Source organism: Phalacrocorax carbo, chromosome 2 (genome assembly GCF_963921805.1).
Source record: "Phalacrocorax carbo chromosome 2, bPhaCar2.1, whole genome shotgun sequence".
NCBI lineage: Eukaryota > Metazoa > Chordata > Aves > Suliformes > Phalacrocoracidae > Phalacrocorax > Phalacrocorax carbo.
In genome coordinates, this window is record NC_087514.1 from 1,107,483 (window position 1) to 1,239,759 (window position 132,277).

At 56.2% G+C, this 132,277-nt stretch overlaps 22 protein-coding genes across 22 annotated transcripts; all 22 read right to left on the minus strand.

The window, feature by feature from the left end:
• Positions 1-6,470: 6,470 nt before the first annotated feature.
• On the minus strand, positions 6,471-6,797 carry LOC135312205 (feather keratin 1-like). Its single transcript, XM_064445343.1, has one exon. It carries the CDS (start codon positions 6,777-6,779, stop codon positions 6,471-6,473), a length of 309 nt encoding a protein of 102 aa, XP_064301413.1. The 5' UTR covers positions 6,780-6,797.
• Positions 6,798-13,475: 6,678 nt separating this feature from the next.
• On the minus strand, positions 13,476-13,793 carry LOC135312206 (feather keratin-like). Its single transcript, XM_064445345.1, has one exon. It carries the CDS (start codon positions 13,782-13,784, stop codon positions 13,476-13,478), a length of 309 nt encoding a protein of 102 aa, XP_064301415.1. The 5' UTR covers positions 13,785-13,793.
• Positions 13,794-17,800: 4,007 nt separating this feature from the next.
• LOC135312207 (feather keratin 1-like) lies at positions 17,801-18,121 on the minus strand. Its single transcript, XM_064445346.1, has one exon. The coding sequence runs from the start codon at positions 18,107-18,109 to the stop codon at positions 17,801-17,803; it is 309 nt and encodes a 102-aa protein (XP_064301416.1). The 5' UTR covers positions 18,110-18,121.
• Positions 18,122-23,596: 5,475 nt separating this feature from the next.
• Positions 23,597-23,996, minus strand: LOC135312208 (feather keratin 1-like). The gene has a single exon (XM_064445347.1). It carries the CDS (start codon positions 23,994-23,996, stop codon positions 23,682-23,684), a length of 315 nt encoding a protein of 104 aa, XP_064301417.1. The 3' UTR covers positions 23,597-23,681.
• A 6,700-nt stretch (positions 23,997-30,696) lies between these two features.
• On the minus strand, positions 30,697-32,325 carry LOC135312198 (feather keratin 1-like). Its single transcript, XM_064445334.1, has 2 exons — positions 32,268-32,325; positions 30,697-31,031 (listed from the first exon to the last, which is right to left on the minus strand). The coding sequence occupies exons 1-2, from the start codon at positions 32,323-32,325 to the stop codon at positions 30,697-30,699; spliced, it is 393 nt and encodes a 130-aa protein (XP_064301404.1).
• Positions 32,326-37,638: 5,313 nt separating this feature from the next.
• On the minus strand, positions 37,639-38,032 carry LOC135312209 (feather keratin 1-like). Its single transcript, XM_064445348.1, has one exon. The coding sequence runs from the start codon at positions 38,030-38,032 to the stop codon at positions 37,724-37,726; it is 309 nt and encodes a 102-aa protein (XP_064301418.1). The 3' UTR covers positions 37,639-37,723.
• A 9,760-nt stretch (positions 38,033-47,792) lies between these two features.
• On the minus strand, positions 47,793-48,101 carry LOC135312210 (feather keratin 1-like). The gene has a single exon (XM_064445349.1). The coding sequence runs from the start codon at positions 48,099-48,101 to the stop codon at positions 47,793-47,795; it is 309 nt and encodes a 102-aa protein (XP_064301419.1).
• Positions 48,102-53,495: 5,394 nt separating this feature from the next.
• On the minus strand, positions 53,496-53,816 carry LOC135312211 (feather keratin 1-like). Its single transcript, XM_064445350.1, has one exon. The coding sequence runs from the start codon at positions 53,814-53,816 to the stop codon at positions 53,496-53,498; it is 321 nt and encodes a 106-aa protein (XP_064301420.1).
• Positions 53,817-57,831: 4,015 nt separating this feature from the next.
• LOC135312212 (feather keratin 1-like) lies at positions 57,832-58,149 on the minus strand. Its single transcript, XM_064445351.1, has one exon. It carries the CDS (start codon positions 58,138-58,140, stop codon positions 57,832-57,834), a length of 309 nt encoding a protein of 102 aa, XP_064301421.1. The 5' UTR covers positions 58,141-58,149.
• Positions 58,150-63,391: 5,242 nt separating this feature from the next.
• Positions 63,392-63,713, minus strand: LOC135312213 (feather keratin 1-like). Its single transcript, XM_064445353.1, has one exon. It carries the CDS (start codon positions 63,710-63,712, stop codon positions 63,392-63,394), a length of 321 nt encoding a protein of 106 aa, XP_064301423.1. The 5' UTR covers position 63,713.
• Positions 63,714-70,423: 6,710 nt separating this feature from the next.
• LOC135312214 (feather keratin 1-like) lies at positions 70,424-70,738 on the minus strand. Its single transcript, XM_064445354.1, has one exon. It carries the CDS (start codon positions 70,736-70,738, stop codon positions 70,424-70,426), a length of 315 nt encoding a protein of 104 aa, XP_064301424.1.
• A 5,433-nt stretch (positions 70,739-76,171) lies between these two features.
• On the minus strand, positions 76,172-76,495 carry LOC135312215 (feather keratin 1-like). Its single transcript, XM_064445355.1, has one exon. It carries the CDS (start codon positions 76,484-76,486, stop codon positions 76,172-76,174), a length of 315 nt encoding a protein of 104 aa, XP_064301425.1. The 5' UTR covers positions 76,487-76,495.
• Positions 76,496-81,919: 5,424 nt separating this feature from the next.
• On the minus strand, positions 81,920-82,256 carry LOC135312216 (feather keratin 1-like). Its single transcript, XM_064445356.1, has one exon. The coding sequence runs from the start codon at positions 82,238-82,240 to the stop codon at positions 81,920-81,922; it is 321 nt and encodes a 106-aa protein (XP_064301426.1). The 5' UTR covers positions 82,241-82,256.
• Positions 82,257-86,255: 3,999 nt separating this feature from the next.
• LOC135312217 (feather keratin 1-like) lies at positions 86,256-86,564 on the minus strand. The gene has a single exon (XM_064445357.1). The coding sequence runs from the start codon at positions 86,562-86,564 to the stop codon at positions 86,256-86,258; it is 309 nt and encodes a 102-aa protein (XP_064301427.1).
• A 5,429-nt stretch (positions 86,565-91,993) lies between these two features.
• On the minus strand, positions 91,994-92,308 carry LOC135312218 (feather keratin 1-like). Its single transcript, XM_064445358.1, has one exon. The coding sequence runs from the start codon at positions 92,306-92,308 to the stop codon at positions 91,994-91,996; it is 315 nt and encodes a 104-aa protein (XP_064301428.1).
• A 5,433-nt stretch (positions 92,309-97,741) lies between these two features.
• On the minus strand, positions 97,742-98,078 carry LOC135312219 (feather keratin 1-like). Its single transcript, XM_064445359.1, has one exon. It carries the CDS (start codon positions 98,060-98,062, stop codon positions 97,742-97,744), a length of 321 nt encoding a protein of 106 aa, XP_064301429.1. The 5' UTR covers positions 98,063-98,078.
• A 3,999-nt stretch (positions 98,079-102,077) lies between these two features.
• Positions 102,078-102,386, minus strand: LOC135312221 (feather keratin 1-like). Its single transcript, XM_064445360.1, has one exon. It carries the CDS (start codon positions 102,384-102,386, stop codon positions 102,078-102,080), a length of 309 nt encoding a protein of 102 aa, XP_064301430.1.
• Positions 102,387-107,795: 5,409 nt separating this feature from the next.
• On the minus strand, positions 107,796-108,104 carry LOC135312222 (feather keratin 1-like). The gene has a single exon (XM_064445361.1). The coding sequence runs from the start codon at positions 108,102-108,104 to the stop codon at positions 107,796-107,798; it is 309 nt and encodes a 102-aa protein (XP_064301431.1).
• Positions 108,105-112,120: 4,016 nt separating this feature from the next.
• Positions 112,121-112,429, minus strand: LOC135312199 (feather keratin-like). Its single transcript, XM_064445335.1, has one exon. The coding sequence runs from the start codon at positions 112,427-112,429 to the stop codon at positions 112,121-112,123; it is 309 nt and encodes a 102-aa protein (XP_064301405.1).
• Positions 112,430-118,015: 5,586 nt separating this feature from the next.
• LOC135312223 (feather keratin 1-like) lies at positions 118,016-118,330 on the minus strand. Its single transcript, XM_064445362.1, has one exon. The coding sequence runs from the start codon at positions 118,328-118,330 to the stop codon at positions 118,016-118,018; it is 315 nt and encodes a 104-aa protein (XP_064301432.1).
• A 6,515-nt stretch (positions 118,331-124,845) lies between these two features.
• Positions 124,846-125,154, minus strand: LOC135312224 (feather keratin 1-like). Its single transcript, XM_064445364.1, has one exon. The coding sequence runs from the start codon at positions 125,152-125,154 to the stop codon at positions 124,846-124,848; it is 309 nt and encodes a 102-aa protein (XP_064301434.1).
• A 3,997-nt stretch (positions 125,155-129,151) lies between these two features.
• LOC135312200 (feather keratin-like) lies at positions 129,152-129,460 on the minus strand. The gene has a single exon (XM_064445336.1). The coding sequence runs from the start codon at positions 129,458-129,460 to the stop codon at positions 129,152-129,154; it is 309 nt and encodes a 102-aa protein (XP_064301406.1).
• Between the last annotated feature and the right edge of the window lie 2,817 nt (positions 129,461-132,277).

Consider the following 132,277-nt stretch of genomic DNA (forward strand, 5'->3'; position numbering starts at 1 on the left):
TAGAGACATTTAGGTTGGAAAGACCTTTAAAATCATCGAGTCCAACCATTAACCCAACACTACCAGGCCCACCACTAAACCATGTCCCTAAGCACCACATTTACACATCTCTTAAATACCTCCAGGGATGGTGACTCAACCACTGACCTGGACAGCCTGTTCCAATGCTTAACAACCCATTCAGTGAAGAACATTTCCCTAACAGCCAATTAAAACCTGTCATGGCGCAACTTGAGGCCACTTCCTCTTTTCTATCGCTTGTTATTGGGAGAAGAGACCAGCACCCACCTCACTACAACCTCCTTTCAGGTAGTTGCAGAGTAATAAGGTCTCCCCTCAGCGTCTTCTTCTCCAGAATAAACAACCTCAGCCGCCCCCCAGCACACTTGTTCTCCAGACCCTTCCCCAGCTCCATTGCCCTTCTCTGGACACGCTCCAGCACCTCAAGGTCCTTCTTGTCCCGACAAGCCCAAACCTGAACCCAGCATTCGAGGTGGGGCCTCACCAGTGCCAAGCACAGGGGCCCCATCCCTGCCCTGCTCCTGCTGGCCACACCAGTGCTGAGGAACAGCAAAATTCCTGTACCTGCAGAGGAACCACCCCAGGCACCAGGACATGCTGGGGGGTCACCCAGCTAAAAAGCAGCTCTGCAGAAGAGGCTCTGGGGGTCCTGGTGGACACCAAGCTGAACACGAGGCAGCAACCTGCTCTTGCTGCAAAGAAAGCTCATGGTGTCCTGGGTTGACTGGGAGGAGCATTGGCAGCACATCTCATCACTGGTGAGGCCACACTGGGAGTACTGTGCCCAGTTCTGGGCTCCCCAGTGCAAGAGAGACATGGACATACTGGAGAGAGTCCAGTATTGGGCCATGAGAATGACAAAGGGACAGGAGCACCTCTGCTATGAGGAAAGGCTGAGCAAGCCAGGACTCTTTAGGCTGGCGATGAGAAGGCCCCGTGGGATCTCATCAATGTCTATGAGCACCTGAAGGGTGGGTGCAAAGAGGACAGAGCCAGGGCCTCTCCAGCGGTGCCCGGTGCCAGGGCCAGAGGCCATGGGCACAAACTGAAACAGAGGAGGTTCCCTCTGAATATCAGAAACACTTTTTGACTGTGAGGGTGCTGAGCCCTGGCCCAGGTTGCCCAGAGAGGTGGTGTAATTTCCATCCTTGGGGTCACCCAAAAGCCATCTGGATCCAGTGTCCCTGCTTGAGCAGAGGAGTCAGACCAGATGATCTCCAGAGGTCCTTTCCAACTTCAGCCATTCCATGGCTCTGCAAGTCTAGGTGAGGAGGTCTGTAAGCTGGTTGTGTTGGGGGTGATGACTCTTGCTGGCAGGTAAGTGAGGAAGCAGAGGCTGGGTACATCAGTCCATGCTTGAGGTGATGAGAGCAAGAGAACTCTTTGGAAGGACAAGGATGGGGTCAGGAAAGGCCTGACCTTAGCTGCCTGTAGGCAAAAGCCCAGAGTTAGGATGTGCAGGAGGAGTGCGAGCTCTGTGTCAGGTCCCAGAACTGTGGCATCATGGGACTACCTGGGACAGGTGGAACAGTTTGCATTGCTGCGACAGATGCATACGAGCTCTGTGGGACAGACATGTAGGGGGCTGGCTGCTGTATGAAGGAGCAACTAAGCTGTTTGGATATGTTTGATGGGGCAGATGAGTTGCTGTCTGGTACGTGGTCTGCCTAAATGCAGCTCAGGTGGGTATTTTGTGGTTTGTTCCCCAGGCAAGCTGTGCTAGTTTGTGCTGGGGCTATTGTGCCTACTCTCCTGCCTGAGCATTGTTGTGGCCGTGAGGTTTCCTGCACACTCTTGTTCCTGGTGCATCGAGTTGCCCTTAGTGAGAAAGGTCTTGGTAAAGGCTGGTGTAGGCATAGAGGGCTGCAGGTTGGGGTCTGTGGAGATTTCTGTGTGAGAAAGCAAGCAGAAGAGCATGTTGAAAACACAACCTGAATCCCTTGCTGGTGTTGCCAACTCTCTTCCTTCAGAGAAATGTGTGGGAGCCCTAAAGGCTGGTGCAGATGATTAGTTGTGGAGTGAGAGAGTGGTTGGATGAGGGATGAGATTATTTCTGCAGCCCCTTCTTTGCCTGTGAAGAGTCCATGGGAGATGTCTTCAGCACTGATGGTTCCTGTGGGGAAGGCAGCTGAGCCCTTTGTGTTGGTGTGCTTCAGGTTATGGAATAGGGACAGGAGGCCAGTGCTGAATCCCTGTTAGAAAATCAGACATTGTTCCCCTTCCGTCCATTCCTTCTTCCTTTCCTCCTTTCCTTCTTCATGTTTTGCCAATTCTAGCTTTCCTTTCTACTTCCCTGAGACTATCTCTTGTTAGGGTTGGAGCGTGGTGCTGGGAAAGACAGTTGGTTAAGAGTGGGCTCACAGGGGGAGGTTGCATCAGAGACATGGCCAGATGAGCAGTACTGCACCCAAGCCTTTGTTTGGGCAAGGGAAGGAGTTGCATCGTGTTTGAGAAAGCAAAAATGTGCCGATCTGTGGTGTTGGTGGTGACAAAATTCCCAGGAGAAATCTTGGCACCCTGAGGCAATCACGCTCAGCTGTGTCCAATGATCCCTGAGTTTCTATTGTGATGGGATTGCTTCAGCAAACTTGAAAAGGCTGAGCATGTGATCTTGAGTACCCACACTGATGGCTTCTTAAGCCCTGGCCTTGCACTGGGTGAGGTTGGAGGAACCTTTGAGCAGAAGGGAAGAGGAGACCTCAGACACTGGGATGCAGGAGACTTCTACCGATGGAAAAAAGAGAGTGAAAAGGCAGGAGCACCAAGTGGAAGGCAAGTGGTCTGACATTCAAGAGCAACCATTAGACGAAGTCCCGTGTGTGAGAGACATTTTGTCATGGAACTGTGGTCTTCCTGCTGTGTGGTGGAAGTGGCAAGCCAGAGGTCTCTGGTGGTACTTGGCTTGTGAGAAAGTGGTTGCAACATCGAGTCCTGTAGGTGGCAGAGGAGGTGATGCAAAGAAGAGAGTGGGAAAAGAGGAGGAGGTGCGTGGGCCATGTATCCAGGCAGGCTGGGTTGGCCCCTTCCCTGCTGGGGCCAACAGCAAGGGGGGACCATAAAAGCGGACCCCGCCCACGTGTCCCTGGCACCCCACAGCACGGGCAAGATGGGCATGGTGCCTTCTTGATGTACATACTGATGACAATGTTTTAGTTATTATGTCAGAGCCTTTTCCCTCCACCTGACCCCTCCAAGTGCCCCAGCTGCTTTTGCCTGAGGCCTTTGGTTCGGTTGTCAGCAGCATTTCTAGTCATTCAGCCCCTCATTCAGCCCCCGCCCCTCCCAGCAGCGGTTCTGGGGGCCGTTTGGTGAAGATGTTTGATTTCTTGTGCCCGACGTGTTGATTTTGGGGTCCTGACAGGAGCCTTCTGGAAACTTCCAGGATCTGCTGCAGCAGCTGGCGCCTGTCAGCCGCCGCCCGATTGGCAGGCTGTTCGGCACCCCCGGTGGGCATGTTGTTAGCTGCGTCCTGATTGGCTGATGGCTGATGGCGCTGAGGGAGCAGCTGGCTGTGGTGAGGGAAGGCTGCAGCGCGGGCGCCTGGCTGGTGAGCTCTGGGAGAGCTGGTGAGTCCCGTGGGAGGCCCAAGTATAGTGGGAGAGGCAGGCAGGCAGGGGAGGCTGGTGAGCGACTGCCTTCGGGGTCTTACTTTGGGGTGAGTGGCGAGGGGTGAGGCCATTTCTCTGCGCAGTGTTTGTGGGGCCAGAGTGGGATTAGACGCAGTGGAGGGCAAATGGGAGGCGTGCATGCTGCGCCAGGCTGTGCACCTGAGAATCTCGAGGGGATGCTTGCATGGCAAAGGGTTGAGGAAGCAGAATAGGCTGCCTAGCCTGGACTAGAAGAGTCCACTTGGAAGGGACCTAGAGTGATCCTCTAGCCCAACTGCCTGACCACTTCAGGGCTGACCAAAAGTTAAAGCATGTTATTAAGGGCATTGTCCAAATGCCTCTTAAGCACTGACAGGCTGCAGCATCGATTGCCTCTCTAGGACGCCTGTCTGAGTGTTTGACCACCCTCCCAGGAATGTTTGCTAATGTCAATTCTGAAAGTCCCCTGATGTGGCTTTGAAGCATTCCCATCAGTCCTCTCACTGGGTGCCAGGGAGAAGAGCTCAGCACCTCCCCATGCCCCTCTCCTCCTCAGGAAGCTGTAGAGAGCAATGGGGTCCCCCCTCAACCTCCTGTTGTCCAAACAGAACCTCTGATGGAGGATGCGGGGAACTACTGGCCAGCCACCTGACCTCAGTACCGGGGAAGATTATGGAGCAGTTCATCCTGAGTGCGCTCACCAGGCATGTGCAGGACAACCAGGGATCAGGCCCAGCCAGCATGGCTTCATGGAAGCAGCCTCTTGCTGGCCCTACCTGGTCTCTTTCTTGACCAGGTGACCCGCCCAGTGGATGAGGGAGAGGCTGTGGATGTTATCTACCTGCACTTTGTTGAGGCCTTTGACCCTGTCTCCCACAGCATCCTCCTCGAGCAGCTGGAGGCTCATGGCTTAGACAGGTGGTCTCTTCACTGGGTAAAAATGTGTCTGGATGGCCGAGCCCAGAGAGTTGTGGTGAATGGAACTGAATCCAGTTGGCGTCCAGTCACGAGCAGGGTTCCCCAGGGCTCAGTGTTGGGGCCAGTCTTGTTTAATATCTTTATCAGTGATTTGGTTGAGAGGATTGCGTACGCCCTCAGTGAGTTTGCAGACGACACCAAGTTGGGTGGGAGTGTTGATCTGTTTGAGGGTGGGAAGGCTCTGCAGAAGATTCTGGACAGGCTGGATCACTGCGCCGAGGCCAACTGTATGAGCTTAACAAGGCCAAGTGCTGGGTCCTACACTTGGGTCACAAGAGCCGTATGAAACGCTCCAAGCTTGTGGAAGAGTGTCTGGAAAGCTGCGTGTCGGAGAAGGCCCTGGGGGTGCTGGCTGACAGCCGTCTGAGCATGAGCCAGCAGTGTGGCCGGGTGACCAAGAAGGCCAACATAATCTGGGCTTGTATGAGGAACAGTGTGTCCCGCAGGAGCAGGGCAGGGATGGCGCCCCTGTGCTTGGCACTGGTGAGGTCCCACCTCGAATGCTGGGCTCAGGTTTGGGCTCTGTGGGACAAGAAGGACCTTGAGGTGCTGGAGCGTGTCCAGAGAAGGGCAACGGAGCTGGAGAAGTTTCTAGAGAACAAGTGTGCTGGGGAGTGGCTGAGGGAGCTGGCAGGGTTTAGCCTGGAGAAGAGGAGGCTGAGGGGTGACCTTATCGCCCTCTGCAACTGCCTGAAAGTGGCCTGTAGTGAAGTGGGCATTGGTCTCTATTGCTAGGGTACTAGCAATAGGACGAGAGGAAATGGCCTGAAGCTGCATCAGGGGAGGCTTAGATTGCGTGTTAGGAAAAATGTATTACTGAAAGGGTGGTCAGGCATTGGAAGAGGCTGCCCAGAGGTGGTGGAGTCACCATCGCTGGAGGTGTTTAAAAAAAGTGTAGGCGTGGCACTTCAGGGCATGGTTTAGGAGGCCTGGGGGTGTTGGGTTGACAGTTGGAACTGGTGATCTTAGAGGTCTTTTCCAACCTTAATGATTCTATTCTAGAATTCCTTGAAGGGTTGCACACAAGAGGCTTGTGATGAGTGGCAGGACAAGGGGCCCACAGCACAAGTGGAATTCCACGGGCAAAGAAGGCAAGCCTTCTTCAGTGTGAGGGTGGTGAAAGAGTGGAAGAGGTGCTGGAGTCTCCATCCTTGGAGATAGTGGACACGTGAGTGGCCATGGTCCTGGACGACCTGCTCCAGCCAGCCCTTCTTGTAAAGTGCTTATGTCATGTTCCAGCAGCCCCCAGGTGCCAGTCTGTGCTGTTGCTGGTTGTGGTGTTCGTAGGAGAGGCCTTGTGGCCCTTTCTCACTCACGGTGATGACCTGTACAGACTTATCTTTGTGCCAGCTGGCACAATTCCTAGGACAGGTGTTGTGACCCTTCTCCACCCACCCCAAAGGCAACTTGAGGCCTGGTTTTGTGCTGGGTCAAGTTGGAGGAGCCTTGGGTGAAGAAGAAGGGAAGAGGAGGCATCTCAGGCTGGGATGAGGAGAACTTTATTGTTGGGAAAAAAGAGAGTGAAAAGGCAGGAACGCCAAGTGGAAGGGAAGCGGTCTGAGATGCAAGTAGATCGGCCATCAGCCGTAGTGCCGTGTGTGAGAGACATTTTGCCAGAGAAGCAAGATTTTCGAGTCCTGCACACAACGGAGGTCCCTGGTGGACCTGGCTTGTGAGCAAGTGGTTGCATCGCTGAGTACAGGGGATAGCAGAAGGGGCGATGCAAGGAAGGAAGTTGGAGAAGAGGTGGAGGTTCATGGGCCGTGTGTCCAGGCAGGCTGGGTTGGCCCCTTCCCTGCTTCCTTGCTTGGTGCCTTGAGAGGAAGAGCCGTGGAGGGCAGGTCCACGTGTCAGCAAGAGACTGGAGGTGCCACGTGGGGGGCCTTAGCAGGGGTAGCAGCCCCTTATGCCACCGTAGCAGCCCAGGCCTCCAAAGCCGTAGCCGTAGCCAAATCCACCGGAGGAGACGGGCACTCCCTGGGAGCCGAGGATGTTGCCCACGGCAGCCGATGAGGAGGATCCGACGGCGGTGTTCTGTGGGAAGGAGCTGAGGATGGGTCCTGGCAGGGTGACCATCACGGTGGAGGGCTGGATGACGACGCGGGAGTCCTCGCACTGCCTGACACAGGGCTCGTTGCAGCTGTTAGCCAGCGGGGTGGGTCCGCAGGGGCGGCAGAGGTCGTAGCAGGCCATGTGTGTGGTGTGGAGGGTCCCTGGAAGAGAGGGTGTTGAGAAAGTGTAGGGGCGTGGGGGTGCGAGGGGTGGTGTTGCAGGGGGGCGAGGGAGCGTGGAGGCGTGTTGTGTGTCTGTGGGGAGCGTGGGTGTGGGGAGGCGTCAGGGCTGCTGAGTCTGGGGGCAGAGAGTGCTGGAAGAGCCGGATGAGGTGGGTCAGGAGAAGGAGGGGAAGGGGGTTCAGACTCACCTTGTTGACGATGGAGGAGAAGGTGTGAGGAGCGTGTGTGAGGGAGAGAGGTGCTGGGCCGGCTTTTATGCTGGTCCCTGAGGGGCGGGACAGCCTTTGCACATGACGGTGTTTTGCAGCAAGTGGCTGTTACATGCCAGAGGCTGGGAGGTCATGAGGTGGGGTGTGGATTCCTTCCCGCAACGCTGTCTTTTCCTTTCCTGTCCTCCTGAGGACGTGTCCTCTTGACCCTGGCGGCAGCTTTTAAGTGAGAGTAGGTATTTGGGAGGAATTGCATGGAAGGTGCGTGTCAGGGCATTTGACAGACATGACCAAAACATTGGAGAGTTGGAGTGTCATCAGGGATGTCATGGCATGGCACTTGTGTGATGTGGTTTGTGGGTGCGTTGTGAAGAGGGGGCCCCATTTCTTTGGAAGCCTGGAAGTCTGGTTTCTGAGGTGTGCCGGGCTTAAGCCACTGCCCCTTCCATGGCATTTGCTCCGTGCCGGCCTTGCTGCCAGATGTCTAAGGTGTGTTGAGGCCTGGCATTTCCCATTTTGTGTGCTCTGTGTGTGCCTTGGTGCCCCTCTTGCTTGTGAGGTTGTAGATGTGTCAACTGTGTTTACATTGCAAGGTTTTGGCAGTGTCCTGGGGTGTGCAGTGTGGCTTCTGTGAGAAGCTGCTAGAAGCTTCCCCAATGGCCGATAGAGCCAATGCCAACTGGCAGGTATCCATCCACCTGTAGCCCCTGCGGAAGACTGTGGTGAGGCAGGCTGTTGCCCTGCAGCCCATGGAGATTTACAGTGGAGCAGAGATGCACCTTCATCCCCTGGAGGCTTCCTACCGGAGCAGGTGGATGCCCAATGGAGTCTGTGACCCCGTGGGAATGCCGTGCTGGAGCAGGCTCCTAGCAGGACCTGTGGCCCCGTGCAGAGAGGAGCTCACACGGGAGCAGGTTTGCTGGCAAAGCTTGCGACCCTGTGGGGGACGTACGCTGGAGCACTCTCTTCCTGGAGGTCTGAGTCTCATGGAACGGATCCATACCGAAGCGGTTTGTGAAGAACTTTACACTGTGGGAAGGATCCACGTTGGAGAAGTTCATGGAGGACTGTCTCCATGAGAGGGACCCTGTGCTGGAGCAGGGCGAGCGTGTGAGGAGTCCTCTCACTGAGGTAGTAGGAGCAGCAGAACCAACGTGTGATGAACTGACCACAACCCCCATTCCCCATCCCCCTGCGCTGCTCGGGGGAACATGTAGAGAAAATTGTGAGGAAGTTAATCTTACTGGCTGGACGGTAATGAGGTGGGGTGTGTATTCCTTCCTGCAACGCTCCCTTTTCTTGTCCTCCTCCTGAGGACGTGTGCTCTTGACCCTGGCGGCAGCTTTTAAGTGAGAGTAGGTATTTGGTAGGATTTGCATGGAATGTGCATGTCAGGGCATTTGAGAAACATGACCAAAAGATCAGAGAGTTGTGGTATTGTCAGTGAGGTCATGCCATGGCACATTTGTGATGTAATTTGTTGGTGCGTTGTGAAGAGGGGTGCCCATTTCTTTGAAAGCCTGGGTGTCTGGTCGGGTTTTTGAGGTGTGCCGCGTGTTAAGTGTTGCAAAATCGATGGCATTTGCTCTCTGCCGGCCTTGCTGCCAGGTGACGAAGGTGTGTTTAGGCCTGGTGTTTCCCTTTTTGTGTGCTCTGTGTGTGCCTTGGTGCCCCACTTGCTTATGAGGTTGTGATGTGTGAATTGTCTTTATATTGCAAGGTTTTGGCAGTGTCCTGGGGTCTGCAGGCAGATGTCCCTCTGCAGCCCATGGAGATTAACGGTGGAGCACATATGCACCTGCAGCCCCCGAGGGCCTCCTACCGGAGCAGGTGGATGCCCAATGGAGTCTGTGACCCCGTGGGAATGCCGTGCTGGAGCAGGCTCCTAGCTGGACCTGTGGCCCCGTGCAGAGAGGAGCTCACATGCTGGAGCAGGTTTGCTGGCAAAGCTTGTGACCCTGTGGGAAACCCACACTGGAGCACTCTCTTCCTGGGGGATGGCACCCTGTCAAAGGCACCTATGATTGTGGCATTGTGAAGAACTTGACACTGTGGGAAGGATCCACGTTGGAGAAGTTCATGGAGGACTGTCTCCATGAGAGGGACCCTGTGCTGGAGAAAGGGAAGCATGTGAGGTGTCCTCCCACTGAGGCAGTAGGAGCAGCAGAACCACCGTGTGATGAACTGACCACAGCCCCCATTGCCCATCCCCCTGCGCTGCTCGGGGGAAGAGGTAGAGTAAATTAGGAGTAAAGTGAACCTTGGAAGAAGGCAGGGGTGGGGAAGGTGTTTTAGGTTTTGTTTATATTTGTCATTACTCTACTCTGACTTTTAGCAAAAAACTACATTAATTTCCCCAAGGCACGTCTGTTTTGCCCGTGATGGTAATTGCTGAGTGATCGCTCCCTGTCCTTATGTTGACTCAGGAGCCTTTTGTCGTCTTCAGTCCAGTTGAGGAAAGGGAGTGACAGAGTGTCTTGGTAGTCATCTGGTGTCCAGCCCCGGCCATCCCCGCACTGAGGCCCATCTTCAGAGCTGAGCAGGGTGACAGGCTTGTTCGTGGGGCCGGTGCTCGGTGCCCCATGCTGTGCCTCAGGGTCCCCACAGTGAGGAGGATGGTGAGCGCAGTGCAGAGGGGTGGTGACTTGGGGTCCCCTGTAGAGGTGGTGCATGGCCCCTGAGGCAGGGAGGATGGTGGTCTGGAGACCACGTGCACTGTGGGACCCTGCAGCGCAGAGGGGATGGTGGTGTGGGGATCCCCTGCAAGGGATCATCTGGGGACCCCATAGCAAGGTGAGGCCATGGGCTAGGGGCTCCCATGTAGGCGGAATGGGGACCGTGCAGCCAGGCGGAGAGTGCAGCCCTAGTCCAGCATTGGCTCAGCTGAGGACCCCACAGCAAGGTGACCTGGGCACCTTGGTTGTCCAGGGTCCTGGCGCCAACTGGGGATGGGGACAGGAACACTGTGTGGGTGGTCCTGGCTCCACTTTGTGAGAGAAGATGTTGTGCCAAGGACTGGAGGTGGTTGGGCTGGGGACAACAGCAAGGGGGATCATGAAAGGGGACCCCGCCCACGTGTCCCTGGCACCCTGCAGCATGTGCAAGAAGGGCAGGGTGCCTTCTTCATGTACATATTGATGACAAATTTTTAGTTATTAGATCATGGCATTTTCCCTCCACCTGACCCCTCCAAGTGCCCCAGCTGCTTTTGCCTGAGGCCTTTGGTTCGGTTGTCAGCAGCATTTCTAGTCATTCAGCCCCTCATTCAGCCCCCGCCCCTCCCAGCAGCGGTTCTGGGGGCCGTTTGGTGAAGATGTTTGATTTCTTGTGCCCGACGTGTTGATTTTGGGGTCCTGACAGGAGCCTTCTGGAAACTTCCAGGATCTGCTGCAGCAGCTGGCGCCTGTCAGCCGCCGCCCGATTGGCAGGCTGTTCGGCACCCCCGGTGGGCATGTTGTTAGCTGCGTCCTGATTGGCTGATGGCTGAGGGTGCTGAGGGAGCAGCTGGCTGTGGTGAGGGAAGGCTGCAGTGCGGGCGCCTGGCTGGTGAGCTCTGGGAGAGCTGGTGAGTCCCGTGGGAGGCCCAAGTATAGTGGGAGAGGCAGGCAGGCAGGGGAGGCTGGTGAGCGACTGCCTTCGGGGTCTTACTTTGGGGTGAGTGGCGAGGGGTGAGGCCATTTCTCTGCGCAGTGTTTGTGGGGCCAGAGTGGGATTAGACGCAGTGGAGGGCAAATGGGAGGCGTGCATGCTGCGCCAGGCTGTGCACCTGAGAATCTCGAGGGGATGCTTGCATGGCAAAGGGTTGAGGAAGCAGAATAGGCTGCCTAGCCTGGACTAGAAGAGTCCACTTGGAAGGGACCTAGAGTGATCCTCTAGCCCAACTGCCTGACCACTTCAGGGCTGACCAAAAGTTAAAGCATGTTATTAAGGGCATTGTCCAAATGCCTCTTAAGCACTGACAGGCTTGTGGCATTGACCACCTCTCTAGGAAGCCTGTCCGAGTGTTTGACCACCCTCCCAGGAGTGTTTGCTAATGTCAATTCCGAAAGTCCCCTGATGTGGCTTTGAAGCATTCCCATCAGTCCTCTCACTGGGTGCCAGGGAGAAGAGCTCAGCACCTCCCCATGCCCCTCTCCTCCTCAGGAAGCTGTAGAGAGCAATGGGGTCCCCCCTCAGCCTCCTGTTGTCCAAACAGAACCTCTGATGGAGGATGCGGGGAACTACTGGCCAGCCACCTGACCTCAGTACCGGGGAAGATTATGGAGCAGTTCATCCTGAGTGCGCTCACCAGGCATGTGCAGGACAACCAGGGATCAGGCCCAGCCAGCATGGCTTCATGGAAGCAGCCTCTTGCTGGCCCTACCTGGTCTCTTTCTTGACCAGGTGACCCGCCCAGTGGATGAGGGAGAGGCTGTGGATGTTATCTACCTGCACTTTGTTGAGGCCTTTGACCCTGTCTCCCACAGCATCCTCCTCGAGCAGCTGGAGGCTCATGGCTTAGACAGGTGGTCTCTTCACTGGGTAAAAATGTGTCTGGATGGCCGAGCCCAGAGAGTTGTGGTGAATGGAACTGAATCCAGTTGGCGTCCAGTCACGAGCAGGGTTCCCCAGGGCTCAGTGTTGGGGCCAGGCTTGTTTAATATCTTTATCGATGATTTGGTTGAGAGGATTGCGTATGCCCTCAGTGAGTTTGCAGACGACACCAAGTTGGGTGGGAGTGTTGATCTGTTTGAGGGTGGGAAGGCTCTGCAGAAGATTCTGGACAGGCTGGATCACTGCGCCGAGGCCAACTGTATGAGCTTAACAAGGCCAAGTGCTGGGTCCTACACTTGGGTCACAAGAGCCGTATGAAACGCTCCAAGCTTGTGGAAGAGTGTCTGGAAAGCTGCGTGTCGGAGAAGGCCCTGGGGGTGCTGGCTGACAGCCGTCTGAGCATGAGCCAGCAGTGTGGCCGGGTGACCAAGAAGGCCAACATAATCTGGGCTTGTATGAGGAACAGTGTGTCCCGCAGGAGCAGGGCAGGGATGGCGCCCCTGTGCTTGGCACTGGTGAGGTCCCACCTCGAATGCTGGGCTCAGGTTTGGGCTCTGTGGGACAAGAAGGACCTTGAGGTGCTGGAGCGTGTCCAGAGAAGGGCAACGGAGCTGGAGAAGTTTCTAGAGAACAAGTGTGCTGGGGAGTGGCTGAGGGAGCTGGCAGGGTTTAGCCTGGAGAAGAGGAGGCTGAGGGGTGACCTTATCGCCCTCTGCAACTGCCTGAAAGTGGCCTGTAGTGAAGTGGGCATTGGTCTCTATTGCTAGGGTACTAGCAATAGGACGAGAGGAAATGGCCTGAAGCTGCATCAGGGGAGGCTTAGATTGCATGTTAGGAAAAATGTATTACTGAAAGGGTGGTCAGGCATTGGAAGAGGCTGCCCAGAGAGGTGGTGGAGTCACCATCGCTGGAGGTGTTTAAAAAAAGTGTAGGCGTGGCACTTCAGGGCATGGTTTAGGAGGCCTGGGGGTGTTGGGTTGACAGTTGCAATTGGTGATCTTAGAGGTCTTTTCCAACCTTAATGATTCTATTCTAGAATTCCTTGAAGGGTTGCACACAAGAGGCTTGTGATGAGTGGCAGGACAAGGGGCCCACGGCACAAGTGGAATTCCATGGGCAAAGAAGGCAAGCCTTCTTCAGTGTGAGGGTGGTGAAAGAGTGGAAGAGGTGCTGGAGTCTCCATCCTTGGAGATAGTGGACACGTGAGTGGCCATGGTCCTGGACGACCTGCTCCAGCCAGCCCTTCTTGTAAAGTGCTTATGTCATGTTCCAGCAGCCCCCAGGTGCCAGTCTGTGCTGTTGCTGGTGGTGGTGTTCGTAGGAGAGGCCTTGTGGCCCTTTCTCACTCACGGTGACGGCCTGTACAGACTTATCTTTGTGCCAGCTGGCACAATTCCTAGGACAGGTGTTGTGACCCTTCTCCACCCACCCCAAAGGCAACTTGAGGCCTGGTTTTGTGCTGGGTCAAGTTGGAGGAGCCTTGGGTGAAGAAGGGAAGAGGAGGCGTCTCGGGCAGGGATGAGGAGAACTTTATTGTTGGAAAAAAGAGAGTGAAAAGGCAGGAGCGCCAAGTGGAAGGGAAGCGGTCTGAGGTGCAAGTAGATTGACCATCAGCCGTGGTCCTGTGTATGAGAGACAATTTGCCAGTGAAGCAAGATTTTCGAGCCCTACACAACGGAGGTCCCTGGTGGACCTGGCTTGTGAGCAAGTGGTTGCATCGGTGAGTACTGGAGATAGCAGAAGGGGCGATGCAAGGAAGGAAGTTGGAGAAGAGGAGGAGGTTCATGGGCCGTGTGTCCAGGCAGGCTGGGTTGGCCCATTCCCTGCTTCCTTGCTTGGTGCCTTGAGAGGAGGAGCCGTGGAGGGCAGGTCCACGTGTCAGCAAGAGACTGGAGGTGCCACGTGGGGGGCCCTTAGCAGGGGTAGCAGCCCCTTATGCCACCGTAGCAGCCCAGGCCTCCAAAGCCATAGCCGTAGCCGAAGCGGCCAGAGGAGACGGGCACTCCCTGGGAGCCGAGGATGTTGCCCACGGCAGCCGATGAGGAGGATCCGACGGCGGTGTTCTGTGGGAAGGAGCTGAGGATGGGTCCTGGCAGGGTGACCATCACGGTGGAGGGCTGGATGACGACGTGGGAGTCCTCGCACTGCCTGACACAGGGCTCGTTGCAGCTGTTAGCCAGCGGGGTGGGTCCGCAGGGGCGGCAGAGGTCGTAGCAGGCCATGTGTGTGGTGTGGAGGGTCCCTGGAAGAGAGGGTGTTGAGAAAGCGTAGGGGCGTGGGGGTGCGAGTGGTGTGGTGGTGTGAGGTGGGGGTGCAACAGCAGGAGGACAAGGGAGCGTGGAAGCGTGTTGTGTGTCTGTGGGGAGCGTGGGGGTGAGGAGGCTTCAGGGCTGCTGAGTCTGGGGGCAGAGCGTGCTGGAAGAGCCGGATGAGGTGGGTCAGGAGAAGGAGGGGAAGGGGGTTCAGACTCACCTTGTTGACGATGGAGGAGAAGGTGTGAGGAGCGTGTGTGAGGGAGAGAGGTGCTGGGCCGGCTTTTATGCTGGTCCCTGAGGGGCGGGACAGCCTTTGCACATGATGGTGTTTTTGCAGCAAGTGGCTGTTACATGCCAGAGGCTGGGAGGTCATGAGGTGGGGTGTGGATTCCTTCCCGCAACACTCTCTTTTCCTTTCCTGTCCTCCTGAGGATGTGTCCTCTTGACCCTGGCGGCAGCTTTTAAGCGAGAGTTAGTATTTGGTAGGAGTTGAATGGAAGGTGCTTGTCATCGCATTTGGAAGACATGACCAAAGCGTGGCGGCGGTTGGGTGTCATCAGTGAGGTCAAGTGATGGGAGTTGTGTGATGTGGTTTGTGGGTGCGTTGTGAAGATGGGGCACCATTTCCTCACCGCCGTGGAAGGCTGGTCTGTTCTTTGAGGTGTGCCAGGCATGAGGCGCTGCCCCTTCCATGGCACTTGGTCCCTGCTGGCTATGATACCATGTCGCTAAGGCAGTCTTTAGGCGTGGCCTTACCCGTTGGGTTTGCTCTGTGAGTGTCTTGGTGGCCCTTCTTCTTGTGAGGTTGTAGCCACGTGGATTGCATTTTATCATGGTTTTAGCTGGGATCGAGTTAATATTCCTCACTGCAAGTCGTGTAGTGCGGTTCTTTGGGCTTACTATAAGAACAGCGTTGATAAGACACTGATGTTTTAGTTGTTGCTAGGTAGTGCTTTTTCTAGTCAAGGACTTTTCTAGCCTCTCGTGCTCTGCTGGGTGCCCAAGAAGCCACGAGGGGAGGGGGCATTGCCAGGATAGCTGATCCAAAGTGACCAAAGGAATATTCCATCTCATATGACATCATGCCCAGTCTGACTGGGGAAGATGGCCAGTTGCAGCTACAATCTCAGCTTGTGGACCTGCGGTGACGTTTGGTGGGCGGTATGCTTTGCATTACTTGGTCTTTGTTTTTTCCCCCCATCCTCCCAAGGTTTCACCTCTCTCTTTCTCTCTTGTTACCTTCCTTTGAATGATATTCTTTTATTACTATTACCATTACTGTTTTATTACAATTATTAAACTGTTCTTATCTGAACCCATGGGATTTCTTACTGTGTCTCTTCCAATTGTCTCCCTTCCCAGACGTGACGGGGGGGAGTGAGTGAGCGGCTGTGTGGTGACCAGTTGCTGACTGGGGCTAAACCATGACAATTGCAAGGTTTTGGTAGTGGCCTGGGGGCTACAGGGTGGCTTCTGTGACAGCATACAGGACTCTTGCCCATGGCTGATAGACCCAGTGCCGCCTGGCTCTAAGATGGATCCACTGCAGGCAAAGGCCGGCACAAGCAGTGACGGTGGTAGTGCTTCTGAGATAACATATTTGAAAAGTGGAAAAACTGCTGCGCAACAGGAGCCAGAGGAGAGGAGCGAGAATATGTGAGAGAAGCAACTCTACAGAGAGAAACAAAACAGCCGTACAGACCGGTTGTGTAGGGATGGATTCAGGAGGGCCAAGGTGTGGCTGGAGCTGAATTTGGTAAGGGATGCAAAGAATAACCAGAAGGGATTCTGTAAGTGTGTCAACCGGTAAAGGAAGGTTAAAGAGAGCGTACCCCCCCCAAAGAACAAGAATGGTGACCTAGTATCTATCAACAGATGAGGAGAAGGCTGAGGTACTCAACAGATTTCTGCCTCAGTCTTCACTGGAAGAAGACTTCACTGAAGACTTCAGTCTTCGCTGCTCCATCTGGACTATATGGACCGCAGGATGGGGACCAGGGGGGTAAAGCCCCTCCCGCTGTAAGGGGAGATCAGGTTTGTGACCACCTGAGGAACCTGAATGCGGCTTTGAAGCATTCCCACAAATCCTGTCACTGGATCCCACGGAGAAGAACTCAGCACCTCCCTCGCCCCTTTTCCTGCTCCGGAAGCTGGAGAGAGCAATGAGGTTCTCCCTCAGCCTCCTTTTCTCCAAAGCAGACAAGCCCATTGTCCTTAGCCGCTCCTCACAGGACGCGCCTTCCAGCCTGTCACCAGCTTTGTTGCCCTCCTCTGCATGTATTCAAGGTCTTTCACATCCTTCTGAAGTGGTGGGGCCCAGAACTGCACACAGGGCTTGAGGGGAGGCCACAGCAATCCTGCGTACAGCGGGATAATCACCTCCTGTAGGAAGATGGGTGTGCTGTGTTTGATGCACCCCAGTGTAGGGTTTGCCCCCTTGGCTGCCAGGGCACACCGCTGACTCCCCTCGAGCCTGCTGTCAGCCAGCACCCACAGACCCCTTCCTGCAGGGCTGCTCTCCAGCCACTCCTCTCCCAGTCTGGCCTTGTGTCCAGTGTTACTCCATGCCAGGTGCAGAATCCGGCATTTGCACTGGTTAAATTTCGTGCCAGCGATGGTTGCCCAATGCTCCAGTCTCTCTAGATCCCTCTGCAAGGCCTCTTGTCCCTCAGGAGAGGCAACAGCACCTCCCACTTTGGTATCATCAGCAAACTTGATAATGGTGCCTTCAACTCCTTCATCCAGTGCATTGATAAAGATCTTGAACAGAATTGGTCCTAGAATGGAGCCCTGAGGAACACCACTGGCGACAGGTTGCAGCCCACAAGTAACCGCATTCACTGTCCCCCGCTTTGAGCCTTGCTGTTGAGCCAGCCCTTCACCCAGCGCAGCGTCTACCTGCTCATCTCACAGTTGGCCAACTGGTGCAGAAGGATGCTATGAGGGGCGCGATCAGAAGCCCTACTAAAATCCAGAAACAGTACATCCACGGCCTTCCCTTCATCCCTGTAGACGAGAGAGCTTATAATAAGAGGATATGAAATTAGCCAGGCGGGACCTTCCCTTAGTGACCCACGTTGTCTGGTCCTGATGATTTTTCTTCCTGTCCTTTAAAGGCATTCATCAGCATCCAGTGGGAGCTTCTCCGTAATTTTTCCAGGTCCTGAGGCTAGACTAACGGGACTCGAGTTTCCTGGGTCTTCCCTCACACCTCTTTTTAGAAATTGGAATGAGGTTGTCTAGATCTGAGTCAGCAAGAACCTCCCCCAGACTCCCAAGAGCTGCCCAACTTGATCAGAGGTGAGTGTCTTGAGGGTTGTTGACTGTGCGGGTAGTGCTTGCTGGCGAGGAAGAGGAGGTGAGGCAGGCAGGGTATCTGTGTTTTTGAGTGGGAGGGTGCTGGCGTGCCTGTCAGGCAAGAGGCACTCCTGATATTGGCTGTGGTGGTACTATCCCTAGGGGAGGCCTTGTGACCCTAATCCACCCACCCCGCTGGCCTCTTCTGCATGGGGTTGGTGCTGGGTGAGGTTGGAGGAGTCTTGGAAGGAGAAGGAAGAGGAGACCTCACAGGCTGGGATGCAGGAGAACTTTATTGATGGAAAAATGAGTGAAGAGGCAGGAGCACCGAGTGGAAGGGAAGCAGTCTGAAGTGCGGGTAGTGTAACCGTCAGCTGAGGTGCTGTGTGTGAGAGTCAGTTTGCCAGAGAAGCAAGATTTTCGAAGCCCATATTAGGAGCAGCACTCCAGAGGTTCCCGGTGGTCCTTAGCTTGTGAGCAAGTGGTTGCATCGGTGAGTACTGGAGATAGCAGAAGGGGTGATGCAAAGAGGGAAGTGGGAGAAGAGGAGGAGGTGCGTGGGCCGCGTGCCCAGGCAGGCTGGGTTGGCCCATTGCCTGCTTCCTTGCTTGCTGCCTTGAAAGGAGGAGCCGTGGAGGGCAGGTCCACGTGTCAGCAAGAGCCTGGAGGTACCACGTGGAGGGCCCTTAGCAGGGGTAGCAGCCCCTTATGCCACCGTAGCAGCCCAGGCCTCCAAAGCCGTAGCCATAGCCAAATCCGCCGGAGGAGACGGGCACTCCCTGGGAGCCGAGGATGTTGCCCACGGCAGCCGATGAGGAGGATCCGACGGCGGTGTTCTGTGGGAAGGAGCTGAGGATGGGTCCTGGCAGGGTGACCAGCACGGCGGGAGGCTGGATGACGACGCGGGAGTCCTCGCACTGCCTGACACAGGGCTCGTTGCAGCTGTTAGCCAGCGGGGTGGGTCCGCAGGGGCGGCAGAGGTCGTAGCAGGCCATGTGTGTGGTGTGGAGGGTCCCTGGAAGAGAGGGTGTTGAGAAAGCGTAAGGGCGTGGGGGTGCGAGGGTCAATGTTGCAGGGGGCGAGGGAGCGTGGAGGTGTGTTGTGTGTCTGTGGGGAGCGTGGGTGTGGGGAGGCATCAGGGCTGCTGAGGCTGGGGGCAGAGAGTGCTGCAAGAGCCGGACGAAGTGGGTCAGGAGAAGGAGGGGAAGGGGGTTCAGACTCACCTTGTTGACGATGGAGGAGAAGGTGTGAGGAGCGTGTGTGAGGGAGAGAGGTGCTGGGCCGGCTTTTATGCTGGTCCCTGAGGGGCGGGACAGCCTTTGCGCATGACGGTGTTTTGCAGCAAGTGGCTGTTACATGCCAGAGGCTGGGAGGTCATGAGGTGGGGTGTGGATTCCTTCCCGCAACACTCTCTTTTCCTTTCCTGTCCTCCTGAGGACGTGTCCTCTTGACCCTGGCGGCAGCTTTATAAGTGAGAGTTAGGTATTTGGTAGGAGTCGAATGGAAGGTGCGTGTCAGGGCATTTGACAGACATGACCAAAAGATCATAGAGTTGTGGTATTGTCAGTGAGGTCATGCCATGGCACTCGGGTGGTGAAGTTTGTTGGCATGTTGTGAAGAGGGCTCCCCATTTCTTTGAAAGCCTGGGTGTCTGGTCGGGTTTTTGAGGTGTGCCGGGTGTTAAGTGTTGCCCTTTCATTGCATTTGCTCCGTGCCGGCCTTGCTGCCAGGTGACTAAGGTGTGTTTAGGCCTGGCGTTTCCCTTTTTGTGTGCTCTGTGTGTGCCTTGGTGCCCCACTTGCTTATGAGGTTGTGATGTGTGAATTGTCTTTATATTGCAAGGTTTTGGCAGTCTCCTGGGGTCTGCAGGCAGATGTCCCTCTGCAGCCCATGGAGATTAACGGTGGAGCACATATGCACCTGCAGCCCCCGAGGGCCTCCTACCGGAGCAGGTGGATGCCCAATGGAGTCTGTGACCCCGTGGGAATGCCGTGCTGGAGCAGGCTCCTAGCTGGACCTGTGGCCCCGTGCAGAGAGGAGCCCACGCTGGAGCAGGTTTACTGGCAAAGCTTGTGACCCTGTGGGAAACCCACGCTGGAGCCCTCTCTTCCTGGGGGATGGCACCCTGTCAAAGGCACCTATGATTGTGGCATTGTGAAGAACTTGACACTGTGGGAAGGATCCACGTTGGAGAAGTTCATGGAGGACTGTCTCCATGAGAGGGACCCTGTGCTGGAGAAAGGGAAGCATGTGAGGTGTCCTCCCTCTGAGGTAGTAGGAGCAGCAGAACCACCGTGTGATGAACTGACCACAACCCCCATTGCCCATCCCCCTGCGCTGCTCGGGGGAAGAGGTGGAGTAAATTAGGAGTAAAGTGAACCTTGGAAGAAGGGAGGGGTGGGGAAGGTGTTTTAGGTTTTGTTTATATTTGTCATTACTCTACTCTGACTTTTAGCAAAAAACTACATTAATTTCCCCAAGGCACGTCTGTTTTGCCCGTGATGGTAATTGCTGAGTGATCGCTCCCTGTCCTTGTGTTGAGTCAGGAGCCTTTTGTCGTCTTCAGTCCAGTTGAGGAAAGGGAGTGACAGAGCGTCTTGGTAGTCATCTGGTGTCCAGCCCCGGACATCCCCGCACTGAGGCCCATCTTCAGAGCTGAGCAGGGTGACAGGCTTGTTTGTGGGGCCGGTGCTCGGTGCCCCATGCTGTGCCTCAGGGTCCCCACAGTGAGGAGGATGGTGAGCGCAGTGCAGAGGGGTGGTGACTTGGGGTCCCCTGTAGAGGTGGTGCATGGCCCCTGAGGCAGGGAGGATGGTGGCCTGGAGACCACGTGCACTGTGGGACCCTGCAGCGCAGAGGGGATGGTGGCGTGGGGATGCCCTGCAAGGGATCATCTGGGGACCCCATAGCAAGGTGAGGCCATGGGCTAGGGGCTCCCATGTAGGCGGAATGGGGACCGTGCAGCCAGGCGGAGAGTGCAGCCCTAGTCCAGCATTGGGTCAGCTGAGGACCCCACAGCAAGGTGACCTGGGCACCTTGGTTGTCCAGGGTCCTGGCGCCAACTGGGGATGGGGACAAGAACACTGTGTGGGTGGTCCTGGCTCCACTTTGTGAGAGAAGATGTTGTGCCAAGGACTGGAGGTGGTTGGGCTGGGGACAACAGCAAGGGGGGATCATGAAAGGGGACCCCGCCCACGTGTCCCTGGCACCCCACAGCATGTGCAAGAAGGGCAGGGTGCCTTCTTGATGTACATATTGATGACAAATTTTTAGTTATTAGATCATGGCATTTTCCCTCCACCTGACCCCTCCAAGTGCCCCAGCTGCTTTTGCCTGAGGCCTTTGGTTCGGTTGTCAGCAGCATTTCTAGTCATTCAGCCCCTCATTCAGCCCCCGCCCCTCCCAGCAGCGGTTCTGGGGGCCGTTTGGTGAAGATGTTTGATTTCTTGTGCCCGACGTGTTGATTTTGGGGTCCTGACAGGAGCCTTCTGGAAACTTCCAGGATCTGCTGCAGCAGCTGGCGCCTGTCAGCCGCCGCCCGATTGGCAGGCTGTTCGGCACCCCCGGTGGGCATGTTGTTAGCTGCGTCCTGATTGGCTGATGGCTGAGGGTGCTGAGGGAGCAGCTGGCTGTGGTGAGGGAAGGCTGCAGCGCGGGCGCCTGGCTGGTGAGCTCTGGGAGAGCTGGTGAGTCCCGTGGGAGGCCCAAGTATAGTGGGAGAGGCAGGCAGGCAGGGGAGGCTGGTGAGCGACTGCCTTCGGGGTCTTACTTTGGGGTGAGTGGCGAGGGGTGAGGCCATTTCTCTGCGCAGTGTTTGTGGGGCCAGAGTGGGATTAGACGCAGTGGAGGGCAAATGGGAGGCGTGCATGCTGCGCCAGGCTGTGTACCTGAGAATCTCGAGGGGATGCTTGCATGGCAAAGGGTTGAGGAAGCAGAATAGGCTGCCTAGCCTGGACTAGAAGAGTCCACTTGGAAGGGACCTAGAGTGATCCTCTAGCCCAACTGCCTGACCACTTCAGGGCTGACCAAAAGTTAAAGCATGTTATTAAGGGCATTGTCCAAATGCCTCTTAAGCACTGACAGGCTGCAGCATCGATTGCCTCTCTAGGACGCCTGTCTGAGTGTTTGACCACCCTCCCAGGAGTGTTTGCTAATGTCAATTCCGAAAGTCCCCTGATGTGGCTTTGAAGCATTCCCATCAGTCCTCTCACTGGGTGCCAGGGAGAAGAGCTCAGCACCTCCCCATGCCCGTCTCCTCCTCAGGAAGCTGTAGAGAGCAATGGGGTCCCCCCTCAGCCTCCTGTTCTCCAAACAGAACCTCTGATGGAGGATGCGGGGACCTACTGGCCTGCCACCTGACCTCAGTACCGGGGAAGATTATGCAGCAGTTCATCCTGAGTGCGCTCACCAGGCATGTGCAGGACAACCAGGGATCAGGCCCAGCCAGCATGGCTTCATGGAAGCAGCCTCTTGCTGGCCCTACCTGGTCTCTTTCTTGACCAGGTGACCCGCCCAGTGGATGAGGGAGAGGCTGTGGATGTTATCTACCTGCACTTTGTTGAGGCCTTTGACCCTGTCTCCCACAGCATCCTCCTAGAGCAGCTGGAGGCTCATGGCTTAGACAGGTGGTCTCTTCACTGGGTAAAAATGTGTCTGGATGGCCGAGCCCAGAGAGTTGTGGTGAATGGAACTGAATCCAGTTGGCGTCCAGTCACGAGCAGGGTTCCCCAGGGCTCTGTGTTGGGGCCAGGCTTGTTTAATATCTTTATCAATGATTTGGTTGAGAGGATTGCGTACGCCCTCAGTGAGTTTGCAGACGACACCAAGTTGGGTGGGAGTGTTGATCTGTTTGAGGGTGGGAAGGCTCTGCAGAGGATTCTGGACAGGCTGGATCACTGCGCCGAGGCCAACTGTATGAGCTTAACAAGGCCAAGTGCTGGGTCCTACACTTGGGTCACAAGAGCCGTATGAAACGCTCCAAGCTTGTGGAAGAGTGTCTGGAAAGCTGCATGTCGGAGAAGGCCCTGGGGGTGCTGGCTGACAGCCGTCTGAGCATGAGCCAGCAGTGTGGCCGGGTGACCAAGAAGGCCAACATAATCTGGGCTTGTATGAGGAATAGTGTGTCCCGCAGGAGCAGGGCAGCTATGGCGCCCCTGTGCTTGGCACTGGTGAGGTCCCACCTCGAATGCTGGGCTCAGGTTTGGGCTCCGTGGGACAAGAAGGACCTTGAGGTGCTGGAGCGTGTCCAGAGAAGGGCGACGGAGCTGGAGGAGTTTCTAGAGAACAAGTGTGCTGGGGAGTGGCTGAGGGAGCTGGCAGGGTTTAGCCTGGAGAAGAGGAGGCTGAGGGGTGACCTTATCGCCCTCTGCAACTGCCTGAAAGTGGCCTGTAGTGAAGTGGGCATTGGTCTCTATTGCTAGGGTACTAGCAATAGGACAAGAGGAAATGGCCTGAAGCTGCATCAGGGGAGGCTTAGATTGCATGTTAGGAAAAATGTATTACTGAAAGGGTGGTCAGGCATTGGAAGAGGCTGCCCAGAGAGGTGGTGGAGTCACCATCGCTGGAGGTGTTTAAAAAAAGTGTAGGCGTGGCACTTCAGGGCATGGTTTAGGAGGCCTGGGGGTGTTGGGTTGACAGTTGGAACTGGTGATCTTAGAGGTCTTTTCCAACCTTAATGATTCTATTCTAGAATTCCTTGAAGGGTTGCACACAAGAGGCTTGTGATGAGTGGCAGGACAAGAGGCCCACGGCACAAGTGGAATTCCACGGGCAAAGAAGGCAAGCCTTCTTCAGTGTGAGGGTGGTGAAAGAGTGGAAGAGGTGCTGGAGTCTCCATCCTTGGAGATAGTGGACACGTGAGTGGCCATGGTCCTGGACGACCTGCTCCAGCCAGCCCTTCTTGTAAAGTGCTTATGTCATGTTCCAGCAGCCCCCAGGTGCCAGTCTGTGCTGTTGCTGGTGGTGGTGTTCGTAGGAGAGGCCTTGTGGCCCTTTCTCACTCACGGTGATGACCTGTACAGACTTATCTTTGTGCCAGCTGGCACAATTCCTAGGACAGGTGTTGTGACCCTTCTCCACCCACCCCAAAGGCAACTTGAGGCCTGGTTTTGTGCTGGGTCAAGTTGGAGGAGCCTTGGGTGAAGAAGGGAAGAGGAGGCGTCTCGGGCTGGGATGAGGAGAACTTTATTGTTGGGAAAAAGAGAGTGAAAAGGCAGGAGCGCCAAGTGGAAGGGAAGCGGTCTGAGGTGCAAGTAGATCGACCATCAGCCGTAGTGCCGTGTGTGAGAGACAATTTGCCAGAGAAGCAAGATTTTCAAGCCTTGCACACCGGAGGTCCCCTCTGGTCCTTATCTTGTGAGCAAGTGATTGCATCGGTGAGTACTGGAGATAGCAGAAGGGGCGATGCAAAAAAGGGAGTAGGACAAGACGAGGAGGTGCGTGGGTCATGTAGCCAGGCAGGCTGGGTTGGCCCCTTCCCTGCTTCCTTGCTTGGTGCCTTGAGAGGAGGAGCCGTGGAGGGCAGGTCCACGTGTCAGCAAGAGACTGGAGGTGCCACGTGAAGGGTCCTTAGCAGGGGTAGCAGCCCCTTATGCCACCGTAGCAGCCCAGGCCTCCAAAGCCATAGCCGTAGCCGTAGCCGAAGCGGCCAGAGGAGACAGGCACTCCCTGGGAGCCGAGGATGTTGCCCACGGCAGCCGATGAGGAGGATCCGACGGCGGTGTTCTGTGGGAAGGAGCTGAGGATGGGTCCTGGCAGGGTGACCATCACGGCGGGAGGCTGGATGACGACGCGGGAGTCCTCGCACTGCCTGACACAGGGCTCGTTGCAGCTGTTAGCCAGCGGGGTGGGTCCGCAGGGGCGGCAGAGGTCGTAGCAGGCCATGTGTGTGGTGTGGGCTGGAGGGTCCCTGGAAGAGAGGGTGTTGAGAAAGCGTAGGGGCGTGGGGGTGCGAGGGTCAATGTTGCAGGAGGGCGAGGGAGCGTGGAGTTGTGGGGTGGGGCTGTGGGGAGCGCGGGTGTGGGGAGGCGTCAGGGCTGCTGAGTCTGGGGGCAGAGAGTGCTGGAAGAGCCGGATGAGGTGGGTCAGGAGAAGGAGGGGAAGGGGGTTCAGACTCACCTTGTTGACGATGGAGGAGAAGGTGTGAGGAGCGTGTGTGAGGGAGAGAGGTGCTGGGCCGGCTTTTATGCTGGTCCCTGAGGGGCGGGACAGCCTTTGCACATGACGGCGTTTTGCAGCAAGTGGCTGTTACATGCCAGAGGCTGGGAGGTCATGAGGTGGGGTGTGGATTCCTTCCCGCAACGCTCCCATTTCCTTTCCTGTCCTCCTGAGGACGTGTCCTCTTGACCCTGGCGGCAGCTTTTAAGTGAGAGTAGGTATTTGGGAGGAATTGCATGGAAGGTGCGTGTCAGGGCATTTGACAGACATGACCAAAACATTGGAGAGTTGGAGTGTCATCAGGGATGTCATGCCATGGCACTTGTGTGATGTGGTTTGTGGGTGCGTTGTGAAGAGGGGGCCCCATTTCTTTGGAAGCCTGGAAGTCTGGTTTCTGAGGTGTGCCGGGCGTAAGCCACTGCCCCTTCCATGGCATTTGCTCCGTGCCGGCCTTGCTGCCAGATGTCTAAGGTGTGTTGAGGCCTGGCATTTCCCATTTTGTGTGCTCTGTGTGTGCCTTGGTGCCCCTCTTGCTTGTGAGGTTGTAGATGTGTCAACTGTGTTTACATTGCAAGGTTTTGGCAGTGTCCTGGGATGTGCAGTGTGGCTTCTGTGAGAAGCTGCTAGAAGCTTCCCCAATGGCCAATAGAGCCAATGCCAACTGGCAGGTATCCATCCACCTGTAGCCCCTGCGGAAGACTGTGGTGAGGCAGGCTGTTGCCCTGCAGCCCATGGAGATTTACAGTGGAGCAGAGATGCACCTTCATCCCCTGGGGGCCTCCTACCGGAGCAGGTGCATGTCCAATGGAGTCTGTGACCCCGTGGGAATGCCGTGCTGGAGCAGGCTCCTAGCAGGACCTGTGGCCCCGTGCAGAGAGGAGCTCACACGGGAGCAGGTTTGCTGGCAAAGCTTGCGACCCTGTGGGGGATGTACGCTGGAGCACTCTCTTCCTGGAGGTCTGAGTCTCATGGAACGGATCCATACCGAAGCGGTTTGTGAAGAACTTGACACTGTGGGAAGGATCCACGTTGGAGAAGTTCATGGAGGACTGTCTTCATGGGAGGGACCCTGTGCTGGAGCAGGGCGAGCGTGTGAGGAGTCCTCTCACTGAGGTAGTAGGAGCAGCAGAACTAACGTGTAATGAACTGACCACAACCCCCATTCCCCATCCCCCTGCGCTGCTCGGGGGAACATGTAGAGAAAATTGTGAGGAAGTTAATCTTACTGGCTGGACGGTAATGAGGTGGGGTGTGTATTCCTTCCTGCAACGCTCCCTTTTCTTGTCCTCCTCCTGAGGACGTGTGCTCTTGACCCTGGCGGCAGCTTTTAAGTGAGAGTAGGTATTTGGCAGGATTTGCATGGAATGTGCATGTCAGGGCATTTGAGAAACATGACCAAAAGATCAGAGAGTTGTGGTATTGTCAGTGAGGTCATGCCATGGCACTCGGGTGGTGAAGTTTGTTGGCATGTTGTGAAGAGGGCTCCCCATTTCTTTGAAAGCCTGGGTGTCTGGTCAGGTTTTTGAGGTGTGCCGCGTGTTAAGTGTTGCAAAATCGATGGCATTTGCTCTCTGCCGGCCTTGCTGCCAGGTGACGAAGGTGTGTTTAGGCCTGGTGTTTCCCTTTTTGTGTGCTCTGTGTGTGCCTTGGTGCCCCACTTGCTTATGAGGTTGTGATGTGTGAATTGTCTTTATATTGCAAGGTTTTGGCAGTGTCCTGGGGTCTGCAGGCAGATGTCCCTCTGCAGCCCATGGAGATTAACGGTGGAGCACATATGCACCTGCAGCCCCCGAGGGCCTCCTACCGGAGCAGGTGGATGCCCAATGGAGTCTGTGACCCCGTGGGAATGCCGTGCTGGAGCAGGCTCCTAGCAGGACCTGTGGCCCCATGCAGAGAGGAGCCCACGCTGGAGCAGGTTTGCTGGCAAAGCTTGTGACCCTGTGGGAAACCCACGCTGGAGCCCTCTCTTCCTGGGGGATGGCACCCTGTCAAAGGCACCTATGCTTGTGGCATTGTGAAGAACTTGACACTGTGGGAAGGATCCACGTTGGAGAAGTTCATGGAGGACTGTCTCCATGAGAGGGACCCTGTGCTGGAGAAAGGGAAGCATGTGAGGTGTCCTCCCTCTGAGGTAGTAGGAGCAGCAGAACCACCGTGTGATGAACTGACCACAGCCCCCATTGCCCATCCCCCTGCACTGCTTGGGGGAAGAGGTGGAGTAAATTAGGAGTAAAGTGAACCTTGGAAGAAGGCAGGGGTGGGGAAGGTGTTTTAGGTTCTGTTTATATTTGTCATTACTCTACTCTGACTTTTAGCAAAAAACTACATTAATTTCCCCAAGGCACGTCTGTTTTGCCCGTGATGGTAATTGCTGAGTGATCGCTCCCTGTCCTTATGTTGTCTCAGGAGCCTTTTGTCGTCTTCAGTCCAGTTGAGGAAAGGGAGTGACAGAGCATCTTGGTCGTCATCTGGTGTCCAGCCCCGGACATCCCCGCACTGAGGCCCATCTTCAGAGCTGAGCAGGGTGACAGGCTTGTTTGTGGGGCCGGTGCTCGGTGCCCCATGCTGTGCCTCAGGGTCCCCACAGTGAGGAGGATGGTGAGCGCAGTGCAGAGGGGTGGTGACTTGGGGTCTCCTGTAGAGGTGGTGCATGGCCCCTGAGGCAGGGAGGATGGTGGCCTGGAGACCACATGCACTGTGGGACCCTGCAGCGCACAGGGGATGGTGGCGTGGGGATCCCCTGCAAGGGATCATCTGGGGACCCCATAGCAAGGTGAGGCCATGGGCTAGGGGCTCCCATGTAGGCGGAATGGGGACCGTGCAGCCAGGCGGAGAGTGCAGCCCTAGTCCAGCATTGGCTCAGCTGAGGACCCCACAGCAAGGTGACCTGGGCACCTTGGTTGTCCAGGGTCCTGGCGCCAACTGGGGATGGGGACAAGAACACTGTGTGGGTGGTCCTGGCTCCACTTTGTGAGAGAAGATGTTGTGCCAAGGACTGGAGGTGGTTGACCTGGGGACAACAGCAAGGGGGGACCATGAAAGAGGACCCCGCCCATGTGTCCCTGGCACCCTGCAGCATGTGCAAGAAGGGCAGGGTGCCTTCTTCATGTACATATTGATGACAATGTTTTAGTTATTAGATCATGGCATTTTCCCTCCAACTGTCCCCTCCAAGTGCCCCAGCTGCTTTTGCCTGAGGCCTTTGGTTCGGTTGTCAGCAGCATTTCTAGTCATTCAGCCCCTCATTCAGCCCCCGCCCCTCCCAGCAGCGGTTCTGGGGGCCGTTTGGTGAAGATGTTTGATTTCTTGTGCCCGACGTGTTGATTTTGGGGTCCTGACAGGAGCCTTCTGGAAACTTCCAGGATCTGCTGCAGCAGCTGGCGCCTGTCAGCCGCCGCCCGATTGGCAGGCTGTTAGGCACCCCCGGTGGGCATGTTGTTAGCTGCGTCCTGATTGGCTGATGGCTGAGGGTGCTGAGGGAGCAGCTGGCTGTGGTGAGGGAAGGCTGCAGTGCGGGCGCCTGGCTGGTGAGCTCTGGGAGAGCTGGTGAGTCCCGTGGGAGGCCCAAGTATAGTGGGAGGGGCAGGCAGGCAGGGGAGGCTGGTGAGCGACTGCCTTCGGGGTCTTGCTTTGGGGTGAGTGGCGAGGGGTGAGGCCATTTCTCTGCGCAGTGTTTGTGGGGCCAGAGTGGGATTAGACGCAGTGGAGGGCAAATGGGAGGCGTGCATGCTGCGCCAGGCTGTGCACCTGAGAACCTCGTGGGGATGCTTGCGTGGCAAAGGGTTGAGGAAGCAGAATAGGCTGCCTAGCCTGGACTAGAAGAGTCCACTTGGAAGGGACCTAGAGTGATCCTCTAGCCCAACTGCCTGACCACTTCAGGGCTGACCAAAAGTTAAAGCATGTTATTAAGGGCATTGTCCAAATGCCTCTTAAGCACTGACAGACTTGTGGCATTGACCACCTCTCTAGGAAGCCTGTCCGAGTGTTTGACCACCCTCCCAGGAGTGTTTGCTAATGTCAATTCCGAAAGTCCCCTGATGTGGCTTTGAAGCATTCCCATCAGTCCTCTCACTGGGTGCCAGGGAGAAGAGCTCAGCACCTCCCCATGCCCCTCTCCTCCTCAGGAAGCTGTAGAGAGCAATGGGGTCCCCCCTCAGCCTCCTGTTGTCCAAACAGAACCTCTGATGGAGGATGCGGGGAACTACTGGCCAGCCACCTGACCTCAGTACCGGGGAAGATTATGGAGCAGTTCATCCTGAGTGCGCTCACCAGGCATGTGCAGGACAACCAGGGATCAGGCCCAGCCAGCATGGCTTCATGGAAGCAGCCTCTTGCTGGCCCTACCTGGTCTCTTTCTTGACCAGGTGACCCGCCCAGTGGATGAGGGAGAGGCTGTGGATGTTATCTACCTGCACTTTGTTGAGGCCTTTGACCCTGTCTCCCACAGCATCCTCCTCGAGCAGCTGGAGGCTCATGGCTTAGACAGGTGGTCTCTTCACTGGGTAAAAATGTGTCTGGATGGCCGAGCCCAGAGAGTTGTGGTGAATGGAACTGAATCCAGTTGGCGTCCAGTCACGAGCAGGGTTCCCCAGGGCTCTGTGTTGGGGCCAGGCTTGTTTAATATCTTTATCAATGATTTGGTTGAGAGGATTGCGTACGCCCTCAGTGAGTTTGCAGACGACACCAAGTTGGGTGGGAGTGTTGATCTGTTTGAGGGTGGGAAGGCTCTGCAGAGGATTCTGGACAGGCTGGATCACTGCGCCGAGGCCAACTGTATGAGCTTAACAAGGCCAAGTGCTGGGTCCTACACTTGGGTCACAAGAGCCGTATGAAACGCTCCAAGCTTGTGGAAGAGTGTCTGGAAAGCTGCATGTCGGAGAAGGCCCTGGGGGTGCTGGCTGACAGCCGTCTGAGCATGAGCCAGCAGTGTGGCCGGGTGACCAAGAAGGCCAACATAATCTGGGCTTGTATGAGGAACAGTGTGTCCAGCAGGAGCAGGGCAGGGATGGCGCCCCTGTGCTTGGCACTGGTGAGGCCCCACCTCGAATGCTGGGCTCAGGTTTGGGCTTGTCGGGACAAGAAGGACCTTGAGGTGCTGGAGCGTGTCCAGAGAAGGGCAACGGAGCTGGAGGAGTTTCTAGAGAACAAGTGTGCTGGGTCGTGGCTGAGGGAGCTGGCAGGGTTTAGCCTGGAGAAGAGGAGGCTGAGGGGTGACCTTATCGCCCTCTGCAACTGCCTGAAAGTGGCCTGTAGTGAAGTGGGCATTGGTCTCTATTGCTAGGGTACTAGCAATAGGACGAGAGGAAATGGCCTGAAGCTGCATCAGGGGAGGCTTAGATTGCATGTTAGGAAAAATGTATTACTGAAAGGGTGGTCAGGCATTGGAAGAGGCTGCCCAGAGAGGTGGTGGAGTCACCATCGCTGGAGGTGTTTAAAAAAAGTGTAGGCGTGGCACTTCAGGGCATGGTTTAGGAGGCCTGGGGGTGTTGGGTTGACAGTTGCAATTGGTGATCTTAGAGGTCTTTTCCAACCTTAATGATTCTATTCTAGAATTCCTTGAAGGGTTGCACACAAGAGGCTTGTGATGAGTGGCAGGACAAGAGGCCCACGGCACAAGTGGAATTCCACGGGCAAAGAAGGCAAGCCTTCTTCAGTGTGAGGGTGGTGAAAGAGTGGAAGAGGTGCTGGAGTCTCCATCCTTGGAGATAGTGGACACGTGAGTGGCCGTGGTCCTGGACTACCTGCTCCAGCCAGCCCTTCTTGTAAAGTGCTTATGTCATGTTCCAGCAGCCCCCAGGTGCCAGTCTGTGCTGTTGCTGGTGGTGGTGTTCGTAGGAGAGGCCTTGTGGCCCTTTCTCACTCACGGTGATGACCTGTACAGACTTATCTTTGTGCCAGCTGGCACAATTCCTAGGACAGGTGTTGTGACCCTTCTCCACCCACCCCAAAGGCAACTTGAGGCCTGGTTTTGTGCTGGGTCAAGTTGGAGGAGCCTTGGGTGAAGAAGGGAAGAGGAGGCATCTCAGGCTGGGATGAGGAGAACTTTATTGTTGGAAAAAAGAGAGTGAAAAGGCAGGAGCGCCAAGTGGAAGGGAAGCGGTCTGAGGTGCAGGTAATGTAACCATCAGCCGTAGTGCCGTGTATGAGAGACATTTTGCCAGAGAAGCAAGATTTTCGAGCCCTACACAACGGAGGTCCCTGGTGGACCTGGCTTGTGAGCAAGTGATTGCATCGGTGAGTACTGGAGATAGCAGAAGGGGCGATGCAAAAAAGGGAGTAGGACAAGACGAGGAGGTGCGTGGGTCATGTAGCCAGGCAGGCTGGGTTGGCCCATTGCCTGCTTCCTTGCTTGGTGCCTTGAGAGGAGGAGCCGTGGAGGGCAGGTCCACGTGTCAGCAAGAGACCGGAAATGCTACGTGAAGGGTCCTTAGCAGGGGTAGCAGCCCCTTATGCCACCGTAGCAGCCCAGGCCTCCAAAGCCATAGCCGTAGCCGTAGCCGAAGCGGCCGGAAGAGACGGGCACTCCCTGGGAGCCGAGGATGTTGCCCACGGCAGCCGAAGAGGAGGATCCGACGGCGGTGTTCTGTGGGAAGGAGCTGAGGATGGGTCCTGGCAGGGTGACCTGCACGGTGGAGGGCTGGATGACGACGCGGGAGTCCTCGCACTGCCTGACACAGGGCTCGTTGCAGCTGTTAGCCAGCGGGGTGGGTCCGCAGGGGCGGCAGAGGTCGTAGCAGGCCATGTGTGTGGGCTGGAGGGTCCCTGGAAGAGAGGGTGTTGAGAAAGCGTAGGGGCGTGGGGGTGCGAGGGTCAATGTTGCAGGAGGGCGAGGGAGCGTGGAGTTGTGGGGTGGGGCTGTGGGGAGCGTGGGTGTGGGGAGGCGTCAGGGCTGCTGAGTCTGGGGGCAGAGCGTGCTGGAAGAGCCGGATGAGGTGGGTCAGGGGAAGGAGGGGAAGGGGGTTCAGACTCACCTTGTTGACGATGGAGGAGAAGGTGTGAGGAGCGTGTGTGAGGGAGAGAGGTGCTGGGCCGGCTTTTATGCTGGTCCCTGAGGGGCGGGACAGCCTTTGCACATGACGGCGTTTTGCAGCAAGTGGCTGGTACGTGCCAGAGGCTGGGAGGTAATGAGGTGGGGTGTGGATTCCTTCCCGCAACACTCCCATTTCCTTTCCTGTCGTCCTCCTGAGGACGTGTCCTCTTGACCCTGGCGGCAGCTTTTAAGTGAGAGTAGGTATTTGGGAGGAATTGCATGGAAGGTGCGTGTCAGGGCATTTGACAGACATGACCAAAACATTGGAGAGTTGGAGTGTCATCAGGGATGTCATGCCATGGCACTTGTGTGATGTGGTTTGTGGGTGCGTTGTGAAGAGGTGGCCCCATTTCTTTGGAAGCCTGGAAGTCTGGTTTCTGAGGTGTGCTGGGCGTAAGCCACTGCCCCTTCCATGGCATTTGCTCCGTGCCGGCCTTGCTGCCAGATGTCTAAGGTGTGTTGAGGCCTGGCATTTCCCATTTTGTGTGCTCTGTGTGTGCCTTGGTGCCCCTCTTGCTTGTGAGGTTGTAGATGTGTCAACTGTGTTTACATTGCAAGGTTTTGGCAGTGTCCTGGGGTGTGCAGTGTGGCTTCTGTGAGAAGCTGCTAGAAGCTTCCCCAATGGCCGACAGAGCCAATGCCAACTGGCAGGTATCCATCCACCTGTAGCCCCTGCGGAAGACTGTGGTGAGGCAGGCTGTTGCCCTGCAGCCCATGGAGATTTACAGTGGAGCAGAGATGCACCTTCATCCCCTGGAGGCCTCCTACCGGAGCAGGTGGATGCCCAATGGAGTCTGTGACCCTGTGGGAATGCTGTGCTGGAGCAGGCTCCTAGCTGGACCTGTGGCCCCGTGCAGAGAGGAGCTCACACGGGAGCAGGTTTGCTGGCAAAGCTTGCGACCCTGTGGGGGACGTACGCTGGAGCACTCTCTTCCTGGAGGTCTGAGTCTCATGGAACGGATCCATACCGAAGCGGTTTGTGAAGAACTTGACACTGTGGGAAGGATCCACATTGGAGAAGTTCATGGAGGACTGTCTCCATGGGAGGGACCCTGTGCTGGAGAAAGGGAAGCATGTGAGGCGTCCTCTCACGGAGGTAGTAGGATCAGCAGAACCAACGTGTGATGAACTGACCACAACCCCCATTCCCCATCCCCCTGCGCTGCTCGGGGGAACATGTAGAGAAAATTGTGAGGAAGTTAATCTTACTGGCTGGACGGTAATGAGGTGGGGTGTGTATTCCTTCCTGCAACGCTCCCTTTTCTTGTCCTCCTCCTGAGGACGTGTGCTCTTGACCCTGGCGGCAGCTTTTAAGTGAGAGTAGGTATTTGGCAGGATTTGCATGGAATGTGCATGTCAGGGCATTTGAGAAACATGACCAAAAGATCAGAGAGTTGTGGTATTGTCAGTGAGGTCATGCCATGGCACATTTGTGATGTAATTTGTTGGTGCGTTGTGAAGAGGGGTGCCCATTTCTTTGAAAGCCTGGGTGTCTGGTCAGGTTTTTGAGGTGTGCCGCGTGTTAAGTGTTGCAAAATCGATGGCATTTGCTCTCTGCCGGCCTTGCTGCCAGGTGACGAAGGTGTGTTTAGGCCTGGTGTTTCCCTTTTTGTGTGCTCTGTGTGTGCCTTGGTGCCCCACTTGCTTATGAGGTTGTGATGTATGAATTGTCTTTATATTGCAAGGTTTTGGCAGTGTCCTGGGGTCTGCAGGCAGGTGTCCCTCTGCAGCCTATGGAGATTAACGGTGGAGCACATATGCACCTGCAGCCCCCGAGGGCCTCCTACCGGAGCAGGTGGATGCCCAATGGAGTCTGTGACCCCGTGGGAATGCCGTGCTGGAGCAGGCTCCTAGCAGGACCTGTGGCCCCATGCAGAGAGGAGCCCACGCTGGAGCAGGTTTGCTGGCAAAGCTTGTGACCCTGTGGGAAACCCACGCTGGAGCACTCTCTTCCTGGGGGATGGCACCCTGTCAAAGGCACCTATGCTTGTAGCATTGTGAAGAACTTGACACTGTGGGAAGGATCCACGTTGGAGAAGTTCATGGAGGACTGTCTCCATGAGAGGGACCCTGTGCTGGAGAAAGGGAAGCATGTGAGGTGTCCTCCCACTGAGGTAGTAGGAGCAGCAGAACCACCGTGTGATGAACTGACCACAACCCCCATTGCCCATCCCCCTGCGCTGCTTGGGGGAAGAGGTAGAGTAAATTAGGAGTAAAGTGAACCTTGGAAGAAGGCAGGGGTGGGGAAGGTGTTTTAGGTTTTGTTTATATTTGTCATTACTCTACTCTGACTTTTAGCAAAAAACTACATTAATTTCCCCAAGGCACGTCTGTTTTGCCCGTGATGGTAATTGCTGAGTGATCGCTCCCTGTCCTTATGTTGACTCAGGAGCCTTTTGTCGTCTTCAGTCCAGTTGAGGAAAGAGAGTGACTGAGCATCTTGGTAGTCATCTTGTGTCCAGCCCCGGCCATCCCCGCACTGAGGCCCATCTTCAGAGCTGAGCAGGGTGACAGGCTTGTTCGTGGGGCCGGTGCTCGGTGCCCCATGCTGTGCCTCAGGGTCCCCACAGTGAGGAGGATGGTGAGCGCAGTGCAGAGGGGTGGTGACTTGGGGTCTCCTGTAGAGGTGGTGCATGGCCCCTGAGGCAGGGAGGATGGTGGCCTGGAGACCACATGCACTGTGGGACCCTCAGCGCAGAGGGGATGGTGGCGTGGGGATCCCCTGCAAGGGATCATCTGGGGACCCCATAGCAAGGTGAGGCCATGGGCTAGGGGCTCCCATGTAGGCGGAATGGGGACCGTGCAGCCAGGCGGAGAGTGCAGCCCTAGTCCAGCATTGGGTCAGCTGAGGACCCCACAGCAAGGTGACCTGGGCACCTTGGTTGTCCAGGGTCCTGGCGCCAACTGGGGATGGGGACAGGAACACTGTGTGGGTGGTCCTGGCTCCACTTTGTGAGAGAAGATGTTGTGCCAAGGACTGGAGGTGGTTGGGCTGGGGACAACAGCAAGGGGGGACCATGAAAGGGGACCCCGCCCACGTGTCCCTGGCACCCTGCAGCATGTGCAAGAAGGGCAGGGTGCCTTCTTGATGTACATATTGATGACAAATTTTTAGTTATTATGTCAGAGCCTTTTCCCTCCACCTGACCCCTCCAAGTGCCCCAGCTGCTTTTGCCTGAGGCCTTTGGTTCGGTTGTCAGCAGCATTTCTAGTCGTTCAGCCCCTCATTCAGCCCCCGCCCCTCCCAGCAGCGGTTCTGGGGGCCGTTTGGTGAAGATGTTTGATTTCTTGTGCCCGACGTGTTGATTTTGGGGTCCTGACAGGAGCCTTCTGGAAACTTCCAGGATCTGCTGCAGCAGCTGGCGCCTGTCAGCCGCCGCCCGATTGGCAGGCTGTTCGGCACCCCCGGTGGGCATGTTGTTAGCTGCGTCCTGATTGGCTGATGGCTGAGGGTGCTGAGGGAGCAGCTGGCTGTGGTGAGGGAAGGCTGCAGTGCGGGCGCCTGGCTGGTGAGCTCTGGGAGAGCTGGTGAGTCCCGTGGGAGGCCCAAGTATAGTGGGAGAGGCAGGCAGGCAGGGGAGGCTGGTGAGCGACTGCCTTCGGGGTCTTACTTTGGGGTGAGTGGCGAGGGGTGAGGCCATTTCTCTGCGCAGTGTTTGTGGGGCCAGAGTGGGATTAGACGCAGTGGAGGGCAAATGGGAGGCGTGCATGCTGCACCAGGCTGTGCACCTGAGAACCTCGTGGGGATGCTTGCATGGCAAAGGGTTGAGGAAGCAGAATAGGCTGCCTAGCCTGGACTAGAAGAGTCCACTTGGAAGAGTCCACTTGGAAGGGACCTAGAGTGATCCTCTAGCCCAACTGCCTGACCACTTCAGGGCTGACCAAAAGTTAAAGCATGTTATTAAGGGCATTGTCCAAATGCCTCTTAAGCACTGACAGGCTTGTGGCATTGACCGCCTCTCTAGGAAGCCTGTCCGAGTGTTTGACCACCCTCCCAGGAGTGTTTGCTAATGTCAATTATGAAAGTCCCCTGATGTGGCTTTGAAGCATTCCCATCAGTCCTCTCACTGGGTGCCAGGGAGAAGAGCTCAGCACCTCCCCATGCCCCTCTCCTCCTCAGGAAGCTGTAGAGAGCAATGGGGTCCCCCCTCAGCCTCCTGTTCTCCAAACAGAACCTCTGATGGAGGATGTGGGGAACTACTGGCCAGCCACCTGACCTCAGTACCGGGGAAGATTATGGAGCAGTTCATCCTGAGTGCGCTCACCAGGCATGTGCAGGACAACCAGGGATCAGGCCCAGCCAGCATGGCTTCATGGAAGCAGCCTCTTGCTGGCCCTACCTGGTCTCTTTCTTGACCATGTGACCTGCCCAGTGGATGAGGGAGAGGCTGTGGATGTTATCTACCTGCACTTTGTTGAGGCCTTTGACCCTGTCTCCCACAGCATCCTCCTAGAGCAGCTGGAGGCTCATGGCTTAGACAGGTGGTCTCTTCACTGGGTAAAAATGTGTCTGGATGGCCGAGCCCAGAGAGTTGTGGTGAATGGAACTGAATCCAGTTGGCGTCCAGTCACGAGCAGGGTTCCCCAGGGCTCAGTGTTGGGGCCAGGCTTGTTTAATATCTTTATCAATGATTTGGTTGAGAGGATTGCGTACGCCCTCAGTGAGTTTGCAGACGACACCAAGTTGGGTGGGAGTGTTGATCTGTTTGAGGGTGGGAAGGCTCTGCAGAGGATTCTGGACAGGCTGGATCACTGCGCCGAGGCCAACTGTATGAGCTTAACAAGGCCAAGTGCTGGGTCCTACACTTGGGTCACAAGAGCCGTATGAAACGCTCCAAGCTTGTGGAAGAGTGTCTGGAAAGCTGCGTGTCGGAGAAGGCCCTGGGGGTGCTGGCTGACAGCCGTCTGAGCATGAGCCAGCAGTGTGGCCGGGTGACCAAGAAGGCCAACATAATCTGGGCTTGTATGAGGAACAGTGTGTCCAGCAGGAGCAGGGCAGGGATGGCGCCCCTGTGCTTGGCACTGGTGAGGCCCCACCTCGAATGCTGGGCTCAGGTTTGGGCTTGTCGGGACAAGAAGGACCTTGAGGTGCTGGAGCGTGTCCAGAGAAGGGCAACAGAGCTGGAGGAGTTTCTAGAGAACAAGTGTGCTGGGGAGTGGCTGAGGGAGCTGGCAGGGTTTAGCCTGGAGAAGAGGAGGCTGAGGGGTGACCTTATCGCCCTCTGCAACTGCCTGGAAGTGGCCTGTAGTGAAGTGGGCATTGGTCTCTATTGCTAGGGTACTAGCAATAGGACGAGAGGAAATGGCCTGAAGCTGCATCAGGGGAGGCTTAGATTGCATGTTAGGAAAAATGTATTACTGAAAGGGTGGTCAGGCATTGGAAGAGGCTGCCCAGAGAGGTGGTGGAGTCACCATCGCTGGAGGTGTTTAAAAAAAGTGTAGGCGTGGCACTTCAGGGCATGGTTTAGGAGGCCTGGGGGTGTTGGGTTGACAGTTGGAACTGGTGATCTTAGAGGTCTTTTCCAACCTTAATGATTCTATTCTAGAATTCCTTGAAGGGTTGCACACAAGAGGCTTGTGATGAGTGGCAGGACAAGAGGCCCACGGCACAAGTGGAATTCCACGGGCAAAGAAGGCAAGCCTTCTTCAGTGTGAGGGTGGTGAAAGAGTGGAAGAGGTGCTGGAGTCTCCATCCTTGGAGATAGTGGACACGTGAGTGGCCATGGTCCTGGACGACCTGCTCCAGCCAGCCCTTCTTGTAAAGTGCTTATGTCATGTTCCAGCAGCCCCCAGGTGCCAGTCTGTGCTGTTGCTGGTGGTGGTGTTCGTAGGAGAGGCCTTGTGGCCCTTTCTCACTCACGGTGATGACCTGTACAGACTTATCTTTGTGCCAGCTGGCACAATTCCTAGGACAGGTGTTGTGACCCTTCTCCACCCACCCCAAAGGCAACTTGAGGCCTGGTTTTGTGCTGGGTCAGGTTGGAGGAGCCTTGAGTGAAGAAGGGAAGAGGAGGCATCTCAGGCTGGGATGAGGAGAACTTTATTGTTGGAAAAAAGAGAGTGAAAAGGCAGGAGCGCCAAGTGGAAGGGAAGCGGTCTGAAGTGCAGGTAATGTAACCATCAGCCGTAGTGCCGTGTGTGAGAGACATTTTGCCAGAGAAGCAAGATTTTCGAGCCTTGCACACCGGAGGTCCCCTCTGGTCCTTATCTTGTGAGCAAGTGATTGCATCGGTGAGTACTGGAGATAGCAGAAGGGGCGATGCAAAAAAGGGAGTAGGACAAGACGAGGAGGTGCGTGGGTCATGTAGCCAGGCAGGCTGGGTTGGCCCATTGCCTGCTTCCTTGCTTGGTGCCTTGAGAGGAGGAGCCGTGGAGGGCAGGTCCACGTGTCAGCAAGAGACTGGAGGTGCCACGTGGAGGGCCCTTAGCAGGGGTAGCAGCCCCTTATGCCACCGTAGCAGCCCAGGCCTCCAAAGCCGTAGCCATAGCCAAATCCACCGGAGGAGACGGGCACTCCCTGGGAGCCGAGGATGTTGCCCACGGCAGCCGATGAGGAGGATCCGACGGCGGTGTTCTGTGGGAAGGAGCTGAGGATGGGTCCTGGCAGGGTGACCATCACGGTGGAGGGCTGGATGACGACGCGGGAGTCCTCGCACTGCCTGACACAGGGCTCGTTGCAGCTGTTAGCCAGCGGGGTGGGTCCGCAGGGGCGGCAGAGGTCGTAGCAGGCCATGTGTGTGGTGTGGAGGGTCCCTGGAAGAGAGGGTGTTGAGAAAGCGTAGGGGCGTGGGGGTGCGAGGGTCAATGTTGCAGGGGGGTGAGGGAGCGTGGAGTTGTGGGGTGGGGCTGTGGGGAGCGTGGGTGTGGGGAGGCGTCAGGGCTGCTGAGTCTGGGGGCAGAGCGTGCTGGAAGAGCTGGATGAGGTGGGTCAGGGGAAGGAGGGGAAGGGCGTTCAGACTCACCTTGTTGACGATGGAGGAGAAGGTGTGAGGAGCGTGTGTGAGGGAGAGAGGTGCTGGGCCGGCTTTTATGCTGGTCCCTGAGGGGCGGGACAGCCTTTGCACATGACGGTGTTTTGCAGCAAGTGGCTGTTACATGCCAGAGGCTGGGAGGTCATGAGGTGGGGTGTGGATTCCTTCCCGCAATGCTGTCTTTTCCTTTCCTGTCCTCCTGAGGACGTGTCCTCTTGACCCTGGCGGCAGCTTTATAAGTGAGAGTTAGGTATTTGGTAGGAGTCAAATGGAAGGTGCGTGTCAGGGCATTTGACAGACGTGACCAAAAGATCATAGAGTTGTGGTATTGTCAGTGAGGTCATGCCATGGCACTCGGGTGGTGAAGTTTGTTGGCATGTTGTGAAGAGGGCTCCCCATTTCTTTGAAAGCCTGGGTGTCTTGTCAGATTTTTGAGGTGTGCCGGGTGTTAAGTGTTGCCCTTTCATTGCATTTGCTCCGTGCCGGCCTTGCTGCCAGGTGACTAAGGTGTGTTTAGGCCTGGTGTTTCCCTTTTTGTGTGCTCTGTGTGTGCCTTGGTGCCCCACTTGCTTATGAGGTTGTGATGTGTGAATTGTCTTTATATTGCAAGGTTTTGGCAGTGTCCTGGGGTCTGCAGGCAGGTGTCCCTCTGCAGCCTATGGAGATTAACGGTGGAGCACATATGCACCTGCAGCCCCCGAGGGCCTCCTACCGGAGCAGGTGGATGCCCAATGGAGTCTGTGACCCCGTGGGAATGCCGTGCTGGAGCAGGCTCCTAGCAGGACCTGTGGCCCCGTGCAGAGAGGAGCTCACATGCTGGAGCAGGTTTGCTGGCAAAGCTTGTGACCCTGTGGGAGACCCACGCTGGAGCACTCTCTTCCTGGGGGATGGCACCCTGTCAAAGGCACCTATGCTTGTGGCATTGTGAAGAACTTGACACTGTGGGAAGGATCCACGTTGGAGAAGTTCATGGAGGACTGTCTCCATGAGAGGGACCCTGTGCTGGAGAAAGGGAAGCATGTGAGGTGTCCTCCCTCTGAGGTAGTAGGAGCAGCAGAACCACCGTGTGATGAACTGACCACAACCCCCATTGCCCATCCCCCTGCGCTGCTCGGGGGAAGAGGTAGAGTAAATTAGGAGTAAAGTGAACCTTGGAAGAAGGCAGGGGTGGGGAAGGTGTTTTAGGTTTTGTTTATATTTGTCATTACTCTACTCTGACTTTTAGCAAAAAACTACATTAATTTCCCCAAGGCAAGGCTGTTTTGCCCGTGATGGTAATTGCTGAGTGATCGCTCCCTGTCCTTATGTTGACTCAGGAGCCTTTTGTCGTCTTCAGTCCAGTTGAGGAAAGAGAGTGACTGAGCATCTTGGTAGTCATCTGGTGTCCAGCCCCGGCCATCCCCGCACTGAGGCCCATCTTCAGAGCTGAGCAGGGTGACAGGCTTGTTCGTGGGGCCGGTGCTCGGTGCCCCATGCTGTGCCTCAGGGTCCCCACAGTGAGGAGGATGGTGAGCGCAGTGCAGAGGGGTGGTGACTTGGGGTCTCCTGTAGAGGTGGTGCATGGCCCCTGAGGCAGGGAGGATGGTGGCCTGGAGACCACGTGCACTGTGGGACCCTGCAGCGCAGAGGGGATGGTGGCGTGGGGATCCCCTGCAAGGGATCATCTGGGGACCCCATAGCAAGGTGAGGCCATGGGCTAGGGACTCCCATGTAGGCGGAATGGGGACCGTGCAGCCAGGCAGAGAGTGCAGCCCTAGTCCAGCATTGGGTCAGCTGAGGACCCCACAGCAAGGTGACCTGGGCACCTTGGTTGTCCAGGGTCCTGGCGCCAACTGGGGATGGGGACAGGAACACTGTGTGGGTGGTCCTGGCTCCACTTTGTGAGAGAAGATGTTGTGCCAAGGACTGGAGGTGGTTGGGCTGGGGACAACAGCAAGGGGGACCATGAAAGGGGACCCCGCCCACGTGTCCCTGGCACCCCGCAGCATGTGCAAGAAGGGCAGGGTGCCTTCTTCATGTACATATTGATGACAATGTTTTAGTTATTAGATCATGGCATTTTCCCTCCACCTGTCCCCTCCAAGTGCCCCAGCTGCTTTTGCCTGAGGCCTTTGGTTCGGTTGTCAGCAGCATTTCTAGTCATTCAGCCCCTCATTCAGCCCCCGCCCCTCCCAGCAGCGGTTCTGGGGGCCGTTTGGTGAAGATGTTTGATTTCTTGTGCCCGACGTGTTGATTTTGGGGTCCTGACAGGAGCCTTCTGGAAACTTCCAGGATCTGCTGCAGCAGCTGGCGCCTGTCAGCCGCCGCCCGATTGGCAGGCTGTTAGGCACCCCCGGTGGGCATGTTGTTAGCTGCGTCCTGATTGGCTGATGGCTGAGGGTGCTGAGGGAGCAGCTGGCTGTGGTGAGGGAAGGCTGCAGTGCGGGCGCCTGGCTGGTGAGCTCTGGGAGAGCTGGTGAGTCCCGTGGGAGGCCCAAGTATAGTGGGAGAGGCAGGCAGGCAGGGGATGCTTTCATGCCAAACCTCGAGGGGATGCTTGCATGGCAAAGGGTTGAGGAAGCAGAATAGGCTGCCTAGCCTGGACTAGAAGAGTCCACTTGGAAGGGACCTAGAGTGATCCTCTAGCCCAACTGCCTGACCACTTCAGGGCTGACCAAAAGTTAAAGCATGTTATTAAGGGCATTGTCCAAATGCCTCTTAAGCACTGACAGACTTGCGGCATCGACCACCTCTCTAGGAAGCCTGTCCGAGTGTTTGACCACCCTCCCAGGAATGTTTGCTAATGTCAATTCCGAAAGTCCCCTGATGCGGCTTTGAAGCATTCCCATCAGTCCTCTCACTGGGTGCCAGGGAGAAGAGCTCAGCACCTCCCCATGCCCCTCTCCTCCTCAGGAAGCTGTAGAGAGCAATGGGGTCCCCCCTCAGCCTCCTGTTGTCCAAACAGAACCTCTGATGGAGGATGCGGGGAACTACTGGCCAGCCACCTGACCTCAGTACCGGGGAAGATTATGGAGCAGTTCATCCTGAGTGTGCTCACCAGGCATGTGCAGGACAACCAGGGATCAGGCCCAGCCAGCATGGCTTCATGGAAGCAGCCTCTTGCTGGCCCTACCTGGTCTCTTTCTTGACCAGGTGACCCGCCCAGTGGATGAGGGAGAGGCTGTGGATGTTATCTACCTGCACTTTGTTGAGGCCTTTGACCCTGTCTCCCACAGCATCCTCCTCGAGCAGCTGGAGGCTCATGGCTTAGACAGGTGGTCTCTTCACTGGGTAAAAATGTGTCTGGATGGCCGAGCCCAGAGAGTTGTGGTGAATGGAACTGAATCCAGTTGGCGTCCAGTCACGAGCAGGGTTCCCCAGGGCTCTGTGTTGGGGCCAGGCTTGTTTAATATCTTTATCGATGATTTGGTTGAGAGGATTGCGTATGCCCTCAGTGAGTTTGCAGGCTACACCAAGTTGGGTGGGAGTGTTGATCTGTTTGAGGGTGGGAAGGCTCTGCAGAGGATTCTGGACAGGCTGGATCACTGCGCCGAGGCCAACTGTATGAGCTTAACAAGGCCAAGTGCTGGGTCCTACACTTGGGTCACAAGAGCCGTATGAAACGCTCCAGGCTTGGGGAAGAGTGTCTGGAAAGCTGCGTGTCGGAGAAGGCCCTGGGGGTGCTGGCTGACAGCCGTCTGAGCATGAGCCAGCAGTGTGGCCGGGTGACCAAGAAGGCCAACATAATCTGGGCTTGTATGAGGAATAGTGTGTCCCGCAGGAGCAGGGCAGGGATGGCGCCCCTGTGCTGGGCCCTGGGGAGGCCCCACCTCGAATGCTGGGCTCAGGTTTGGGCTTGTCGGGACAAGAAGGACCTTGAGGGGCTGGAGCGTGTCCAGAGAAGGGCAACGGAGCTGGAGAAGTTTCTAGAGAACAAGTGTGCTGGGTCGTGGCTGAGGGAGCTGGCAGGGTTTAGCCTGGAGAAGAGGAGGCTGAGGGGTGACCTTATCGCCCTCTGCAACTGCCTGAAAGTGGCCTGTAGTGAAGTGGGCATTGGTCTCTATTGCTAGGGTACTAGCAATAGGACGAGAGGAAATGGCCTGAAGCTGCATCAGGGGAGGCTTAGATTGCATGTTAGGAAAAATGTATTACTGAAAGGGTGGTCAGGCATTGGAAGAGGCTGCCCAGAGAGGTGGTGGAGTCACCATCGCTGGAGGTGTTTAAAAAAAGTGTAGGTGTGGCACTTCAGGGCATGGTTTAGGAGGCCTGGGGGTGTTGGGTTGACAGTTGGAACTGGTGATCTTAGAGGTCTTTTCCAACCTTAATGATTCTATTCTAGAATTCCTTGAAGGGTTGCACACAAGAGGCTTGTGATGAGTGGCAGGACAAGAGGCCCACGGCACAAGTGGAATTCCACGGGCAAAGAAGGCAAGCCTTCTTCAGTGTGAGGGTGGTGAAAGAGTGGAAGAGGTACTGGAGTCTCCATCCTTGGAGATAGTGGACACGTGAGTGGCCGTGGTCCTGGACGACCTGCTCCAGCCAGCCCTTCTTGTAAAGTGCTTATGTCATGTTCCAGCAGCCCCCAGGTGCCAGTCTGTGCTGTTGCTGGTGGTGGTGTTCGTAGGAGAGGCCTTGTGGCCCTTTCTCACTCACGGTGATGACCTGTACAGACTTATCTTTGTGCCAGCTGGCACAATTCCTAGGACAGGTGTTGTGACCCTTCTCCACCCACCCAAAAGGCAACTTGAGGCCTGGTTTTGTGCTGGGTCAGGTTGGAGGAGCCTTGGGTGAAGAAGGGAAGAGGAGGCGTCTCGGGCTGGGATGAGGAGAACTTTATTGTTGGAAAAAAGAGAGTGAAAAGGCAGGAGCGCCAAGTGGAAGGGAAGCGGTCTGAGGTGCAGGTAATGTAACCATCAGCCATGGTCCTGTGTATGAGAGACATTTTGCCAGAGAAGCAAGATTTTCGAGCCCTACACAACGGAGGTCCCTGGTGGACCTGGCTTGTGAGCAAGTGGTTGCATCGGTGAGTACTGGAGATAGCAGAAGGGGCGATGCAAAAAAGGGAGTAGGACAAGACGAGGAGGTGCGTGGGTCATGTAGCCAGGCAGGCTGGGTTGGCCCCTTCCCTGCTTCCTTGCTTGGTGCCTTGAGAGGAAGAGCCGTGGAGGGCAGGTCCACGTGTCAGCAAGAGACTGGAGGTGCCACGTGGGGGGCCCTTAGCAGGGGTAGCAGCCCCTTATGCCACCGTAGCAGCCCAGGCCTCCAAAGCCGTAGCCATAGCCAAATCCACTGGAGGAGACGGGCACTCCCTGGGAGCCGAGGATGTTGCCCACGGCAGCCGAAGAGGAGGATCCGACGGCAGTGTTCTGTGGGAAGGAGCTGAGGATGGGTCCTGGCAGGGTGACCTGCACGGTGGAGGGCTGGATGACGACGCGGGAGTCCTCGCACTGCCTGACACAGGGCTCGTTGCAGCTGTTAGCCAGCGGGGTGGGTCCGCAGGGGCGGCAGAGGTCGTAGCAGGCCATGTGTGTGGTGTGGAGGGTCCCTGGAAGAGAGGGTGTTGAGAAAGCGTAGGGGCGTGGGGGTGCGAGGGGTGTGGTGGTGTGAGGTGGGGGTGCAACAGCAGGAGGACAAGGGAGCGTGGAAGCGTGTTGTGTGGCTGTGGGGAGCATGGTGTTGGGGAGGCGTCAGGGCTGCTGAGGCTGGGGGCAGAGCGCACTGGAAGAGCTGGACGAGGTGGGTCAGGAGAAGGAGGGGAAGGGTGTTCAGACTCACCTTGTTGACGATGGAGGAGAAGGTGTGAGGAGCGTGTGTGAGGGAGAGAGGTGCTGGGCCGGCTTTTATGCTGGTCCCTGAGGGGCGGGACAGCCTTTGCGCATGACGGTGTTTTGCAGCAAGTGGCTGTTACATGCCAGAGGCTGGGAGGTCATGAGGTGTGGTGTGGATTCCTTCCCGCAACGCTCCCTTTTGCTTTCCTGTCGTCCTCCTGAGGACGTGTCCTCTTGACCCTGGCGGCAGCTTTTAAGCGAGAGTTAGTATTTGGTAGGAGTTGAATGGAAGGTGCTTGTCATCGCATTTGGAAGACATGACCAAAGCGTGGCGGCGGTTGGGTGTCATCAGTGAGGTCAAGTGATGGGAGTTGTGTGATGTGGTTTGTGGGTGCGTTGTGAAGATGGGGCACCATTTCCTCACCGCCGTGGAAGGCTGGTCTGTTCTTTGAGGTGTGCCAGGCATGAGGCGCTGCCCCTTCCATGGCACTTGGTCCCTGCTGGCTATGATACCATGTCGCTAAGGCAGTCTTTAGGCGTGGCCTTACCCGTTGGGTTTGCTCTGTGAGTGTCTTGGTGGCCCTTCTTCTTGTGAGGTTGTAGCCACGTGGATTGCATTTTATCATGGTTTTAGCTGGGATCGAGTTAATATTCCTCACTGCAAGTCGTGTAGTGCGGTTCTTTGGGCTTACTATAAGAACAGCGTTGATAAGACACTGATGTTTTAGTTGTTGCTAGGTAGTGCTTTTTCTAGTCAAGGACTTTTCTAGCCTCTTGTGCTGTGCTGGGTGCCCAAGAAGCCACGAGGGGAGGGGGCATTGCCAGGATAGCTGATCCAAAGTGACCAAAGGAATATTCCATCTCATATGACATCATGCCCAGTCTGACTGGGGAAGATGGCCAGTTGCAGCTACAATCTCAGCTTGTGGACCTGCGGTGACGTTTGGTGGGTGGTATGCTTTGCATTACTTGGTCTTTGTTTTTTTCCCCCATCCTCCCAAGGTTTCACCTCTCTCTTTCTCTCTTGTTACCTTCCTTTGAATGATATTCTTTTATTACTATTACCATTACTGTTTTATTACAATTATTAAACTGTTCTTATCTGAACCCATGGGATTTCTTACTGTGTCTCTTCCAATTGTCTCCCTTCCCAGAGGTGACGGGGGGGAGTGAGTGAGCGGCTGTGTGGTGACCAGTTGCTGACTGGGGCTAAACCATGACAATTGCAAGGTTTTGGTAGTGGCCTGGGGGCTACAGGGTGGCTTCTGTGACAGCATACAGGACTCTTGCCCATGGCTGATAGACCCAGTGCTGCCTGGCTCTAAGATGGATCCACTGCAGGCAAAGGCCGGCACAAGCAGTGACGGTGGTAGTGCTTCTGGGGTAACATATTTGAAAAGTGGAAAAACTGCTGCGCAACAGGAGCCAGAGGAGAGGAGCGAGAATATGTGAGAGAAGCAACTCTACAGAGAGAAACAAAACAGCCGTACAGACCGGTTGTGTAGGGATGGATTCAGGAGGGCCAAGGTGTGGCTGGAGCTGAATTTGGTAAGGGATGCAAAGAATAACCAGAAGGGATTCTGTAAGTGTGTCAACCGGTAAAGGAAGGTTAAAGAGAGCGTACCCCCCCCAAAGAACAAGAATGGTGACCTAGTATCTATCAACAGATGAGGAGAAGGCTGAGGTACTCAACAGATTTCTGCCTCAGTCTTCACTGGAAGAAGACTTCACTGAAGACTTCAGTCTTCGCTGCTCCATCTGGACTATATGGACCGCAGGATGGGGACCAGGGGGGTAAAGCCCCTCCCGCTGTAAGGGGAGATCAGGTTTGTGACCACCTGAGGAACCTGAATGCGGCTTTGAAGCATTCCCACAAATCCTGTCACTGGATCCCACGGAGAAGAACTCAGCACCTCCCTCGCCCCTTTTCCTGCTCCGGAAGCTGGAGAGAGCAATGAGGTTCTCCCTCAGCCTCCTTTTCTCCAAAGCAGACAAGCCCATTGTCCTTAGCCGCTCCTCACAGGACGTGCCTTCCAGCCTGTCACCAGCTTTGTTGCCCTCCTCTGCATGTATTCAAGGTCTTTCACATCCTTCTGAAGTGGTGGGGCCCAGAACTGCACACAGGGCTTGAGGGGAGGCCACAGCAATCCTGCGTACAGCGGGATAATCACCTCCTGTAGGAAGATGGGTGTGCTGTGTTTGATGCACCCCAGTGTAGGGTTTGCCCCCTTGGCTGCCAGGGCACACCGCTGACTCCCCTCGAGCCTGCTGTCAGCCAGCACCCACAGACCCCTTCCTGCAGGGCTGCTCTCCAGCCACTCCTCTCCCAGTCTGGCCTTGTGTCCAGTGTTACTCCATGCCAGGTGCAGAATCCGGCATTTGCACTGGTTAAATTTCGTGCCAGCGATGGTTGCCCAATGCTCCAGTCTCTCTAGATCCCTCTGCAAGGCCTCTTGTCCCTCAGGAGAGGCAACAGCACCTCCCACTTTGGTATCATCAGCAAACTTGATAATGGTGCCTTCAACTCCTTCATCCAGTGCATTGATAAAGATCTTGAACAGAATTGGTCCTAGAATGGAGCCCTGAGGAACACCACTGGCGACAGGTTGCAGCCCACAAGTAACCGCATTCACTGTCCCCCGCTTTGAGCCTTGCTGTTGAGCCAGCCCTTCACCCAGCGCAGCGTCTACCTGCTCATCTCACAGTTGGCCAACTGGTGCAGAAGGATGCTATGAGGGGCGCGATCAGAAGCCCTACTAAAATCCAGAAACACTACATCCACGGCCTTCCCTTCGTCCCTGTAGACGAGAGAGCTTATAATAAGAGGATATGAAATTAGCCAGGCGGGACCTTCCCTTAGTGACCCATGTTGTCTGGTCCTGATGATTTTTCTGCCTGTCCTTTAAAGGCATTCATCAGCATCCAGTGGGAGCTTCTCCGTAATTTTTCCAGGTCCTGAGGCTAGACTAACGGGACTCGAGTTTCCTGGGTCTTCCCTCACACCTCTTTTTAGAAATTGGAATGAGGTTGTCTAGATCTGAGTCAGCAAGAACCTCCCCCAGACTCCCAAGAGCTGCCCAACTTGATCAGAGGTGAGTGTCTTGAGGGTTGTTGACTGTGCGGGTAGTGCTTGCTGGCGAGGAAGAGGAGGTGAGGCAGGCAGGGTATCTGTGTTTTTGAGTGGGAGGGTGCTGGCGTGCCTGTCAGGCAAGAGGCACTCCTGATATTGGCTGTGGTGGTACTATCCCTAGGGGAGGCCTTGTGACCCTAATCCACCCACCCCGCTGGCCTCTTCTGCATGGGGTTGGTGCTGGGTGAGGTTGGAGGAGTCTTGGAAGGAGAAGGAAGAGGAGACCTCACAGGCTGGAATGCAGGAGAACTTTATTGATGGAAAAATGAGTGAAGAGGCAGGAGCACCGAGTGGAAGGGAAGCAGTCTGAAGTGCGGGTAGTGTAACCGTCAGCTGAGGTGCTGTGTGTGAGAGTCAGTTTGCCAGAGAAGCAAGATTTTCGAAGCCCATATTAGGAGCAGCACTCCAGAGGTTCCCGGTGGTCCTTAGCTTGTGAGCAAGTGGTTGCATCGGTGAGTACTGGAGATAGCAGAAGGGGTGATGCAAAGAGGGAAGTGGGAGAAGAGGAGGAGGTGCGTGGGCCGCGTGCCCAGGCAGGCTGGGTTGGCCCCTTCCCTGCTTCCTTGCTTGCTGCCTTGAAAGGATGAGCCGTGGAGGGCAGGTCCACGTGTCAGCAAGAGCTCGGAGGTGCCACGTGGAGGGCCCTTAGCAGGGGTAGCAGCCCCTTATGCCACCGTAGCAGCCCAGGCCTCCAAAGCCATAGCCGTAGCCAAATCCGCCAGAGGAGACGGGCACTCCCTGGGAGCCGAGGATGTTGCCCACGGCAGCCGATGAGGAGGATCCAACGGCGGTGTTCTGTGGGAAGGAGCTGAGGATGGGTCCTGGCAGGGTGACCAGCACGGCGGGAGGCTGGATGACGACGCGGGAGTCCTCGCACTGCCTGACACAGGGCTCGTTGCAGCTGTTAGCCAGCGGGGTGGGTCCGCAGGGGCGGCAGAGGTCGTAGCAGGCCATGTGTGTGGTGTGGAGGGTCCCTGGAAGAGAGGGTGTTGAGAAAGCGTAGGGGCGTGGGGGTGCGAGGGTCAATGTTGCAGGGGGGCGAGGGAGCGTGGAGTTGTGGGGTGGGGCTGTGGGGAGCGTGGCAGTGGGGAGGCATCAGGGCTGCTGAGTCTGGGGGCAGAGCGTGCTGGAAGAGCCGGATGAGGTGGGTCAGGGGAAGGAGGGGAAGGGGGTTCAGACTCACCTTGTTGACGATGGAGGAGAAGGTGTGAGGAGCGTGTGTGAGGGAGAGAGGTGCTGGGCCGGCTTTTATGCTGGTCCCTGAGGGGCGGGACAGCCTTTGCGCATGACGGTGTTTTGCAGCAAGTGGCTGTTACATGCCAGAGGCTGGGAGGTCATGAGGTGGGGTGTGGATTCCTTCCCGCAACGCTCCCATTTCCTTTCCTGTCCTCCTGAGGACGTGTCCTCTTGACCCTGGCGGCAGCTTTATAAGTGAGAGTTAGGTATTTGGTAGGAGTCGAATGGAAGGTGCGTGTCAGGGCATTTGACAGACATGACCAAAGGATCATAGAGTTGTGGTATTGTCAGTGAGGTCATGCCATGGCACTTGGGTGGTGAAGTTTGTTGGCATGTTGTGAAGAGGGCTCCCCATTTCTTTGAAAGCCTGGGTGTCTTGTCAGGTTTTTGAGGTGTGCCGGGTGTTAAGTGTTGCCCTTTCATTGCATTTGCTCCGTGCCGGCCTTGCTGCCAGGTGACTAAGGTGTGTTTAGGCCTGGCGTTTCCCTTTTTGTGTGCTCTGTGTGTGCCTTGGTGCCCCACTTGCTTGTGAGGTTGTGATGTGTGAATTGTCTTTATATTGCAAGGTTTTGGCAGTGTCCTGGGGTCTGCAGGCAGATGTCCCTCTGCAGCCTATGGAGATTAACGGTGGAGCACATATGCACCTGCAGCCCCCGAGGGCCTCCTACCGGAGCAGGTGGATGCCCAATGGAGTCTGTGACCCCGTGGGAATGCCGTGCTGGAGCAGGCTCCTAGCTGGACCTGTGGCCCCATGCAGAGAGGAGCCCACGCTGGAGCAGGTTTGCTGGCAAAGCTTGTGACCCTGTGGGAAACCCACGCTGGAGCACTCTCTTCCTGGGGGATGGCACCCTGTCAAAGGCACCTATGCTTGTAGCATTGTGAAGAACTTGACACTGTGGGAAGGATCCACGTTGGAGAAGTTCATGGAGGACTGTCTCCATGAGAGGGACCCTGTGCTGGAGAAAGGGAAGCATGTGAGGTGTCCTCCCTCTGAGGTAGTAGGAGCAGCAGAACCACCGTGTGATGAACTGACCACAACCCCCATTGCCCATCCCCCTGCGCTGCTCGGGGGAAGAGGTGGAGTAAATTAGGAGTAAAGTGAACCTTGGAAGAAGGGAGGGGTGGGGAAGGTGTTTTAGGTTTTGTTTATATTTGTCATTACTCTACTCTGACTTTTAGCAAAAAACTACATTAATTTCCCCAAGGCAAGTCTGTTTTGCCCGTGATGGTAATTGCTGAGTGATCGCTCCCTGTCCTTATGTTGACTCAGGAGCCTTTTGTCGTCTTCAGTCCAGTTGAGGAAAGGGAGTGACAGAGCGTCTTGGTAGTCATCTGGTGTCCAGCCCCGGCCATCCCCGCACTGAGGCCCATCTTCAGAGCTGAGCAGGGTGACAGGCTTGTTCGTGGGGCCGGTGCTCGGTGCCCCATGCCGTGCCTCAGGGTCCCCACAGTGAGGAGGATGGTGAGCGCAGTGCAGAGGGGTGGTGACTTGGGGTCCCCTGTAGAGGTGGTGCATGGCCCCTGAGGCAGGGAGGATGGTGGCCTGGAGACCACGTGCACTGTGGGACCCTGCAGCGCAGAGGGGATGGTGGCGTGGGGATCCCCTGCAAGGGATCATCTGGGGACCCCATAGCAAGGTGAGGCCATGGGCTAGGGGGTCCCATGTAGGCGGAATGGGGACCGTGCAGCCAGGCGGAGAGTGCAGCCCTAGTCCAGCATTGGGTCAGCTGAGGACCCCACAGCAAGGTGACCTGGGCACCTTGGTTGTCCAGGGTCCTGGCGCCAACTGGGGATGGGGACAGGAACACTGTGTGGGTGGTCCTGGCTCCACTTTGTGAGAGAAGATGTTGTGCCAAGGACTGGAGGTGGTTGGGCTGGGGACAACAGCAAGGGGGATCATGAAAGGGGACCCCGCCCACGTGTCCCTGGCACCCTGCAGCGTGTGCAAGAAGGGCAGGGTGCCTTCTTGATGTACATATTGATGACAATGTTTTAGTTATTAGATGATGGCATTTTCCCTCCACCTGACCCCTCCAAGTGCCCCAACTGCTTTTGCCTGAGGCCTTTGGTTCGGTTGTCAGCAGCATTTCTAGTCATTCAGCCCCTCATTCAGCCCCCGCCCCTCCCAGCAGCGGTTCTGGGGGCCGTTTGGTGAAGATGTTTGATTTCTTGTGCCCGACGTGTTGATTTTGGGGTCCTGACAGGAGCCTTCTGGAAACTTCCAGGATCTGCTGCAGCAGCTGGCGCCTGTCAGCCGCCGCCCGATTGGCAGGCTGTTAGGCACCCCCGGTGGGCATGTTGTTAGCTGCGTCCTGATTGGCTGATGGCTGAGGGTGCTGAGGGAGCAGCTGGCTGTGGTGAGGGAAGGCTGCAGTGCGGGCGCCTGGCTGGTGAGCTCTGGGAGAGCTGGTGAGTCCCGTGGGAGGCCCAAGTATAGTGGGAGAGGCAGGCAGGCAGGGGAGGCTGGTGAGCGACTGCCTTCGGGGTCTTACTTTGGGGTGAGTGGCGAGGGGTGAGGCCATTTCTCTGTGCAGTGTTTGTGGGGCCAGAGTGGGATTAGACGCAGTGGAGGGCAAATGGGAGGCGTGCATGCTGCGCCAGGCTGTGCACCTGAGAATCTCGAGGGGATGCTTGCGTGGCAAAGGGTTGAGGAAGCAGAATAGGCTGCCTAGCCTGGACTAGAAGAGTCCACTTGGAAGGGACCTAGAGTGATCCTCTAGCCCAACTGCCTGACCACTTCAGGGCTGACCAAAAGTTAAAGCATGTTATTAAGGGCATTGTCCAAATGCCTCTTAAGCACTGACAGAATTGTGGCATCGACCGCCTCTCTAGGAAGCCTGTCCGAGTGTTTGACCACCCTCCCAGGAGTGTTTGCTAATGTCAATTCCGAAAGTCCCCTGATGTGGCTTTGAAGCATTCCCATCAGTCCTCTCACTGGGTGCCAGGGAGAAGAGCTCAGCACCTCCCCATGCCCGTCTCCTCCTCAGGAAGCTGTAGAGAGCAATGGGGTCCCCCCTCAGCCTCCTGTTGTCCAAACAGAACCTCTGATGGAGGATGCGGGGAACTACTGGCCAGCCACCTGACCTCAGTACCGGGGAAGATTATGGAGCAGTTCATCCTGAGTGCGCTCACCAGGCATGTGCAGGACAACCAGGGATCAGGCCCAGCCAGCATGGCTTCATGGAAGCAGCCTCTTGCTGGCCCTACCTGGTCTCTTTCTTGACCAGGTGACCCACCCAGTGGATGAGGGAGAGGCTGTGGATGTTATCTACCTGCACTTTGTTGAGGCCTTTGACCCTGTCTCCCACAGCATCCTCCTAGAGCAGCTGGAGGCTCATGGCTTAGACAGGTGGTCTCTTCACTGGGTAAAAATGTGTCTGGATGGCCGAGCCCAGAGAGTTGTGGTGAATGGAACTGAATCCAGTTGGCGTCCAGTCACGAGCAGGGTTCCCCAGGGCTCAGTGTTGGGGCCAGGCTTGTTTAATATCTTTATCAATGATTTGGTTGAGAGGATTGCGTACGCCCTCAGTGAGTTTGCAGACGACACCAAGTTGGGTGGGAGTGTTGATCTGTTTGAGGGTGGGAAGGCTCTGCAGAGGATTCTGGACAGGCTGGATCACTGCGCCGAGGCCAACTGTATGAGCTTAACAAGGCCAAGTGCTGGGTCCTACACTTGGGTCACAAGAGCCGTATGAAACGCTCCAAGCTTGTGGAAGAGTGTCTGGAAAGCTGCGTGTCGGAGAAGGCCCTGGGGGTGCTGGCTGACAGCCGTCTGAGCATGAGCCAGCAGTGTGGCCGGGTGACCAAGAAGGCCAACAAAATCTAGGCTTGTATGAGGAATAGTGTGTCCCGCAGGAGCAGGGCAGGGATGGTGCCCCTGTGCTTGGCACTGGTGAGGCCCCACCTCGAATGCTGGGCTCAGGTTTGGGCTCTGTGGGACAAGAAGGACCTTGAGGTGCTGGAGAGTGTCCAGAGAAGGGCAATGGAGCTAGGGAAGGGTCTGGAGAACAAGTGTGATGGGAAGGGGGTATTAGGAAAAATGTATTACTGAAAGAGTGGTCAGGCATTGGAAGAGGCTGCCCAGAGAGGTGGTGGAGTCACCATCGCTGGAGGTGTTTAAAAAAAGTGTAGGCGTGGCACTTCAGGGCATGGTTTAGGAGGCCTGGGGGTGTTGGGTTGACAGTTGGAACTGGTGATCTTAGAGGTCTTTTCCAACCTTAATGATTCTATTCTAGAATTCCTTGAAGGGTTGCACACAAGAGGCTTGTGATGAGTGGCAGGACAAGAGGCCCACGGCACAAGTGGAATTCCACGGGCAAAGAAGGCAAGCCTTCTTCAGTGTGAGGGTGGTGAAAGAGTGGAAGAGGTGCTGGAGTCTCCATCCTTGGAGATAGTGGACACGTGAGTGGCCGTGGTCCTGGACGACCTGCTCCAGCCAGCCCTTCTTGTAAAGTGCTTATGTCATGTTCCAGCAGCCCCCAGGTGCCAGTCTGTGCTGTTGCTGGTGGTGGTGTTCGTAGGAGAGGCCTTGTGGCCCTTTCTCACTCACGGTGATGACCTGTACAGACCTATCTTTGTGCCAGCTGGCACAATTCCTAGGACAGGTGTTGTGACCCTTCTCCACCCACCCCAAAGGCAACTTGAGGCCTGGTTTTGTGCTGGGTCAAGTTGGAGGAGCCTTGGGTGAAGAAGGGAAGAGGAGGCGTCTCGGACAGGGATGAGGAGAACTTTATTGTTGGAAAAAAGAGAGTGAAAAGGCGGGAGCGCCAAGTGGAAGGGAAGCGGTCTGAGGTGCAATTAGATTGACCATCAGCCGTGGTCCTGTGTATGAGAGACAATTTGCCAGAGAAGCAAGATTTTCGAGCCCTACACAACGGAGGTCCCTGGTGGACCTGGCTTGTGAGCAAGTGGTTGCATCGGTGAGTACAGGAGATAGCAGAAGGGGCGATGCAAGGAAGGAAGTTGGAGAAGAGGTGGAGGTTCATGGGCCGTGTGTCCAGGCAGGCTGGGTTGGCCCCTTCCCTGCTTCCTTGCTTGGTGCCTTGAAAGGAGGAGCCGTGGAGGGCAGGTCCACGTGTCAGCAAGAGACCGGAAATGCTACGTGAAGGGTCCTTAGCAGGGGTAGCAGCCCCTTATGCCACCGTAGCAGCCCAGGCCTCCAAAGCCATAGCCGTAGCCGTAGCCGTAGCCGAAGCGGCCGGAGGAGACGGGCACTCCCTGGGAGCCGAGGATGTTGCCCACGGCAGCCGAAGAGGAGGATCCGACGGCGGTGTTCTGTGGGAAGGAGCTGAGGATGGGTCCTGGCAGGGTGACCTGCACGGTGGAGGGCTGGATGACGACGCGGGAGTCCTCGCACTGCCTGACACAGGGCTCGTTGCAGCTGTTAGCCAGCGGGGTGGGTCCGCAGGGGCGGCAGAGGTCGTAGCAGGCCATGTGTGTGGTGTGGAGGGTCCCTGGAAGAGAGGGTGTTGAGAAAGCGTAGGGGCGTGGGGGTGCGAGTGGTGTGGTGGTGTGAGGTGGGGGTGCAACAGCAGGAGGACAAGGTAGCGCGGAAGCGTGTTGTGTGGCTGTGGGGAGCATGGTGTTGGGGAGGCGTCAGGGCTGCTGAGGCTGGGGGCAGAGCGCACTGGAAGAGCTGGACGAGGTGGGTCAGGAGAAGGAGGGGAAGGGCGTTCAGACTCACCTTGTTGACAATGGAGGAGAAGGTGTGAGGAGAGTGTGTGAGGGAGAGAGGTGCTGGGCCGGCTTTTATGCTGGTCCCTGAGGGGCGGGACAGCCTTTGCGCATGACGGTGTTTTGCAGCAAGTGGCTGTTACATGCCAGAGGCTGGGAGGTCATGAGGTGGGGTGTGGATTCCTTCCCGCAACGCTGTCTTTTCCTTTCCTGTCCTCCTGAGGACGTGTCCTCTTGACCCTGGCGGCAGCTTTTAAGCGAGAGTTAGTATTTGGTAGGAGTTGAATGGAAGGTGCTTGTCATCGCATTTGGAAGACATGACCAAAGCGTGGCGGCGGTTGGGTGTCATCAGTGAGGTCAAGTGATGGGAGTTGTGTGATGTGGTTTGTGGGTGCGTTGTGAAGATGGGGCACCATTTCCTCACCGCCGTGGAAGGCTGGTCTGTTCTTTGAGGTGTGCCAGGCATGAGGCGCTGCCCCTTCCATGGCACTTGGTCCCTGCTGGCTATGATACCATGTCGCTAAGGCAGTCTTTAGGCGTGGCCTTACCCGTTGGGTTTGCTCTGTGAGTGTCTTGGTGGCCCTTCTTCTTGTGAGGTTGTAGCCACGTGGATTGCATTTTATCATGGTTTTAGCTGGGATCGAGTTAATATTCCTCACTGCAAGTCGTGTAGTGCGGTTCTTTGGGCTTACTATAAGAACAGCGTTGATAAGACACTGATGTTTTAGTTGTTGCTAGGTAGTGCTTTTTCTAGTCAAGGACTTTTCTAGCCTCTCGTGCTCTGCTGGGTGCCCAAGAAGCCACGAGGGGAGGGGGCATTGCCAGGATAGCTGATCCAAAGTGACCAAAGGAATATTCCATCTCATATGACATCATGCCCAGTCTGACTGGGGAAGATGGCCAGTTGCAGCTACAATCTCAGCTTGTGGACCTGCGGTGACGTTTGGTGGGTGGTATGCTTTGCATTACTTGGTCTTTGTTTTTTTCCCCCATCCTCCCAAGGTTTCACCTCTCTCTTTCTCTCTTGTTACCTTCCTTTGAATGATATTCTTTTATTACTATTACCATTACTGTTTTATTACAATTGTTAAACTGTTCTTATCTGAACCCATGGGATTTCTTACTGTGTCTCTTCCAATTGTCTCCCTTCCCAGAGGTGACGGGGGGGAGTGAGTGAGCGGCTGTGTGGTGACCAGTTGCTGACTGGGGCTAAACCATGACAATTGCAAGGTTTTGGTAGTGGCCTGGGGGCTACAGGGTGGCTTCTGTGACAGCATACAGGACTCTTGCCCATGGCTGATAGACCCAGTGCCGCCTGGCTCTAAGATGGATCCACTGCAGGCAAAGGCCGGCACAAGCAGTGACGGTGGTAGTGCTTCTGGGGTAACATATTTGAAAAGTGGAGAAACTGCTGCGCAACAGGAGCCAGAGGAGAGGAGCGAGAATATGTGAGAGAAGCAACTCTACAGAGAGAAACAAAACAGCCGTACAGACCGGTTGTGTAGGGATGGATTCAGGAGGGCCAAGGTGTGGCTGGAGCTGAATTTGGTAAGGGATGCAAAGAATAACCAGAAGGGATTCTGTAAGTGTGTCAACCAGTAAAGGAAGGTTAAAGAGAGCGTACCCCCCCCAAAGAACAAGAATGGTGACCTAGTATCTATCAACAGATGAGGAGAAGGCTGAGGTACTCAACAGATTTCTGCCTCAGTCTTCACTGGAAGAAGACTTCACTGAAGACTTCAGTCTTCGCTGCTCCATCTGGACTATATGGACCGCAGGATGGGGACCAGGGGGGTAAAGCCCCTCCCGCTGTAAGGGGAGATCAGGTTTGTGACCACCTGAGGAACCTGAATGCGGCTTTGAAGCATTCCCACAAATCCTGTCACTGGATCCCACGGAGAAGAACTCAGCACCTCCCTCGCCCCTTTTCCTGCTCCGGAAGCTGGAGAGAGCAATGAGGTTCTCCCTCAGCCTCCTTTTCTCCAAAGCAGACAAGCCCATTGTCCTTAGCCGCTCCTCACAGGACGTGCCTTCCAGCCTGTCACCAGCTTTGTTGCCCTCCTCTGCATGTATTCAAGGTCTTTCACATCCTTCTGAAGTGGTGGGGCCCAGAACTGCACACAGGGCTTGAGGGGAGGCCACAGCAATCCTGCGTACAGCGGGATAATCACCTCCTGTAGGAAGATGGGTGTGCTGTGTTTGATGCACCCCAGTGTAGGGTTTGCCCCCTTGGCTGCCAGGGCACACCGCTGACTCCCCTCGAGCCTGCTGTCAGCCAGCACCCACAGACCCCTTCCTGCAGGGCTGCTCTCCAGCCACTCCTCTCCCAGTCTGGCCTTGTGTCCAGTGTTACTCCATGCCAGGTGCAGAATCCGGCATTTGCACTGGTTAAATTTCGTGCCAGCGATGGTTGCCCAATGCTCCAGTCTCTCTAGATCCCTCTGCAAGGCCTCTTGTCCCTCAGGAGAGGCAACAGCACCTCCCACTTTGGTATCATCAGCAAACTTGATAATGGTGCCTTCAACTCCTTCATCCAGTGCATTGATAAAGATCTTGAACAGAATTGGTCCTAGAATGGAGCCCTGAGGAACACCACTGGCGACAGGTTGCAGCCCACAAGTAACCGCATTCACTGTCCCCCGCTTTGAGCCTTGCTGTTGAGCCAGCCCTTCACCCAGCGCAGCGTCTACCTGCTCATCTCACAGTTGGCCAACTGGTGCAGAAGGATGCTATGAGGGGCGCGATCAGAAGCCCTACTAAAATCCAGAAACACTACATCCACGGCCTTCCCTTCGTCCCTGTAGACGAGAGAGCTTATAATAAGAGGATATGAAATTAGCCAGGCGGGACCTTCCCTTAGTGACCCATGTTGTCTGGTCCTGATGATTTTTCTGCCTGTCCTTTAAAGGCATTCATCAGCATCCAGTGGGAGCTTCTCCGTAATTTTTCCAGGTCCTGAGGCTAGACTAACGGGACTCGAGTTTCCTGGGTCTTCCCTCACACCTCTTTTTAGAAATTGGAATGAGGTTGTCTAGATCTGAGTCAGCAAGAACCTCCCCCAGACTCCCAAGAGCTGCCCAACTTGATCAGAGGTGAGTGTCTTGAGGGTTGTTGACTGTGCGGGTAGTGCTTGCTGGCGAGGAAGAGGAGGTGAGGCAGGCAGGGTATCTGTGTTTTTGAGTGGGAGGGTGCTGGCGTGCCTGTCAGGCAAGAGGCACTCCTGATATTGGCTGTGGTGGTACTATCCCTAGGGGAGGCCTTGTGACCCTAATCCACCCACCCCGCTGGCCTCTTCTGCATGGGGTTGGTGCTGGGTGAGGTTGGAGGAGTCTTGGAAGGAGAAGGAAGAGGAGACCTCACAGGCTGGGATGCAGGAGAACTTTATTGATGGAAAAATGAGTGAAGAGGCAGGAGCACCGAGTGGAAGGGAAGCAGTCTGAAGTGCGGGTAGTGTAACCGTCAGCTGAGGTGCTGTGTGTGAGAGTCAGTTTGCCAGAGAAGCAAGATTTTCGAAGCCCATATTAGGAGCAGCACTCCAGAGGTTCCCGGTGGTCCTTAGCTTGTGAGCAAGTGGTTGCATCGGTGAGTACTGGAGATAGCAGAAGGGGCGATGCATAGAGGGAAGTGGGAGAAGAGGAGGAGGTGCGTGGGCCGCGTGCCCAGGCAGGCTGGGTTGGCCCATTCCCTGCTTCCTTGCTTGCTGCCTTGAAAGGAAGAGCCGTGGAGGGCAGGTCCACGTGTCAGCAAGAGCCTGGAGGTACCACGTGGAGGGCCCTTAGCAGGGGTAGCAGCCCCTTATGCCACCGTAGCAGCCCAGGCCTCCAAAGCCATAGCCGTAGCCAAATCCGCCAGAGGAGACGGGCACTCCCTGGGAGCCGAGGATGTTGCCCACGGCAGCCGATGAGGAGGATCCGACGGCGGTGTTCTGTGGGAAGGAGCTGAGGATGGGTCCTGGCAGGGTGACCTGCACGGTGGAGGGCTGGATGACGACGTGGGAGTCCTCGCACTGCCTGACACAGGGCTCGTTGCAGCTGTTAGCCAGCGGGGTGGGTCCGCAGGGGCGGCAGAGGTCGTAGCAGGCCATGTGTGTGGTGTGGAGGGTTCCTGGAAGAGAGGGTGTTGAGAAAGCGTAAGGGCGTGGGGGTGCGAGGGTCAATGTTGCAGGGGGCGAGGGAGCGTGGAGGTGTGTTGTGTGTCTGTGGGGAGCGTGGGTGTGGGGAGGCATCAGGGCTGCTGAGGCTGGGGGCAGAGCGTGCTGCAAGAGCCGGATGAGGTGGGTCAGGAGAAGGAGGGGAAGGGGGTTCAGACTCACCTTGTTGACGATGGAGGAGAAGGTGTGAGGAGCGTGTGTGAGGGAGAGAGGTGCTGGGCCGGCTTTTATGCTGGTCCCTGAGGGGCGGGACAGCCTTTGCGCATGACGGTGTTTTGCAGCAAGTGGCTGTTACATGCCAGAGGCTGGGAGGTCATGAGGTGGGGTGTGGATTCCTTCCCGCAACGCTCCCATTTCCTTTCCTGTCCTCCTGAGGACGTGTCCTCTTGACCCTGGCGGCAGCTTTATAAGTGAGAGTTAGGTATTTGGTAGGAGTCGAATGGAAGGTGCGTGTCAGGGCATTTGACAGACATGACCAAAAGATCAGAGAGTTGTGGTATTGTCAGTGAGGTCATGCCATGGCACTCGGGTGGTGAAGTTTGTTGGCATGTTGTGAAGAGGGCTCCCCATTTCTTTGAAAGCCTGGGTGTCTTGTCAGGTTTTTGAGGTGTGCCGCATGTTAAGTGTTGCCCTTTCATTGCATTTGCTCCGTGCCGGCCTTGCTGCCAGGTGACTAAGGTGTGTTTAGGCCTGGCGTTTCCCTTTTTGTGTGCTCTGTGTGTGCCTTGGTGCCCCACTTGCTTATGAGGTTGTGATGTGTGAATTGTCTTTATATTGCAAGGTTTTGGCAGTGTCCTGGGGTCTGCAGGCAGATGTCCCTCTGCAGCCCATGGAGATTAACGGTGGAGCACATATGCACCTGCAGCCCCCGAGGGCCTCCTACCGGAGCAGGTGGATGCCCAATGGAGTCTGTGACCCCGTGGGAATGCCGTGCTGGAGCAGGCTCCTAGCTGGACCTGTGGCCCCATGCAGAGAGGAGCCCACGCTGGAGCAGGTTTGCTGGCAAAGCTTGTGACCCTGTGGGAAACCCACGCTGGAGCCCTCTCTTCCTGGGGGATGGCACCCTGTCAAAGGCACCTATGCTTGTAGCATTGTGAAGAACTTGACACTGTGGGAAGGATCCACGTTGGAGAAGTTCATGGAGGACTGTCTCCATGAGAGGGACCCTGTGCTGGAGAAAGGGAAGCATGTGAGGTGTCCTCCCACTGAGGTAGTAGGAGCAGCAGAACCACCGTGTGATGAACTGACCACAACCCCCATTCCCCATCCCCCTGCACTGCTTGGGGGAAGAGGTGGAGTAAATTAGGAGTAAAGTGAACCTTGGAAGAAGGGAGGGGTGGGGAAGGTGTTTTAGGTTTTGTCTATATTTGTCATTACTCTACTCTGACTTTTAGCAAAAAACTACATTAATTTCCCCAAGGCACGTCTGTTTTGCCTGTGATGGTAATTGCTGAGTGATCGCTCCCTGTCCTTATGTTGACTCAGGAGCCTTTTGTCATCTTCATTCCAGTTGAGGAAAGGGAGTGACAGAGCGTCTTGGTAGTCATCTGGTGTCCAGCCCCGGCCATCCCCGCACTGAGGCCCATCTTCAGAGCTGAGCAGGGTGACAGGCTTGTTCGTGGGGCCGGTGCTCGGTGCCCCATGCTGTGCCTCAGGGTCCCCACAGTGAGGAGGATGGTGAGCGCAGTGCAGAGGGGTGGTGACTTGGGGTCCCCTGTAGAGGTGGTGCATGGCCCCTGAGGCAGGGAGGATGGTGGCCTGGAGACCACGTGCACTGTGGGACCCTGCAGCGCAGAGGGGATGGTGGCGTTGGGGATCCCCTGCAAGGGATCATCTGGGGACCCCATAGCAAGGTGAGGCCATGGGCTAGGGGCTCCCATGTAAGTGGAATGGGGACCGTGCAGCCAGGCGGAGAGTGCAGCCCTAGTCCAGCATTGGGTCAGCTGAGGACCCCACAGCAAGGTGACCTGGGCACCTTGGTTGTCCAGGGTCCTGGCGCCAACTGGGGATGGGGACAGGAACACTGTGTGGGTGGTCCTGGCTCCACTTTGTGAGAGAAGATGTTGTGCCAAGGACTGGAGGTGGTTGGGCTGGGGACAACAGCAAGGGGGATCATGAAAGGGGACCCCGCCCACGTGTCCCTGGCACCCACCAGCATGTGCAAGAATGGCAGGGTGCCTTCTTGATGTACATATTGATGACAATGTTTTAGTTATTAGATGATGGCATTTTCCCTCCACCTGACCCCTCCAAGTGCCCCAGCTGCTTTTGCCTGAGGCCTTTGGTTCGGTTGTCAGCAGCATTTCTAGTCATTCAGCCCCTCATTCAGCCCCCGCCCCTCCCAGCAGCGGTTCTGGGGGCCGTTTGGTGAAGATGTTTGATTTCTTGTGCCCGACGTGTTGATTTTGGGGTCCTGACAGGAGCCTTCTGGAAACTTCCAGGATCTGCTGCAGCAGCTGGCGCCTGTCAGCCGCCGCCCGATTGGCAGGCTGTTAGGCACCCCCGGTGGGCATGTTGTTAGCTGCGTCCTGATTGGCTGATGGCTGAGGGTGCTGAGGGAGCAGCTGGCTGTGGTGAGGGAAGGCTGCAGTGCGGGCGCCTGGCTGGTGAGCTCTGGGAGAGCTGGTGAGTCCCGTGGGAGGCCCAAGTATAGTGGGAGAGGCAGGCAGGCAGGGGATGCTTTCATGCCAAACCTCGAGGGGATGCTTGCATGGCAAAGGGTTGAGGAAGCAGAGTAGGCTGCCTAGCCTGGACTAGAAGAGTCCACCTGGAAGGGACCTAGTGTGATCCTCTAGCCCAACTGCCTGACCACTTCAGGGCTGACCAAAAGTTAAAGCATGTTATTAAGGGCATTGTCCAAATGCCTCTTAAGCACTGACAGGCTGCAGCATCGATTGCCTCTCTAGGAAGCCTGTCCGAGTGTTTGACCACCCTCCCAGGAATGTTTGCTAATGTCAATTCCGAAAGTCCCTTGATGCGGCTTTGAAGCATTCCCATCAGTCCTCTCACTGGGTGCCAGGGAGAAGAGCTCAGCACCTCCCCATGCCCCTCTCCTCCTCAGGAAGCTGTAGAGAGCAATGGGGTCCCCCCTCAGCCTCCTGTTGTCCAAACAGAACCTCTGATGGAGGATGCGGGGAACTACTGGCCAGCCACCTGACCTCAGTACCGGGGAAGATTATGGAGCAGTTCATCCTGAGTGCGCTCACCAGGCATGTGCAGGACAACCAGGGATCAGGGCCTGCCAGCATGGCTTCATGGAAGCAGCCTCTTGCTGGCCCTACCTGGTCTCTTTCTTGACCAGGTGACCCGCCCAGTGGATGAGGGAGAGGCTGTGGATGTTATCTACCTGCACTTTGTTGAGGCCTTTGACCCTGTCTCCCACAGCATCCTCCTAGAGCAGCTGGAGGCTCATGGCTTAGACAGGTGGTCTCTTCACTGGGTAAAAATGTGTCTGGATGGCCGAGCCCAGAGAGTTGTGGTGAATGGAACTGAATCCAGTTGGCGTCCAGTCACGAGCAGGGTTCCCCAGGGCTCTGTGTTGGGGCCAGGCTTGTTTAATATCTTTATCAATGATTTGGTTGAGAGGATTGCATACGCCCTCAGTGAGTTTGCAGACGACACCAAGTTGGGTGGGAGTGTTGATCTGTTTGAGGGTGGGAAGGCTCTGCAGAGGATTCTGGACAGGCTGGATCACTGCGCCGAGGCCAACTGTAGGAGCTTAACAAGGCCAAGTGCTGGGTCCTACACTTGGGTCACAAGAGCCGTATGAAACGCTCCAAGCTTGTGGAAGAGTGTCTGGAAAGCTGCATGTCGGAGAAGGCCCTGGGGGTGCTGGCTGACAGCCGTCTGAGCATGAGCCAGCAGTGTGGCCGGGTGACCAAGAAGGCCAACATAATCTGGGCTTGTATGAGGAATAGTGTGTCCCGCAGGAGCAGGGCAGGGATGGCGCCCCTGTGCTTGGCACTGGTGAGGCCCCACCTCGAATGCTGGGCTCAGGTTTGGGCTCTGTGGGACAAGAAGGACCTTGAGGTGCTGGAGAGTGTCCAGAGAAGGGCAATGGAGCTAGGGAAGGGTCTGGAGAACAAGTGTGATGGGAAGGGGGTATTAGGAAAAATGTATTACTGAAAGAGTGGTCAGGCATTGGAAGAGGCTGCCCAGAGAGGTGGTGGAGTCACCATCGCTGGAGGTGTTTAAAAAAAGTGTAGGCGTGGCACTTCAGGGCATGGTTTAGGAGGCCTGGGGGTGTTGGGTTGACAGTTGGAACTGGTGATCTTAGAGGTCTTTTCCAACCTTAATGATTCTATTCTAGAATTCCTTGAAGGGTTGCACACAAGAGGCTTGTGATGAGTGGCAGGACAAGAGGCCCACGGCACAAGTGGAATTCCACGGGCAAAGAAGGCAAGCCTTCTTCAGTGTGAGGGTGGTGAAAGAGTGGAAGAGGTGCTGGAGTCTCCATCCTTGGAGATAGTGGACACGTGAGTGGCCATGGTCCTGGACGACCTGCTCCAGCCAGCCCTTCTTGTAAAGTGCTTATGTCATGTTCCAGCAGCCCCCAGGTGCCAGTCTGTGCTGTTGCTGGTGGTGGTGTTCGTAGGAGAGGCCTTGTGGCCCTTTCTCACTCACGGTGATGACCTGTACAGACTTATCTTTGTGCCAGCTGGCACAATTCCTAGGACAGGTGTTGTGACCCTTCTCCACCCACCCCAAAGGCAACTTGAGGCCTGGTTTTGTGCTGGGTCAAGTTGGAGGAGCCTTGGGTGAAGAAGGGAAGAGGAGGCGTCTCGGGCAGGGATGAGGAGAACTTTATTGTTGGAAAAAAGAGAGTGAAAAGGCAGGAGCGCCAAGTGGAAGGGAAGCGGTCTGAGGTGCAAGTGGATCGACCATCAGCCGTGGTCCTGTGTATGAGAGACAATTTGCCAGAGAAGCAAGATTTTCGAGCCCTACACAACGGAGGTCCCTGGTGGACCTGGCTTGTGAGCAAGTGGTTGCATCGGTGAGTACTGGAGATAGCAGAAGGGGCGATGCAAGGAAGGAAGTTGGAGAAGAGGTGGAGGTTCATGGGCCGTGTGTCCAGGCAGGCTGGGTTGGCCCCTTCCCTGCTTCCTTGCTTGGTGCCTTGAGAGGAAGAGCCGTGGAGGGCAGGTCCACGTGTCAGCAAGAGACTGGAGGTGCCACGTGGGGGGCCTTAGCAGGGGTAGCAGCCCCTTATGCCACCGTAGCAGCCCAGGCCTCCAAAGCCATAGCCGTAGCCGTAGCCGTAGCCGAAGCGGCCAGAGGAGACGGGCACTCCCTGGGAGCCGAGGATGTTGCCCACGGCAGCCGAAGAGGAGGATCCGACGGCGGTGTTCTGTGGGAAGGAGCTGAGGATGGGTCCTGGCAGGGTGACCTGCACGGTGGAGGGCTGGATGACGACGTGGGAGTCCTCGCACTGCCTGACACAGGGCTCGTTGCAGCTGTTAGCCAGCGGGGTGGGTCCGCAGGGGCGGCAGAGGTCGTAGCAGGCCATGTGTGTGGTGTGGGCTGGAGGGTCCCTGGAAGAGAGGGTGTTGAGAAAGCGTAGGGGCGTGGGGGTGCGAGGGTCAATGTTGCAGGAAGGCGAGGGAGCGTGGAGTTGTGGGGTGGGGCTGTGGGGAGCGTGGGTGTGGGGAGGCGTCAGGACTGCTGAGTCTGGGGGCAGAGCGTGCTGGAAGAGCCGGATGAGGTGGGTCAGGAGAAGAAGGGGAAGGGGGTTCAGACTCACCTTGTTGACGATGGAGGAGAAGGTGTGAGGAGCGTGTGTGAGGGAGAGAGGTGCTGGGCCGGCTTTTATGCTGGTCCCTGAGGGGCGGGACAGCCTTTGCACATGACGGCGTTTTGCAGCAAGTGGCTGTTACATGCCAGAGGCTGGGAGGTAATGAGGTGTGGTGTGGATTCCTTCCCGCAACACTCTCTTTTCCTTTCCTGTCCTCCTGAGGACGTGTCCTCTTGACCCTGGCGGCAGCTTTTAAGTGAGAGTAGGTATTTGGGAGGAATTGCATGGAAGGTGCGTGTCAGGGCATTTGACAGACATGACCAAAACATTGGAGAGTTGGAGTGTCATCAGGGATGTCATGCCATGGCACTTGTGTGATGTGGTTTGTGGGTGCGTTGTGAAGAGGTGGCCCCATTTCTTTGGAAGCCTGGAAGTCTGGTTTCTGAGGTGTGCTGGGCGTAAGCCACTGCCCCTTCCATGGCATTTGCTCCGTGCCGGCCTTGCTGCCAGATGTCTAAGGTGTGTTGAGGCCTGGCATTTCCCATTTTGTGTGCTCTGTGTGTGCCTTGGTGCCCCTCTTGCTTGTGAGGTTGTAGATGTGTCAACTGTGTTTACATTGCAAGGTTTTGGCAGTGTCCTGGGGTGTGCAGTGTGGCTTCTGTGAGAAGCTGCTAGAAGCTTCCCCAATGGCCGATAGAGCCAATGCCAACTGGCAGGTATCCATCCACCTGTAGCCCCTGCGGAAGACTGTGGTGAGGCAGGCTGTTGCCCTGCAGCCCATGGAGATTTACAGTGGAGCAGAGATGCACCTTCATCCCCTGGAGGCCTCCTACCGGAGCAGGTGCATGTCCAATGGAGTCTGTGACCCCGTGGGAATGCCGTGCTGGAGCAGGCTCCTAGCTGGACCTGTGGCCCCGTGCAGAGAGGAGCTCACACGGGAGCAGGTTTGCTGGCAAAGCTTGTGACCCTGTGGGGGACGTACGCTGGAGCACTCTCTTCCTGGAGGTCTGAGTCTCAGGGAACGGATCCATACCGAAGCGGTTTGTGAAGAACTTTACACTGTGGGAAGGATCCACGTTGGAGAAGTTCATGGAGGACTGTCTTCATGGGAGGGACCCTGTGCTGGAGCAGGGCGAGCGTGTGAGGGGTCCTCTCACTGAGGTAGTAGGATCAGCAGAACCAACGTGTGATGAACTGACCACAACCCCCATTCCCCATCCCCCTGCGCTGCTCGGGGGAACATGTAGAGAAAATTGTGAGGAAGTTAATCTTACTGGCTGGACGGTAATGAGGTGGGGTGTGGATTCCTTCCTGCAACGCTCCCTTTTCTTGTCCTCCTCCTGAGGACGTGTGCTCTTGACCCTGGCGGCAGCTTTTAAGTGAGAGTAGGTATTTGGTAGGATTTGCATGGAATGTGCATGTCAGGGCATTTGAGAAACATGACCAAAAGATCAGAGAGTTGTGGTATTGTCAGTGAGGTCATGCCATGGCACATTTGTGATGTAATTTGTTGGTGCGTTGTGAAGAGGGGTGCCCATTTCTTTGAAAGCCTGGGTGTCTGGTCAGGTTTTTGAGGTGTGCCGCGTGTTAAGTGTTGCAAAATCGATGGCATTTGCTCTCTGCCGGCCTTGCTGCCAGGTGACGAAGGTGTGTTTAGGCCTGGTGTTTCCCTTTTTGTGTGCTCTGTGTGTGCCTTGGTGCCCCACTTGCTTATGAGGTTGTGATGTGTGAATTGTCTTTATATTGCAAGGTTTTGGCAGTGTCCTGGGGTCTGCAGGCAGATGTCCCTCTGCAGCCCATGGAGATTAACGGTGGAGCACATATGCACCTGCAGCCCCCGAGGGCCTCCTACCGGAGCAGGTGGATGCCCAATGGAGTCTGTGACCCCGTGGGAATGCCGTGCTGGAGCAGGCTCCTAGCTGGACCTGTGGCCCCGTGCAGAGAGGAGCCCACGCTGGAGCAGGTTTGCTGGCAAAGCTTGTGGCCCTGTGGGAAACCCACGCTGGAGCACTCTCTTCCTGGGGGATGGCACCCTGTCAAAGGCACCTATGCTTGTGGCATTGTGAAGAACTTGACACTGTGGGAAGGATCCACGTTGGAGAAGTTCATGGAGGACTGTCTCCATGAGAGGGACCCTGTGCTGGAGAAAGGGAAGCATGTGAGGTGTCCTCCCTCTGAGGTAGTAGGAGCAGCAGAACCACCGTGTGATGAACTGACCACAACCCCCATTGCCCATCCCCCTGCACTGCTTGGGGGAAGAGGTGGAGTAAATTAGGAGTAAAGTGAACCTTGGAAGAAGGGAGGGGTGGGGAAGGTGTTTTAGGTTTTGTTTATATTTGTCATTACTCTACTCTGACTTTTAGCAAAAAACTACATTAATTTCCCCAAGGCACGTCTGTTTTGCCTGTGATGGTAATTGCTGAGTGATCGCTCCCTGTCCTTATGTTGACTCAGGAGCCTTTTGTCGTCTTCAGTCCAGTTGAGCAAAGGGAGTGACAGAGCGTCTTGGTAGTCATCTGGTGTCCAGCCCCGGCCATCCCCGCACTGAGGCCCATCTTCAGAGCTGAGCAGGGTGACAGGCTTGTTCGTGGGGCCGGTGCTCGGTGCCCCATGCTGTGCCTCAGGGTCCCCACAGTGAGGAGGATGGTGAGCGCAGTGCAGAGGGGTGGTGACTTGGGGTCCCCTGTAGAGGTGGTGCATGGCCCCTGAGGCAGGGAGGATGGTGGCCTGGAGACCACGTGCACTGTGGGACCCTGCAGCGCAGAGGGGATGGTGGCGTGGGGATCCCCTGCAAGGGATCATCTGGGGACCCCATAGCAAGGTGAGGCCATGGGCTAGGGGCTCCCATGTAGGCGGAATGGGGACCGTGCAGCCAGGCGGAGAGTGCAGCCCTAGTCCAGCATTGGCTCAGCTGAGGACCCCACAGCAAGGTGACCTGGGCACCTTGGTTGTCCAGGGTCCTGGCGCCAACTGGGGATGGGGACAGGAACACCGTGTGGGTGGTCCTGGCTCCACTTTGTGAGAGAAGATGTTGTGCCAAGGACTGGAGGTGGTTGGGCTGGGGACAACAGCAAGGGGGGATCATGAAAGGGGACCCCGCCCACGTGTCCCTGGCACCCCACAGCATGTGCAAGGGAAGGGTGCCTTCTTCATGTACATATTGATGACAAATTTTTAGTTATTAGATCATGGCATTTTCCCTCCACCTGACCCTCCAAGTGCCCCAACTGCTTTTGCCTGAGGCCTTTGGTTCGGTTGTCAGCAGCATTTCTAGTCATTCAGCCCCTCATTCAGCCCCCGCCCCTCCCAGCAGCGGTTCTGGGGGCCGTTTGGTGAAGATGTTTGATTTCTTGTGCCCGACGTGTTGATTTTGGGGTCCTGACAGGAGCCTTCTGGAAACTTCCAGGATCTGCTGCAGCAGCTGGCGCCTGTCAGCCGCCGCCCGATTGGCAGGCTGTTAGGCACCCCTGGTGGGCATGTTGTTAGCTGCGTCCTGATTGGCTGATGGCTGAGGGTGCTGAGGGAGCAGCTGGCTGTGGTGAGGGAAGGCTGCAGCGCGGGCGCCTGGCTGGTGAGCTCTGGGAGAGCTGGTGAGTCCCGTGGGAGGCCCAAGTATAGTGGGAGAGGCAGGCAGGCAGGGGAGGCTGGTGAGCGACTGCCTTCGGGGTCTTACTTTGGGGTGAGTGGCGAGGGGTGAGGCCATTTCTCTGCGCAGTGTTTGTGGGGCCAGAGTGGGATTAGACGCAGTGGAGGGCAAATGGGAGGCGTGCATGCTGCGCCAGGCTGTGCACCTGAGAACCTCGTGGGGATGCTTGCATGGCAAAGGGTTGAGGAAGCAGAATAGGCTGCCTAGCCTGGACTAGAAGAGTCCACTTGGAAGAGTCCACTTGGAAGGGACCTAGAGTGATCCTCTAGCCCAACTGCCTGACCACTTCAGGGCTGACCAAAAGTTAAAGCATGTTATTAAGGGCATTGTCCAAATGCCTCTTAAACACTGACAGGCTTGTGGCATCGACCGCCTCTCTAGGAAGCCTGTCCGAGTGTTTGACCACCCTCCCAGGAATGTTTGCTAATGTCAATTCCGAAAGTCCCCTGATGTGGCTTTGAAGCATTCCCATCAGTCCTCTCACTGGGTGCCAGGGAGAAGAGCTCAGCACCTCCCCATGCCCCTCTCCTCCTCAGGAAGCTGTAGAGAGCAATGGGGTCCCCCCTCAGCCTCCTGTTCTCCAAACAGAACCTCTGATGGAGGATGCGGGGACCTACTGGCCAGCCACCTGACCTCAGTACCGGGGAAGATTATGGAGCAGTTCATCCTGAGTGCGCTCACCAGGCATGTGCAGGACAACCAGGGATTAGGCCCAGCCAGCATGGCTTCATGGAAGCAGCCTCTTGCTGGCCCTACCTGGTCTCTTTCTTGACCAGGTGACCCGCCCAGTGGATGAGGGAGAGGCTGTGGATGTTATCTACCTGCACTTTGTTGAGGCCTTTGACCCTGTCTCCCACAGCATCCTCCTAGAGCAGCTGGAGGCTCATGGCTTAGACAGGTGGTCTCTTCACTGGGTAAAAATGTGTCTGGATGGCCGAGCCCAGAGAGTTGTGGTGAATGGAACTGAATCCAGTTGGCGTCCAGTCACGAGCAGGGTTCCCCAGGGCTCAGTGTTGGGGCCAGGCTTGTTTAATATCTTTATCAGTGATTTGGTTGAGACGATTGCATACGCCCTCAGTGAGTTTGCAGACGACACCAAGTTGGGTGGGAGTGTTGATCTGTTTGAGGGTGGGAAGGCTCTGCAGAGGATTCTGGACAGGCTGGATCACTGCGCCGAGGCCAACTGTATGAGCTTAACAAGGCCAAGTGCTGGGTCCTACACTTGGGTCACAAGAGCCGTATGAAACGCTCCAGGCTTGTGGAAGAGTGTCTGGAAAGCTGCGTGTCGGAGAAGGCCCTGGGGGTGCTGGCTGACAGCCGTCTGAGCATGAGCCAGCAGTGTGGCCGGGTGACCAAGAAGGCCAACATAATCTGGGCTTGTATGAGGAACAGTGTGTCCAGCAGGAGCAGGGCAGGGATGGGGCCCCTGTGCTTGGCACTGGTGAGGCCCCACCTCGAATGCTGGGCTCAGGTTTGGGCTCTGTGGGACAAGAAGGACCTTGAGGGGCTGGAGCGTGTCCAGAGAAGGGCAACGGAGCTGGAGGAGTTTCTAGAGAACAAGTGTGCTGGGGAGTGGCTGAGGGAGCTGGCAGGGTTTAGCCTGGAGAAGAGGAGGCTGAGGGGTGACCTTATCGCCCTCTGCAACTGCCTGAAAGTGGCCTGTAGTGAAGTGGGCATTGGTCTCTATTGCTAGGGTACTAGCAATAGGACGAGAGGAAATGGCCTGAAGCTGCATCAGGGGAGGCTTAGATTGCATGTTAGGAAAAATGTATTACTGAAAGGGTGGTCAGGCATTGGAAGAGGCTGCCCAGAGAGGTGGTGGAGTCACCATCGCTGGAGGTGTTTAAAAAAAGTGTAGGCGTGGCACTTCAGGGCATGGTTTAGGAGGCCTGGGGGTGTTGGGTTGACAGTTGGAATTGGTGATCTTAGAGGTCTTTTCCAACCTTAATGATTCTATTCTAGAATTCCTTGAAGGGTTGCACACAAGAGGCTTGTGATGAGTGGCAGGACAAGAGGCCCACGGCACAAGTGGAATTCCACGGGCAAAGAAGGCAAGCCTTCTTCAGTGTGAGGGTGGTGAAAGAGTGGAAGAGGTGCTGGAGTCTCCATCCTTGGAGATAGTGGACACGTGAGTGGCCATGGTCCTGGACGACCTGCTCCAGCCAGCCCTTCTTGTAAAGTGCTTATGTCATGTTCCAGCAGCCCCCAGGTGCCAGTCTGTGCTGTTGCTGGTGGTGGTGTTCGTAGGAGAGGCCTTGTGGCCCTTTCTCACTCATGGTGATGACCTGTACAGACTTATCTTTGTGCCAGCTGGCACAATTCCTAGGACAGGTGTTGTGACCCTTCTCCACCCACCCCAAAGGCAACTTGAGGCCTGGTTTTGTGCTGGGTCAGGTTGGAGGAGCCTTGAGTGAAGAAGGGAAGAGGAGGCATCTCAGGCTGGGATGAGGAGAACTTTATTGTTGGAAAAAAGAGAGTGAAAAGGCAGGAGCGCCAAGTGGAAGGGAAGCGGTCTGAAGTGCAGGTAATGTAACCATCAGCCGTAGTGCCGTGTGTGAGAGACATTTTGCCAGAGAAGCAAGATTTTCGAGCCTTGCACAACGGAGGTCCCCTCTGGTCCTTATCTTGTGAGCAAGTGATTGCATCGGTGAGTACTGGAGATAGCAGAAGGTGCGATGCAAAAAAGGGAGTAGGACAAGACGAGGAGGTGCGTGGGTCATGTAGCCAGGCAGGCTGGGTTGGCCCATTCCCTGCTTCCTTGCTTGGTGCCTTGAAAGGAGGAGCCGTGGAGGGCAGGTCCACGTGTCAGCAAGAGCTCGGAGGTGCCACGTGGGGGGCCCTTAGCAGGGGTAGCAGCCCCTTATGCCACCGTAGCAGCCCAGGCCTCCAAAGCCATAGCCGTAGCCGTAGCCGAAGCGGCCGGAGGAGACGGGCACTCCCTGGGAGCCGAGGATGTTGCCCACGGCAGCCGATGAGGAGGATCCGACGGCGGTGTTCTGTGGGAAGGAGCTGAGGATGGGTCCTGGCAGGGTGACCTGCACGGTGGAGGGCTGGATGACGACGTGGGAGTCCTCGCACTGCCTGACACAGGGCTCATTGCAGCTGTTAGCCAGCGGGGTGGGTCCGCAGGGGCGGCAGAGGTCGTAGCAGGCCATGTGTGTGGTGTGGAGGGTCCCTGGAAGAGAGGGTGTTGAGAAAGCGTAGGGGCGTGGGGGTGCGAGGGTCAATGTTGCAGGGGGGCGAGGGAGCGTGGAGTTGTGGGGTGGGGCTGTGGGGAGCGTGGGTGTGGGGAGGCGTCAGGGCTGCTGAGTCTGGGGGCAGAGCGTGCTGGAAGAGCCGGATGAGGTGGGTCAGGGGAAGAAGGGGAAGGGGGTTCAGACTCACCTTGTTGACGATGGAGGAGAAGGTGTGAGGAGCGTGTGTGAGGGAGAGAGGTGCTGGGCCGGCTTTTATGCTGGTCCCTGAGGGGCGGGACAGCCTTTGCACATGACGGTGTTTTGCAGCAAGTGGCTGTTACATGCCAGAGGCTGGGAGGTCATGAGGTGGGGTGTGGATTCCTTCCCGCAACGCTGTCTTTTCCTTTCCTGTCCTCCTGAGGACGTGTCCTCTTGACCCTGGCGGCAGCTTTATAAGTGAGAATTAGGTATTTGGTAGGAGTCAAATGGAAGGTGCGTGTCAGGGCATTTGACAGACATGACCAAAGGATCATAGAGTTGTGGTATTGTCAGTGAGGTCATGCCATGGCACTCGGGTGGTGAAGTTTGTTGGCATGTTGTGAAGAGGGCTCCCCATTTCTTTGAAAGCCTGGGTGTCTTGTCAGATTTTTGAGGTGTGCCGGGTGTTAAGTGTTGCCCTTTCATTGCATTTGCTCCGTGCCGGCCTTGCTGCCAGGTGACTAAGGTGTGTATAGGCCTGGCGTTTCCCCTTTTGTGTGCTCTGTGTGTGCCTTGGTGCCCCACTTGCTCGTGAGCTTGTAGATGTGTGAATTGTCTTTATATTGCAAGGTTTTGGCAGTGTCCTGGGGTCTGCAGGCAGGTGTCCCTCTGCAGCCTATGGAGATTAACGGTGGAGCACATATGCACCTGCAGCCCCCGAGGGCCTCCTACCGGAGCAGGTGGATGCCCAATGGAGTCTGTGACCCCGTGGGAATGCCGTGCTGGAGCAGGCTCCTAGCAGGACCTGTGGCCCCGTGCAGAGAGGAGCTCACATGCTGGAGCAGGTTTGCTGGCAAATCTTGTGACCCTGTGGGAAACCCACGCTGGAGCACTCTCTTCCTGGGGGATGGCACCCTGTCAAAGGCACCTATGCTTGTGGCATTGTGAAGAACTTGACACTGTGGGAAGGATCCACGTTGGAGAAGTTCATGGAGGACTGTCTCCATGAGAGGGACCCTGTGCTGGAGAAAGGGAAGCATGTGAGGTGTCCTCCCTCTGAGGCAGTAGGAGCAGCAGAACCACCGTGTGATGAACTGACCACAACCCCCATTGCCCATCCCCCTGCGCTGCTCGGGGGAAGAGGTAGAGTAAATTAGGAGTAAAGTGAACCTTGGAAGAAGGCAGGGGTGGGGAAGGTGTTTTAGGTTTTGTTTATATTTGTCATTACTCTACTCTGACTTTTAGCAAAAAACTACATTAATTTCCCCAAGGCACGTCTGTTTTGCCTGTGATGGTAATTGCTGAGTGATCGCTCCCTGTCCTTATGTTGACTCAGGAGCCTTTTGTCGTCTTCAGTCCAGTTGAGGAAAGAGAGTGACTGAGCATCTTGGTAGTCATCTTGTGTCCAGCCCCGGCCATCCCCGCACTGAGGCCCATCTTCAGAGCTGAGCAGGGTGACAGGCTTGTTTGTGGGGCCGGTGCTCGGTGCCCCATGCTGTGCCTCAGGGTCCCCACAGTGAGGAGGATGGTGAGCGCAGTGCAGAGGGGTGGTGACTTGGGGTCTCCTGTAGAGGTGGTGCATGGCCCCTGAGGCAGGGAGGATGGTGGCCTGGAGACCACGTGCACTGTGGGACCCTGCAGCGCAGAGGGGATGGTGGTGTGGGGATCCCCTGCAAGGGATCATCTGGGGACCCCATAGCAAGGTGAGGCCATGGGCTAGGGGCTCCCATGTAGGCGGAATGGGGACCGTGCAGCCAGGCGGAGAGTGCAGCCCTAGTCCAGCATTGGCTCAGCTGAGGACCCCACAGCAAGGTGACCTGGGCACCTTGGTTGTCCAGGGTCCTGGCGCCAACTGGGGATGGGGACAGGAACACCGTGTGGGTGGTCCTGGCTCCACTTTGTGAGAGAAGATGTTGTGCCAAGGACTGGAGGTGGTTGGGCTGGGGACAACAGCAAGGGGGGTCATGAAAGGGGACCCCGCCCACGTGTCCCTGGCACCCTGCAGCATGTGCAAGAAGGGCAGGGTGCCTTCTTCATGTACATATTGATGACAATGTTTTAGTTATTAGATCATGGCATTTTCCCTCCACCTGACCCTCCAAGTGCCCCAACTGCTTTTGCCTGAGGCCTTTGGTTCAGTTGTCAGCAGCATTTCTAGTCATTCAGCCCCTCATTCAGCCCCCGCCCCTCCCAGCAGCGGTTCTGGGGGCCGTTTGGTGAAGATGTTTGATTTCTTGTGCCCGACGTGTTGATTTTGGGGTCCTGACAGGAGCCTTCTGGAAACTTCCAGGATCTGCTGCAGCAGCTGGCGCCTGTCAGCCGCCGCCCGATTGGCAGGCTGTTCGGCACCCCTGGTGGGCATGTTGTTAGCTGCGTCCTGATTGGCTGATGGCTGAGGGTGCTGAGGGAGCAGCTGGCTGTGGTGAGGGAAGGCTGCAGCGCGGGCGCCTGGCTGGTGAGCTCTGGGAGAGCTGGTGAGTCCCGTGGGAGGCCCAAGTATAGTGGGAGAGGCAGGCAGGCAGGGGATGCTTTCATGCCAAACCTCGAGGGGATGCTTGCATGGCAAAGGGTTGAGGAAGCAGAATAGGCTGCCTAGCCTGGACTAGAAGAGTCCACTTGGAAGGGACCTAGAGTGATCCTCTAGCCCAACTGCCTGACCACTTCAGGGCTGACCAAAAGTTAAAGCATGTTATTAAGGGCATTGTCCAAATGCCTCTTAAGCACTGACAGACTTGCGGCATCGACCACCTCTCTAGGAAGCCTGTCCGAGTGTTTGACCACCCTCCCAGGAGTGTTTGCTAATGTCAATTCCGAAAGTCCCCTGATGCGGCTTTGAAGCATTCCCATCAGTCCTCTCACTGGGTGCCAGGGAGAAGAGCTCAGCACCTCCCCATGCCCCTCTCCTCCTCAGGAAGCTGTAGAGAGCAATGGGGTCCCCCCTCAGCCTCCTGTTGTCCAAACAGAACCTCTGATGGAGGATGCGGGGAACTACTGGCCAGCCACCTGACCTCAGTACCGGGGAAGATTATGGAGCAGTTCATCCTGAGTGCGCTCACCAGGCATGTGCAGGACAACCAGGGATCAGGCCCAGCCAGCACGGCTTCATGGAAGCAGCCTCTTGCTGGCCCTACCTGGTCTCTTTCTTGACCAGGTGACCCGCCCAGTGGATGAGGGAGAGGCTGTGGATGTTATCTACCTGCACTTTGTTGAGGCCTTTGACCCTGTCTCCCACAGCATCCTCCTCGAGCAGCTGGAGGCTCATGGCTTAGACAGGTGGTCTCTTCACTGGGTAAAAATGTGTCTGGATGGCCGAGCCCAGAGAGTTGTGGTGAATGGAACTGAATCCAGTTGGCGTCCAGTCACGAGCAGGGTTCCCCAGGGCTCAGTGTTGGGGCCAGGCTTGTTTAATATCTTTATCGATGATTTGGTTGAGAGGATTGCGTATGCCCTCAGTGAGTTTGCAGGCTACACCAAGTTGGGTGGGAGTGTTGATCTGTTTGAGGGTGGGAAGGCTCTGCAGAGGATTCTGGACAGGCTGGATCACTGCGCCGAGGCCAACTGTATGAGCTTAACAAGGCCAAGTGCTGGGTCCTACACTTGGGTCACAAGAGCCGTATGAAACGCTCCAGGCTTGGGGAAGAGTGTCTGGAAAGCTGCGTGTCGGAGAAGGCCCTGGGGGTGCTGGCTGACAGCCGTCTGAGCATGAGCCAGCAGTGTGGCCGGGTGACCAAGAAGGCCAACATAATCTGGGCTTGTATGAGGAATAGTGTGTCCCGCAGGAGCAGGGCAGGGATGGCGCCCCTGTGCTGGGCCCTGGGGAGGCCCCACCTCGAATGCTGGGCTCAGGTTTGGGCTTGTCGGGACAAGAAGGACCTTGAGGGGCTGGAGCGTGTCCAGAGAAGGGCAACGGAGCTGGAGAAGTTTCTAGAGAACAAGTGTGCTGGGGAGTGGCTGAGGGAGCTGGCAGGGTTTAGCCTGGAGAAGAGGAGGCTGAGGGGTGACCTTATCGCCCTCTGCAACTGCCTGAAAGTGGCCTGTAGTGAAGTGGGCATTGGTCTCTATTGCTAGGGTACTAGCAATAGGACGAGAGGAAATGGCCTGAAGCTGCATCAGGGGAGGCTTAGATTGCATGTTAGGAAAAATGTATTACTGAAAGGGTGGTCAGGCATTGGAAGAGGCTGCCCAGAGAGGTGGTGGAGTCACCATCGCTGGAGGTGTTTAAAAAAAGTGTAGGCGTGGCACTTCAGGGCATGGTTTAGGAGGCCTGGGGGTGTTGGGTTGACAGTTGGAACTGGTGATCTTAGAGGTCTTTTCCAACCTTAATGATTCTATTCTAGAATTCCTTGAAGGGTTGCACACAAGAGGCTTGTGATGAGTGGCAGGACAAGAGGCCCACGGCACAAGTGGAATTCCACGGGCAAAGAAGGCAAGCCTTCTTCAGTGTGAGGGTGGTGAAAGAGTGGAAGAGGTGCTGGAGTCTCCATCCTTGGAGATAGTGGACACGTGAGTGGCCGTGGTCCTGGACGACCTGCTCCAGCCAGCCCTTCTTGTAAAGTGCTTATGTCATGTTCCAGCAGCCCCCAGGTGCCAGTCTGTGCTGTTGCTGGTGGTGGTGTTCGTAGGAGAGGCCTTGTGGCCCTTTCTCACTCACGGTGATGACCTGTACAGACTTATCTTTGTGCCAGCTGGCACAATTCCTAGGACAGGTGTTGTGACCCTTCTCCACCCACCCAAAAGGCAACTTGAGGCCTGGTTTTGTGCTGGGTCAGGTTGGAGGAGCCTTGGGTGAAGAAGGGAAGAGGAGGCGTCTCGGGCTGGGATGAGGAGAACTTTATTGTTGGAAAAAAGAGAGTGAAAAGGCAGGAGCGCCAAGTGGAAGGGAAGCGGTCTGAGGTGCAGGTAATGTAACCATCAGCCGTAGTGCCGTGTGTGAGAGACATTTTGCCAGAGAAGCAAGATTTTCGAGCCCTACACAACGGAGGTCCCTGGTGGACCTGGCTTGTGAGCAAGTGATTGCATCGGTGAGTACTGGAGATAGCAGAAGGGGCGATGCAAAAAAGGGAGTAGGACAAGACGAGGAGGTGCGTGGGTCATGTAGCCAGGCAGGCTGGGTTGGCCCATTCCCTGCTTCCTTGCTTGGTGCCTTGAAAGGAGGAGCCGTGGAGGGCAGGTCCACGTGTCAGCAAGAGACCGGAAATGCTACGTGAAGGGTCCTTAGCAGGGGTAGCAGCCCCTTATGCCACCGTAGCAGCCCAGGCCTCCAAAGCCATAGCCGTAGCCGTAGCCGAAGCGGCCGGAGGAGACGGGCACTCCCTGGGAGCCGAGGATGTTGCCCACGGCAGCCGATGAGGAGGATCCGACGGCGGTGTTCTGTGGGAAGGAGCTGAGGATGGGTCCTGGCAGGGTGACCATCACGGTGGAGGGCTGGATGACGACGCGGGAGTCCTCGCACTGCCTGACACAGGGCTCGTTGCAGCTGTTAGCCAGCGGGGTGGGTCCGCAGGGGCGGCAGAGGTCGTAGCAGGCCATGTGTGTGGTGTGGAGGGTCCCTGGAAGAGAGGGTGTTGAGAAAGCGTAGGGGCGTGGGGGTGCGAGGGTCAATGTTGCAGGAGGGCGAGGGAGCGTGGAGTTGTGGGGTGGGGCTGTGGGGAGCGTGGGTGTGGGGAGGCGTCAGGACTGCTGAGTCTGGGGGCAGAGCGTGCTGGAAGAGCCGGATGAGGTGGGTCAGGAGAAGGAGGGGAAGGGGGTTCAGACTCACCTTGTTGACGATGGAGGAGAAGGTGTGAGGAGCGTGTGTGAGGGAGAGAGGTGCTGGGCCGGCTTTTATGCTGGTCCCTGAGGGGCGGGACAGCCTTTGCACATGACGGTGTTTTGCAGCAAGTGGCTGTTACATGCCAGAGGCTGGGAGGTCATGAGGTGGGGTGTGGATTCCTTCCCGCAACGCTGTCTTTTCCTTTCCTGTCCTCCTGAGGACGTGTCCTCTTGACCCTGGCGGCAGCTTTATAAGTGAGAGTTAGGTATTTGGTAGGAGTCAAATGGAAGGTGCGTGTCAGGGCATTTGACAGACATGACCAAAAGATCATAGAGTTGTGGTATTGTCAGTGAGGTCATGCCATGGCACTCGGGTGGTGAAGTTTGTTGGCATGTTGTGAAGAGGGCTCCCCATTTCTTTGAAAGCCTGGGTGTCTTGTCAGATTTTTGAGGTGTGCCGGGTGTTAAGTGTTGCCCTTTCATTGCATTTGCTCCGTGCCGGCCTTGCTGCCAGGTGACTAAGGTGTGTATAGGCCTGGCGTTTCCCTTTTTGTGTGCTCTGTGTGTGCCTTGGTGCCCCACTTGCTTATGAGGTTGTGATGTGTGAATTGTCTTTATATTGCAAGGTTTTGGCAGTGTCCTGGGGTCTGCAGGCAGATGTCCCTCTGCAGCCTATGGAGATTAACGGTGGAGCACATATGCACCTGCAGCCCCCGAGGGCCTCCTACCGGAGCAGGTGGATGCCCAATGGAGTCTGTGACCCCGTGGGAATGCCGTGCTGGAGCAGGCTCCTAGCTGGACCTGTGGCCCCATGCAGAGAGGAGCTCACATGCTGTAGCAGGTTTGCTGGCAAAGCTTGTGACCCTGTGGGAAACCCACGCTGGAGCCCTGTCTTCCTGGGGGATGGCACCCTGTCAAAGGCACCTATGCTTGTGGCATTGTGAAGAACTTGACACTGTGGGAAGGATCCACGTTGGAGAAGTTCATGGAGGACTGTCTCCATGAGAGGGACCCTGTGCTGGAGAAAGGGAAGCATGTGAGGTGTCCTCCCTCTGAGGTAGTAGGAGCAGCAGAACCACCGTGTGATGAACTGACCACAACCCCCATTGCCCATCCCCCTGCGCTGCTCGGGGGAAGAGGTAGAGTAAATTAGGAGTAAAGTGAACCTTGGAAGAAGGCAGGGGTGGGGAAGGTGTTTTAGGTTTTGTTTATATTTGTCATTACTCTACTCTGACTTTTAGCAAAAAACTACATTAATTTCCCCAAGGCAAGTCTGTTTTGCCCGTGATGGTAATTGCTGAGTGATCGCTCCCTGTCCTTATGTTGACTCAGGAGCCTTTTGTCGTCTTCAGTCCAGTTGAGGAAAGAGAGTGACTGAGCATCTTGGTAGTCATCTGGTGTCCAGCCCCGGCCATCCCCGCACTGAGGCCCATCTTCAGAGCTGAGCAGGGTGACAGGCTTGTTCGTGGGGCCGGTGCTCGGTGCCCCATGCTGTGCCTCAGGGTCCCCACAGTGAGGAGGATGGTGAGCGCAGTGCAGAGGGGTGGTGACTTGGGGTCTCCTGTAGAGGTGGTGCATGGCCCCTGAGGCAGGGAGGATGGTGGCCTGGAGACCACGTGCACTGTGGGACCCTGCAGCGCAGAGGGGATGGTGGCGTGGGGATCCCCTGCAAGGGATCATCTGGGGACCCCATAGCAAGGTGAGGCCATGGGCTAGGGACTCCCATGTAGGCGGAATGGGGACCGTGCAGCCAGGCAGAGAGTGCAGCCCTAGTCCAGCATTGGGTCAGCTGAGGACCCCACAGCAAGGTGACCTGGGCACCTTGGTTGTCCAGGGTCCTGGCGCCAACTGGGGATGGGGACAGGAACACTGTGTGGGTGGTCCTGGCTCCACTTTGTGAGAGAAGATGTTGTGCCAAGGACTGGAGGTGGTTGGGCTGAGGACAACAGCAAGGGGGACCATGAAAGGGGACCCCGCCCACGTGTCCCTGGCACCCCGCAGCATGTGCAAGAAGGGCAGGGTGCCTTCTTCATGTACATATTGATGACAATGTTTTAGTTATTAGATCATGGCATTTTCCCACCACCTGACCCCTCCAAGTGCCCCAGCTGCTTTTGCCTGAGGCCTTTGGTTCGGTTGTCAGCAGCATTTCTAGTCATTCAGCCCCTCATTCAGCCCCCGCCCCTCCCAGCAGCGGTTCTGGGGGCCGTTTGGTGAAGATGTTTGATTTCTTGTGCCCGACGTGTTGATTTTGGGGTCCTGACAGGAGCCTTCTGGAAACTTCCAGGATCTGCTGCAGCAGCTGGCGCCTGTCAGCCGCCGCCCGATTGGCAGGCTGTTAGGCACCCCCGGTGGGCATGTTGTTAGCTGCGTCCTGATTGGCTGATGGCTGAGGGTGCTGAGGGAGCAGCTGGCTGTGGTGAGGGAAGGCTGCAGTGCGGGCGCCTGGCTGGTGAGCTCTGGGAGAGCTGGTGAGTCCCGTGGGAGGCCCAAGTATAGTGGGAGAGGCAGGCAGGCAGGGGATGCTTTCATGCCAAACCTCGAGGGGATGCTTGCATGGCAAAGGGTTGAGGAAGCAGAATAGGCTGCCTAGCCTGGACTAGAAGAGTCCACTTGGAAGGGACCTAGAGTGATCCTCTAGCCCAACTGCCTGACCACTTCAGGGCTGACCAAAAGTTAAAGCATGTTATTAAGGGCATTGTCCAAATGCCTCTTAAGCACTGACAGACTTGCGGCATCGACCACCTCTCTAGGAAGCCTGTCCGAGTGTTTGACCACCCTCCCAGGAATGTTTGCTAATGTCAATTCCGAAAGTCCCCTGATGCGGCTTTGAAGCATTCCCATCAGTCCTCTCACTGGGTGCCAGGGAGAAGAGCTCAGCACCTCCCCATGCCCCTCTCCTCCTCAGGAAGCTGTAGAGAGCAATGGGGTCCCCCCTCAGCCTCCTGTTGTCCAAACAGAACCTCTGATGGAGGATGCGGGGAACTACTGGCCAGCCACCTGACCTCAGTACCGGGGAAGATTATGGAGCAGTTCATCCTGAGTGTGCTCACCAGGCATGTGCAGGACAACCAGGGATCAGGCCCAGCCAGCATGGCTTCATGGAAGCAGCCTCTTGCTGGCCCTACCTGGTCTCTTTCTTGACCAGGTGACCCGCCCAGTGGATGAGGGAGAGGCTGTGGATGTTATCTACCTGCACTTTGTTGAGGCCTTTGACCCTGTCTCCCACAGCATCCTCCTAGAGCAGCTGGAGGCTCATGGCTTAGACAGGTGGTCTCTTCACTGGGTAAAAATGTGTCTGGATGGCCGAGCCCAGAGAGTTGTGGTGAATGGAACTGAATCCAGTTGGCGTCCAGTCACGAGCAGGGTTCCCCAGGGCTCAGTGTTGGGGCCAGGCTTGTTTAATATCTTTATCGATGATTTGGTTGAGAGGATTGCGTATGCCCTCAGTGAGTTTGCAGGCTACACCAAGTTGGGTGGGAGTGTTGATCTGTTTGAGGGTGGGAAGGCTCTGCAGAGGATTCTGGACAGGCTGGATCACTGCGCCGAGGCCAACTGTATGAGCTTAACAAGGCCAAGTGCTGGGTCCTACACTTGGGTCACAAGAGCCGTATGAAACGCTCCAGGCTTGGGGAAGAGTGTCTGGAAAGCTGCATGTCGGAGAAGGCCCTGGGGGTGCTGGCTGACAGCCGTCTGAGCATGAGCCAGCAGTGTGGCCGGGTGACCAAGAAGGCCAACATAATCTGGGCTTGTATGAGGAATAGTGTGTCCCGCAGGAGCAGGGCAGGGATGGCGCCCCTGTGCTGGGCCCTGGGGAGGCCCCACCTCGAATGCTGGGCTCAGGTTTGGGCTTGTCGGGACAAGAAGGACCTTGAGGGGCTGGAGCGTGTCCAGAGAAGGGCAACGGAGCTGGAGAAGTTTCTAGAGAACAAGTGTGCTGGGGAGTGGCTGAGGGAGCTGGCAGGGTTTAGCCTGGAGAAGAGGAGGCTGAGGGGTGACCTTATCGCCCTCTGCAACTGCCTGAAAGTGGCCTGTAGTGAAGTGGGCATTGGTCTCTATTGCTAGGGTACTAGCAATAGGACGAGAGGAAATGGCCTGAAGCTGCATCAGGGGAGGCTTAGATTGCATGTTAGGAAAAATGTATTACTGAAAGGGTGGTCAGGCATTGGAAGAGGCTGCCCAGAGAGGTGGTGGAGTCACCATCGCTGGAGGTGTTTAAAAAAAGTGTAGGCGTGGCACTTCAGGGCATGGTTTAGGAGGCCTGGGGGTGTTGGGTTGACAGTTGGAACTGGTGATCTTAGAGGTCTTTTCCAACCTTAATGATTCTATTCTAGAATTCCTTGAAGGGTTGCACACAAGAGGCTTGTGATGAGTGGCAGGACAAGAGGCCCACGGCACAAGTGGAATTCCACGGGCAAAGAAGGCAAGCCTTCTTCAGTGTGAGGGTGGTGAAAGAGTGGAAGAGGTACTGGAGTCTCCATCCTTGGAGATAGTGGACACGTGAGTGGCCGTGGTCCTGGACGACCTGCTCCAGCCAGCCCTTCTTGTAAAGTGCTTATGTCATGTTCCAGCAGCCCCCAGGTGCCAGTCTGTGCTGTTGCTGGTGGTGGTGTTCGTAGGAGAGGCCTTGTGGCCCTTTCTCACTCACGGTGATGACCTGTACAGACCTATCTTTGTGCCAGCTGGCACAATTCCTAGGACAGGTGTTGTGACCCTTCTCCACCCACCCAAAAGGCAACTTGAGGCCTGGTTTTGTGCTGGGTCAAGTTGGAGGAGCCTTGGGTGAAGAAGGGAAGAGGAGGCGTCTCGGACAGGGATGAGGAGAACTTTATTGTTGGAAAAAAGAGAGTGAAAAGGCAGGAGCGCCAAGTGGAAGGGAAGCGGTCTGAGGTGCAATTAGATTGACCATCAGCCGTGGTCCTGTGTATGAGAGACAATTTGCCAGAGAAGCAAGATTTTCGAGCCCTACACAACGGAGGTCCCTGGTGGACCTGGCTTGTGAGCAAGTGGTTGCATCGGTGAGTACAGGAGATAGCAGAAGGGGCGATGCAAGGAAGGAAGTTGGAGAAGAGGTGGAGGTTCATGGGCCGTGTGTCCAGGCAGGCTGGGTTGGCCCCTTCCCTGCTTCCTTGCTTGGTGCCTTGAAAGGAGGAGCCGTGGAGGGCAGGTCCACGTGTCAGCAAGAGACCGGAAATGCTACGTGAAGGGTCCTTAGCAGGGGTAGCAGCCCCTTATGCCACCGTAGCAGCCCAGGCCTCCAAAGCCATAGCCGTAGCCGTAGCCGTAGCCGAAGCGGCCGGAGGAGACGGGCACTCCCTGGGAGCCGAGGATGTTGCCCACGGCAGCCGATGAGGAGGATCCGACGGCGGTGTTCTGTGGGAAGGAGCTGAGGATGGGTCCTGGCAGGGTGACCATCACGGTGGAGGGCTGGATGACGACGTGGGAGTCCTCGCACTGCCTGACACAGGGCTCGTTGCAGCTGTTAGCCAGCGGGGTGGGTCCGCAGGGGCGGCAGAGGTCGTAGCAGGCCATGTGTGTGGTGTGGAGGGTCCCTGGAAGAGAGGGTGTTGAGAAAGCGTAGGGGCGTGGGGGTGCGAGTGGTGTGGTGGTGTGAGGTGGGGGTGCAACAGCAGGAGGACAAGGTAGCGCGGAAGCGTGTTGTGTGGCTGTGGGGAGCATGGTGTTGGGGAGGCGTCAGGGCTGCTGAGGCTGGGGGCAGAGCGCACTGGAAGAGCTGGACGAGGTGGGTCAGGAGAAGGAGGGGAAGGGCGTTCAGACTCACCTTGTTGACAATGGAGGAGAAGGTGTGAGGAGAGTGTGTGAGGGAGAGAGGTGCTGGGCCGGCTTTTATGCTGGTCCCTGAGGGGCGGGACAGCCTTTGCGCATGACGGTGTTTTGCAGCAAGTGGCTGTTACATGCCAGAGGCTGGGAGGTCATGAGGTGGGGTGTGGATTCCTTCCCGCAACGCTGTCTTTTCCTTTCCTGTCCTCCTGAGGACGTGTCCTCTTGACCCTGGCGGCAGCTTTTAAGCGAGAGTTAGTATTTGGTAGGAGTTGAATGGAAGGTGCTTGTCATCGCATTTGGAAGACATGACCAAAGCGTGGCGGCGGTTGGGTGTCATCAGTGAGGTCAAGTGATGGGAGTTGTGTGATGTGGTTTGTGGGTGCGTTGTGAAGATGGGGCACCATTTCCTCACCGCCGTGGAAGGCTGGTCTGTTCTTTGAGGTGTGCCAGGCATGAGGCGCTGCCCCTTCCATGGCACTTGGTCCCTGCTGGCTATGATACCATGTCGCTAAGGCAGTCTTTAGGCGTGGCCTTACCCGTTGGGTTTGCTCTGTGAGTGTCTTGGTGGCCCTTCTTCTTGTGAGGTTGTAGCCACGTGGATTGCATTTTATCATGGTTTTAGCTGGGATCGAGTTAATATTCCTCACTGCAAGTCGTGTAGTGCGGTTCTTTGGGCTTACTATAAGAACAGCGTTGATAAGACACTGATGTTTTAGTTGTTGCTAGGTAGTGCTTTTTCTAGTCAAGGACTTTTCTAGCCTCTCGTGCTCTGCTGGGTGCCCAAGAAGCCACGAGGGGAGGGGGCATTGCCAGGATAGCTGATCCAAAGTGACCAAAGGAATATTCCATCTCATATGACATCATGCCCAGTCTGACTGGGGAAGATGGCCAGTTGCAGCTACAATCTCAGCTTGTGGACCTGCGGTGACGTTTGGTGGGCGGTATGCTTTGCATTACTTGGTCTTTGTTTTTTCCCCCCATCCTCCCAAGGTTTCACCTCTCTCTTTCTCTCTTGTTACCTTCCTTTGAATGATATTCTTTTATTACTATTACCATTACTGTTTTATTACAATTATTAAACTGTTCTTATCTGAACCCATGGGATTTCTTACTGTGTCTCTTCCAATTGTCTCCCTTCCCAGACGTGACGGGGGGGAGTGAGTGAGCGGCTGTGTGGTGACCAGTTGCTGACTGGGGCTAAACCATGACAATTGCAAGGTTTTGGTAGTGGCCTGGGGGCTACAGGGTGGCTTCTGTGACAGCATACAGGACTCTTGCCCATGGCTGATAGACCCAGTGCCGCCTGGCTCTAAGATGGATCCACTGCAGGCAAAGGCCGGCACAAGCAGTGACGGTGGTAGTGCTTCTGAGATAACATATTTGAAAAGTGGAGAAACTGCTGCGCAACAGGAGCCAGAGGAGAGGAGCGAGAATATGTGAGAGAAGCAACTCTACAGAGAGAAACAAAACAGCCGTACAGACCGGTTGTGTAGGGATGGATTCAGGAGGGCCAAGGTGTGGCTGGAGCTGAATTTGGTAAGGGATGCAAAGAATAACCAGAAGGGATTCTGTAAGTGTGTCAACCGGTAAAGGAAGGTTAAAGAGAGCGTACCCCCCCCAAAGAACAAGAATGGTGACCTAGTATCTATCAACAGATGAGGAGAAGGCTGAGGTACTCAACAGATTTCTGCCTCAGTCTTCACTGGAAGAAGACTTCACTGAAGACTTCAGTCTTCGCTGCTCCATCTGGACTATATGGACCGCAGGATGGGGACCAGGGGGGTAAAGCCCCTCCCGCTGTAAGGGGAGATCAGGTTTGTGACCACCTGAGGAACCTGAATGCGGCTTTGAAGCATTCCCACAAATCCTGTCACTGGATCCCACGGAGAAGAACTCAGCACCTCCCTCGCCCCTTTTCCTGCTCCGGAAGCTGGAGAGAGCAATGAGGTTCTCCCTCAGCCTCCTTTTCTCCAAAGCAGACAAGCCCATTGTCCTTAGCCGCTCCTCACAGGACGCGCCTTCCAGCCTGTCACCAGCTTTGTTGCCCTCCTCTGCATGTATTCAAGGTCTTTCACATCCTTCTGAAGTGGTGGGGCCCAGAACTGCACACAGGGCTTGAGGGGAGGCCACAGCAATCCTGCGTACAGCGGGATAATCACCTCCTGTAGGAAGATGGGTGTGCTGTGTTTGATGCACCCCAGTGTAGGGTTTGCCCCCTTGGCTGCCAGGGCACACCGCTGACTCCCCTCGAGCCTGCTGTCAGCCAGCACCCACAGACCCCTTCCTGCAGGGCTGCTCTCCAGCCACTCCTCTCCCAGTCTGGCCTTGTGTCCAGTGTTACTCCATGCCAGGTGCAGAATCCGGCATTTGCACTGGTTAAATTTCGTGCCAGCGATGGTTGCCCAATGCTCCAGTCTCTCTAGATCCCTCTGCAAGGCCTCTTGTCCCTCAGGAGAGGCAACAGCACCTCCCACTTTGGTATCATCAGCAAACTTGATAATGGTGCCTTCAACTCCTTCATCCAGTGCATTGATAAAGATCTTGAACAGAATTGGTCCTAGAATGGAGCCCTGAGGAACACCACTGGCGACAGGTTGCAGCCCACAAGTAACCGCATTCACTGTCCCCCGCTTTGAGCCTTGCTGTTGAGCCAGCCCTTCACCCAGCGCAGCGTCTACCTGCTCATCTCACAGTTGGCCAACTGGTGCAGAAGGATGCTATGAGGGGCGCGATCAGAAGCCCTACTAAAATCCAGAAACAGTACATCCACGGCCTTCCCTTCATCCCTGTAGACGAGAGAGCTTATAATAAGAGGATATGAAATTAGCCAGGCGGGACCTTCCCTTAGTGACCCACGTTGTCTGGTCCTGATGATTTTTCTTCCTGTCCTTTAAAGGCATTCATCAGCATCCAGTGGGAGCTTCTCCGTAATTTTTCCAGGTCCTGAGGCTAGACTAACGGGACTCGAGTTTCCTGGGTCTTCCCTCACACCTCTTTTTAGAAATTGGAATGAGGTTGTCTAGATCTGAGTCAGCAAGAACCTCCCCCAGACTCCCAAGAGCTGCCCAACTTGATCAGAGGTGAGTGTCTTGAGGGTTGTTGACTGTGCGGGTAGTGCTTGCTGGCGAGGAAGAGGAGGTGAGGCAGGCAGGGTATCTGTGTTTTTGAGTGGGAGGGTGCTGGCGTGCCTGTCAGGCAAGAGGCACTCCTGATATTGGCTGTGGTGGTACTATCCCTAGGGGAGGCCTTGTGACCCTAATCCACCCACCCCGCTGGCCTCTTCTGCATGGGGTTGGTGCTGGGTGAGGTTGGAGGAGTCTTGGAAGGAGAAGGAAGAGGAGACCTCACAGGCTGGGATGCAGGAGAACTTTATTGATGGAAAAATGAGTGAAGAGGCAGGAGCACCGAGTGGAAGGGAAGCAGTCTGAAGTGCGGGTAGTGTAACCGTCAGCTGAGGTGCTGTGTGTGAGAGGCAGTTTGCCAGAGAAGCAAGATTTTCGAAGCCCATATTAGGAGCAGCACTCCAGAGGTTCCCGGTGGTCCTTAGCTTGTGAGCAAGTGGTTGCATCGGTGAGTACTGGAGATAGCAGAAGGGGTGATGCAAAGAGGGAAGTGGGAGAAGAGGAGGAGGTGCGTGGGCCGCGTGCCCAGGCAGGCTGGGTTGGCCCATTGCCTGCTTCCTTGCTTGCTGCCTTGAAAGGAGGAGCCGTGGAGGGCAGGTCCACGTGTCAGCAAGAGCCTGGAGGTACCACGTGGAGGGCCCTTAGCAGGGGTAGCAGCCCCTTATGCCACCGTAGCAGCCCAGGCCTCCAAAGCCGTAGCCATAGCCAAATCCGCCGGAGGAGACGGGCACTCCCTGGGAGCCGAGGATGTTGCCCACGGCAGCCGATGAGGAGGATCCGACGGCGGTGTTCTGTGGGAAGGAGCTGAGGATGGGTCCTGGCAGGGTGACCAGCACGGCGGGAGGCTGGATGACGACGCGGGAGTCCTCGCACTGCCTGACACAGGGCTCGTTGCAGCTGTTAGCCAGCGGGGTGGGTCCGCAGGGGCGGCAGAGGTCGTAGCAGGCCATGTGTGTGGTGTGGAGGGTCCCTGGAAGAGAGGGTGTTGAGAAAGCGTAAGGGCGTGGGGGTGCGAGGGTCAATGTTGCAGGGGGCGAGGGAGCGTGGAGGTGTGTTGTGTGTCTGTGGGGAGCGTGGGTGTGGGGAGGCATCAGGGCTGCTGAGGCTGGGGGCAGAGAGTGCTGCAAGAGCCGGACGAAGTGGGTCAGGAGAAGGAGGGGAAGGGGGTTCAGACTCACCTTGTTGACGATGGAGGAGAAGGTGTGAGGAGCGTGTGTGAGGGAGAGAGGTGCTGGGCCGGCTTTTATGCTGGTCCCTGAGGGGCGGGACAGCCTTTGCGCATGACGGTGTTTTGCAGCAAGTGGCTGTTACATGCCAGAGGCTGGGAGGTCATGAGGTGGGGTGTGGATTCCTTCCCGCAACACTCTCTTTTCCTTTCCTGTCCTCCTGAGGACGTGTCCTCTTGACCCTGGCGGCAGCTTTATAAGTGAGAGTTAGGTATTTGGTAGGAGTCGAATGGAAGGTGCGTGTCAGGGCATTTGACAGACATGACCAAAAGATCATAGAGTTGTGGTATTGTCAGTGAGGTCATGCCATGGCACTCGGGTGGTGAAGTTTGTTGGCATGTTGTGAAGAGGGCTCCCCATTTCTTTGAAAGCCTGGGTGTCTGGTCGGGTTTTTGAGGTGTGCCGGGTGTTAAGTGTTGCCCTTTCATTGCATTTGCTCCGTGCCGGCCTTGCTGCCAGGTGACTAAGGTGTGTTTAGGCCTGGCGTTTCCCTTTTTGTGTGCTCTGTGTGTGCCTTGGTGCCCCACTTGCTTATGAGGTTGTGATGTGTGAATTGTCTTTATATTGCAAGGTTTTGGCAGTCTCCTGGGGTCTGCAGGCAGATGTCCCTCTGCAGCCCATGGAGATTAACGGTGGAGCACATATGCACCTGCAGCCCCCGAGGGCCTCCTACCGGAGCAGGTGGATGCCCAATGGAGTCTGTGACCCCGTGGGAATGCCGTGCTGGAGCAGGCTCCTAGCTGGACCTGTGGCCCCGTGCAGAGAGGAGCCCACGCTGGAGCAGGTTTACTGGCAAAGCTTGTGACCCTGTGGGAAACCCACGCTGGAGCCCTCTCTTCCTGGGGGATGGCACCCTGTCAAAGGCACCTATGATTGTGGCATTGTGAAGAACTTGACACTGTGGGAAGGATCCACGTTGGAGAAGTTCATGGAGGACTGTCTCCATGAGAGGGACCCTGTGCTGGAGAAAGGGAAGCATGTGAGGTGTCCTCCCACTGAGGTAGTAGGAGCAGCAGAACCACCGTGTGATGAACTGACCACAACCCCCATTGCCCATCCCCCTGCGCTGCTCGGGGGAAGAGGTGGAGTAAATTAGGAGTAAAGTGAACCTTGGAAGAAGGGAGGGGTGGGGAAGGTGTTTTAGGTTTTGTTTATATTTGTCATTACTCTACTCTGACTTTTAGCAAAAAACTACATTAATTTCCCCAAGGCACGTCTGTTTTGCCCGTGATGGTAATTGCTGAGTGATCGCTCCCTGTCCTTGTGTTGAGTCAGGAGCCTTTTGTCGTCTTCAGTCCAGTTGAGGAAAGGGAGTGACAGAGCGTCTTGGTAGTCATCTGGTGTCCAGCCCCGGACATCCCCGCACTGAGGCCCATCTTCAGAGCTGAGCAGGGTGACAGGCTTGTTTGTGGGGCCGGTGCTCGGTGCCCCATGCTGTGCCTCAGGGTCCCCACAGTGAGGAGGATGGTGAGCGCAGTGCAGAGGGGTGGTGACTTGGGGTCCCCTGTAGAGGTGGTGCATGGCCCCTGAGGCAGGGAGGATGGTGGCCTGGAGACCACGTGCACTGTGGGACCCTGCAGCGCAGAGGGGATGGTGGCGTGGGGATGCCCTGCAAGGGATCATCTGGGGACCCCATAGCAAGGTGAGGCCATGGGCTAGGGGCTCCCATGTAGGCGGAATGGGGACCGTGCAGCCAGGCGGAGAGTGCAGCCCTAGTCCAGCATTGGCTCAGCTGAGGACCCCACAGCAAGGTGACCTGGGCACCTTGGTTGTCCAGGGTCCTGGCGCCAACTGGGGATGGGGACAAGAACACTGTGTGGGTGGTCCTGGCTCCACTTTGTGAGAGAAGATGTTGTGCCAAGGACTGGAGGTGGTTGGGCTGGGGACAACAGCAAGGGGGATCATGAAAGGGGACCCCGCCCACGTGTCCCTGGCACCCTGCAGCATGTGCAAGAAGGGCAGGGTGCCTTCTTCATGTACATATTGATGACAATGTTTTAGTTATTAGATCATGGCATTTTCCCTCCACCTGACCCTCCAAGTGCCCCAACTGCTTTTGCCTGAGGCCTTTGGTTCAGTTGTCAGCAGCATTTCTAGTCATTCAGCCCCTCATTCAGCCCCCGCCCCTCCCAGCAGCGGTTCTGGGGGCCGTTTGGTGAAGATGTTTGATTTCTTGTGCCCGACGTGTTGATTTTGGGGTCCTGACAGGAGCCTTCTGGAAACTTCCAGGATCTGCTGCAGCAGCTGGCGCCTGTCAGCCGCCGCCCGATTGGCAGGCTGTTCGGCACCCCTGGTGGGCATGTTGTTAGCTGCGTCCTGATTGGCTGATGGCTGAGGGTGCTGAGGGAGCAGCTGGCTGTGGTGAGGGAAGGCTGCAGCGCGGGCGCCTGGCTGGTGAGCTCTGGGAGAGCTGGTGAGTCCCGTGGGAGGCCCAAGTATAGTGGGAGAGGCAGGCAGGCAGGGGATGCTTTCATGCCAAACCTCGAGGGGATGCTTGCATGGCAAAGGGTTGAGGAAGCAGAATAGGCTGCCTAGCCTGGACTAGAAGAGTCCACTTGGAAGGGACCTAGAGTGATCCTCTAGCCCAACTGCCTGACCACTTCAGGGCTGACCAAAAGTTAAAGCATGTTATTAAGGGCATTGTCCAAATGCCTCTTAAGCACTGACAGACTTGCGGCATCGACCACCTCTCTAGGAAGCCTGTCCGAGTGTTTGACCACCCTCCCAGGAGTGTTTGCTAATGTCAATTCCGAAAGTCCCCTGATGCGGCTTTGAAGCATTCCCATCAGTCCTCTCACTGGGTGCCAGGGAGAAGAGCTCAGCACCTCCCCATGCCCCTCTCCTCCTCAGGAAGCTGTAGAGAGCAATGGGGTCCCCCCTCAGCCTCCTGTTGTCCAAACAGAACCTCTGATGGAGGATGCGGGGAACTACTGGCCAGCCACCTGACCTCAGTACCGGGGAAGATTATGGAGCAGTTCATCCTGAGTGCGCTCACCAGGCATGTGCAGGACAACCAGGGATCAGGCCCAGCCAGCACGGCTTCATGGAAGCAGCCTCTTGCTGGCCCTACCTGGTCTCTTTCTTGACCAGGTGACCCGCCCAGTGGATGAGGGAGAGGCTGTGGATGTTATCTACCTGCACTTTGTTGAGGCCTTTGACCCTGTCTCCCACAGCATCCTCCTCGAGCAGCTGGAGGCTCATGGCTTAGACAGGTGGTCTCTTCACTGGGTAAAAATGTGTCTGGATGGCCGAGCCCAGAGAGTTGTGGTGAATGGAACTGAATCCAGTTGGCGTCCAGTCACGAGCAGGGTTCCCCAGGGCTCAGTGTTGGGGCCAGGCTTGTTTAATATCTTTATCGATGATTTGGTTGAGAGGATTGCGTATGCCCTCAGTGAGTTTGCAGGCTACACCAAGTTGGGTGGGAGTGTTGATCTGTTTGAGGGTGGGAAGGCTCTGCAGAGGATTCTGGACAGGCTGGATCACTGCGCCGAGGCCAACTGTATGAGCTTAACAAGGCCAAGTGCTGGGTCCTACACTTGGGTCACAAGAGCCGTATGAAACGCTCCAGGCTTGGGGAAGAGTGTCTGGAAAGCTGCGTGTCGGAGAAGGCCCTGGGGGTGCTGGCTGACAGCCGTCTGAGCATGAGCCAGCAGTGTGGCCGGGTGACCAAGAAGGCCAACATAATCTGGGCTTGTATGAGGAATAGTGTGTCCCGCAGGAGCAGGGCAGGGATGGCGCCCCTGTGCTGGGCCCTGGGGAGGCCCCACCTCGAATGCTGGGCTCAGGTTTGGGCTTGTCGGGACAAGAAGGACCTTGAGGGGCTGGAGCGTGTCCAGAGAAGGGCAACGGAGCTGGAGAAGTTTCTAGAGAACAAGTGTGCTGGGGAGTGGCTGAGGGAGCTGGCAGGGTTTAGCCTGGAGAAGAGGAGGCTGAGGGGTGACCTTATCGCCCTCTGCAACTGCCTGAAAGTGGCCTGTAGTGAAGTGGGCATTGGTCTCTATTGCTAGGGTACTAGCAATAGGACGAGAGGAAATGGCCTGAAGCTGCATCAGGGGAGGCTTAGATTGCATGTTAGGAAAAATGTATTACTGAAAGGGTGGTCAGGCATTGGAAGAGGCTGCCCAGAGAGGTGGTGGAGTCACCATCGCTGGAGGTGTTTAAAAAAAGTGTAGGCGTGGCACTTCAGGGCATGGTTTAGGAGGCCTGGGGGTGTTGGGTTGACAGTTGGAACTGGTGATCTTAGAGGTCTTTTCCAACCTTAATGATTCTATTCTAGAATTCCTTGAAGGGTTGCACACAAGAGGCTTGTGATGAGTGGCAGGACAAGAGGCCCACGGCACAAGTGGAATTCCACGGGCAAAGAAGGCAAGCCTTCTTCAGTGTGAGGGTGGTGAAAGAGTGGAAGAGGTGCTGGAGTCTCCATCCTTGGAGATAGTGGACACGTGAGTGGCCGTGGTCCTGGACGACCTGCTCCAGCCAGCCCTTCTTGTAAAGTGCTTATGTCATGTTCCAGCAGCCCCCAGGTGCCAGTCTGTGCTGTTGCTGGTGGTGGTGTTCGTAGGAGAGGCCTTGTGGCCCTTTCTCACTCACGGTGATGACCTGTACAGACTTATCTTTGTGCCAGCTGGCACAATTCCTAGGACAGGTGTTGTGACCCTTCTCCACCCACCCAAAAGGCAACTTGAGGCCTGGTTTTGTGCTGGGTCAGGTTGGAGGAGCCTTGGGTGAAGAAGGGAAGAGGAGGCGTCTCGGGCTGGGATGAGGAGAACTTTATTGTTGGAAAAAAGAGAGTGAAAAGGCAGGAGCGCCAAGTGGAAGGGAAGCGGTCTGAGGTGCAGGTAATGTAACCATCAGCCGTAGTGCCGTGTGTGAGAGACATTTTGCCAGAGAAGCAAGATTTTCGAGCCCTACACAACGGAGGTCCCTGGTGGACCTGGCTTGTGAGCAAGTGATTGCATCGGTGAGTACTGGAGATAGCAGAAGGGGCGATGCAAAAAAGGGAGTAGGACAAGACGAGGAGGTGCGTGGGTCATGTAGCCAGGCAGGCTGGGTTGGCCCATTCCCTGCTTCCTTGCTTGGTGCCTTGAAAGGAGGAGCCGTGGAGGGCAGGTCCACGTGTCAGCAAGAGACCGGAAATGCTACGTGAAGGGTCCTTAGCAGGGGTAGCAGCCCCTTATGCCACCGTAGCAGCCCAGGCCTCCAAAGCCATAGCCGTAGCCGTAGCCGAAGCGGCCGGAGGAGACGGGCACTCCCTGGGAGCCGAGGATGTTGCCCACGGCAGCCGATGAGGAGGATCCGACGGCGGTGTTCTGTGGGAAGGAGCTGAGGATGGGTCCTGGCAGGGTGACCATCACGGTGGAGGGCTGGATGACGACGCGGGAGTCCTCGCACTGCCTGACACAGGGCTCGTTGCAGCTGTTAGCCAGCGGGGTGGGTCCGCAGGGGCGGCAGAGGTCGTAGCAGGCCATGTGTGTGGTGTGGAGGGTCCCTGGAAGAGAGGGTGTTGAGAAAGCGTAGGGGCGTGGGGGTGCGAGGGTCAATGTTGCAGGAGGGCGAGGGAGCGTGGAGTTGTGGGGTGGGGCTGTGGGGAGCGTGGGTGTGGGGAGGCGTCAGGACTGCTGAGTCTGGGGGCAGAGCGTGCTGGAAGAGCCGGATGAGGTGGGTCAGGAGAAGGAGGGGAAGGGGGTTCAGACTCACCTTGTTGACGATGGAGGAGAAGGTGTGAGGAGCGTGTGTGAGGGAGAGAGGTGCTGGGCCGGCTTTTATGCTGGTCCCTGAGGGGCGGGACAGCCTTTGCACATGACGGTGTTTTGCAGCAAGTGGCTGTTACATGCCAGAGGCTGGGAGGTCATGAGGTGGGGTGTGGATTCCTTCCCGCAACGCTGTCTTTTCCTTTCCTGTCCTCCTGAGGACGTGTCCTCTTGACCCTGGCGGCAGCTTTATAAGTGAGAGTTAGGTATTTGGTAGGAGTCAAATGGAAGGTGCGTGTCAGGGCATTTGACAGACATGACCAAAAGATCATAGAGTTGTGGTATTGTCAGTGAGGTCATGCCATGGCACTCGGGTGGTGAAGTTTGTTGGCATGTTGTGAAGAGGGCTCCCCATTTCTTTGAAAGCCTGGGTGTCTTGTCAGATTTTTGAGGTGTGCCGGGTGTTAAGTGTTGCCCTTTCATTGCATTTGCTCCGTGCCGGCCTTGCTGCCAGGTGACTAAGGTGTGTATAGGCCTGGCGTTTCCCTTTTTGTGTGCTCTGTGTGTGCCTTGGTGCCCCACTTGCTTATGAGGTTGTGATGTGTGAATTGTCTTTATATTGCAAGGTTTTGGCAGTGTCCTGGGGTCTGCAGGCAGATGTCCCTCTGCAGCCTATGGAGATTAACGGTGGAGCACATATGCACCTGCAGCCCCCGAGGGCCTCCTACCGGAGCAGGTGGATGCCCAATGGAGTCTGTGACCCCGTGGGAATGCCGTGCTGGAGCAGGCTCCTAGCTGGACCTGTGGCCCCATGCAGAGAGGAGCTCACATGCTGTAGCAGGTTTGCTGGCAAAGCTTGTGACCCTGTGGGAAACCCACGCTGGAGCCCTGTCTTCCTGGGGGATGGCACCCTGTCAAAGGCACCTATGCTTGTGGCATTGTGAAGAACTTGACACTGTGGGAAGGATCCACGTTGGAGAAGTTCATGGAGGACTGTCTCCATGAGAGGGACCCTGTGCTGGAGAAAGGGAAGCATGTGAGGTGTCCTCCCTCTGAGGTAGTAGGAGCAGCAGAACCACCGTGTGATGAACTGACCACAACCCCCATTGCCCATCCCCCTGCGCTGCTCGGGGGAAGAGGTAGAGTAAATTAGGAGTAAAGTGAACCTTGGAAGAAGGCAGGGGTGGGGAAGGTGTTTTAGGTTTTGTTTATATTTGTCATTACTCTACTCTGACTTTTAGCAAAAAACTACATTAATTTCCCCAAGGCAAGTCTGTTTTGCCCGTGATGGTAATTGCTGAGTGATCGCTCCCTGTCCTTATGTTGACTCAGGAGCCTTTTGTCGTCTTCAGTCCAGTTGAGGAAAGAGAGTGACTGAGCATCTTGGTAGTCATCTGGTGTCCAGCCCCGGCCATCCCCGCACTGAGGCCCATCTTCAGAGCTGAGCAGGGTGACAGGCTTGTTCGTGGGGCCGGTGCTCGGTGCCCCATGCTGTGCCTCAGGGTCCCCACAGTGAGGAGGATGGTGAGCGCAGTGCAGAGGGGTGGTGACTTGGGGTCTCCTGTAGAGGTGGTGCATGGCCCCTGAGGCAGGGAGGATGGTGGCCTGGAGACCACGTGCACTGTGGGACCCTGCAGCGCAGAGGGGATGGTGGCGTGGGGATCCCCTGCAAGGGATCATCTGGGGACCCCATAGCAAGGTGAGGCCATGGGCTAGGGACTCCCATGTAGGCGGAATGGGGACCGTGCAGCCAGGCAGAGAGTGCAGCCCTAGTCCAGCATTGGGTCAGCTGAGGACCCCACAGCAAGGTGACCTGGGCACCTTGGTTGTCCAGGGTCCTGGCGCCAACTGGGGATGGGGACAGGAACACTGTGTGGGTGGTCCTGGCTCCACTTTGTGAGAGAAGATGTTGTGCCAAGGACTGGAGGTGGTTGGGCTGAGGACAACAGCAAGGGGGACCATGAAAGGGGACCCCGCCCACGTGTCCCTGGCACCCCGCAGCATGTGCAAGAAGGGCAGGGTGCCTTCTTCATGTACATATTGATGACAATGTTTTAGTTATTAGATCATGGCATTTTCCCACCACCTGACCCCTCCAAGTGCCCCAGCTGCTTTTGCCTGAGGCCTTTGGTTCGGTTGTCAGCAGCATTTCTAGTCATTCAGCCCCTCATTCAGCCCCCGCCCCTCCCAGCAGCGGTTCTGGGGGCCGTTTGGTGAAGATGTTTGATTTCTTGTGCCCGACGTGTTGATTTTGGGGTCCTGACAGGAGCCTTCTGGAAACTTCCAGGATCTGCTGCAGCAGCTGGCGCCTGTCAGCCGCCGCCCGATTGGCAGGCTGTTAGGCACCCCCGGTGGGCATGTTGTTAGCTGCGTCCTGATTGGCTGATGGCTGAGGGTGCTGAGGGAGCAGCTGGCTGTGGTGAGGGAAGGCTGCAGTGCGGGCGCCTGGCTGGTGAGCTCTGGGAGAGCTGGTGAGTCCCGTGGGAGGCCCAAGTATAGTGGGAGAGGCAGGCAGGCAGGGGATGCTTTCATGCCAAACCTCGAGGGGATGCTTGCATGGCAAAGGGTTGAGGAAGCAGAATAGGCTGCCTAGCCTGGACTAGAAGAGTCCACTTGGAAGGGACCTAGAGTGATCCTCTAGCCCAACTGCCTGACCACTTCAGGGCTGACCAAAAGTTAAAGCATGTTATTAAGGGCATTGTCCAAATGCCTCTTAAGCACTGACAGACTTGCGGCATCGACCACCTCTCTAGGAAGCCTGTCCGAGTGTTTGACCACCCTCCCAGGAATGTTTGCTAATGTCAATTCCGAAAGTCCCCTGATGCGGCTTTGAAGCATTCCCATCAGTCCTCTCACTGGGTGCCAGGGAGAAGAGCTCAGCACCTCCCCATGCCCCTCTCCTCCTCAGGAAGCTGTAGAGAGCAATGGGGTCCCCCCTCAGCCTCCTGTTGTCCAAACAGAACCTCTGATGGAGGATGCGGGGAACTACTGGCCAGCCACCTGACCTCAGTACCGGGGAAGATTATGGAGCAGTTCATCCTGAGTGTGCTCACCAGGCATGTGCAGGACAACCAGGGATCAGGCCCAGCCAGCATGGCTTCATGGAAGCAGCCTCTTGCTGGCCCTACCTGGTCTCTTTCTTGACCAGGTGACCCGCCCAGTGGATGAGGGAGAGGCTGTGGATGTTATCTACCTGCACTTTGTTGAGGCCTTTGACCCTGTCTCCCACAGCATCCTCCTAGAGCAGCTGGAGGCTCATGGCTTAGACAGGTGGTCTCTTCACTGGGTAAAAATGTGTCTGGATGGCCGAGCCCAGAGAGTTGTGGTGAATGGAACTGAATCCAGTTGGCGTCCAGTCACGAGCAGGGTTCCCCAGGGCTCAGTGTTGGGGCCAGGCTTGTTTAATATCTTTATCGATGATTTGGTTGAGAGGATTGCGTATGCCCTCAGTGAGTTTGCAGGCTACACCAAGTTGGGTGGGAGTGTTGATCTGTTTGAGGGTGGGAAGGCTCTGCAGAGGATTCTGGACAGGCTGGATCACTGCGCCGAGGCCAACTGTATGAGCTTAACAAGGCCAAGTGCTGGGTCCTACACTTGGGTCACAAGAGCCGTATGAAACGCTCCAGGCTTGGGGAAGAGTGTCTGGAAAGCTGCATGTCGGAGAAGGCCCTGGGGGTGCTGGCTGACAGCCGTCTGAGCATGAGCCAGCAGTGTGGCCGGGTGACCAAGAAGGCCAACATAATCTGGGCTTGTATGAGGAATAGTGTGTCCCGCAGGAGCAGGGCAGGGATGGCGCCCCTGTGCTGGGCCCTGGGGAGGCCCCACCTCGAATGCTGGGCTCAGGTTTGGGCTTGTCGGGACAAGAAGGACCTTGAGGGGCTGGAGCGTGTCCAGAGAAGGGCAACGGAGCTGGAGAAGTTTCTAGAGAACAAGTGTGCTGGGGAGTGGCTGAGGGAGCTGGCAGGGTTTAGCCTGGAGAAGAGGAGGCTGAGGGGTGACCTTATCGCCCTCTGCAACTGCCTGAAAGTGGCCTGTAGTGAAGTGGGCATTGGTCTCTATTGCTAGGGTACTAGCAATAGGACGAGAGGAAATGGCCTGAAGCTGCATCAGGGGAGGCTTAGATTGCATGTTAGGAAAAATGTATTACTGAAAGGGTGGTCAGGCATTGGAAGAGGCTGCCCAGAGAGGTGGTGGAGTCACCATCGCTGGAGGTGTTTAAAAAAAGTGTAGGCGTGGCACTTCAGGGCATGGTTTAGGAGGCCTGGGGGTGTTGGGTTGACAGTTGGAACTGGTGATCTTAGAGGTCTTTTCCAACCTTAATGATTCTATTCTAGAATTCCTTGAAGGGTTGCACACAAGAGGCTTGTGATGAGTGGCAGGACAAGAGGCCCACGGCACAAGTGGAATTCCACGGGCAAAGAAGGCAAGCCTTCTTCAGTGTGAGGGTGGTGAAAGAGTGGAAGAGGTACTGGAGTCTCCATCCTTGGAGATAGTGGACACGTGAGTGGCCGTGGTCCTGGACGACCTGCTCCAGCCAGCCCTTCTTGTAAAGTGCTTATGTCATGTTCCAGCAGCCCCCAGGTGCCAGTCTGTGCTGTTGCTGGTGGTGGTGTTCGTAGGAGAGGCCTTGTGGCCCTTTCTCACTCACGGTGATGACCTGTACAGACCTATCTTTGTGCCAGCTGGCACAATTCCTAGGACAGGTGTTGTGACCCTTCTCCACCCACCCAAAAGGCAACTTGAGGCCTGGTTTTGTGCTGGGTCAAGTTGGAGGAGCCTTGGGTGAAGAAGGGAAGAGGAGGCGTCTCGGACAGGGATGAGGAGAACTTTATTGTTGGAAAAAAGAGAGTGAAAAGGCAGGAGCGCCAAGTGGAAGGGAAGCGGTCTGAGGTGCAATTAGATTGACCATCAGCCGTGGTCCTGTGTATGAGAGACAATTTGCCAGAGAAGCAAGATTTTCGAGCCCTACACAACGGAGGTCCCTGGTGGACCTGGCTTGTGAGCAAGTGGTTGCATCGGTGAGTACAGGAGATAGCAGAAGGGGCGATGCAAGGAAGGAAGTTGGAGAAGAGGTGGAGGTTCATGGGCCGTGTGTCCAGGCAGGCTGGGTTGGCCCCTTCCCTGCTTCCTTGCTTGGTGCCTTGAAAGGAGGAGCCGTGGAGGGCAGGTCCACGTGTCAGCAAGAGACCGGAAATGCTACGTGAAGGGTCCTTAGCAGGGGTAGCAGCCCCTTATGCCACCGTAGCAGCCCAGGCCTCCAAAGCCATAGCCGTAGCCGTAGCCGTAGCCGAAGCGGCCGGAGGAGACGGGCACTCCCTGGGAGCCGAGGATGTTGCCCACGGCAGCCGATGAGGAGGATCCGACGGCGGTGTTCTGTGGGAAGGAGCTGAGGATGGGTCCTGGCAGGGTGACCATCACGGTGGAGGGCTGGATGACGACGTGGGAGTCCTCGCACTGCCTGACACAGGGCTCGTTGCAGCTGTTAGCCAGCGGGGTGGGTCCGCAGGGGCGGCAGAGGTCGTAGCAGGCCATGTGTGTGGTGTGGAGGGTCCCTGGAAGAGAGGGTGTTGAGAAAGCGTAGGGGCGTGGGGGTGCGAGTGGTGTGGTGGTGTGAGGTGGGGGTGCAACAGCAGGAGGACAAGGTAGCGCGGAAGCGTGTTGTGTGGCTGTGGGGAGCATGGTGTTGGGGAGGCGTCAGGGCTGCTGAGGCTGGGGGCAGAGCGCACTGGAAGAGCTGGACGAGGTGGGTCAGGAGAAGGAGGGGAAGGGCGTTCAGACTCACCTTGTTGACAATGGAGGAGAAGGTGTGAGGAGAGTGTGTGAGGGAGAGAGGTGCTGGGCCGGCTTTTATGCTGGTCCCTGAGGGGCGGGACAGCCTTTGCGCATGACGGTGTTTTGCAGCAAGTGGCTGTTACATGCCAGAGGCTGGGAGGTCATGAGGTGGGGTGTGGATTCCTTCCCGCAACGCTGTCTTTTCCTTTCCTGTCCTCCTGAGGACGTGTCCTCTTGACCCTGGCGGCAGCTTTTAAGCGAGAGTTAGTATTTGGTAGGAGTTGAATGGAAGGTGCTTGTCATCGCATTTGGAAGACATGACCAAAGCGTGGCGGCGGTTGGGTGTCATCAGTGAGGTCAAGTGATGGGAGTTGTGTGATGTGGTTTGTGGGTGCGTTGTGAAGATGGGGCACCATTTCCTCACCGCCGTGGAAGGCTGGTCTGTTCTTTGAGGTGTGCCAGGCATGAGGCGCTGCCCCTTCCATGGCACTTGGTCCCTGCTGGCTATGATACCATGTCGCTAAGGCAGTCTTTAGGCGTGGCCTTACCCGTTGGGTTTGCTCTGTGAGTGTCTTGGTGGCCCTTCTTCTTGTGAGGTTGTAGCCACGTGGATTGCATTTTATCATGGTTTTAGCTGGGATCGAGTTAATATTCCTCACTGCAAGTCGTGTAGTGCGGTTCTTTGGGCTTACTATAAGAACAGCGTTGATAAGACACTGATGTTTTAGTTGTTGCTAGGTAGTGCTTTTTCTAGTCAAGGACTTTTCTAGCCTCTCGTGCTCTGCTGGGTGCCCAAGAAGCCACGAGGGGAGGGGGCATTGCCAGGATAGCTGATCCAAAGTGACCAAAGGAATATTCCATCTCATATGACATCATGCCCAGTCTGACTGGGGAAGATGGCCAGTTGCAGCTACAATCTCAGCTTGTGGACCTGCGGTGACGTTTGGTGGGCGGTATGCTTTGCATTACTTGGTCTTTGTTTTTTCCCCCCATCCTCCCAAGGTTTCACCTCTCTCTTTCTCTCTTGTTACCTTCCTTTGAATGATATTCTTTTATTACTATTACCATTACTGTTTTATTACAATTATTAAACTGTTCTTATCTGAACCCATGGGATTTCTTACTGTGTCTCTTCCAATTGTCTCCCTTCCCAGACGTGACGGGGGGGAGTGAGTGAGCGGCTGTGTGGTGACCAGTTGCTGACTGGGGCTAAACCATGACAATTGCAAGGTTTTGGTAGTGGCCTGGGGGCTACAGGGTGGCTTCTGTGACAGCATACAGGACTCTTGCCCATGGCTGATAGACCCAGTGCCGCCTGGCTCTAAGATGGATCCACTGCAGGCAAAGGCCGGCACAAGCAGTGACGGTGGTAGTGCTTCTGAGATAACATATTTGAAAAGTGGAGAAACTGCTGCGCAACAGGAGCCAGAGGAGAGGAGCGAGAATATGTGAGAGAAGCAACTCTACAGAGAGAAACAAAACAGCCGTACAGACCGGTTGTGTAGGGATGGATTCAGGAGGGCCAAGGTGTGGCTGGAGCTGAATTTGGTAAGGGATGCAAAGAATAACCAGAAGGGATTCTGTAAGTGTGTCAACCGGTAAAGGAAGGTTAAAGAGAGCGTACCCCCCCCAAAGAACAAGAATGGTGACCTAGTATCTATCAACAGATGAGGAGAAGGCTGAGGTACTCAACAGATTTCTGCCTCAGTCTTCACTGGAAGAAGACTTCACTGAAGACTTCAGTCTTCGCTGCTCCATCTGGACTATATGGACCGCAGGATGGGGACCAGGGGGGTAAAGCCCCTCCCGCTGTAAGGGGAGATCAGGTTTGTGACCACCTGAGGAACCTGAATGCGGCTTTGAAGCATTCCCACAAATCCTGTCACTGGATCCCACGGAGAAGAACTCAGCACCTCCCTCGCCCCTTTTCCTGCTCCGGAAGCTGGAGAGAGCAATGAGGTTCTCCCTCAGCCTCCTTTTCTCCAAAGCAGACAAGCCCATTGTCCTTAGCCGCTCCTCACAGGACGCGCCTTCCAGCCTGTCACCAGCTTTGTTGCCCTCCTCTGCATGTATTCAAGGTCTTTCACATCCTTCTGAAGTGGTGGGGCCCAGAACTGCACACAGGGCTTGAGGGGAGGCCACAGCAATCCTGCGTACAGCGGGATAATCACCTCCTGTAGGAAGATGGGTGTGCTGTGTTTGATGCACCCCAGTGTAGGGTTTGCCCCCTTGGCTGCCAGGGCACACCGCTGACTCCCCTCGAGCCTGCTGTCAGCCAGCACCCACAGACCCCTTCCTGCAGGGCTGCTCTCCAGCCACTCCTCTCCCAGTCTGGCCTTGTGTCCAGTGTTACTCCATGCCAGGTGCAGAATCCGGCATTTGCACTGGTTAAATTTCGTGCCAGCGATGGTTGCCCAATGCTCCAGTCTCTCTAGATCCCTCTGCAAGGCCTCTTGTCCCTCAGGAGAGGCAACAGCACCTCCCACTTTGGTATCATCAGCAAACTTGATAATGGTGCCTTCAACTCCTTCATCCAGTGCATTGATAAAGATCTTGAACAGAATTGGTCCTAGAATGGAGCCCTGAGGAACACCACTGGCGACAGGTTGCAGCCCACAAGTAACCGCATTCACTGTCCCCCGCTTTGAGCCTTGCTGTTGAGCCAGCCCTTCACCCAGCGCAGCGTCTACCTGCTCATCTCACAGTTGGCCAACTGGTGCAGAAGGATGCTATGAGGGGCGCGATCAGAAGCCCTACTAAAATCCAGAAACAGTACATCCACGGCCTTCCCTTCATCCCTGTAGACGAGAGAGCTTATAATAAGAGGATATGAAATTAGCCAGGCGGGACCTTCCCTTAGTGACCCACGTTGTCTGGTCCTGATGATTTTTCTTCCTGTCCTTTAAAGGCATTCATCAGCATCCAGTGGGAGCTTCTCCGTAATTTTTCCAGGTCCTGAGGCTAGACTAACGGGACTCGAGTTTCCTGGGTCTTCCCTCACACCTCTTTTTAGAAATTGGAATGAGGTTGTCTAGATCTGAGTCAGCAAGAACCTCCCCCAGACTCCCAAGAGCTGCCCAACTTGATCAGAGGTGAGTGTCTTGAGGGTTGTTGACTGTGCGGGTAGTGCTTGCTGGCGAGGAAGAGGAGGTGAGGCAGGCAGGGTATCTGTGTTTTTGAGTGGGAGGGTGCTGGCGTGCCTGTCAGGCAAGAGGCACTCCTGATATTGGCTGTGGTGGTACTATCCCTAGGGGAGGCCTTGTGACCCTAATCCACCCACCCCGCTGGCCTCTTCTGCATGGGGTTGGTGCTGGGTGAGGTTGGAGGAGTCTTGGAAGGAGAAGGAAGAGGAGACCTCACAGGCTGGGATGCAGGAGAACTTTATTGATGGAAAAATGAGTGAAGAGGCAGGAGCACCGAGTGGAAGGGAAGCAGTCTGAAGTGCGGGTAGTGTAACCGTCAGCTGAGGTGCTGTGTGTGAGAGGCAGTTTGCCAGAGAAGCAAGATTTTCGAAGCCCATATTAGGAGCAGCACTCCAGAGGTTCCCGGTGGTCCTTAGCTTGTGAGCAAGTGGTTGCATCGGTGAGTACTGGAGATAGCAGAAGGGGTGATGCAAAGAGGGAAGTGGGAGAAGAGGAGGAGGTGCGTGGGCCGCGTGCCCAGGCAGGCTGGGTTGGCCCATTGCCTGCTTCCTTGCTTGCTGCCTTGAAAGGAGGAGCCGTGGAGGGCAGGTCCACGTGTCAGCAAGAGCCTGGAGGTACCACGTGGAGGGCCCTTAGCAGGGGTAGCAGCCCCTTATGCCACCGTAGCAGCCCAGGCCTCCAAAGCCGTAGCCATAGCCAAATCCGCCGGAGGAGACGGGCACTCCCTGGGAGCCGAGGATGTTGCCCACGGCAGCCGATGAGGAGGATCCGACGGCGGTGTTCTGTGGGAAGGAGCTGAGGATGGGTCCTGGCAGGGTGACCAGCACGGCGGGAGGCTGGATGACGACGCGGGAGTCCTCGCACTGCCTGACACAGGGCTCGTTGCAGCTGTTAGCCAGCGGGGTGGGTCCGCAGGGGCGGCAGAGGTCGTAGCAGGCCATGTGTGTGGTGTGGAGGGTCCCTGGAAGAGAGGGTGTTGAGAAAGCGTAAGGGCGTGGGGGTGCGAGGGTCAATGTTGCAGGGGGCGAGGGAGCGTGGAGGTGTGTTGTGTGTCTGTGGGGAGCGTGGGTGTGGGGAGGCATCAGGGCTGCTGAGGCTGGGGGCAGAGAGTGCTGCAAGAGCCGGACGAAGTGGGTCAGGAGAAGGAGGGGAAGGGGGTTCAGACTCACCTTGTTGACGATGGAGGAGAAGGTGTGAGGAGCGTGTGTGAGGGAGAGAGGTGCTGGGCCGGCTTTTATGCTGGTCCCTGAGGGGCGGGACAGCCTTTGCGCATGACGGTGTTTTGCAGCAAGTGGCTGTTACATGCCAGAGGCTGGGAGGTCATGAGGTGGGGTGTGGATTCCTTCCCGCAACACTCTCTTTTCCTTTCCTGTCCTCCTGAGGACGTGTCCTCTTGACCCTGGCGGCAGCTTTATAAGTGAGAGTTAGGTATTTGGTAGGAGTCGAATGGAAGGTGCGTGTCAGGGCATTTGACAGACATGACCAAAAGATCATAGAGTTGTGGTATTGTCAGTGAGGTCATGCCATGGCACTCGGGTGGTGAAGTTTGTTGGCATGTTGTGAAGAGGGCTCCCCATTTCTTTGAAAGCCTGGGTGTCTGGTCGGGTTTTTGAGGTGTGCCGGGTGTTAAGTGTTGCCCTTTCATTGCATTTGCTCCGTGCCGGCCTTGCTGCCAGGTGACTAAGGTGTGTTTAGGCCTGGCGTTTCCCTTTTTGTGTGCTCTGTGTGTGCCTTGGTGCCCCACTTGCTTATGAGGTTGTGATGTGTGAATTGTCTTTATATTGCAAGGTTTTGGCAGTCTCCTGGGGTCTGCAGGCAGATGTCCCTCTGCAGCCCATGGAGATTAACGGTGGAGCACATATGCACCTGCAGCCCCCGAGGGCCTCCTACCGGAGCAGGTGGATGCCCAATGGAGTCTGTGACCCCGTGGGAATGCCGTGCTGGAGCAGGCTCCTAGCTGGACCTGTGGCCCCGTGCAGAGAGGAGCCCACGCTGGAGCAGGTTTACTGGCAAAGCTTGTGACCCTGTGGGAAACCCACGCTGGAGCCCTCTCTTCCTGGGGGATGGCACCCTGTCAAAGGCACCTATGATTGTGGCATTGTGAAGAACTTGACACTGTGGGAAGGATCCACGTTGGAGAAGTTCATGGAGGACTGTCTCCATGAGAGGGACCCTGTGCTGGAGAAAGGGAAGCATGTGAGGTGTCCTCCCACTGAGGTAGTAGGAGCAGCAGAACCACCGTGTGATGAACTGACCACAACCCCCATTGCCCATCCCCCTGCGCTGCTCGGGGGAAGAGGTGGAGTAAATTAGGAGTAAAGTGAACCTTGGAAGAAGGGAGGGGTGGGGAAGGTGTTTTAGGTTTTGTTTATATTTGTCATTACTCTACTCTGACTTTTAGCAAAAAACTACATTAATTTCCCCAAGGCACGTCTGTTTTGCCCGTGATGGTAATTGCTGAGTGATCGCTCCCTGTCCTTGTGTTGAGTCAGGAGCCTTTTGTCGTCTTCAGTCCAGTTGAGGAAAGGGAGTGACAGAGCGTCTTGGTAGTCATCTGGTGTCCAGCCCCGGACATCCCCGCACTGAGGCCCATCTTCAGAGCTGAGCAGGGTGACAGGCTTGTTTGTGGGGCCGGTGCTCGGTGCCCCATGCTGTGCCTCAGGGTCCCCACAGTGAGGAGGATGGTGAGCGCAGTGCAGAGGGGTGGTGACTTGGGGTCCCCTGTAGAGGTGGTGCATGGCCCCTGAGGCAGGGAGGATGGTGGCCTGGAGACCACGTGCACTGTGGGACCCTGCAGCGCAGAGGGGATGGTGGCGTGGGGATGCCCTGCAAGGGATCATCTGGGGACCCCATAGCAAGGTGAGGCCATGGGCTAGGGGCTCCCATGTAGGCGGAATGGGGACCGTGCAGCCAGGCGGAGAGTGCAGCCCTAGTCCAGCATTGGCTCAGCTGAGGACCCCACAGCAAGGTGACCTGGGCACCTTGGTTGTCCAGGGTCCTGGCGCCAACTGGGGATGGGGACAAGAACACTGTGTGGGTGGTCCTGGCTCCACTTTGTGAGAGAAGATGTTGTGCCAAGGACTGGAGGTGGTTGGGCTGGGGACAACAGCAAGGGGGATCATGAAAGGGGACCCCGCCCACGTGTCCCTGGCACCCTGCAGCATGTGCAAGAAGGGCAGGGTGCCTTCTTCATGTACATATTGATGACAATGTTTTAGTTATTAGATCATGGCATTTTCCCTCCACCTGTCCCCTCCAAGTGCCCCAGCTGCTTTTGCCTGAGGCCTTTGGTTCGGTTGTCAGCAGCATTTCTAGTCATTCAGCCTCTCATTCAGCCCCCGCCCCTCCCAGCAGCGGTTCTGGGGGCCGTTTGGTGAAGATGTTTGATTTCTTGTGCCCGACGTGTTGATTTTGGGGTCCTGACAGGAGCCTTCTGGAAACTTCCAGGATCTGCTGCAGCAGCTGGCGCCTGTCAGCCACCGCCCGATTGGCAGGCTGTTCGGCACCCCCGGTGGGCATGTTGTTAGCTGCGTCCTGATTGGCTGATGGCTGAGGGTGCTGAGGGAGCAGCTGGCTGTGGTGAGGGAAGGCTGCAGCGCGGGCGCCTGGCTGGTGAGCTCTGGGAGAGCTGGTGAGTCCCGTGGGAGGCCCAAGTATAGTGGGAGGGGCAGGCAGGCAGGGGAGGCTGGTGAGCGACTGCCTTCGGGGTCTTACTTTGGGGTGAGTGGCGAGGGGTGAGGCCATTTCTCTGCGCAGTGTTTGTGGGGCCAGAGTGGGATTAGACGCAGTGGAGGGCAAATGGGAGGCGTGCATGCTGCGCCAGGCTGTGTACCTGAGAACCTCGTGGGGATGCTTGCATGGCAAAGGGTTGAGGAAGCAGAATAGGCTGCCTAGCCTGGACTAGAAGAGTCCACTTGGAAGAGTCCACTTGGAAGGGACCTAGAGTGATCCTCTAGCCCAACTGCCTGACCACTTCAGGGCTGACCAAAAGTTAAAGCATGTTATTAAGGGCATTGTCCAAATGCCTCTTAAGCACTGACAGACTTGCGGCATCGACCACCTCTCTAGGAAGCCTGTCTGAGTGTTTGACCACCCTCCCAGGAATGTTTGCTAATGTCAATTCCGAAAGTCCCCTGATATGGCTTTGAAGCATTCCCATCAGTCCTCTCACTGGGTGCCAGGGAGAAGAGCTCAGCACTTCCCCGTGCCCCTCTCCTCCTCAGGAAGCTGTAGAGAGCAATGGGGTCGCCCCCCAGCCTCAAGTTCTCCAAACAGAACCTCTGATGGAGGATGCGGGGACCTACTGGCCAGCCACCTGACCTCAGTACCGGGGAAGATTATGGAGCAGTTCATCCTGAGTGCGCTCACCAGGCATGTGCAGGACAACCAGGGATCAGGCCCAGCCAGCATGGCTTCATGGAAGCAGCCTCTTGCTGGCCCTACCTGATCTCTTTCTTGACCAGGTGACCCGCCCAGTGGATGAGGGAGAGGCTGTGGATGTTATCTACCTGCACTTTGTTGAGGCCTTTGACCCTGTCTCCCACAGCATCCTCCTAGAGCAGCTGGAGGCTCATGGCTTAGACAGGTGGTCTCTTCACTGGGTAAAAATGTGTCTGGATGGCCGAGCCCAGAGAGTTGTGGTGAATGGAACTGAATCCAGTTGGCATCCAGTCACGAGCAGGGTTCCCCAGGGCTCTGTGTTGGGGCCAGTCTTGTTTAATATCTTTATCAATGATTTGGTTGAGAGGATTGCGTATGCCCTCAATGAGTTTGCAGACGACACCAAGTTGGGTGGGAGTGTTGATCTGTTTGAGGGTGGGAAGGCTCTGCAGAGGATTCTGGACAGGCTGGATCACTGCGCCGAGGCCAACTGTATGAGCTTAACAAGGCCAAGTGCTGGGTCCTACACTTGGGTCACAAGAGCCGTATGAAACGCTCCAGGCTTGGGGAAGAGTGTCTGGAAAGCTGCGTGTCGGAGAAGGCCCTGGGGGTGCTGGCTGACAGCCGTCTGAGCATGAGCCAGCAGTGCCCGGGTGGCCAAGAAGGACAACATAATCTGGGCTTGTATGAGGAATAGTGTGTCCCGCAGGAGCAGGGCAGGGATGGTGCCCCTGTGCTGGGCCCTGGTGAGGTCCCACCTCGAATGCTGGGCTCAGGTTTGGGCTCTGTGGGACAAGAAGGACCTTGAGGGGCTGGAGAGTGTCCAGAGAAGGGCAATGGAGCTAGGGAAGGGTCTGGAGAACAAGTGTGATGGGAAGGGGGTATTAGGAAAAATGTATTACTGAAAGAGTGGTCAGGCATTGGAAGAGGCTGCCCAGAGAGGTGGTGGAGTCACCATCGCTGGAGGTGTTTAAAAAAAGTGTAGGCGTGGCACTTCAGGGCATGGTTTAGGAGGCCTGGGGGTGTTGGGTTGACAGTTGGAACTGGTGATCTTAGAGGTCTTTTCCAACCTTAATGATTCTATTCTAGAATTCCTTGAAGGGTTGCACACAAGAGGCTTGTGATGAGTGGCAGGACAAGGGGCCCACGGCACAAGTGGAATTCCATGGGCAAAGAAGGCAAGCCTTGTTCAGTGTGAGGGTGGTGAAAGAGTGGAAGAGGTGCTGGAGTCTCCATCCTTGGAGATAGTGGACACGTGAGTGGCCATGGTCCTGGACGACCTGCTCCAGCCAGCCCTTCTTGTAAAGTGCTTACTTATGTTCCAGCAGCCCCCAGGTGCCAGTCTGTGCTGTTGCTGGTTGTGGTGTTCGTAGGAGAGGCCTTGTGGCCCTTTCTCACTCACGGTGATGACCTGTACAGACTTATCTTTGTGCCAGCTGGCACAATTCCTAGGACAGGTGTTGTGACCCTTCTCCACCCACCCCAAAGGCAACTTGAGGCCTGGTTTTGTGCTGGGTCAAGTTGGAGGAGCCTTGGGTGAAGAAGAAGGGAAGAGGAGGCATCTCAGGCTGGGATGAGGAAAACTTTATTGTTGGGAAAAAAGAGAGTGAAAAGGCAGGAACGCCAAGTGGAAGGGAAGCGGTCTGAGATGCAAGTAGATCGGCCATCAGCCGTAGTGCCGTGTGTGAGAGACATTTTGCCAGAGAAGCAAGATTTTCGAGTCCTGCACACAACGGAGGTCCCTGGTGGACCTGGCTTGTGAGCAAGTGGTTGCATCGCTGAGTACAGGGGATAGCAGAAGGGGCGATGCAAGGAAGGAAGTTGGAGAAGAGGTGGAGGTTCATGGGCCGTGTGTCCAGGCAGGCTGGGTTGGCCCCTTCCCTGCTTCCTTGCTTGGTGCCTTGAGAGGAAGAGCCGTGGAGGGCAGGTCCACGTGTCAGCAAGAGCCTGGAGGTGCCACGTGGGGGCCCTTAGCAGGGGTAGCAGCCCCTTATGCCACCGTAGCAGCCCAGGCCTCCAAAGCCGTAGCCGTAGCCAAATCCGCCAGAGGAGACGGGCACTCCCTGGGAGCCGAGGATGTTGCCCACGGCAGCCGAAGAGGAGGATCCGACGGCGGTGTTCTGTGGGAAGGAGCTGAGGATGGGTCCTGGCAGGGTGACCAGCACGGCGGGAGGCTGGATGACGACGCGGGAGTCCTCGCACTGCCTGACACAGGGCTCGTTGCAGCTGTTAGCCAGCGGGGTGGGTCCGCAGGGGCGGCAGAGGTCGTAGCAGGCCATGTGTGGTGTGGAGGGTCCCTGGAAGAGAGGGTGTTGAGAAAGCGTAGGGGCGTGGGGGTGCGAGTGGTGTGGTGGTGTGAGGTGGGGGTGCAACAGCAGGAGGACAAGGGAGCGTGGAAGCGTGTTGTTTGTCTGTGGGGAGCGTGGGGGTGAGGAGGCGTCAGGGCTGCTGAGTCTGGGGGCAGAGCGTGCTGGAAGAGCCGGATGAGGTGGGTCAGGAGAAGGAGGGGAAGGGTGTTCAGACTCACCTTGTTGACGATGGAGGAGAAGGTGTGAGGAGCGTGTGTGAGGGAGAGAGGTGCTGGGCCGGCTTTTATGCTGGTCCCTGAGGGGCGGGACAGCCTTTGCGCATGACGGTGTTTTGCAGCAAGTGGCTGTTACATGCCAGAGGCTGGGAGGTCATGAGGTGTGGTGTGGATTCCTTCCCGCAACGCTCCCTTTTGCTTTCCTGTCGTCCTCCTGAGGACGTGTCCTCTTGACCCTGGCGGCAGCTTTTAAGCGAGAGTTAGTATTTGGTAGGAGTTGAATGGAAGGTGCTTGTCATCGCATTTGGAAGACATGACCAAAGCGTGGCGGCGGTTGGGTGTCATCAGTGAGGTCAAGTGATGGGATTTGTGTGATGTGGTTTGTGGGTGCGTTGTGAAGATGGGGCACCATTTCCTCACCGCCGTGGAAGGCTGGTCTGTTCTTTGAGGTGTGCCAGGCATGAGGCGCTGCCCCTTCCATGGCACTTGGTCCCTGCTGGCTATGATACCATGTCGCTAAGGCAGTCTTTAGGCGTGGCCTTACCCGTTGGGTTTGCTCTGTGAGTGTCTTGGTGGCCCTTCTTCTTGTGAGGTTGTAGCCACGTGGATTGCATTTTATCATGGTTTTAGCTGGGATCGAGTTAATATTCCTCACTGCAAGTCGTGTAGTGCGGTTCTTTGGGCTTACTATAAGAACAGCGTTGATAAGACACTGATGTTTTAGTTGTTGCTAGGTAGTGCTTTTTCTAGTCAAGGACTTTTCTAGCCTCTCGTGCTCTGCTGGGTGCCCAAGAAGCCACGAGGGGAGGGGGCATTGCCAGGATAGCTGATCCAAAGTGACCAAAGGAATATTCCATCTCATATGACATCATGCCCAGTCTGACTGGGGAAGATGGCCAGTTGCAGCTACAATCTCAGCTTGTGGACCTGCGGTGACGTTTGGTGGGTGGTATGCTTTGCATTACTTGGTCTTTGTTTTTTTCCCCCATCCTCCCAAGGTTTCACCTCTCTCTTTCTCTCTTGTTACCTTCCTTTGAATGATATTCTTTTATTACTATTACCATTACTGTTTTATTACAATTGTTAAACTGTTCTTATCTGAACCCATGGGATTTCTTACTGTGTCTCTTCCAATTGTCTCCCTTCCCAGACGTGACGGGGGGGAGTGAGTGAGCGGCTGTGTGGTGACCAGTTGCTGACTGGGGCTAAACCATGACAATTGCAAGGTTTTGGTAGTGGCCTGGGGGCTACAGGGTGGCTTCTGTGACAGCATACAGGACTCTTGCCCATGGCTGATAGACCCAGTGCCGCCTGGCTCTAAGATGGATCCACTGCAGGCAAAGGCCGGCACAAGCAGTGACGGTGGTAGTGCTTCTGAGATAACATATTTGAAAAGTGGAGAAACTGCTGCGCAACAGGAGCCAGAGGAGAGGAGCGAGAATATGTGAGAGAAGCAACTCTACAGAGAGAAACAAAACAGCCGTACAGACCGGTTGTGTAGGGATGGATTCAGGAGGGCCAAGGTGTGGCTGGAGCTGAATTTGGTAAGGGATGCAAAGAATAACCAGAAGGGATTCTGTAAGTGTGTCAACCGGTAAAGGAAGGTTAAAGAGAGCGTACCCCCCCCAAAGAACAAGAATGGTGACCTAGTATCTATCAACAGATGAGGAGAAGGCTGAGGTACTCAACAGATTTCTGCCTCAGTCTTCACTGGAAGAAGACTTCACTGAAGACTTCAGTCTTCGCTGCTCCATCTGGACTATATGGACCGCAGGATGGGGACCAGGGGGGTAAAGCCCCTCCCGCTGTAAGGGGAGATCAGGTTTGTGACCACCTGAGGAACCTGAATGCGGCTTTGAAGCATTCCCACAAATCCTGTCACTGGATCCCACGGAGAAGAACTCAGCACCTCCCTCGCCCCTTTTCCTGCTCCGGAAGCTGGAGAGAGCAATGAGGTTCTCCCTCAGCCTCCTTTTCTCCAAAGCAGACAAGCCCATTGTCCTTAGCCGCTCCTCACAGGACGTGCCTTCCAGCCTGTCACCAGCTTTGTTGCCCTCCTCTGCATGTATTCAAGGTCTTTCACATCCTTCTGAAGTGGTGGGGCCCAGAACTGCACACAGGGCTTGAGGGGAGGCCACAGCAATCCTGCGTACAGCGGGATAATCACCTCCTGTAGGAAGATGGGTGTGCTGTGTTTGATGCACCCCAGTGTAGGGTTTGCCCCCTTGGCTGCCAGGGCACACCGCTGACTCCCCTCGAGCCTGCTGTCAGCCAGCACCCACAGACCCCTTCCTGCAGGGCTGCTCTCCAGCCACTCCTCTCCCAGTCTGGCCTTGTGTCCAGTGTTACTCCATGCCAGGTGCAGAATCCGGCATTTGCACTGGTTAAATTTCGTGCCAGCGATGGTTGCCCAATGCTCCAGTCTCTCTAGATCCCTCTGCAAGGCCTCTTGTCCCTCAGGAGAGGCAACAGCACCTCCCACTTTGGTATCATCAGCAAACTTGATAATGGTGCCTTCAACTCCTTCATCCAGTGCATTGATAAAGATCTTGAACAGAATTGGTCCTAGAATGGAGCCCTGAGGAACACCACTGGCGACAGGTTGCAGCCCACAAGTAACCGCATTCACTGTCCCCCGCTTTGAGCCTTGCTGTTGAGCCAGCCCTTCACCCAGCGCAGCGTCTACCTGCTCATCTCACAGTTGGCCAACTGGTGCAGAAGGATGCTATGAGGGGCGCGATCAGAAGCCCTACTAAAATCCAGAAACAGTACATCCACGGCCTTCCCTTCATCCCTGTAGACGAGAGAGCTTATAATAAGAGGATATGAAATTAGCCAGGCGGGACCTTCCCTTAGTGACCCACGTTGTCTGGTCCTGATGATTTTTCTTCCTGTCCTTTAAAGGCATTCATCAGCATCCAGTGGGAGCTTCTCCGTAATTTTTCCAGGTCCTGAGGCTAGACTAACGGGACTCGAGTTTCCTGGGTCTTCCCTCACACCTCTTTTTAGAAATTGGAATGAGGTTGTCTAGATCTGAGTCAGCAAGAACCTCCCCCAGACTCCCAAGAGCTGCCCAACTTGATCAGAGGTGAGTGTCTTGAGGGTTGTTGACTGTGCAAGTAGTGCTTGCTGGCGAGGAAGAGGAGGTGAGGCAGGCAGGGTATCTGTGTTTTTGAGTGGGAGGGTGCTGGCGTGCCTGTCAGGCAAGAGGCACTCCTGATATTGGCTGTGGTGGTACTATCCCTAGGGGAGGCCTTGTGACCCTAATCCACCCACCCCGCTGGCCTCTTCTGCATGGGGTTGGTGCTGGGTGAGGTTGGAGGAGTCTTGGAAGGAGAAGGAAGAGGAGACCTCACAGGCTGGGATGCAGGAGAACTTTATTGATGGAAAAATGAGTGAAGAGGCAGGAGCACCGAGTGGAAGGGAAGCAGTCTGAAGTGCGGGTAGTATAACCGTCAGCTGAGGTGCTGTGTGTGAGAGTCAGTTTGCCAGAGAAGCAAGATTTTCGAAGCCCATATTAGGAGCAGCACTCCAGAGGTTCCCGGTGGTCCTTAGCTTGTGAGCAAGTGGTTGCATCGGTGAGTACTGGAGATAGCAGAAGGGGTGATGCAAAGAGGGAAGTGGGAGAAGAGGAGGAGGTGCGTGGGCCGCGTGCCCAGGCAGGCTGGGTTGGCCCATTGCCTGCTTCCTTGCTTGGTGCCTTGAAAGGAAGAGCCGTGGAGGGCAGGTCCACGTGTCAGCAAGAGCCTGGAGGTACCACGTGGAGGGCCCTTAGCAGGGGTAGCAGCCCCTTATGCCACCGTAGCAGCCCAGGCCTCCAAAGCCGTAGCCGTAGCCGAAGCGGCCGGAGGAGACGGGCACTCCCTGGGAGCCGAGGATGTTGCCCACGGCAGCCGATGAGGAGGATCCGACGGCGGTGTTCTGTGGGAAGGAGCTGAGGATGGGTCCTGGCAGGGTGACCTGCACGGTGGAGGGCTGGATGACGACGCGGGAGTCCTCGCACTGCCTGACACAGGGCTCGTTGCAGCTGTTAGCCAGCGGGGTGGGTCCGCAGGGGCGGCAGAGGTCGTAGCAGGCCATGTGTGTGGTGTGGAGGGTCCCTGGAAGAGAGGGTGTTGAGAAAGCGTAGGGGCGTGGGGGTGCGAGGGTCAATGTTGCAGGAGGGCGAGGGAGCGTGGAGTTGTGGGGTGGGGCTGTGGGGAGCGCGGGTGTGGGGAGGCGTCAGGGCTGCTGAGTCTGTGGGCAGAGCGTGCTGGAAGAGCTGGATGAGGTGGGTCAGGGGAAGAAGGGGAAGGGGGTTCAGACTCACCTTGTTGACGATGGAGGAGAAGGTGTGAGGAGCGTGTGTGAGGGAGAGAGGTGCTGGGCCGGCTTTTATGCTGGTCCCTGAGGGGCGGGACAGCCTTTGCACATGACGGTGTTTTGCAGCAAGTGGCTGTTACATGCCAGAGGCTGGGAGGTCATGAGGTGGGGTGTGGATTCCTTCCCGCAACACTCTCTTTTCCTTTCCTGTCCTCCTGAGGACGTGTCCTCTTGACCCTGGCGGCAGCTTTATAAGTGAGAGTAGGTATTTGGTAGGAGTCGAATGGAAGGTGCGTGTCAGGGCATTTGACAGACATGACCAAAAGATCATAGAGTTGTGGTATTGTCAGTGAGGTCATGCCATGGCACTCGGGTGGTGAAGTTTGTTGGCATGTTGTGAAGAGGGCTCCCCATTTCTTTGAAAGCCTGGGTGTCTGGTCGGGTTTTTGAGGTGTGCCGGGTGTTAAGTGTTGCCCTTTCATTGCATTTGCTCCGTGCCGGCCTTGCTGCCAGGTGACTAAGGTGTGTTTAGGCCTGGCGTTTCCCTTTTTGTGTGCTCTGTGTGTGCCTTGGTGCCCCACTTGCTTATGAGGTTGTGATGTGTGAATTGTCTTTATATTGCAAGGTTTTGGCAGTGTCCTGGGGTCTGCAGGCAGATGTCCCTCTGCAGCCCATGGAGATTAACGGTGGAGCACATATGCACCTGCAGCCCCCGAGGGCCTCCTACCGGAGCAGGTGGATGCCCAATGGAGTCTGTGACCCCGTGGGAATGCCGTGCTGGAGCAGGCTCCTAGCTGGACCTGTGGCCCCATGCAGAGAGGAGCCCACGCTGGAGCAGGTTTACTGGCAAAGCTTGTGACCCTGTGGGAAACCCACGCTGGAGCACTCTCTTCCTGGGGGATGGCACCCTGTCAAAGGCACCTATGCTTGTGGCATTGTGAAGAACTTGACACTGTGGGAAGGATCCACGTTGGAGAAGTTCATGGAGGACTGTCTCCATGAGAGGGACCCTGTGCTGGAGAAAGGGAAGCATGTGAGGTGTCCTCCCTCTGAGGTAGTAGGAGCAGCAGAACCACCGTGTGATGAACTGACCACAACCCCCATTGCCCATCCCCCTGCGCTGCTCGGGGGAAGAGGTGGAGTAAATTAGGAGTAAAGTGAACCTTGGAAGAAGGGAGGGGTGGGGAAGGTGTTTTAGGTTTTGTTTATATTTGTCATTACTCTACTCTGACTTTTAGCAAAAAACTACATTAATTTCCCCAAGGCACGTCTGTTTTGCCCGTGATGGTAATTGCTGAGTGATCGCTCCCTGTCCTTGTGTTGAGTCAGGAGCCTTTTGTCGTCTTCATTCCAGTTGAGGAAAGGGAGTGACAGAGCGTCTTGGTAGTCATCTGGTGTCCAGCCCCGGACATCCCCGCACTGAGGCCCATCTTCAGAGCTGAGCAGGGTGACAGGCTTGTTTGTGGGGCCGGTGCTCGGTGCCCCATGCTGTGCCTCAGGGTCCCCACAGTGAGGAGGATGGTGAGCGCAGTGCAGAGGGGTGGTGACTTGGGGTCCCCTGTAGAGGTGGTGCATGGCCCCTGAGGCAGGGAGGATGGTGGCCTGGAGACCACGTGCACTGTGGGACCCTGCAGCGCAGAGGGGATGGTGGCGTGGGGATGCCCTGCAAGGGATCATCTGGGGACCCCATAGCAAGGTGAGGCCATGGGCTAGGGACTCCCATGTAGGCGGAATGGGGACCGTGCAGCCAGGCGGAGAGTGCAGCCCTAGTCCAGCATTGGCTCAGCTGAGGACCCCACAGCAAGGTGACCTGGGCACCTTGGTTGTCCAGGGTCCTGGCGCCAACTGGGGATGGGGACAAGAACACTGTGTGGGTGGTCCTGGCTCCACTTTGTGAGAGAAGATGTTGTGCCAAGGACTGGAGGTGGTTGGGCTGGGGACAACAGCAAGGGGGGATCATGAAAGGGGACCCCGCCCACGTGTCCCTGGCACCCCACAGCATGTGCAAGAAGGGCAGGGTGCCTTCTTGATGTACATATTGATGACAAATTTTTAGTTATTAGATCATGGCATTTTCCCTCCACCTGACCCCTCCAAGTGCCCCAGCTGCTTTTGCCTGAGGCCTTTGGTTCGGTTGTCAGCAGCATTTCTAGTCATTCAGCCCCTCATTCAGCCCCCGCCCCTCCCAGCAGCGGTTCTGGGGGCCGTTTGGTGAAGATGTTTGATTTCTTGTGCCCGACGTGTTGATTTTGGGGTCCTGACAGGAGCCTTCTGGAAACTTCCAGGATCTGCTGCAGCAGCTGGCGCCTGTCAGCCGCCGCCCGATTGGCAGGCTGTTCGGCACCCCCGGTGGGCATGTTGTTAGCTGCGTCCTGATTGGCTGATGGCTGAGGGTGCTGAGGGAGCAGCTGGCCGTGGTGAGGGAAGGCTGCAGCGCGGGCGCCTGGCTGGTGAGCTCTGGGAGAGCTGGTGAGTCCCGTGGGAGGCCCAAGTATAGTGGGAGGGGCAGGCAGGCAGGGGAGGCTGGTGAGCGACTGCCTTCGGGGTCTTGCTTTGGGGTGAGTGGCGAGGGGTGAGGCCATTTCTCTGCGCAGTGTTTGTGGGGCCAGAGTGGGATTAGACGCAGTGGAGGGCAAATGGGAGGCGTGCATGCTGCGCCAGGCTGTGTACCTGAGAATCTCGAGGGGATGCTTGCATGGCAAAGGGTTGAGGAAGCAGAATAGGCTGCCTAGCCTGGACTAGAAGAGTCCACTTGGAAGAGTCCACTTGGAAGGGACCTAGAGTGATCCTCTAGCCCAACTGCCTGACCACTTCAGGGCTGACCAAAAGTTAAAGCATGTTATTAAGGGCATTGTCCAAATGCCTCTTAAGCACTGACAGGCTGCAGCATCGATTGCCTCTCTAGGACGCCTGTCTGAGTGTTTGACCACCCTCCCAGGAGTGTTTGCTAATGTCAATTCCGAAAGTCCCCTGATGTGGCTTTGAAGCATTCCCATCAGTCCTCTCACTGGGTGCCAGGGAGAAGAGCTCAGCACCTCCCCATGCCCCTCTCCTCCTCAGGAAGCTGTAGAGAGCAATGGGGTCCCCCCTCAGCCTCCTGTTCTCCAAACAGAACCTCTGATGGAGGATGTGGGGAACTACTGGCCAGCCACCTGACCTCAGTACCGGGGAAGATTATGGAGCAGTTCATCCTGAGTGCGCTCACCAGGCATGTGCAGGACAACCAGGGATCAGGCCCAGCCAGCATGGCTTCATGGAAGCAGCCTCTTGCTGGCCCTACCTGGTCTCTTTCTTGACCAGGTGACCCGCCCAGTGGATGAGGGAGAGGCTGTGGATGTTATCTACCTGCACTTTGTTGAGGCCTTTGACCCTGTCTCCCACAGCATCCTCCTAGAGCAGCTGGAGGCTCATGGCTTAGACAGGTGGTCTCTTCACTGGGTAAAAATGTGTCTGGATGGCCGAGCCCAGAGAGTTGTGGTGAATGGAACTGAATCCAGTTGGCGTCCAGTCACGAGCAGGGTTCCCCAGGGCTCTGTGTTGGGGCCAGGCTTGTTTAATATCTTTATCAATGATTTGGTTGAGAGGATTGCGTACGCCCTCAGTGAGTTTGCAGACGACACCAAGTTGGGTGGGAGTGTTGATCTGTTTGAGGGTGGGAAGGCTCTGCAGAGGATTCTGGACAGGCTGGATCACTGCGCCGAGGCCAACTGTATGAGCTTAACAAGGCCAAGTGCTGGGTCCTACACTTGGGTCACAAGAGCCGTATGAAACGCTCCAAGCTTGTGGAAGAGTGTCTGGAAAGCTGCGTGTCGGAGAAGGCCCTGGGGGTGCTGGCTGACAGCCGTCTGAGCATGAGCCAGCAGTGTGGCCGGGTGACCAAGAAGGCCAACATAATCTGGGCTTGTATGAGGAATAGTGTGTCCCGCAGGAGCAGGGCAGGGATGGCGCCCCTGTGCTTGGCACTGGTGAGGTCCCACCTCGAATGCTGGGCTCAGGTTTGGGCTCCGTGGGACAAGAAGGACCTTGAGGTGCTGGAGCGTGTCCAGAGAAGGGCGACGGAGCTGGAGGAGTTTCTAGAGAACAAGTGTGCTGGGGAGTGGCTGAGGGAGCTGGCAGGGTTTAGCCTGGAGAAGAGGAGGCTGAGGGGTGACCTTATCGCCCTCTGCAACTGCCTGAAAGTGGCCTGTAGTGAAGTGGGCATTGGTCTCTATTGCTAGGGTACTAGCAATAGGACAAGAGGAAATGGCCTGAAGCTGCATCAGGGGAGGCTTAGATTGCATGTTAGGAAAAATGTATTACTGAAAGGGTGGTGTGGCATTGGAAGAGGCTGCCCAGAGAGGTGGTGGAGTCACCATCGCTGGAGGTGTTTAAAAAAAGTGTAGGCGTGGCACTTCAGGGCATGGTTTAGGAGGCCTGGGGGTGTTGGGTTGACAGTTGGAACTGGTGATCTTAGAGGTCTTTTCCAACCTTAATGATTCTATTCTAGAATTCCTTGAAGGGTTGCACACAAGAGGCTTGTGATGAGTGGCAGGACAAGAGGCCCACGGCACAAGTGGAATTCCACGGGCAAAGAAGGCAAGCCTTCTTCAGTGTGAGGGTGGTGAAAGAGTGGAAGAGGTGCTGGAGTCTCCATCCTTGGAGATAGTGGACACGTGAGTGGCCATGGTCCTGGACGACCTGCTCCAGCCAGCCCTTCTTGTAAAGTGCTTATGTCATGTTCCAGCAGCCCCCAGGTGCCAGTCTGTGCTGTTGCTGGTGGTGGTGTTCGTAGGAGAGGCCTTGTGGCCCTTTCTCACTCACGGTGATGACCTGTACAGACTTATCTTTGTGCCAGCTGGCACAATTCCTAGGACAGGTGTTGTGACCCTTCTCCACCCACCCCAAAGGCAACTTGAGGCCTGGTTTTGTGCTGGGTCAAGTTGGAGGAGCCTTGGGTGAAGAAGGGAAGAGGAGGCGTCTCGGGCTGGGATGAGGAGAACTTTATTGTTGGGAAAAAGAGAGTGAAAAGGCAGGAGCGCCAAGTGGAAGGGAAGCGGTCTGAGGTGCAAGTAGATCGACCATCAGCCGTGGTGCCGTGTGTGAGAGACAATTTGCCAGAGAAGCAAGATTTTCAAGCCTTGCACACCGGAGGTCCCCTCTGGTCCTTATCTTGTGAGCAAGTGATTGCATCGGTGAGTACTGGAGATAGCAGAAGGGGCGATGCAAAAAAGGGAGAAGGACAAGACGAGGAGGTGCGTGGGTCATGTAGCCAGGCAGGCTGGGTTGGCCCCTTCCCTGCTTCCTTGCTTGGTGCCTTGAGAGGAGGAGCCGTGGAGGGCAGGTCCACGTGTCAGCAAGAGACCGGAAATGCTACGTGAAGGGTCCTTAGCAGGGGTAGCAGCCCCTTATGCCACCGTAGCAGCCCAGGCCTCCAAAGCCATAGCCGTAGCCGTAGCCGAAGCGGCCAGAGGAGACAGGCACTCCCTGGGAGCCGAGGATGTTGCCCACAGCAGCCGAAGAGGAGGATCCGACGGCGGTGTTCTGTGGGAAGGAGCTGAGGATGGGTCCTGGCAGGGTGACCAGCACGGCGGGAGGCTGGATGACGATGCGGGAGTCCTCGCACTGCCTGACACAGGGCTCGTTGCAGCTGTTAGCCAGCGGGGTGGGTCCGCAGGGGCGGCAGAGGTCGTAGCAGGCCATGTGTGTGGTGTGGGCTGGAGGGTCCCTGGAAGAGAGGGTGTTGAGAAAGCGTAGGGGCGTGGGGGTGCGAGGGTCAATGTTGCAGGAGGGCGAGGGAGCGTGGAGTTGTGGGGTGGGGCTGTGGGGAGCGCGGGTGTGGGGAGGCGTCAGGGCTGCTGAGTCTGGGGGCAGAGCGTGCTGGAAGAGCCGGATGAGGTGGGTCAGGGGAAGAAGGGGAAGGGGGTTCAGACTCACCTTGTTGACGATGGAGGAGAAGGTGTGAGGAGCGTGTGTGAGGGAGAGAGGTGCTGGGCCGGCTTTTATGCTGGTCCCTGAGGGGCGGGACAGCCTTTGCACATGACGGCGTTTTGCAGCAAGTGGCTGTTACGTGCCAGAGGCTGGGAGGTAATGAGGTGGGGTGTGGATTCCTTCCCGCAACACTCTCTTTTCCTTTCCTGTCCTCCTGAGGACGTGTCCTCTTGACCCTGGCGGCAGCTTTTAAGTGAGAGTAGGTATTTGGGAGGAATTGCATGGAAGGTGCGTGTCAGGGCATTTGACAGACATGACCAAAACATTGGAGAGTTGGAGTGTCATCAGGGATGTCATGCCATGGCACTTGTGTGATGTGGTTTGTGGGTGCGTTGTGAAGAGGGGGCCCCATTTCTTTGGAAGCCTGGAAGTCTGGTTTCTGAGGTGTGCCGGGCGTAAGCCACTGCCCCTTCCATGGCATTTGCTCCGTGCCAGCCTTGCTGCCAGATGTCTAAGGTGTGTTGAGGCCTGGCATTTCCCATTTTGTGTGCTCTGTGTGTGCCTTGGTGCCCCTCTTGCTTGTGAGGTTGTAGATGTGTCAACTGTGTTTACATTGCAAGGTTTTGGCAGTGTCCTGGGATGTGCAGTGTGGCTTCTGTGAGAAGCTGCTAGAAGCTTCCCCAATGGCCGATAGAGCCAATGCCAACTGGCAGGTATCCATCCACCTGTAGCCCCTGCGGAAGACTGTGGTGAGGCAGGCTGTTGCCCTGCAGCCCATGGAGATTTACAGTGGAGCAGAGATGCACCTTCATCCCCTGGGGGCCTCCTACCGGAGCAGGTGCATGTCCAATGGAGTCTGTGACCCCGTGGGAATGCCGTGCTGGAGCAGGCTCCTAGCAGGACCTGTGGCCCCGTGCAGAGAGGAGCTCACACGGGAGCAGGTTTGCTGGCAAAGCTTGCGACCCTGTGGGGGATGTACGCTGGAGCACTCTCTTCCTGGAGGTCTGAGTCTCATGGAACGGATCCATACCGAAGCGGTTTGTGAAGAACTTTACACTGTGGGAAGGATCCACGTTGGAGAAGTTCATGGAGGACTGTCTTCATGGGAGGGACCCTGTGCTGGAGCAGGGCGAGCGTGTGAGGAGTCCTCTCACTGAGGTAGTAGGAGCAGCAGAACTAACGTGTAATGAACTGACCACAACCCCCATTCCCCATCCCCCTGCGCTGCTCGGGGGAACATGTAGAGAAAATTGTGAGGAAGTTAATCTTACTGGCTGGACGGTAATGAGGTGGGGTGTGTATTCCTTCCTGCAACGCTCCCTTTTCTTGTCCTCCTCCTGAGGACGTGTGCTCTTGACCCTGGCGGCAGCTTTTAAGTGAGAGTAGGTATTTGGCAGGATTTGCATGGAATGTGCATGTCAGGGCATTTGAGAAACATGACCAAAAGATCAGAGAGTTGTGGTATTGTCAGTGAGGTCACGCCATGGCACATTTGTGATGTAATTTGTTGGTGCGTTGTGAAGAGGGGTGCCCATTTCTTTGGAAGCCTGGGTGTCTGGTCAGGTTTTTGAGGTGTGCCGCGTGTTAAGTGTTGCAAAATCGATGGCATTTGCTCTCTGCCGGCCTTGCTGCCAGGTGACGAAGGTGTGTTTAGGCCTGGTGTTTCCCTTTTTGTGTGCTCTGTGTGTGCCTTGGTGCCCCACTTGCTTATGAGGTTGTGATGTGTGAATTGTCTTTATATTGCAAGGTTTTGGCAGTGTCCTGGGGTCTGCAGGCAGATGTCCCTCTGCAGCCCATGGAGATTAACGGTGGAGCACATATGCACCTGCAGCCCCCGAGGGCCTCCTACCGGAGCAGGTGGATGCCCAATGGAGTCTGTGACCCTGTGGGAATGCCGTGCTGGAGCAGGCTCCTAGCAGGACCTGTGGCCCCATGCAGAGAGGAGCCCACGCTGGAGCAGGTTTGCTGGCAAAGCTTGTGACCCTGTGGGAAACCCACGCTGGAGCCCTCTCTTCCTGGGGGATGGCACCCTGTCAAAGGCACCTATGCTTGTGGCATTGTGAAGAACTTGACACTGTGGGAAGGATCCACGTTGGAGAAGTTCATGGAGGACTGTCTCCATGAGAGGGACCCTGTGCTGGAGAAAGGGAAGCATGTGAGGTGTCCTCCCTCTGAGGTAGTAGGAGCAGCAGAACCACCGTGTGATGAACTGACCACAGCCCCCATTGCCCATCCCCCTGCGCTGCTCGGGGGAAGAGGTAGAGTAAATTAGGAGTAAAGTGAACCTTGGAAGAAGGCAGGGGTGGGGAAGGTGTTTTAGGTTCTGTTTATATTTGTCATTACTCTACTCTGACTTTTAGCAAAAAACTACATTAATTTCCCCAAGGCACGTCTGTTTTGCCCGTGATGGTAATTGCTGAGTGATCGCTCCCTGTCCTTATGTTGTCTCAGGAGCCTTTTGTCGTCTTCAGTCCAGTTGAGGAAAGGGAGTGACAGAGCGTCTTGGTAGTCATCTGGTGTCCAGCCCCGGACATCCCCGCACTGAGGCCCATCTTCAGAGCTGAGCAGGGTGACAGGCTTGTTTGTGGGGCCGGTGCTCGGTGCCCCATGCTGTGCCTCAGGGTCCCCACAGTGAGGAGGATGGTGAGCGCAGTGCAGAGGGGTGGTGACTTGGGGTCCCCTGTAGAGGTGGTGCATGGCCCCTGAGGCAGGGAGGATGGTGGCCTGGAGACCACGTGCACTGTGGGACCCTCAGCGCAGAGGGGATGGTGGTGTGGGGATCCCCTGCAAGGGATCATCTGGGGACCCCATAGCAAGGTGAGGCCATGGGCTAGGGGCTCCCATGTAGGCGGAATGGGGACCGTGCAGCCAGGCGGAGAGTGCAGCCCTAGTCCAGCATTGGCTCAGCTGAGGACCCCACAGCAAGGTGACCTGGGCACCTTGGTTGTCCAGGGTCCTGGCGCCAACTGGGGATGGGGACAAGAACACTGTGTGGGTGGTCCTGGCTCCACTTTGTGAGAGAAGATGTTGTGCCAAGGACTGGAGGTGGTTGGGCTGGGGACAACAGCAAGGGGGATCATGAAAGGGGACCCCGCCCACGTGTCCCTGTCACCCTGCAGCATGTGCAAGGGCATGGTGCCTTCTTCATGTACATATTGATGACAATGTTTTAGTTATTAGATCATGGCATTTTCCCTCCACCTGACCCCTCCAAGTGCCCCAGCTGCTTTTGCCTGAGGCCTTTGGTTCGGTTGTCAGCAGCATTTCTAGTCATTCAGCCCCTCATTCAGCCCCCGCCCCTCCCAGCAGCGGTTCTGGGGGCCGTTTGGTGAAGATGTTTGATTTCTTGTGCCCGACGTGTTGATTTTGGGGTCCTGACAGGAGCCTTCTGGAAACTTCCAGGATCTGCTGCAGCAGCTGGCGCCTGTCAGCCGCCGCCCGATTGGCAGGCTGTTAGGCACCCCCGGTGGGCATGTTGTTAGCTGCGTCCTGATTGGCTGATGGCTGAGGGTGCTGAGGGAGCAGCTGGCTGTGGTGAGGGAAGGCTGCAGTGCGGGCGCCTGGCTGGTGAGCTCTGGGAGAGCTGGTGAGTCCCGTGGGAGGCCCAAGTATAGTGGGAGGGGCAGGCAGGCAGGGGAGGCTGGTGAGCGACTGCCTTCGGGGTCTTACTTTGGGGTGAGTGGCGAGGGGTGAGGCCATTTCTCTGCGCAGTGTTTGTGGGGCCAGAGTGGGATTAGACGCAGTGGAGGGCAAATGGGAGGCGTGCATGCTGCGCCAGGCTGTGCACCTGAGAATCTCGAGGGGATGCTTGCATGGCAAAGGGTTGAGGAAGCAGAATAGGCTGCCTAGCCTGGACTAGAAGAGTCCACTTGGAAGGGACCTAGAGTGATCCTCTAGCCCAACTGCCTGACCACTTCAGGGCTGACCAAAAGTTAAAGCATGTTATTAAGGGCATTGTCCAAATGCCTCTTAAGCACTGACAGGCTGCAGCATCGATTGCCTCTCTAGGAAGCCTGTCTGAGTGTTTGACCACCCTCCCAGGAGTGTTTGCTAATGTCAATTCCGAAAGTCCCCTGATGTGGCTTTGAAGCATTCCCATCAGTCCTCTCACTGGGTGCCAGGGAGAAGAGCTCAGCACCTCCCCATGCCCCTCTCCTCCTCAGGAAGCTGTAGAGAGCAATGGGGTCCCCCCTCAGCCTCAAGTTCTCCAAACAGAACCTCTGAAGGAGGATGCGGGGAACTACTGGCCAGCCACCTGACCTCAGTACCGGGGAAGATTATGGAGCAGTTCATCCTGAGTGCGCTCACCAGGCATGTGCAGGACAACCAGGGATCAGGCCCAGCCAGCATGGCTTCATGGAAGCAGCCTCTTGCTGGCCCTACCTGGTCTCTTTCTTGACCAGGTGACCCGCCCAGTGGATGAGGGAGAGGCTGTGGATGTTATCTACCTGCACTTTGTTGAGGCCTTTGACCCTGTCTCCCACAGCATCCTCCTAGAGCAGCTGGAGGCTCATGGCTTAGACAGGTGGTCTCTTCACTGGGTAAAAATGTGTCTGGATGGCCGAGCCCAGAGAGTTGTGGTGAATGGAACTGAATCCAGTTGGCGTCCAGTCACGAGCAGGGTTCCCCAGGGCTCTGTGTTGGGGCCAGGCTTGTTTAATATCTTTATCAATGATTTGGTTGAGAGGATTGCGTACGCCCTCAGTGAGTTTGCAGACGACACCAAGTTGGGTGGGAGTGTTGATCTGTTTGAGGGTGGGAAGGCTCTGCAGAGGATTCTGGACAGGCTGGATCACTGCGCCGAGGCCAACTGTATGAGCTTAACAAGGCCAAGTGCTGGGTCCTACACTTGGGTCACAAGAGCCGTATGAAACGCTCCAAGCTTGTGGAAGAGTGTCTGGAAAGCTGCGTGTCGGAGAAGGCCCTGGGGGTGCTGGCTGACAGCCGTCTGAGCATGAGCCAGCAGTGTGGCCGGGTGACCAAGAAGGCCAACAAAATCTAGGCTTGTATGAGGAATAGTGTGTCCCGCAGGAGCAGGGCAGGGATGGCGCCCCTGTGCTTGGCACTGGTGAGGCCCCACCTCGAATGCTGGGCTCAGGTTTGGGCTCTGTGGGACAAGAAGGACCTTGAGGGGCTGGAGAGTGTCCAGAGAAGGGCAATGGAGCTAGGGAAGGGTCTGGAGAACAAGTGTGATGGGAAGGGGGTATTAGGAAAAATGTATTACTGAAAGAGTGGTCAGGCATTGGAAGAGGCTGCCCAGAGAGGTGGTGGAGTCACCATCGCTGGAGGTGTTTAAAAAAAGTGTAGGCGTGGCACTTCAGGGCATGGTTTAGGAGGCCTGGGGGTGTTGGGTTGACAGTTGGAACTGGTGATCTTAGAGGTCTTTTCCAACCTTAATGATTCTATTCTAGAATTCCTTGAAGGGTTGCACACAAGAGGCTTGTGATGAGTGGCAGGACAAGAGGCCCACGGCACAAGTGGAATTCCACGGGCAAAGAAGGCAAGCCTTCTTCAGTGTGAGGGTGGTGAAAGAGTGGAAGAGGTGCTGGAGTCTCCATCCTTGGAGATAGTGGACACGTGAGTGGCCATGGTCCTGGACGACCTGCTCCAGCCAGCCCTTCTTGTAAAGTGCTTATGTCATGTTCCAGCAGCCCCCAGGTGCCAGTCTGTGCTGTTGCTGGTGGTGGTGTTCGTAGGAGAGGCCTTGTGGCCCTTTCTCACTCACGGTGATGACCTGTACAGACTTATCTTTGTGCCAGCTGGCACAATTCCTAGGACAGGTGTTGTGACCCTTCTCCACCCACCCCAAAGGCAACTTGAGGCCTGGTTTTGTGCTGGGTCAAGTTGGAGGAGCCTTGGGTGAAGAAGGGAAGAGGAGGCGTCTCGGGCAGGGATGAGGAGAACTTTATTGTTGGAAAAAAGAGAGTGAAAAGGCAGGAGCGCCAAGTGGAAGGGAAGCGGTCTGAGGTGCAAGTAGATCGACCATCAGCCGTGGTCCTGTGTATGAGAGACAATTTGCCAGAGAAGCAAGATTTTCGAGCCCTACACAACGGAGGTCCCTGGTGGACCTGGCTTGTGAGCAAGTGGTTGCATCGGTGAGTAAAGGAGATAGCAGAAGGGGCGATGCAAGGAAGGAAGTTGGAGAAGAGGTGGAGGTTCATGGGCCGTGTGTCCAGGCAGGCTGGGTTGGCCCCTTCCCTGCTTCCTTGCTTGGTGCCTTGAGAGGAAGAGCCGTGGAGGGCAGGTCCACGTGTCAGCAAGAGACTGGAGGTGCCACGTGGGGGGCCTTAGCAGGGGTAGCAGCCCCTTATGCCACCGTAGCAGCCCAGGCCTCCAAAGCCATAGCCGTAGCCGAAGCGGCCGGAGGAGACGGGCACTCCCTGGGAGCCGAGGATGTTGCCCACGGCAGCCGATGAGGAGGATCCGACGGCGGTGTTCTGTGGGAAGGAGCTGAGGATGGGTCCTGGCAGGGTGACCAGCACGGCGGGAGGCTGGATGACGACGCGGGAGTCCTCGCACTGCCTGACACAGGGCTCGTTGCAGCTGTTAGCCAGCGGGGTGGGTCCGCAGGGGCGGCAGAGGTCGTAGCAGGCCATGTGTGTGGTGTGGAGGGTCCCTGGAAGAGAGGGTGTTGAGAAAGCGTAGGGGCGTGGGGGTGCGAGGGGTGGTGTTGCAGGAGGGCGAGGGAGCGTGGAGTTGTGGGGTGGGGCTGTGGGGAGCGTGGGTGTGGGGAGGCGTCAGGGCTGCTGAGTCTGGGGGCAGAGCGTGCTGCAAGAGCCGGATGAGGTGGGTCAGGAGAAGGAGGGGAAGGGCGTTCAGACTCACCTTGTTGACGATGGAGGAGAAGGTGTGAGGAGCGTGTGTGAGGGAGAGAGGTGCTGGGCCGGCTTTTATGCTGGTCCCTGAGGGGCGGGACAGCCTTTGCACATGACGGTGTTTTGCAGCAAGTGGCTGTTACATGCCAGAGGCTGGGAGGTAATGAGGTGGGGTGTGGATTCCTTCCCGCAACGCTGTCTTTTCCTTTCCTGTCGTCCTCCTGAGGACGTGTCCTCTTGACCCTGGCGGCAGCTTTTAAGCGAGAGTTAGTATTTGGTAGGAGTTGAATGGAAGGTGCTTGTCATCGCATTTGGAAGACATGACCAAAGCGTGGCGGCGGTTGGGTGTCATCAGTGAGGTCAAGTGATGGGAGTTGTGTGATGTGGTTTGTGGGTGCGTTGTGAAGATGGGGCACCATTTCCTCACCGCCGTGGAAGGCTGGTCTGTTCTTTGAGGTGTGTCAGGCATGAGGCGCTGCCCCTTCCATGGCACTTGGTCCCTGCTGGCTATGATACCATGTCGCTAAGGCAGTCTTTAGGCATGGCCTTACCCGTTGGGTTTGCTCTGTGAGTGTCTTGGTGGCCCTTCTTCTTGTGAGGTTGTAGCCACGTGGATTGCATTTTATCATGGTTTTAGCTGGGATCGAGTTAATATTCCTCACTGCAAGTCGTGTAGTGCGGTTCTTTGGGCTTACTATAAGAACAGCGTTGATAAGACACTGATGTTTTAGTTGTTGCTAGGTAGTGCTTTTTCTAGTCAAGGACTTTTCTAGCCTCTCGTGCTCTGCTGGGTGCCCAAGAAGCCACGAGGGGAGGGGGCATTGCCAGGATAGCTGATCCAAAGTGACCAAAGGAATATTCCATCTCATATGACATCATGCCCAGTCTGACTGGGGAGGATGGCCAGTTGCAGCTACAATCTCAGCTTGTGGACCTGCGGTGACGTTTGGTGGGCGGTATGCTTTGCATTACTTGGTCTTTGTTTTTTCCCCCCATCCTCCCAAGGTTTCACCTCTCTCTTTCTCTCTTGTTACCTTCCTTTGAATGATATTCTTTTATTACTATTACCATTACTGTTTTATTACAATTATTAAACTGTTCTTCTCTGAACCCATGGGATTTCTTACTGTGTCTCTTCCAATTGTCTCCCTTCCCAGACGTGACGGGGGGGAGTGAGTGAGCGGCTGTGTGGTGACCAGTTGCTGACTGGGGCTAAACCATGACAATTGCAAGGTTTTGGTAGTGGCCTGGGGGCTACAGGGTGGCTTCTGTGACAGCATACAGGACTCTTGCCCATGGCTGATAGACCCAGTGCCGCCTGGCTCTAAGATGGATCCACTGCAGGCAAAGGCCGGCACAAGCAGTGACGGTGGTAGTGCTTCTGAGATAACATATTTGAAAAGTGGAAAAACTGCTGCGCAACAGGAGCCAGAGGAGAGGAGCGAGAATATGTGAGAGAAGCAACTCTACAGAGAGAAACAAAACAGCCGTACAGACCGGTTGTGTAGGGATGGATTCAGGAGGGCCAAGGTGTGGCTGGAGCTGAATTTGGTAAGGGATGCAAAGAATAACCAGAAGGGATTCTGTAAGTGTGTCAACCGGTAAAGGAAGGTTAAAGAGAGCGTACCCCCCCCAAAGAACAAGAATGGTGACCTAGTATCTATCAACAGATGAGGAGAAGGCTGAGGTACTCAACAGATTTCTGCCTCAGTCTTCACTGGAAGAAGACTTCACTGAAGACTTCAGTCTTCGCTGCTCCATCTGGACTATATGGACCGCAGGATGGGGACCAGGGGGGTAAAGCCCCTCCCGCTGTAAGGGGAGATCAGGTTTGTGACCACCTGAGGAACCTGAATGCGGCTTTGAAGCATTCCCACAAATCCTGTCACTGGATCCCACGGAGAAGAACTCAGCACCTCCCTCGCCCCTTTTCCTGCTCCGGAAGCTGGAGAGAGCAATGAGGTTCTCCCTCAGCCTCCTTTTCTCCAAAGCAGACAAGCCCATTGTCCTTAGCCGCTCCTCACAGGACGTGCCTTCCAGCCTGTCACCAGCTTTGTTGCCCTCCTCTGCATGTATTCAAGGTCTTTCACATCCTTCTGAAGTGGTGGGGCCCAGAACTGCACACAGGGCTTGAGGGGAGGCCACAGCAATCCTGCGTACAGCGGGATAATCACCTCCTGTAGGAAGATGGGTGTGCTGTGTTTGATGCACCCCAGTGTAGGGTTTGCCCCCTTGGCTGCCAGGGCACACCGCTGACTCCCCTCGAGCCTGCTGTCAGCCAGCACCCACAGACCCCTTCCTGCAGGGCTGCTCTCCAGCCACTCCTCTCCCAGTCTGGCCTTGTGTCCAGTGTTACTCCATGCCAGGTGCAGAATCCGGCATTTGCACTGGTTAAATTTCGTGCCAGCGATGGTTGCCCAATGCTCCAGTCTCTCTAGATCCCTCTGCAAGGCCTCTTGTCCCTCAGGAGAGGCAACAGCACCTCCCACTTTGGTATCATCAGCAAACTTGATAATGGTGCCTTCAACTCCTTCATCCAGTGCATTGATAAAGATCTTGAACAGAATTGGTCCTAGAATGGAGCCCTGAGGAACACCACTGGCGACAGGTTGCAGCCCACAAGTAACCGCATTCACTGTCCCCCGCTTTGAGCCTTGCTGTTGAGCCAGCCCTTCACCCAGCGCAGCGTCTACCTGCTCATCTCACAGTTGGCCAACTGGTGCAGAAGGATGCTATGAGGGGCGCGATCAGAAGCCCTACTAAAATCCAGAAACACTACATCCACGGCCTTCCCTTCGTCCCTGTAGACGAGAGAGCTTATAATAAGAGGATATGAAATTAGCCAGGCGGGACCTTCCCTTAGTGACCCACGTTGTCTGGTCCTGATGATTTTTCTTCCTGTCCTTTAAAGGCATTCATCAGCATCCAGTGGGAGCTTCTCCATAATTTTTCCAGGTCCTGAGGCTAGACTAACGGGACTCGAGTTTCCTGGGTCTTCCCTCACACCTCTTTTTAGAAATTGGAATGAGGTTGTCTAGATCTGAGTCAGCAAGAACCTCCCCCAGACTCCCAAGAGCTGCCCAACTTGATCAGAGGTGAGTGTCTTGAGGGTTGTTGACTGTGCAAGTAGTGCTTGCTGGCGAGGAAGAGGAGGTGAGGCAGGCAGGGTATCTGTGTTTTTGAGTGGGAGGGTGCTGGCGTGCCTGTCAGGCAAGAGGCACTCCTGATATTGGCTGTGGTGGTACTATCCCTAGGGGAGGCCTTGTGACCCTAATCCACCCACCCCGCTGGCCTCTTCTGCATGGGGTTGGTGCTGGGTGAGGTTGGAGGAGTCTTGGAAGGAGAAGGAAGAGGAGACCTCACAGGCTGGGATGCAGGAGAACTTTATTGATGGAAAAATGAGTGAAGAGGCAGGAGCACCGAGTGGAAGGGAAGCAGTCTGAAGTGCGGGTAGTGTAACCGTCAGCTGAGGTGCTGTGTGTGAGAGTCAGTTTGCCAGAGAAGCAAGATTTTCGAAGCCCATATTAGGAGCAGCACTCCAGAGGTTCCCGGTGGTCCTTAGCTTGTGAGCAAGTGGTTGCATCGGTGAGTACAGGGGATAGCAGAAGGGGCGATGCATAGAGGGAAGTGGGAGAAGAGGAGGAGGTGCGTGGGCCGCATGCCCAGGCAGGCTGGGTTGGCCCCTTCCCTGCTTCCTTGCTTGGTGCCTTGAAAGGAGGAGCCGTGGAGGGCAGGTCCACGTGGCAGCAAGAGCTCGGAGGTGCCACGTGGAGGGCCCTTAGCAGGGGTAGCAGCCCCTTATGCCACTGTAGCAGCCCAGGCCTCCAAAGCCATAGCCGTAGCCAAATCTGCCGGAGGAGACGGGCACTCCCTGGGAGCCGAGGATGTTGCCCACGGCAGCCGATGAGGAGGATCCGACGGCGGTGTTCTGTGGGAAGGAGCTGAGGATGGGTCCTGGCAGGGTGACCTGCACGGTGGAGGGCTGGATGACGACGTGGGAGTCCTCGCACTGCCTGACACAGGGCTCGTTGCAGCTGTTAGCCAGCGGGGTGGGTCCGCAGGGGCGGCAGAGGTCGTAGCAGGCCATGTGTGTGGTGTGGAGGGTCCCTGGAAGAGAGGGTGTTGAGAAAGCGTAGGGGCGTGGGGGTGCGAGGGGTGGTGTTGCAGGGGGGCGAGGGAGCGTGGAGGCGTGTTGTGTGTCTGTGGGGAGCGTGGTGTTGGGGAGGCGTCAGGGCTGCTGAGGCTGGGGGCAGAGAGTGCTGCAAGAGCCGGACGAAGTGGGTCAGGAGAAGGAGGGGAAGGGGGTTCAGACTCACCTTGTTGACGATGGAGGAGAAGGTGTGAGGAGCGTGTGTGAGGGAGAGAGGTGCTGGGCCGGCTTTTATGCTGGTCCCTGAGGGGCGGGACAGCCTTTGCACATGACGGTGTTTTGCAGCAAGTGGCTGTTACATGCCAGAGGCTGGGAGGTAATGAGGTGGGGTGTGGATTCCTTCCCGCAACGCTGTCTTTTCCTTTCCTGTCGTCCTCCTGAGGACGTGTCCTCTTGACCCTGGCGGCAGCTTTTAAGCGAGAGTTAGTATTTGGGAGGAATTGCATGGAAGGTGTGTGTCAGGGCATTTGACAGACATGACCAAAACATTGGAGAGTTGGAGTGTCGTCAGGGATGTCATGCCACGGCACTTGTGTGATGTGGTTTGTGGGTGCGTTGTGAAGAGGGGGCCCCATTTCTTTGGAAGCCTGGAAGTCTGGTTTCTGAGGTGTGCTGGGCGTAAGCCACTGCCCCTTCCATGGCATTTGCTCCGTGCCAGCCTTGCTGCCAGATGTCTAAGGTGTGTTGAGGCCTGGCATTTCCCATTTTGTGTGCTCTGTGTGTGCCTTGGTGCCCCTCTTGCTTGTGAGGTTGTAGATGTGTCAACTGTGTTTACATTGCAAGGTTTTGGCAGTGTCCTGGGGTGTGCAGTGTGGCTTCTGTGAGAAGCTGCTAGAAGCTTCCCCAATGGCCGATAAAGCCAATGCCAACTGGCAGGTATCCATCCACCTGTAGCCCCTGCGGAAGACTGTGGTGAGGCAGGCTGTTGCCCTGCAGCCCATGGAGATTTACAGTGGAGCAGAGATGCACCTTCATCCCCTGGGGGCCTCCTACCGGAGCAGGTGCATGTCCAATGGAGTCAGTGACCCCGTGGGAATGCCGTGCTGGAGCAGGCTCCTAGAGGACCTGTGGCCCCGTGCAGAGAGGAGCTCACACGGGAGCAGGTTTGCTGGCAAAGCTTGCGACCCTGTTGGGGATGTACGCTGGAGCACTCTCTTCCTGGAGGTCTGAGTCTCATGGAACGGATCCATACCGAAGCGGTTTGTGAAGAACTGTACACTGTGGAAAGGATCCCCGATGGAAAGTTCATGGAGGACTGTCTCCATGGGAGGGACCCTGTGCTGGAGCAGGGCGAGCGTGTGAGGAGTCCTCTCACTGAGGTAGTAGGATCAGCAGAACCAACGTGTGATGAACTGACCACAACCCCCATTCCCCATCCCCCTGCGCTGCTCGGGGGAACATGTAGAGAAAATTGTGAGGAAGTTAATCTTACTGGCTGGACGGTAATGAGGTGGGGTGTGTATTCCTTCCTGCAACGCTCCCTTTTCTTGTCCTCCTCCTGAGGACGTGTGCTCTTGACCCTGGCGGCAGCTTTTAAGTGAGAGTAGGTATTTGGTAGGATTTGCATGGAATGTGCATGTCAGGGCACTTGAGAAACATGACCAAAAGATCAGAGAGTTGTGGTATTGTCAGTGAGGTCACGCCATGGCACATTTGTGATGTAATTTGTTGGTGCGTTGTGAAGAGGGGTGCCCATTTCTTTGGAAGCCTGGGTGTCTGGTCGGGTTTTTGAGGTGTGCCGCGTGTTAAGTGTTGCAAAATCGATGGCATTTGCTCTCTGCCGGCCTTGCTGCCAGGTGACGAAGGTGTGTTTAGGCCTGGCGTTTCCCTTTTTGTGTGCTCTGTGTGTGCCTTGGTGCCCCTCTTGCTCGTGAGCTTGTAGATGTGTGAATCGTCTTTATATTGCAAGGTTTTGGCAGTGTCCTGGGGTCTGCAGGCAGATGTCCCTCTGCAGCCCATGGAGATTAACGGTGGAGCACATATGCACCTGCAGCCCCCGAGGGCCTCCTACCAGAGCAGGTGGATGCCCAATGGAGTCTGTGACCCTGTGGGAATGCCGTGCTGGAGCAGGCTCCTAGCTGGACCTGTGGCCCCATGCAGAGAGGAGCCCACGCTGGAGCAGGTTTGCTGGCAAAGCTTGTGACGCTGTGGGAGACCCACGCTGGAGCACTCTCTTCCTGGGGGATGGCACCCTGTCAAAGGCACCTATGCTTGTGGCATTGTGAAGAACTTGACACTGTGGGAAGGATCCACGTTGGAGAAGTTCATGGAGGACTGTCTCCATGAGAGGGACCCTGTGCTGGAGAAAGGGAAGCATGTGAGGTGTCCTCCCTCTGAGGTAGTAGGAGCAGCAGAACCACCGTGTGATGAACTGACCACAACCCCCATTGCCCATCCCCCTGCGCTGCTCGGGGGAAGAGGTAGAGTAAATTAGGAGTAAAGTGAACCTTGGAAGAAGGGAGGGGTGGGGAAGGTGTTTTAGGTTTTGTTTATATTTGTCATTACTCTACTCTGACTTTTAGCAAAAAACTACATTAATTTCCCCAAGGCAAGTCTGTTTTGCCCGTGATGGTAATTGCTGAGTGATCGCTCCCTGTCCTTATGTTGAGTCAGGAGCCTTTTGTCGTCTTCAGTCCAGTTGAGGAAAGGGAGTGACGGAGCGTCTTGGTCGTCATCTGGTGTCCAGCCCTGGCCATCCCCGCACTGAGGCCCATCTTCAGAGCTGAGCAGGGTGACAGGCTTGTTCGTGGGGCC

Coding starts and splice junctions, on each gene's coding strand:
- LOC135312205 (XM_064445343.1), bottom strand. CDS start 6,779: ATGGCCTGCTACGACCTCTGCCGCCCCTGCGGACCCACCCCGCTGGCT.
- LOC135312206 (XM_064445345.1), bottom strand. CDS start 13,784: ATGGCCTGCTACGACCTCTGCCGCCCCTGCGGACCCACCCCGCTGGCT.
- LOC135312207 (XM_064445346.1), bottom strand. CDS start 18,109: ATGGCCTGCTACGACCTCTGCCGCCCCTGCGGACCCACCCCGCTGGCT.
- LOC135312208 (XM_064445347.1), bottom strand. CDS start 23,996: ATGGCCTGCTACGACCTCTGCCGCCCCTGCGGACCCACCCCGCTGGCT.
- LOC135312198 (XM_064445334.1), bottom strand. CDS start 32,325: ATGAACTTCTCCAATGTGGATCCTTCCCACAGTGTCAAGTTCTTCACA. Junction 31,032..32,267: donor GTTCTTCACAAACCGCTTCG/GTATGGATCCGT, acceptor CCTCTCTTCCAG/GGACCCTCCAGCCCACACAC.
- LOC135312209 (XM_064445348.1), bottom strand. CDS start 38,032: ATGGCCTGCTACGACCTCTGCCGCCCCTGCGGACCCACCCCGCTGGCT.
- LOC135312210 (XM_064445349.1), bottom strand. CDS start 48,101: ATGGCCTGCTACGACCTCTGCCGCCCCTGCGGACCCACCCCGCTGGCT.
- LOC135312211 (XM_064445350.1), bottom strand. CDS start 53,816: ATGGCCTGCTACGACCTCTGCCGCCCCTGCGGACCCACCCCGCTGGCT.
- LOC135312212 (XM_064445351.1), bottom strand. CDS start 58,140: ATGGCCTGCTACGACCTCTGCCGCCCCTGCGGACCCACCCCGCTGGCT.
- LOC135312213 (XM_064445353.1), bottom strand. CDS start 63,712: ATGGCCTGCTACGACCTCTGCCGCCCCTGCGGACCCACCCCGCTGGCT.
- LOC135312214 (XM_064445354.1), bottom strand. CDS start 70,738: ATGGCCTGCTACGACCTCTGCCGCCCCTGCGGACCCACCCCGCTGGCT.
- LOC135312215 (XM_064445355.1), bottom strand. CDS start 76,486: ATGGCCTGCTACGACCTCTGCCGCCCCTGCGGACCCACCCCGCTGGCT.
- LOC135312216 (XM_064445356.1), bottom strand. CDS start 82,240: ATGGCCTGCTACGACCTCTGCCGCCCCTGCGGACCCACCCCGCTGGCT.
- LOC135312217 (XM_064445357.1), bottom strand. CDS start 86,564: ATGGCCTGCTACGACCTCTGCCGCCCCTGCGGACCCACCCCGCTGGCT.
- LOC135312218 (XM_064445358.1), bottom strand. CDS start 92,308: ATGGCCTGCTACGACCTCTGCCGCCCCTGCGGACCCACCCCGCTGGCT.
- LOC135312219 (XM_064445359.1), bottom strand. CDS start 98,062: ATGGCCTGCTACGACCTCTGCCGCCCCTGCGGACCCACCCCGCTGGCT.
- LOC135312221 (XM_064445360.1), bottom strand. CDS start 102,386: ATGGCCTGCTACGACCTCTGCCGCCCCTGCGGACCCACCCCGCTGGCT.
- LOC135312222 (XM_064445361.1), bottom strand. CDS start 108,104: ATGGCCTGCTACGACCTCTGCCGCCCCTGCGGACCCACCCCGCTGGCT.
- LOC135312199 (XM_064445335.1), bottom strand. CDS start 112,429: ATGGCCTGCTACGACCTCTGCCGCCCCTGCGGACCCACCCCGCTGGCT.
- LOC135312223 (XM_064445362.1), bottom strand. CDS start 118,330: ATGGCCTGCTACGACCTCTGCCGCCCCTGCGGACCCACCCCGCTGGCT.
- LOC135312224 (XM_064445364.1), bottom strand. CDS start 125,154: ATGGCCTGCTACGACCTCTGCCGCCCCTGCGGACCCACCCCGCTGGCT.
- LOC135312200 (XM_064445336.1), bottom strand. CDS start 129,460: ATGGCCTGCTACGACCTCTGCCGCCCCTGCGGACCCACCCCGCTGGCT.